The sequence below is a fragment of the Apodemus sylvaticus genome, chromosome 3 (genome assembly GCF_947179515.1).
Source record: "Apodemus sylvaticus chromosome 3, mApoSyl1.1, whole genome shotgun sequence".
In the NCBI taxonomy this organism is placed as follows: domain Eukaryota; kingdom Metazoa; phylum Chordata; class Mammalia; order Rodentia; family Muridae; genus Apodemus; species Apodemus sylvaticus.
The window spans coordinates 110,754,158-110,891,787 of NC_067474.1; the positions used below are offsets into that span (position 1 = coordinate 110,754,158).

General features: G+C 38.3%; 1 protein-coding gene across 2 annotated transcripts; it reads right to left on the reverse strand.

Annotated features, from left to right (window-relative positions):
- Nucleotides 1-13,012: 13,012 nt before the first annotated feature.
- Nucleotides 13,013-71,686, reverse strand: LOC127680965 (cytochrome P450 2J4-like). 2 transcript variants are annotated; one of them, XM_052176796.1, is made up of 10 exons: nt 71,471-71,686; nt 54,077-54,239; nt 50,118-50,267; nt 48,730-48,880; nt 42,236-42,245; nt 28,730-28,906; nt 26,903-27,044; nt 20,336-20,523; nt 15,682-15,820; nt 13,013-13,191 (listed from the first exon to the last, which is right to left on the reverse strand). In XM_052176796.1, the coding sequence occupies exons 1-10, from the start codon at nt 71,684-71,686 to the stop codon at nt 13,013-13,015; spliced, it is 1,515 nt and encodes a 504-aa protein (XP_052032756.1). The 2 variants fall into 2 exon arrangements, with proteins under 2 accessions (XP_052032756.1, XP_052032755.1); XM_052176795.1 differs by lacking the exon at nt 42,236-42,245 and having other exon boundaries at nt 48,720-48,880.
- Between the last annotated feature and the right edge of the window lie 65,944 nt (nt 71,687-137,630).

The following is a 137,630-nucleotide window of genomic DNA, read 5'->3' on the forward strand; positions in this document are numbered from 1 at the left end:
TTCTTGCCTGTCATTATACCAATACAATGCAACTTTTATCACCATTGCTCTGTAGTACAGATTGAGGTCATGGATGATGTTCTGAACCAGAAGTTCTTTTATTTTTGACAATAGGTTTGGCAAGTCTGGGTTTTTGTTATTCCAGATGAATTTGCAAATTCCACTTTCTAGATATATGATGAATTGAGTTGGAATTTGGTTGGAGATTACATTAAATCTGTAGATTGCCTTCGGCAATATGTCCATTTTTACTATACTAATCCTACCAATCCATGAGCTGGGAGATTTTTCCATCTTCTGACATCTTTTTTGATTTCTTTCTTGAAAGGCTTGTAGTTCTTGTCATGCAGATCATTCATGACTTTTGTCATGGAAGAGATAGTCTCAGGTACCGAAGATACCATAGAAAACAATGATACAACAGTCAAAGAAAATGCAAAGTGCAAAAATCTTCTGACGCAAAATATCCAGGAAATCCAGGACACAATAAGAATATTGAACCTAAGTATGATAGATATAGAAGAAAGCAAAGACTCTTAACTTAAAGGGCTAGTAAATATCTTCAACAAAATTATACAAAAATACTTCCACAACCTAAAGAAAGAGATACCCATGCACATACAAGAAGCTTAAAGAACTCCAAATAGATTGGACCAGATAACAAATTCTTCCCATCACATAATAATCAAAACACCAAATGCACAAAACTAAGAAATATACTAAAAGCAGTAAGGGAAAAAGGTCAAGTAACATATAAAATATACCTATCAGAATTACACCAGACTTCTCACCAGAGACTATAAAAGCCCTAAGTTCCTGGGCAAATATCATACACTAAGAGAACACAAATCTCAGCACAGACTATTATATCCAGCAAAATTCTCAATTACCATAGATGGAAAAACCAATATATTCCATGACAAAAAATTTTACACAATATCTTTCCACACATCCAGTCCTTCAAAGGATAATAAACGGAAAAATCCAACAAAAGGTGGGAAACTGCATCTTAGAAAAAGCAAGAAAATAATCTTCTATTAAAAAAACCAAAAACAAGATACCCATCTTGCATCTGTGACTTCTGATCACTTTCCTAGGTTTTCTATTTCCAGTGTTTACTCCCTTTGTGATTGCTTTATTGCTTAGACTTCCATTTTTAGATCTTGTATGGTTTTGTTCAATTTCCTCGAATGGTTGGTTATGTTTTATTGTAATTCTTTAAGGTATTTTGTGTTTCCTCTTTAAGGGCTTCTACCTGTTTCCTGTTTTCTCCTGTATTTCTTTAAGGGAATGACTTATGTCCCCTTTAAAGTCCTCTATCAGCATCATGAGATGAGATTTTGAATCCAAATCTTGCTTTTCTGCTGTGTTGGGGTATCCAGGATTTGCTGTGGTGGCAAACTGGGTTCTGATGATGCCAAGTAGCCTTGTTTTCTGTTGGTATTTTTCTTGTGCTTTCATTTTGTCATCTGGTTATTTCTTGTGTTAGTTGGTCTTGCTGTCTCTGGCTGGGCCTTGTCCCTCCTATGGGCCTGTAAGCCTGTGTCAGCACTCCTGGGAGCCTAGCTGTCTCCTGGTGGGACCTATGCACAGAATGCTGTGGAGCACCCCCAGCTCGAGGGTGCAGATGACAACCCTAAAAAAGGAATGGGAGAGATACTTTTCAAACTATTCCACCAAATAGAAACAGAACGAACACTATTCAACTCCTTCTATGAATCCACAGTTACGCTGATACCAAAACCATACAAAGATCCATCAAAGAAAGAGAATTTCAGGGCAATATTCCTTATGAGTATCGATGCAAAGATATTCAATAAAATTCTTGCCAACCGAATCCAAGAACACATCAAAACGATCATCCACCATGATCAAGTAGGCTTCATCCCAGGGATGCAGGGATGGTTCAATATACGGAAATCCATCAATGCTATCCACTACATAAACAAACTCAAAGGAAAAAAAAAAACACATGATCTTTTCATTAGATGCTGAAAAGCATTTGACAAAATTCAGTATCCTTTTATGTTAAAAGTCTTGGAAAGAACAGAAATTCAAGGCCCATATCTAAACATAGTAAAAGCAATGTACAACAAACTGGTAGCCAACATCAAACTAAATGGGGAGAAATTTGAAGCAATCCCACTAAAATCAGGGACTAGACAAGGCTGCCCCTCTCTCCATATCTTTTCAATATAGTTCTTGAAGTCCTAGCTAGAGCAATCAGGCAACATAAGGAGGTCAAAGGGATACAAACTGGAAAGGAAGAAGTCAAACTATCACTATTTGTAGATGATATGATAGTATACTTAAGTGACCCCCAAAACTCTTCCAGAGAACTCCTACAGCTCATAAACAACTTCAGCAAAGCGGCTGGATACAAAATCAACTCGAGCAAATGAGTAGCCTTTCTATACTCAAAGGATAAGCAGACTGAGAAAGAAATTAGGGAAATGACATGCTTCACAATAGCCACAAACAGTATAAAGTATCTTGGGGTGACTCTAATCAAACAAGTGAAAGACCTATACGGCAAGAACTTCAGATCTCTGAAGAAGGAAATCGAAGAAGACCTCAGAAAATGGAAAAATCTTCCATGCTCGTGGATTGGCAGGATTAATATAGTTAAAATGCCATCTTGCCAAAAGCAATCTACAGATTCAACGCAATCCCCATAAAAATCCCAACTCAGTTCTTCATAGAGTTAGAAAGAGCAATTCTCAAATTCATCTGGAATAACAAAAAAACCAGGATAGCTAAAACTATTCTCAACAGTAAAAGAACTTCTTGGGGAATCAGTATCCCAGACCTTTTTGTAATTTTAAATAGCTAATTACACTTGTGTTTTTAATTTTATGGGTATATGTTATATAATGATGAACATTTTTATCCATTATTTTAATTGCTCATCACTTATGCCTTCTACTGTGCTTCTCATATCAGATAACATATGATATACAATTAATGGTTGATTTTCTCAAGGAGTGATTAGTAAAGGTTTAAAACTGTTGCTTTAGTAAATTAGTGCACTTAATGTTCTACTTTAGAATTTAGAACATGTGACTTGATTTAATGATAATACTGAGTACTTATACTGTTTTAATCCAGCACTCTGTGGAAGGGGAGAGGAGCCTGTGTGGCATGGCTTTAATAATGGAATGTCAAAAGCCTTAAATAAGATGAACAGCAGCAGGAAGAAGGTAAGTTACACTCCTATTCACAAGCCATAGTTTTGGCATAGAAAAGGGGAAGGAAGAGAGCAGTGTGTTTCTCTGTGGCCGGATGATGTAGTGACTTATTTTTTTTTAATATTTTTATTTTCCATATTCTTTGTTTACATTCCAAATGATTTCCCCTTTCCTGGATCCCCCCTCCCCATATATCCCATAAACCTTCTTCTCTCCATCTCCAATCACCTCCCTCCTTTTTCTCTGTCTTTATAGTCCCTATCAATGCTAGATCAGTACTTTCCAGGATCAGGACCCTCTCCATACTTCTTCATGGGCGTCATTTGTTATGCAGTTTGTGCCTTAGGTATTCAGAGCTTCTGGGCTAGTTAATATCCACTTATCAGAGATTGCATTCCATGTGCATTCGTTTGTGATTGGGTTATCTCACTTAGGATGATATTTTCCAGATCAAACCATTTGCCTAAAAATTTTGTGAATTCATTGTTTCTAATTGCTGAGTAGTATTCCATTGTGTAAATATACCACATTTTCTGTATCCATTCCTCCTTTGAGGGGCATCTGGGTTCTTTCCAGCTTCTGGCTATTATAAATAAGGCTGCTATGAACATAATGGAGCATGTGTCTTTATTGCATGCCGGGAAATCCTTTGGGTATATTCCCAGGAGAGGTATAGCAGGGTCCTCCAGAAGTCTCATGTCCAGTTTTCTGAGGAACCTCCAGATTGATTTCCAAAGTGGTTGTACCATCTTACAGCCCCACCAGCAGTGGAGGAGTGTTCCTCTTTCTCCACATCCTTGCCAACACCTGCTGTCTCCTGAGTTTTTGACCTTAGCCATTCTGACTGGTGTAAGGTGAAATGTCAGGGTTGTTTTGATCTGCATTTCCCTAATGACTAATGATGTTGAGCACTTCTTAAGGTGCCTCTTGGCCATCTGAATTTCTTCAGGTGAAAATTCTTTGTTTAGATCTGCACACCATTTTTTAATAGGGTTATTTGGTTCCCTGGGGTCTAACTTCTTGAGTTCTTTGTATATATTGGATATTAGCCCTCTATCAGATGTGGGGTTGGTGAATATCCTTTCCCAATTGGATGGTTGCCGTTTTGTCCTTTTAACAGTGTCCTTTGCCTTACAGAAACTTTGTAATTTTATGAGGTCCCATTTGTCAATTCTTGATCTTAGAGTATAAGCTATTGGTGATCTGTTCAGGAACTTTTCCCCTGTGTCCATGTCCTCAAGAATCTTCCCCAGTTTCTTTTCTATTAGTTTCAGTGTGTCTGGTTTTACATGGAGGTCCTTGATCCACTTGGAGTGAAGTTTAGTACATGGAGATAAGAATGGACCAATTCGCATTCTTCTGCATGCTGACCTCCAATTGATCCAGCACCATTTGTTGAAAAGGCTATCTTTTTTCCACTTGATGTTTTTGGCTCCTTTGTCGAAGATCAAGTGACCATAGGTGTGTGGATTCATTTCTGGATCTTCAATTCTATTCCATTGGTCCACTTGTCTATCACTGTGCCAATACCATGCAGTTTTTAACACTATTGCTCTGTAGTATCGCGTGACATCAGGGATATTGATTCCCCCAGAATTTCTTTTGTTGTTGAGAATAGTTTTAGCTATCCTGGGTTTTTTGTTATTCCAGATGAATTTGAAAATTGCTTTTTCTAACTCTGTGAAGAACTGAGTTGGGATTTTGATGGGGATTGCATTGAATCTGTAGATCACTTTTGGCAAGATGGCCATTTTAACTATATTAATCCTGCCAATCCATGAGCATGGCAGATTTTTCCATTTTCTGAGGTCTTCTTCAATTTCCTTCTTCAGAGACCTGAAGTTCTTGTCATATAGATCTTTCACTTGTTTGGTTAGAGTCACACCAAAATACTTTATATTATTTGTGGCTATTTTGAAGGGTGTCATTTCCCTAACTTCTTTCTCAGCCTGCTTATCCTTTGAGTATAGGAAGGCAACTGATTTGCTTGAGTTGATTTTATAACCAGCCACTTTGCTGAAGTTGTTTATCAGCTGTAGGAGTTCTCTGGTGGAGGTTTTCGGGTCACTTAAGTAGACTATCATGTCATCTGCAAATAGTGATAATTTGACTTCTTCCTTTCCAATCTGTATCCCCTTGACCTCCTTATGTTGTCTAATTGCTCTAGCTAGAACTTCAAGTACTATATTGAAAAGATATGGAGAGAGAGGACAGACTTGTCTAGTCCCTGATTTTAGTGGGATTGGTTCAAGTTTCTCTCCATTTAGTTTGATGTTGGCTACTGGTTTTCTGTATATTGCTTTAATGACGTTTAGGTATGAGCCTTGAATTCCTGTTCTTTCCAATACTTTTAGCATGAAAGGATGCTGGATTTTGTCAAATGCTTTTACTGCATCTAATGAGATGATCATATCGTTTTTTTCTTTGAGTTTGTTTATGTAGTGGATAGCATTGATGGATAACCAACACATTTAGATTTAGTCTTGCAAAACATGTTGTTTCTTTCAATGCCTATTTCGGATGACATTGTTAAGTATTCTGAAGTCTGCTTTCATTCCAGACATGTGACTTCCTGCTTCCTGTCAAAATGGCAATTCGTGATGAGGTTGGTTTATGGGAATGATGGGAAGCTAGGTAGAGAGAGCTTTATTATATAGTAAGCATTATAATACACACTCCATATTGCTCAACAAACATATGAATTTGTTCTTTTTTTCTATAATTAACTTCTTGCATAAAAGTGACTGGGTTGTTGAAAATGTTTTGTTCTCTGTGAATACAAGGTTCTTTGGTTAATGGCAGTTCAGTTATAACACCTGAAGTTAAGTCACCAAGATTTGAGCTAACATATTCCCATGTCTCTCCAAAAAGTGAAAAGTATATCAATAGAAATATTTAAGTGTGCTTGTGTCTGTGTGCCTTAGTTAGGGTTTTACTGATGTGAACAGATAGCATAACTAAGGAAGCACTTATAAGGATATCATTTAATTTGGACTGGCTTACAAGTACACAGGTTCAGTCCTTTATCATCAATAGCAGCATGCAAGCAGGAATGGTGCCAGAGGAGCTGAAGCATTGTTAAGTCTTCTCAAGGTTGCTAGCTGAATACTGACTTCCAGGCAGCTAGCAAGAGGGTCTTAAAGCCCATACACAAAGAGACACACCTACTCTAACAAGGCCACACCTACTCCAACAGGGCTACATCTTCTAGTAGTACCACTCCATGGTTCAAGCATATACAAACCATGACACTGTGCATCCAGGTTTTGGGAGACATGCATATATAATAACTAATAGATTCAGTTGAGAGGTTTCCCTGATTAGGGTGATTGAGTGGGTGTACATTGGTCTGTGGAAATGTTTTGAAGATGTTTTCTCCTCCTTTGCTGTAAACTCAAATTCAAACGAGAAATAGAATTTATTGTATATAAATTAATTCATATATTTGTATGAATTGACTGTGAATCCACTATGTTCCTTAGAAGAAAGCATAAGGATATAAGTGTCTACTAGAAGCAAAATTTCTGATCTCAAGCATCCTGAAATTTAATGACAGGAGAGGATATGACACATTTCACCTGACAAAGACTGATGAAAGTCTCAATCAGCTTGATGTTGGTGCAGATTGTATGGACTTCCTAACGTATCAAACTGCCTCTTTAATTAGAGACCAATTCCTCCTAGTAATCAACATGTATAGACAAGATATGCACATGCATGATTAATGGAAAGTACATGTATGTGTTCGGGGACTAACACTAAGTGAAGTTTGTGCATTTGGATAAGTAGGAGGTGCCTTGGTTGAATGGCTCTACATTTGTCTACAGAAACCTGCTTAAAGGGGTGGGCTAATACCTAGTGATTGTTATATATATTTAATAATAAGAGGAACAACATATTAATATTAGGACTCTTTCCTCAAATGTAATTTCTTCAGCCTTGCCTAGAAGAACAAATTCATCATGGCTTTATAGTCAATGGTGAAGCCATCTCAGGAAGATCACTTGCTAGTTTTTAGCTTTTCCTAGATGGTTCATAGCACTTTAGATTTAGGGAGGTCCTTTCCAGCTCACCACTTCCTCTGTTAGACCCCAGGCTATCACTTGGGACACTGTGTGATAGGCTTTGGTGTCTCCAGCAAGGCTGGGAGATGGGCAATGTGAAGTCTAAACTTATCCTTAATCACCCCAGGGTGCATACTACAAAATTTATTAAAACTGCATTGTCTCAGACTTTTAGCCCAAAATACCTTTGTTTTATGGCCTGACTTTAGTAAATGGTCACCAGAGAACATTCTTGATGTTAATATCATCCACATTCTTAAATTTTCTGCTGATATATGGGTAAAATGTCTGAACTCCCTTCTGTCCTGGATTGTTTGCAAAATACTCTTGTCCTTTTCTCTGTAACCAATATTCTCTGGCTCAGGTCCTACTAGGAAGGATGGTCACAACAGCAGATGCCTTGCCTCCATGGACTCAGATCTCAAAGTTGAGTACCCTCCCTTGACAGATGCTTGCGTACTGACCCAACATGATTCACTGAAACACACTCACCTTTTCCAAATATAATAGTTGCTCCAAACCAGGCTGTTAATCTCACTCCCCTAAGGTATGTATGGGCCATTTGTCTGTGAATTTGATTCTAAATTCCAGAGTTCAATTATTCAGGTCACTGTGTCTTCCACATGGTCTTGGCTCTTGCAATAAATACCCTTTCCTTCCTTTCATTTTCCCTAAGTTCAGATAAAGCTACAGCTGCTCCCACCCCTGGTAACCATCTACTCTCTCCTCCCTTGTCACACAAGGCCATAATCACTCTCATGTCAACCTCTTCCATTCTACACAGTCCATCCTGGCCTGGTAGGGAGGTCTTAATGCTCATGTATTGAATACATCAGCTTCTCCAACACTCCTTAGGAACTTGTGACTATTGTTAAATCCAAGAACTACAGCTTCCTTAAGCCTATGCCTAGGCCACAGTTACTGGTTTTTTTTTCCCCTGTAGGGCTGTGTTAGGCCATTGGTACAATCCACCCTCAAGGTTCCTTCACCAAGACCACACCTCTAGGTTGCCATGTGTCATGGGTCCCAATATTGTTCCAGCTCCACCACTCTAACAGTCACACCTCCTCCTCACTTACCTGTTGCAAAAATGCCTCCTACGTTCAGTCTACTTTGTTATTCCCCCTTCATTCATAAAACTGAATTCTACACTGTTGACAATGAAATAAACAACAATTGATGACTTTGTAATAACAGCTCCTTCAGACAAATCCCTGCTGTTTTCCAAATTATTAACCTTTTCTTTTCCCAACATTGCCTTCATCTTAAACATATTCTTCAAACACTTAAAAACTGTTTATAACTCAAATAAGTTAATTATCAATTATCTCATAAGTAATCATATTCTTTAATATGTTCATAACTATATTTATAGCCATGATTAATTATCATAAGAAGCTTTATTTACCCTACCAGATATATTTTCAAAGTTAATCAAAACTAAATAGCCCAAACCCAATATTCGTCTATTTTCATACACTTTAGATAAGCAGGTGGTATTTGAACACTTCAAAGCTCTGCAGAATATGGCATTTGAAATGTTGAATAAAAATGCTTCTCAAAATAGAGACACATTGGCTCCTGACAGTACTACTGTTCTCCTCTAAAAAAGATGGGCACAGAAGAACCTCCTCCTGAAATTGCTTTAAATGTGGCAAAGATAGACACTGGGCTATACACTGCCATTTGCCTCAACTGATGACAGCACACTTTCCAAACTATGGACTGGCAAGACACTTGGAGGATGGCTGACTCATTTTGCCTAGACAAAGTAGGTCAGTCCTTCTTCACAGTTCTGCTTCATAAAAAATTCTGTCATATTTTCTGTGCTTGATGGCCATAAAGAAACTTTGGATGAATGACTATTCAGAGAGCCAATAAATCTATTTCATTTTTAATAGATTTGAAAGTTGTTTGTTCTATACTTCCTGCTTATTCATATAAAATATAACCTTTTTGTGTAACTGATGTGTTTGAGGATCAGTTTAACAGCAGAAACCAAGACTTCAGCTGCCTTCTCAGTCCTCTTCATGTATAAAATATCAGGCTTCAAGCCTCACTCTCTTAGAGCTGTCACTAGTAGTTCTAGATATAATTTACCTCATTAGTAGTCATAAAAGATCATTTTTATTTTGGAATTCCTATTCCCCCAATAGTAAATTAGCTATGTCTCATGGTTAATAGCAGCATACAAGAAGGAATAAATTTTGTATGGGGTTGGAGGATGTCAGAGGCTAAATTTTATGCACGTAAAAAGTTTGTTTTATAATAAGAAAAGATTTTTGAGTTTGATAAATACAAGTTGTGAAGGTTAAAATGTATAAAAGCTTAAATAATTAAAAATAGTTTAAGATGTATTTAAAAAAATACTTCAGATTGTTCCCCTTGCTGTTACCATTGTATTAAGATGTCCACATACGGAGCGTTAAAGTTGTTTCCCAAGGCTCTATAACACAAAGTTATAAAAACTATTGCTTTTTCTACATTACGGGTTTCAATACAGATTACAAACCATGATAATACTAATGTATCTAATACTTTTCTCTTTTTTTAAAGTGAAGAAAATATTGTTATAAGCTACAATGGCCCTTTAAAATTAAGGGCATTTTTCTCCATCATGATACCTGCATGTTCTTTCATGGGGGAAAGGCTACTATTTCTATTATATCTTGACTGTTGGAGATCAAGATCAATACACTCCACAAATTGTCTGAAAACTCTGCCAATACAACCAGGAAGTAGCTCCAATCCATCGTTTCTGAGAGTCTTCATTCTTCACATTCATAGGGCTGCTGAGACTAACATGTCTAATTTTTTAGTCCTAGCACCTTGTTTTTTCCTCTCCCTCCAGAAACAGTTTCATAAGTTTCCTAAATAATGGTCAATCAAATTCTCCTACACCCATACCTCCTGATGAGCACGAACTCACTTACTCTAGATTCTTTTATCCCATGTGTCTCATTTCATTGGGAAGTAACCAGATCTGAATCAAAGTCTCTAAAAACAAACAAGTCACGATGCTAGGCTGGGAAACCTGCTTGCCTCCTGATCAGGCTAGACAACCCAGACTGCCCTCTTTCCCCAAAAACCCTGCCCACACAGAGAAAACTCCCCATTTGCTTAAAGTAAACTCCAGGCTACCACATTATCACTCCTTGTCTCTAAGTTTCCTGCAACCCACCCAAGAGTATGGAGTAGGGGTTCAGTTTTGTACAATGTATGAACACTATCCCAGCTCCTAGTTGGCAAGTCATCACTCCTCACCTAAGCTCTATAAAACTCCCTTGCTTTAGCCTAGATGTGTGACTTCACAGGCCTCCACCTGTGAGATCAGCTAACCCACCTGTGACCTGCCTCCTAATAAACCTTCCTTCATGTACTTTTTTTTTATTTGATATAATTTTTTATTTACATTTCAAATGATTTCCCCTTTTCTAGCCCCCCACTCCCCAAAAGTCCCATAAGCCCCTTTCTCTTCCCCTGTCCTCCCACCCACCCCTTCCAACTTCCCCGTTCTGGTTTTGCCAAATATTGCTTCACTGAGTCTTTCCAGAACAAGGGGCCATGTACTTTTAATCTGCTCAGATTTGGTCTATATCTGAGTCACTAAGGGAGAGAAAATGCCTTTCAAGAAGCCTTGTGTCTTTTTCAGCTAACTCTGTTAGGATGAGTTGGTTTGTAGTGATTGGGCATGTTAGTTAGGGTAGACAAGAGGAGGCTTTTGAAGGCTAGACTTCAATAGTTAAACATTACTTGTCAGCCTCAAGGTGAAAAGAGGCCAAATAAGGGAATAGACCTTGGTGGATAGTGTAAAGAATGTAAATTTAACATTTTTAACAAGGCAGAGGGAATGGGGAAAGGACAAGGCCTGCCGTTTTTCCATGCTCTGGCCTACCAGGGCTCTTGAATTATATTTTGTCTTCTAAACCTGCTTCCAGGCTTTGCTTATCTGTGACCACATATGACCTAGTCCTAGGGTCAAGGTCAAACTACAACAAGAAAAAGGAAACTATTTTTGATACCTGTGGCCTGAGGGCTAGCTGGCTCTGGGGTCTTGAGAGCAGGAGAGCTGTCCCTGACCTTCAACTTCTGCAACATCAAGAGTGCTGGCCTTGTGCTATGCCTGGCTACAGCTGAGCCTGGTCTTAACATGGGGGTTTGCAAGTAATTGCCTCAGCTAGGCCTGAGTGTTTGAGCTCTGGATGACTAGCCTGGCTCTTGTCAGCTGTGTAGTGTAGAGGATGAGGGAGAGAGGCCCTTATCCTGTCTTTTGCCTCTTGACATCCAGGGTAGATTGGGAAAGCTGGATCCTCAGTCATGAGAGTGTGAGAACAGGCCTTGTCCCTCACCTGCTGCAAAACCTGGGAGAGTGGTGCCCTCTTGTAGGCAATGGGGTAGAACTAGGCCTGGTTGTGGTTGCTGGTGAGCCTGTTCAGAGGGCCAATGGAGCAGGAGAGTCAGTTCAACCTCTTCTCCACTGAAGCAGTTGGAAGCATGGCCCTGTACCTCCTCAGAGAAGCACAGCAGAGCTGGCCTTGATAGTGTGGACAAAGATGAAGGACCACAAAGGGCATGAGAGCAGGAGAGCTTTATGACCCTCATTGGCTGTGACATTGGATATATCGGGCTGGGCAGGTTGGAGATCACATCCCAGTGGTGTGGGTATAAGAGAACAGGTGGGCTGACCAGCTCAGACACCTCTCAGGCTTATGTCCAGGGCTTTGAACTGGCCAGCTCCAACATCTCTACCCCATCAATGAACTGCTATAGTACATGAAGAAGCAGGTGCTACAAGTACAAAGCAACAGGATCTGAATGACACAGGGCAACAACAGGATATTTGACAGGAGACCCAGTGAGGCTCTAATATTGATAGTGTAGCAGAAGGCAGAGGCCTCTTACTAGACATAATGACTCGTTGCAATAAACATTTGCAAGCAAAGATATATGGACAAAGGTATATACTGAGGGACACATTGTGATACACTATGGCTTTCTCAAGGAGAATTTTTACTCTGTTATTGGGGAGGATGCAAGGGTGAGGGTGGGTACAAGGTAAGATGGAGATGAGTGGGATAGGGGTACATGATAAGAAATTCATGAAGAAACAATAAAATTAAAATAAAAAAGGAAACTTTTTTGCCACTTACCTTGCCTACCTATGAATAGCAAAACATCCAAGCTCTGTTGGTTTCCTGGACTACTTGAAAACAGAACTATGTAAGTTAATGAAAGATCTGTCATATGGGAGAGGTTTCATGATCTATTTCTGTGGATGCAATCAGAATCTCAGTTCTTATTCTTATATTCCCTCTTTGCACCACTTTAGGTTGTCTCTGGACTAGAAGCAAATACAATTGTATCAAAGTAAGAATTAGGCACAGTGACAGCACACTACCTGAGAGGTGACTCATGATGAGTTAGCATGTTTAAATTACATAAATAATTACAATTTAGTTTTAAATTTTAATTTCTTATTAATTCAATTTAATGCATTTACTTTATAAGGGAAAAGTACTGTCCTTGAAACTTTTAGATGAAAAGGAATGCCACTGAGCTCATAAATGATTTGCCCACTGCCAAATTCAGGGTCTAAGAATCCAAAAATTTGATTCAACTTCTTAGGCCAATTTCTTCAATATTTCTTGAGTCACCTTCATTCTGTGACATCTTTCTCCTCCCATATGAGCAAAGGTCAGAAACTTCATAGCATATGCCAGGATTTCCTGTTGTTTTTTTTTTCTTTTTTCTTTTCCAGCATCACTGTCTAGGAACAGCACAGATACGATAGCTGACCGGGGAAAGGGCAACACCCATTCTGAACTTCAGGCTCAGCTTCTCATTGATTGGGGGCTTGAAGGCAAATTTTTGCATAAGAGCAGTGAAGAAAATGAACAGTTCGGATCTTGCCATTTGTTCTCCAGGGCAATTTCTCTTTCCTGAGGAACAAACAAACAAAAAAGATGAGTCACTTTCTCAGCTGACTTTGGTGTGTCTTGGGACTAGATTCCCTATATTCCTACTGCAAATCCTGACCTGAGCTCTTGGCTTTGTGTCCAGGTGATATGTCTATAATCTTGATTTAGCTATTAGGATCTGAGTCTCATTGACATTTCCTGACCTTTGGAACTAAAATACGTTTCAAATTTGTGTTTTCTTTTGCCAACACAGAAAACTGTCATTTCCCCATGTATCCTGGTCCTTTCCATTGAATAATGATCTGTAGAAGGTTAAATCTGGAAATGAAGCATTCTCAAAATTCTGGGAGCCATTGCTCTAGGTCACATCATACCATACACACATTCACATTGTATAAACATCAAAGTTTGTATAAATGTTTGTGTTGGTATATATATATATATATATATATATATATATATATATATATATATATATATATATATATATATATACCTGTCTTCTCATCAGTCTCTCTGTTTAATATCTGGGTTCATGTAGTGAGAGACTTATGATCTAGCACTCCACTGTCCTCTTCCTCAAGTGACATCATTATCAACTATCCCATCAGCACTGTAACACTCCATTCAATCTTGGTCCCATATTTAAAACCCTGTTTGTATTGTGTTTGTGCATATGTGTGCTCATCACGGATATACATGTGTGCACATGAATGTGGATTCCCCAGGACAAACAAAGGTGTTGATATTCAAATGCCATACCTTCTCCCGTGTTACAGTAGAGTCCTAACTGTTTGGAACCTTCCAAATTAGCCTAGCCACTGATACCCAATAGATATGTCTTTCAAGTTCTAGGAAAATAAACATATGCTACTATGATCCATTTTTTCAAAGTGAGCTGTAGAGGTCATATTAAGTTCTATGCTTTCAATGCAAGTCCTTTAACAAGTGAGATATCAACTTTGCCTTCAAGTGCTTTCTTCCTTCTAAACTAATACATTTTTGACTGAAAAAAGTGGAAAATTAATAAAGGAAACATATAAAGACTATAATAAACATATTTAGACTGGTATTAAGATAATACTCTTACATCTTTTCCATTGTCCTCATGGGGTTCCCAACAAGGACATGGTAGCAGGAAAGAAAGCATGTGTCCTCTGTAGGTTAATGCATAAGTACCTGCATTGGTTTCAATGGCATTAAACATTCTAAAATTTTCTGACAGATGAATGCTTTGTTATCTGCCTAATAGAGATTCTTGAGAAATAACATGAAAGCAAACCAGTAGAGATGAATTGTAAATGTAAATGTATGTCTATGATGTCAGTATCTTATATTACATCTGTATTTTTAATATTGGGTTTTGTTTGTGTTCTGTTCCTGTTTCTCCCGTTAACAGTCATGAATAACATGAAATTCCCAAGATTCTCCAGAAAGAATGCATATATCATGATATGCAAAGTTATGACCCAGGATTTGTGACATGACCTGAGGGCCAACACTTGTCACTGTGTGCCAACCTCTCCTTGTCATGAAACTAAATCTTCCTCATTTGGCAACAATGTGAAGTTTTCTCCTAGTTTCTGAGCATGGCTGGGCATGTGATTTAAAAACCTGTCCTTTGTAATGTGTAATCTTGATTTTACCAAGGAGGTTTGAGTGAGAATGGCCTTCATATTTGAATGACTAGTAAACAGGGAATGAAATTGTCCTGAGAAGAATTAGAAGGTATGGCAAGGTTGGATATGTGTCACTGAAAGTGGGCTTTGAGGTTTCAAAGGCCAGACCAGATCCCAGCCTCTCTCGTCCTCCCTCACATCTCACATTCCTTCTACTTCTCCCTTTCTCTCACTCTTTCCCTAATTCTCTCTCTCTCTCTCTCTCTCTCTCTCTCTCTCTCTCTCTCTCTCTCTCTCTCTGTGTGTGTGTGTGTGTGTGTGTGTGTGTGTATCTGCCTATGGATCCAGATGTAAAATGCTGAGCTAATACTCCAATACTCCAGGTCCATGCCTGTCTGCTTTTTTCCATAAGGATAATGGACTAATCCTATGGATCTGGAAGCAAGCCTCCAATTAAATACTTTCTTTTTTAAGAGTTGTGTTGGTCATGGCATCTTCTCACATCAATAAAGTAGTAGCCAATTCAGGCACCATCTTGACTGTGACATTATTGGGAAGTGGTAGAAAATTAAGTGGCTGTATACCTAAAGTAGGTCATTTGAGTCATGTCCCTAAAGGAATAGATACAATCTAGGAGCATCATTTTCTTGATTTCTGGCAACCATGAGGTGACCACGTTCTTCAGTAAATACTTCTAAAAATTATTCATTGTCAGGCAAAGGATTAGTGGCTGGCTGACCACAGACAGAGGGCCCTGAAACAATGGACCACACAAGACCTTGGTTGTACTGGGTAGAAATATATGGAGATTGTCAAATCAGAGCAGAGATCTCAAGGGAAAGGAGAATGGATAGATGAGGTAGAATCAGGCCTATTTCTTATTACTACTCACCCACTGAGAATGGCAGAAAGGATTCTCTCTTCTTAAACTGACCATTCTCCAAAAAGTGCTCTGGATTAAAGACATCTGGAGTGGCCCACTCTTTGGGGTCCCTATGCAGAGCAGTCAAATTGATCAGGACCATGGTGCCCTAAAGGAGAAAGCAAAACGTCAAGGCTTGAAATGTGGAATAGATATATATAAGGGATGGAGGTTCTAAATATCCATTCCTGTTCAAACCCTAAGCTTTGCACCAAATCACACTCTTAGTTAAGATCAAGATGGACTATGTGTCCTTAGAATATTCCAGGACAATAGGCTTCTTTTCATTATACAATTATGGTCTATGGGAATATGTCACTATGTGATATAAAAAAAAACTTTTAAGTATGAAGGCATAAAATAAAGGGATAAGAGGTGAAAAAACCATCACCATAGCTACTTCCTACAGTGAAGACTACGGACGGCCTCCAAAGGAAATGGTCTGTATTTCATCTCTGCTTCTTACTTCTTAACCTTCAGTATGGAGTCTCTGAAGTCTTTCCCTCAGCTGTGTTAAGAACACATCAGGTAGACACAGTAAGGAAGCCCAACTAACCAGTCTCCCTAAAATGATACCTGGATTGTCCAGAGTGCACCTTTACCTCACACCAACTCTTCCAATAAATTCTATACCTGAAAAAATCTTTCCATCTCTCTTAAAATTTTTAAGTCAATTACTATTTCTCACTGCCACCTTCGAGCAGGCATCGAGTAAGTGCCCCTCTCTTGCACTTACATATATCTGCACCACTGTTGACAATGAATATGCCGTGAATATAACTTAACCACTCCACACTCCTATCATTTTCTGAACACATTCTGTAGAAAGTTTCCATCATTCTTAGTATGAAGAGACATTATTTAATTCTCAAGGGCCAGTTGCACTCAGTGCCTGTGATACCATAGGCTGTTTTGTAATTTTCTTTTATTTATTTATTTTTTGAGACAGGGTTTCTCTGGGTAGCCGTGGCTGTCTTGGAACTCACTTCTGTAGACTAGGCTGGCCTTTAACTCAGAAATCCTCTTGCCTCTGCCTCCCAAGTGCTGGGATAAAAGGCATGCACCATCACCACCCATTTTCCATTCATTTCAGTCTACTTTACACATTGTTTCCTTTGTTAGGAACTCTCTTCCTCCTCTGTGTTGCTTGACTAAGTATAATACTCCTTTGATTCTCAGAATGATTGTTTTCCTTTAGAACCTGTTTTACTTTCTCCCAGTCTGTGCTCCTCACTCCAGCATATCTAGACCTAGAAAGAGCCAGGGTGCTTTATTCAGGGCATTCTCATAATTTATAATCTGGCAGTTACGTGCTCATCTTGTTCAGGATGACTTACGTACAGAAAATCTTCATGTGCATAAGCAATAAAAATACAACTGCTATACAAAGTGGGAAGCTCTGCATGTAGGACACCTATTCATGTGATTACTACACACTATTCTGTGTGATGCATTTCACTGCATTGTAGAGATGTAGGAATACATGCTGTGAGAGATTAAAAATTTTATTAGAGTCCTACAGTGGGTAGAGATACAGACACTTCTAGAACTAAGTCCAAGCAAGGTCAACACCATGTCTCTTTGCTTAACTTACATATAATATTGTAAGACTGTCAGTGTTTAGAGCTTATGTTATTGTTGAAATTGAAGATCCATGGTAAAAAGGCACAAGTTGGTGCTGTCTGTTTCTCTGTGGTTAAAGGCAATGCTGTATCTGTGTTTACATGATAAACTCTTCTTATGTCAACTCTGAAGACTTTCCTCAGAATAACTAATTCTGAGGATCTAAGACAAAGCATTACAGATTTGCCGAGGCTCTGTCTGGTAGTAAATCTTGATTGTGGATTTTGTTAAATGATAATTTTCTGGGCGATTACAAGACACCAATGAGAGTATCTGTGTGGCCATTTTCAGAGCTCAATATCTAATGACAGTAGACTTTCTCTGATATGTGGCACCATCCCTCATGCTGAAGAACTGGGTGGAATAAGTAGGGTTGGGAGATACAATCCTACAGGCTTTCCTTCGGCTTCCTGGTTTAGGGGTTCTGGGGCTCTTCAAATAATTTCTCTAGTCCTTATTTAACTTTGGTACCTGGTATCTGTCTAGAAAATTGTCCATTTCATCCAGATTTTCAAGTTTTGCTGAGTAAAGGCTCTTATAGTAAGATCTGATGATTTTTTTGGATTTCTTCAGTTTCTGTTGTTACGTCCCCCCCTTTTCATTTCTGATTTTGTTAAATTGGATATTGTCTCTGTGACCTGTGGTTAGCCTGCCTAAGGATTTATACTGTTGATTTTCTTAAAGAACCAGCTCCTAGTTTGGTTGATTCTTTATAGTTCTTTTTGTTTCTACTTGGTTTATTTCAGACATGAGTTTGATTATTTCAATTTTGTGTCCTGTTTACAAATTCATTTTCTTAGTCTATGTCTTTTTATTGGAGATTGAATCCATTGATATTAATAGATATTAAGGAACAATGATTTTGCTTTCTGTTATTTTTGTTGTTGAAGGTAGAATTATGTTTATGTGTCTATCTTCTTTTTGGTTTGTTAATAGATTATTTTCTTGCTTTTTTTGAGGGTATAGTTTCCCTCCTTGTGTTGGAGGTTTCTATTTATTATCCTTTGGAAGGCTAGATTTGCTTAAAGTTATAGTGTACATTTTTTTTTTGTCATGGAATATCTTTTGCTGGGTTTTCTAGTCTAGGCTGGCATTTATGTCTTATTAGTGTCTGTATGACATCTGGCCAGGATCTTCTGGATTTTAGAGTCTCTGTCGAGAAGTCTGGTGTAATTATGAAAAGTCTGCCTTTATGTTACATGACCTTTATTCCTTAATACTTTTAATATTCTCTCTTTGTTTTGTTCATTTGGTATTTTGATTATTGTGTGATGGGAGGAATATCTTTTCTGGTCCAATTTATTTGGAGTTCTGTAGGCTTTCTGTATATCCATGGGTATCTCTTTAGGCTAGGGAAGTTTTCATCTATAATTTTATTGAATATATTTACTGGCCTTTAAGTTGGAAATCTTTGTTCTCTTCTATCCCTATTATCCTTAGGTTTTATCCTCATTCTTTCCTGGATTTCCTGGATGTTTTGGATTAGGATCTTTTTGTGTTTTGCATTTTATTTGACTGTTGTGTTAATGTTTTCTATGGTATCTTCTGCACCTGAGATTCTCTCTACTATCTCTAGTATTCTGTTAGTGATGCTTGCCTCTATGACTTTTGATTTCCTTCCTAGCTTTTCTATCTCCAGATTTGTCTCCCTTTGTGATTTTTTATTATTTTTTTAACTTACCTTTTTAGATGCTGGGTTGTTTTGTTCAATTCCTTCAACTGTTTGATTGTGTTTTCCTGTAATTCTTTAAGGGATTTTTGTGTTTCCTATTTGAGTGCTTCTACCAGTTTACCTTCTGTCCTCTGTATTTCTTTAGGGGAGATATCTATGTCCTTCTTAAAGTTCTCTATCAGCATCATGAGATGAAATTTTAAATCCAATTCTTGCTTTTCAGGTGTGTTGTGTATGTAGGACTTGCTGTGGTGAGAGAACTGGCTTCTGATGATGCCAAGTAACCTTTGTTTCTGTTGTTAAGTTTCTTGTGCTTGCTTTTTACTATCTGGTTATCTCTGGCGTCAGTTGGTTTTGCTGTCTCCGCCTTTAGCTTATACCTCCTGTGCACCTGTAAGCCTGTGTTAGCACTCCTGGGAGACTTGTAGAAATCCGCCAACTCCCAGGTGCAGATGTTGACTAAAATGATACTATCCCAGCTTTTCCTCTGTTCCTGAGCCCTGTGCACTTATGGCAGGTCCTTCTTTGGAAGTAATTGGAAAGAATGTAGATATCTCACCTCTAAGTGTGTGAGTGAGAACAGTCTTGAGATACCAGCTCTCTCCTAGTAGGACCTGTGCATAGACGGTTGTGAAACAGCTCCAGCTCCCATGTGCAAATTCTTGAGACCATTTTAATTGTCTATACTTGATATCCCTATCCCGAAGTTCACACTGGCTAATTAATGCTGCAGTTATTGGATGTGAGGGTACATGTTTCTCCTCATACTATTACAAGTTCATGGCCAAATCTCACAATACAATATTTATACAAAGGATCATACAGGCTTTTAAGGCCTTGGTGGTTATGTTATCTTGTTCCATTTCCATGGCTCTTAGGAAGTCAAGTGGAAAGTATTTCATCATCCTCCAGAGCCTCATGACTTCCTCCATTCCTCATCCCTGAGAACTACATCTGTTTCATTTTTATGCAATAATTAGCCCTGAGTAATGTGGGAGAATATGCTTCTTAAAGCGTGATGGAACATAGAATAGAAGAGACAGGATATCAGATTCAGTGCAACAACATCTATTGGCACATGTGGTAATCAGTGGCCTGCTAATGCTCTACGGGCAAGATCTGTGGCACACTGCCACTTGGAAAATCATGCTATACCTGGCAAATATCTTTTAGACACATTGGAAGAATACTTATATTTTGTTTTAAATAATATCACTCTACTACTTCAAATTATTTTTTGGGGTAGAAATAGATGTTATATTTATATGTGAATTGCTCAAATAATTCCAAGGATATACTGGAGGTTGGAAGCTAAGAATGCAAGGTTACCTTAGGCAGGTGGAATCCAGCCAGTGTGCTATCAGCTGCTACTTCCCTTGGAACACTAAAGGGGATGATGTTGCCCATCCTCAGCACCTCGTGGATGACAGCATTGGTGTAGGGCATGGAGTCTCGGTCATCGGTGCTTGGCTGTCTCCCATGGCTAATCACTCTGTCAATTTCAGAGTGTACTTTTTCTGCAAGAAAACATTGGGCTTTGTTAGCTTCTAGGTTTAGAGCTTTCTTCTGAAGACAGAAAAGTTGCCTCCAATATATTAGCTTTTTTACATTTCACACAGTGTTCTGGTTACAAAGAACTCATCTTCTCAAATAATTCCTTTGTAAAACACTGAACTCTGTAATTTTCCTTATGCTTACACCATAACCACTATTAATTTTCTGTCTCTAGATGGTCAAGCTTTTCTGTGTCCTAACATCTAAAGAAGAAGGAAATTTCATTGTTCCTGTTTTTGAAAAGGAATTATTTAAAATATATTTTTGTATTTGTGTGAATGTGCATATGTTCCAATGTGAAAAAGAAAGTGCATTGGACATCTCATATAAATCAGTTCTGTTTTTGTATCATCTGGTTTCCAGGATATAAGTCAGGAGAACAGTCTTGCAGATAGCACCATTAGCAGATAAAAATTCTCACTGGCCTCTCTGATATTACTTTCAAAGCCATCAATGCAGGTCACAAGGCTAATCTTTTCACTGGTTACTGAAATTTAGGACATGAGTTCATAGAGAAGACACAACTTTCAAACTATTAATATTGGTTAGACTGTGATTTCTTATGGAGGTATTTCAGAGTATATTACAAACTCTTCCTGAACACTTTTGCTGCTGGATTTACTTACATTCTCCTAGCCTCAGTTTCTTCATCTGACTACTAAGAATAAATAGTACCTTTTTAAGAATGTTTTCATAAGTACATGAACTGATACAAACATAAAAGTATAGAAATTTATCTATGTTTCCCCCTATAGTTTACCCTCTTCCTATCATAATGGTGATTCCACTAACGTCCATCTTAAAACTTACAAGATTCCTTTTGGAGTCAATTTGAATATGTGCCTTTATTCTGCCAACTAACATGCAAATAGACATGATGTTTTATGAGGTGACAAGATCAAATAGATAGTTCCCTGCTTCCTTTCCCTGTTCCTTTCCTATTGAATAAAAGGCAATTCTTATGGGATTCACCATAGAGAGTGTTGTGTCTCAGTGTCAAGTCTACTCTGAAAAAAATTGCAATTGGTAATTATATGCCTGTTAGATACATTACTTTAGCCTTTTCTTCTCTGATAGCAGTGGATGATCTCAGTGCATCATAGTCTAAAGATAATTAAGTGGGAATGTGCATATAACAAAATTTATTATAATAACTATGCTTTTCTTTAGAAATAGGGTCTTTCTTTGTAGTCAAATAGCCTCAAACATGTACCACACTTGTTTCAGAATATAAAGAATTATGATTAAGTCTGTCTGTCACCAATTGCAAGAGATTGTAGCAATTTTAAGTTCATAATAAATAATTATTAAGTATGTTCATATTATTGTGGATTTAATTATCAAGGAATGTCAATTGAAGCTAAAACTTAATATCTGTGAAATACACTTATGTCCCTGTATCTATTCAATTTTTTTATGCCTAGGGGATTTCATAATGTAGGTACTGTATATTATCGGGAGAGAATAATTTGCAATTTTGCAAATAGATTATTTAATTTAACAACAATTTAAGGTTAACCCTGACTAGCTTACAAATAAATAAGACTCAGTCTGTGGTTATTTTACCTGGCTTCGACAATTGCTGGGCAGAGGGTAACCACTGATCTACTCTTTTAACTGCTGATATCTATCTCCATAATGGTGTACCCCAGATACTTGCTATTTCTCCTAGCCATGCATTTATGGTCTGTCTCCACTCATGGACTTTTTCTTCTTCTTCTTATCTCTTCCCCTCCAAGTACATCACTCCAAATCCACCATCCTCTGATCCCTCTAGTAAATTGGCTGTAGCCAATTTTATTTAACTAACTAGTAGTATTAAATCAAAGAACAAGGTTTTCAGAAGAGCTTGTAAGCATGAGAAGTCATTCATAGTTCTAGACTTCTAGGCATTGAATTTAGCATTAAAATATACAGCAATAGACCAAACCTCAACAATGAATTCACTTTCTAACTCATTTATATATGACTTCTTCTATCATGGTACATCATGGTCCTATCTCTTGATGACAATACATGCTGTACAATGAAAATGGATCCAATAAGTAAATGTGATGCTTTGGAGCTTCTATTATAGAAGTCAACTCTTTTTTTTTATTTGATATATTCTTTATTTACATTTCAAGTGATTTTCCCTTTCCTGGTGCCCCTCTCCCCAAAAGTCCCATAAACCCTCTTTCCTCCCCCTGTTCCCCATTCCATCCCTTCCCACTTCCCTGTCCTGATATTCCCCAACACTGCTGCACTGAGCTTTTTCAGGACCAGGGGTCACTCCTTCCTTCTTCTTGGGCACCATTTGATATGTGCATTGTGTCTTGGGTATTCCAACTTTCTAGGCTAATATCCATTTATCAGTGAGTGCATACCATGAATGTTCTTTTGAGACTGGGTTACCTCACTTAGGATGATATTCTCCAGTTCCATCCATTTGTTTAAGAATTTCATGAATTCGTTGTTTCTAATGGCTGAATAGTACTCCATTGTGTATATATACCACATTTTCTGTATCCATTCCTCTGTTGAGGGACATCTGGGTTCTTTCCAGCTTCTGGCTATTATAAATAGGGCTGCTATGAACATAGTGGTGCATGTATCCTTATTACATGCTCAGGAATCCTTTGGGTATATGCCCAGGAATGGTATAGTGGGGTCCTCTGGAAGTATCATTCCCAGTTTTCTGAAGAACTGCTAGACTGACTTCCAGAGTATAGTACCAGCTTGCAACCCCACCAGCAGTGGAGGAGTATTCCTCTTTCTCCACATCCTTGGCAGCACTTGTTTTCTCCTGACTTTTTGATCTTAGCCATTCTGACTGGTGTGAGGTGAAATCTCAGGGTTGTTTTGATTTGCATTTCCCTGATGACTAAGGATGTTGAACATTTCTTTAAGTGCTTCTCAGCCATTCGATATTCCTCAGGTGAAAATTCTTTGTTTAGCTCTGTACCCCATTTTTAAGGGAGATATTTGGCTCTCTGGAGTCTACCTTCTTGAGTTCTTTTTATATCTTGGAAATAAGATTTCCAAGTATAAGATATACTCTGTCAGATATAGTATTGATAAAGATCTTTCCCCAATTTGTTCATTGCTATTTTGTCCTTTTGACAATGTCCTTTGCCTTACAGAAACTTTGTAGTTTTATGAGGTTCCATTTGTCAATTCTTTTTTTTTCCATTTGTCAATTCTTGATCTTAGAGCATAAGCTATTGGTGTTATGTTGAGGAAATTTTCCCTTGTGTCCATGTCCTCAAGGGTCTTGCCCAGTTTCTTTTCTATTAGTTTCAGTGTGTCTGGTCTTATGTGAAGGTTCTTGATCCACTTGTACTTGAGCTTAGTACAAGGAGATAAGAATGGATCAATTAGCATTCTTCTGCATGCTGACCTCCAGTTGAACCAGCAACATTTGTTGAAGAGGCTATCCTTTTTCCACTGGATGGTTATAGCTCCTTTATCAAAGATCAAGTAACCGTAATTCTGTGGGTTCATTTCCAGATCTTCAATTCTATTCCATTGGTCTACTTGCTTGTCACTGGACCAATACCATGTAATTTTTAACACAATTGCTCTGTAGTACTTCTTGAGGTCGGGGATATTGATTTCCCCCAGAAGTTCTTTTACTGTTGAGAATAGTTTTAGCTCTCCTGGGTTTTTTGTTATTTCAGATAAATTTGAGAATTGCTCTTTGTAAGTCTATGAAGAACTGAGTTGGGATTTGATGAGGATTGCATTGAATCTGTAGATTGCTTTTGGCAAGATGGCCATTTTTACTATATTAATCCTGCCAATCCAAGAGCAAGGAAAATCTTTCCATCTTCTGAGATCTTCAGTTTCAAGGTTTTTAAAATGTAAATATTCAGGCAAACATGTATTTTAAATTGAAACCCAAGATGCATATTGTACAACTTGGAATAAATATGTTTCCCATAGGCTCAGGTATTTGAACTCTTGATCTATGTCCATCCGTTGTTTGTAGGTGATAGAAACTTTAGATAGTGTAGCCTTGTTGGAAGAAGTGTTTCAGTGTTGTCACACTTGAATGTTAAAAGTCTTGCACTGTTTCCAGTTTGGTCTCTTGTTTTATGTGTGTAGTTTGAATGTGATTCATTAGTTATTTGCTCTGGCTATCGACTAACATATCAACCCAATTTTATAGACTCTTGGAACTGTAGCCTAAGTCTTCTACTTCTGGAAAATAAAATATTCTGCAAATATGGTCTAAAGGGCCAAGGACCATCACTATGTGGCAGCTAAACTTGCCATTCCCATGTTTTGGAGTATGGGAGAGGCAAGAGTGACAGTGTTGGTGTTTCTTCATTTGGAGATTAAGATGGCTACTGCTGTAAGGTGACATCTATCAGGAGATTCCTCATGAGAATCCTATGAAAGATCAGTGAAAGGTGTTGGAGGTGCCAGTCCCACAAGATACCTCAAAAAAAGCTGTACATCAGAGGGACAGTAACTAGCCCCTGATAAAGTTTATTTTGCAACCAGCAAGACTAAATTGGTGGATCCATTTAAGTCCTTATACTAGATTTCCAGTCATCATTCATGGAGTGACAAGATTTATGTTTGGCCTCTTGTGTTTCATTTCTGCTTTGCTTCAGTATTTCCTTACTATACCTCCATTCTTTCCTTTTGGAATTGGACTGTATATTCATTTCCAATATGTGCTGGAATTACATAAATTTGCATTTTGTCTTTGCTGTGGGGTACAGTGAAGAGTTTGCCTGCCTTGAGTGTTTGAAGGGAATTTGTACATTTGAACTATAGAGATTGTTAAAGAATATGGGGACTTTTAAAGTTAGACTAAATGCATTCTGCACAATAATATACCATGAGTCTATAGAGAACAATGGCAAAAATGAAGAGGATTAACTGATAAACTTGAAGTATAGGTTCTAGTATTTAGACACTTAGCCCTAACAAGTGATGCTCCTTCAGGATGTAGGGCCTTGCTGGAGAAAATATGTCAGTGGGGCTAGGCTTTAAGGGTTTCTATCCTTGTCTTACTTCCTGTTTACTCTGTGCCTTTTGTTTTCAATTGAGATGTGAGTGATGCCTCAGCTTCAAGTTCTAATTTTCACTGCTTGCTGCACAGTTCTAGATTCTGTCATTCAAAATAAACTCTATACGTTAGTTATGGTTATAGCATTATGTCACAGAAACAGAAATGTAGGTAACAAATATACAAATCACTATTGTATAGATAGATAGGAAAATAGATAGATATAATATATACCTTTAGGATAATAAAGAAAAAGGTTGTACATAAGGAAGCTTAGTAAATAAAGTGATAGATATGTAAACTAGGGGATCTGTGGTTTACCCAAAGAATTCATTTAAAAAATTGTAGGTATGGTGGCATGGACTTCTAATCCCAGAGTGTCAGAGTGCTGTGCTTCACTCACCAGACAGTCCTGTCTACTTGGTAAGTTCCATGCCATTAAAAACACCTGTCTCAAACAGTAGATGGAGCTCAAGAAATAACAATTTAACATTTACTAATCTTATAAATCAGTGCATTGTAATCACTATACTTTCATCTTATGGCAGAATAGGTGACTTGAATGTGCCACAGTGACTTTGTGCTTCACACATAATCTTTTAGGACACCAGAATTTTTTTGATAATCCATAGAAATAAAAAAGATGGGATGGTGCTTTATTGCTGATGGTGTAAAAGGCCCTTTGGAGATATAAATAGAAAACACAGCCCTATAATGGGGCACATTGTTGTGTCTTATAATGGGTAGAATATTAGCATTATATGAGGCAGACATATTAGGAAGTAGTATCTGAGAAGATTCTTCTGAATGCTAGAAGTAGAAATAGTACTTTTTGATAGATGGAATGACCAGACCCTTCTTAGAAGTAATTTTAGGAACAGTGCCAATGGAGAAAATGTAGTTTTGACAGGCACCATGAAGAATTTGTGTGCTTGAGTCTGGACAGCAGAAGTTACATAATAGGATGTTAGGTGTCAGACTGAAGCATCTTAGTAGTAGTATCCAGGGCAAGATAGTGTGGTAGTGATAAAAGTGAAGGAAAGACTAAGTAGATTTTCATGGGACACTGCCTCTATTGGCTAGAAACTACCACAAGGACATGTGATTCTCTAGTTAACCTTAGAATTGAAGCTCCTTTAATTCATAGACTATAAAATCTGTACTCATTACTCATCACAATCCTGATGGGGTATGTGAAGGACATTCCTGTTCTCCAAAACAGCTTGTCTCACAGCAGTTCCATGTCTTCTACTCCACTATTCTATCTTCTGACCCCATCTAAGTAACGACTTGTAGACATACTATTCTGCCATCTCTAGGCCCATGCAGCATATGCTCACCTTGCACTTCTGGGTAAGCAGTTATGTAGAGCAGAGCCCAGCGCAGTGCTGTGGATGTTGTCTCTGTTCCAGCAAAGAAGAGGTCCAGAGTGCTGCAGATGAGGTTTTCTTCATTAAAGCTTGTAGTAGTCTTGTCTGGGTACTGTAAAGACATTGTAGATTTTTTCTAGGATTTCCTCATTAATTACTTGATTGATTACTTAATTTATTCTTTTCTAATACTTTATATTTTGACTGAAGTGTCCCCTCCTTCCTATCTTCCCAGTCACCACCCTCATTTCTCTCTCCCTCAGATCCATTTCTAAATTTCCCTTCAGAAAAGAGCTAGACTCCTTGGACTATCAGCTGAATTTGGCAAAGGAAGTTAGAGCAAGGCTCATCCAGCCTCATGGACTAAATAACTACTGAATTCTTTGGACGTTCTATTGGTAGATAGCCATTGTTGGAATAGGTGAACTATAGACAGTATTCGACATGCATACAAACACAGACACTAGATGGCATGTAGTGTGCCTCCTCCTCTAAGGATAAACTATTGCTTCTAACTAATTATACCAGGATGATGCAAGTACTGATAGGATGCACAGGCATTTCACTGTACACTTGATCAGAGGAGGGACCTGGTATTCAGTGAGTCAATGATTCAATGACAGATACAGTAATTTGGATTAGCCAGAAATCTACCGAGATTTTAGCAGCACAATAAGTTATGATCTGAAAATGGAACATTCTCTGTAGGATCATGTTTGGAAAACCTGAATCCTACCTTTTGGGTCTAATTTGGGAGTTCAGGAGAATTAGGAAGTAGGACCCATTTAGGGTTATCACCGTGGGAGGTACTGAAATTATAACGAGGCACTGGACTCTGCCTTTGTTTCTCATTCCTGGTGCATAAAGATGTGCATGCTCCATCACACCCCTCACCTACAATGAGTTAAACTGCTCTATGATTCCTTTTCTGTAAGAGTCAAACAAGCCCCAAACTCCCCTGAAAAGTATAAACTAATGTTTCAAGTTGTTTTGGCTTAGTGGTGTCACAATGAGGCATAGATAATACATACATGCAAATGACTGCTTTCTAACCTTCATGTGGTTGTAGAGTTATGATATAGGGACAGAGGAAGGTAGAGGCCTCACCCAGACTTTGGAGATAAACACTAACATTCAGTTAAAATTACTGTGGACTGAGATGGGGTGGGTAAATTATCTTAGACTAACTCATCAAAAACTAGAATTGTGAAGTATAATTGCTACTTTTACTTTGTATATAATTACTTCACCTAAGGGCAAAGTGCAAGGAGGGTCATAAGGCTCCTTTATTTACCATCTATAGAACAGTAATGCATGCTTTCCTTCTAATGATATTGCTGGCATACTGCTTTATGCATTTCTAAAATACTATTTCTTATTTATATTTCCATAGTGTGCTTACCAGCACTCTAAAAAGAATCCCTGATCTTTGTTTTCTATCCTGAGCCGGTGACTAATAAGCTAAAATTGACTCTGTAATTGTGATTAACTTGAGAGATTAAATATTAGCCTGGGTTATCCTGTTTACAGTGGGGTTTGAAGATAAAAACATAGGAGATGTGATTTAAAGATGGAAGCAGTTGACGAGAAAGAAATAAGAAAACTTGGTGATAAAGATGAAGGAAGGAGCCAAAGAAAAGGACATTAGAGTCCTCCCAGAGCTTGGAGTATCTTGAAGGTGGATTCTCCATCAACTCAAAAGGTGCTTAAATAAATGTCTCCATGATAGAGGGTCAATAGGAAACTTCTAAACCACAGTAGATTTTTCTACAGAAATCCAGGCAGCATCTTCCTCACCTTTGACATTTCTATAAGGAAAGCATCAATGAAGTCTCTTGGCTTATCAGGATTCAAATCCTTCCAGTGACTGTCCATCATACGCGAAAAAAACAATTTCAGTTTTTCCCAGTTGCTGAAAACTTTTTGATGTGGTCCAGGAAGATATTTAAATATGGATGGAAAGACATTGTAGAACTTATGAAGAAAAATAAGAAAACATAGGAGATACCATGGAGTAACTTTTCCACATTTTTATACAATCTTTTTCTTTCCTCTCTTTCCTTTGGGATAACATTGTTACCATCTTGGTTTCTGGTTTCCCTCTCATCTCTGCCTATTCAGGTGCTCCAACTGTGCCATATAAAATATGCAAAATAACAGGCCACTTTCAATGAGCAGAGAGCTCTTTGATCCTGATGTACTCTAACACCTCTCTTAAGTGAATGCTGGCATGCAATTCAACTTTATTTTGATTCAAACTTTAATGATTTCTCAGATTATTTTGCAAATAGTTTTTTCCCTTTTTCTTTTTTTTTCTCTTTTTTAGTTTTTTGAGTTTCTCTGTGTAGCCCTGGCAGTCCTGGAACTCACTCTGTAGACCAGGCTGTCCTCAAACTCAGAAATCTCCCTGCCTCTGCCTCCCAAGTGCTAGGATTAAAGACATGTGCCACCACTGCTGGGTGCAAATAGTTTTCATAGAGCGTTGACCTAAAATTCTCCAAAGCCATTTTCTAAACTCAAAAATCAGACAGAGCTTTAAACCTATAAACCCTATAGAGATGGAACTCTCCAAATTTTCATCATTATCCATGTTCTTCTACACAGTCCAACCATCATGGCTTTTGTGATCACATTGAGGGCATTTTTCTTTTACTTATAGACTTTTGGTATTCATTGTGAATAGATAATATGCCTGAATCGAGTCTGGTCCCTGTCATTCACTTGATGAAAGTAATGCTCAAAAGTTAAATGCTTGGAGCTTTGAGATTTGATTATTTTCAAAAAGATAGGCACCTTCTTACCCCCTTTTTAATGTTTCCTCTGGATTTATTTATCCTCAGGAAAATTACCACTAGTATTTATTGTTTATGTAGCTCTGTAGGGTGGTACCGCAACATGATTTAGTTTCTGTATGGCAAAATGCAATCTTTATTTAAGTAAAGTAAATGGTGAATAAAGATTCAAAATTAGTATGTAATATACAGATGGGATGGCACAGTATATAATCAACAATGCTTAAAATATGTCAGATGTGTGTTGTTACTAGCTAACTTGTTATACAAGTTACTGCTAATTTGGGATTTGATAACATTTACAACAAATATAATATTTTAATATTATTAATAATGTTAAGTGGGTCAATTAATTTTAATATTATTAATACTGTTAAAGTTGTTGATATTTGACATTAATAATACAAATACATAATGCTTAATATTATTTATAATATTAAGTAATGTTAATAGTAGACTCTTTACTCTGGATTCTCACTCTGCCCACTGAATTGTTCTAAAGACACAAAACATTCCACAGATGTCTGGTGGAATACTGTCTATATTGCTTGCAAAGTCTTGTGTAAATACATTAATATTTGCTAATTGTTTTCTTCCAAGCCCCAATTTTTGTTTCATGTCTCCTCCACATTACCGCTCAGCCACTTTATTGATTTTCTCATTCATTTTGCTGCCGCACACAGGACACTAGGATCCTTCTAAAGCCAAGCTTTTATTGAAGCTTTTCGTGAAGGAAGACCCCGAGCCCAAAATGGGCGCAGCGTGTACACAGTTAATTGGCTGTTCACTCATCACCTCATTAGAATGCCCCGGGATGGGCAGAGATTTGGCGCGAAAATACTCTTGCACATGCGCAGATAGCTTGTTTACTAAGAACACTGAGCTGGCACAGCTGAAGCCAGCGCCATCTTGTAATGGCAAATACTGTCACAGCTTTCCACATCTCTCCCTTATTGTCTTATTAAAACAATGCAAGCCACTCTGTAATGGATGAAGATAGAGGTCGAATCCCTAGTAAGATAAGTAAGAGCGCCATGTACAGAACAAGATCCTTAGGTTCCCTTTCCCAGGATCATCCTGACCTGCACTCGTGCCGTTTTTCCTAGGGGAGGGACACTTGGACACGCAACCCTCATGCAATTCGACTTGTTACCTGTAAAAATTTTACCTGTAAAAACCTTGTAATTATATGAGGTTTCAGACTTCATGTTGCATCATTTTATATGTAGAGGGTCATTGAGAAAACTCATGCACATGTACTTTGGCAGTGTGTATCAAAGCGCCTAAAAGTAATTGGTCAGGCCAAAAAATGCTATCACGCTCTTCCACTGCCTTTTTCTCCTCTTAGCAAACATCTCCTAATACATACACCTTGAAGTTTGTCCGGCACTAACTGAACTCTGGACTCTGCTTACTATGAAGAAAGAAATGGAACTCCTGTACTTAGAAATACTATGAGTAAGAATTATACATCACAAGAAACACAACTTAATGTAAGCAATCAGAAAAACCAATCTCATACTTTATACTTTCATGAATGTAGCCAGTTGTCATAACTGTATAACCATACATATAACCAAACTGCTCACAAATTCCTTAGTTTTTAATGAGAGCATCCCTTAGTTTGAGGAGAAAGTATTTCTTAGGATAGGATAATTGATAATAAACCCACTTTGGGTGTATTATAGAGAAGTTGATGCACAGAACAGAAGGATTATTATTATTATTATTATTATTATTATTATTATTATTATTACAATTATTATTATTCTTTAATCATTTTTTACAGTTCTGTCATTATCCCCTCTCCTACAGTTCCTCATCACATTCCTCTATCCCTGTATCTAAGTGAATGTCCCCTCCCCACACACCCCACCAGTTATCCCTACTCCATGTGGCTTGAAATCTCTCAGGGTTAGGTATATATTCCCTCACTGATGCCAGACTAGGCAGTCCTCTGCTGTATATGTACTGGAGTCCTCATATCAGCTAGTGTATGCTGCCCCATTGATGGCTCATGTCTTAGAGATCTCAGGGGTCCAGGTTAGTTGAAACTGCTAGTTTTCCTGTGGGGTCGCCCTCCTCTTCAGCTTCTTCCAGCCTTTCTCTAATTCATCCACAGGGATCCATAACTTCAGTCCATTTGTTGGATATAACAATCTGCATCTGACAGTTTAAGCAGCTCCTTGGAGCCTTCTCTTGAGTTGGACCCCAATTTCGCCAGTCATTGGATCTCCTTTCCCTCAATCTCTTCTCCATTTTATGTCCCTGTATTTCTTTTAGGCAGGAACAATTCTGGGTCAATGTTTTTGACTGTGGGTGTGTATCCCCATCCCTTCAATTGATACCCTGTATTTCTACTGGAGGTGAACCCTACACAATCCCCATCTTATTTGCTGGTCATTTCTTCTAAGGTCCCTTCATGTGAGCTCTGAGCATCTCTCACCTCCCAGGTCTATGTCACATTCAAGAGGATCCCACTACTCCTACATCCTAAGGTTGTCTGTTTCCATTTCTTTCTGCTAGCCCTCAGAGCCTTACTCCTGTTCTCTGACCCTACAATACCTAATCATGCTCTCCCTTTTAACCCTCTCTGGCCCCACTCTACCCAAGTCTCCCCTCCTGCCCTCCCAAGATTGCTTTCATCTCCCTCCCAAGTGGGATTGAAACATCCTCACATGAGCCCTTCATTTTGTTATCTTTCTTGAGTTCTGTGGATTGAATCCTGTGTATTCTGTATTTTATTTGACTAATATCCACTTATCAGTGAATACATACCATGTATGCCCTTTTGGGTCTGAGTTACATCACTCAGACTGATATTTTCTAGTTCCATCCATTTGCCTGCAAAACTCACAATGTCCCTTTTCTTAATAGCTGAATAGTATTCTATTGTGTAAATGAACCTCATTTTCTGTATCCATTCTTTCCTTGTGGGTCATCTGGGATGTTTCTAGCCGTTAGGTATCACAAATAAGGCCTGTATTAATATAGTGGAACTAGTGCAAATGTGGCATTATAGGGCACCTTTTGCATATATGCTTAAGAGTGGTGTGGCTGGGTCTTCAGGCACATTTATTTCCAATTTTCTGAAGAACCTCCAGATTGATTTCCAGATTAGTTGCAACATTTAGCAATCCTACCAGCAACTGAGCAATATTACTCTTTTTCCACATTCTTGCCAATATGTGCGGTCACCTGAGTTTTTTTTATCTTAGTCCTTCTGATTGGTGTAAGACGGTATCTCAGGGTCACTTTGATTTGCATTTCTCTTATGACTAAGACTTTGAACATTTCTTTAAGTGGTTCTTGGTCATTGTAGATTCTTATTTTGTGAATACTCTGTTTGGTTCAATATCCCATTTTTGATTGGGTTGTTTGGTTTTTGGGTGGTTCGGTTCTTGAGTTCTTTATATATCTTGAGTTCTTGAGTTCTCTATCAGATGTGGGGGCTAAGATTTTTTCCTCAATCTGTAGGTTGCTGATTTTTCCTGTTGACTATGTCCTTTGCCTTACAGAAGCTTCTCAGGTTCATGAGGACCCAAGGTTTATGAATTCTTGATCTTACAGCCTGAGCCACTAGAGTTCTGCTTAGGAAATTTCCCCTGTGCTAATGAATTTGAGACTCTCTCCTACTTTCTCTTTTGTTAAGTTCAGTGTATAAATGGTCTGAGGCTGAAATTAGGGAAACAATATCCTTCACAATACTCAAGAATAGCATAAAGTATCTTAGGGTAACTCTAACCAAACAAGTAAAAAATATGTATGACAAGAACTTCAAGTCTCTCAGGAAAGATATTGAAGAAAACTTCAGAAAATGGAAAGGTCTCCCATGCTCATGTATTGGTAGGATTGACATAGTAAAAATGGCCATTCTACCAAAAGAAATCTACAGGGGGATCGATGCAATTCTCATTATAATTCCAACATAATTATTCAAAAACATGTCAAGAACCATTCTCAATTTCACACGGAAAAATGAAAAACCCAGGATAGTGAAAACAATGCTTAACAATAAAAGAACATCTAGGGGAATCACCATCTCTAACCTCAAGCTGTATTACAGAGCAATACCTATTAAAAACTGCATGATATTGTTACGTAGACAGGCAGATTGATCAATGGGGTAGTTTGAAGGCTCAGAAATAAAACCACATACTTATGGACACTTGAATTTTGACAAAGAAACCATAAATATACAATGGAAAAAAGAAAGTATCTTCAATAGATGGTGCTAGTCTAAGCGGCAGTCAGTGTATAGAAAAATGAAAATAGATCTATAATTACCAACATGCAGAAAACTCAAGTCCAAGTCTGTTGAGGACCTCAACATGAAACAGTAGGTTTTAAAGAAAAATACGAACAAAGTATATGTACTTTCCTATAAAAAGGAAAGTACAAGTTGATGTCACTAAAAACTATTAAGTCCTGAAAATATAATCCCAAATATACTAAAATAAGTTAAGTGGTACTAGAAGAATTCAAAAGTTTGCTTAGAGAAATGATTAGTGGACTGAAAGGGCATTCAACTAAGGAGATCAGAGGACTGTCTGCTTTATCAGTTTGAATGCCAGAACTAAAACACTAATTCAAGCAGCCAGAATCACAACTGCCAAAATTATAAAAGTTCCTGGAGACTTTGAAATATTAATCTTAAATGTCAATGACTCAAACACAACAAAAAGACAGATTGAAGAAATCTGGACTAACATTGTATTATTTCTAAGAAACACATCTTTCAGGCAAGAATAGTAGTAATTAAAAACATGCAAGTCTAATGATTCTGGTATTTGAAAATATAAGTTTGAAATGTGATCTGAGACAAATCAATTCAGGACTACAAATTTTGCAGAATCAAGAATAATGAACATAAAATTCCAGAGAAGTCCTGATGTAATTAATAACATTTATTTCAGATAGCTTCTCGTTATAGCTCTTCCACTGTAAAAATCAAAAGAAAAGAGTTCTATCACACTTTATATCAGTGGTATTAAGAGATGGCTTGATGGTATTTCTTCCAATGAAAGCACAGTAATAGAACTTTCTCTAAAACAGAATGCATTTTGTATGTCAAATTATGTCTCAGAAAATAAAAATGAATCAAAGCTTTCTTTGAATTAAACAAGGGCAATAGCAATAGACAGTTTGTAGAAATCTCAACCTTCTATAAGGCACTACAGACAACTCAAGATGGTGATTCCCCTAGAAGTTCTTTTATTGTAAAGGATTGTTCGGATGTCCTGTTTTTTTGTTGTTGTTTTATTTTATTTGTTTGTTTGTTTTGTTTTCACATGTGAAATTGAGAATTGTTTTTTCCATGTCTTTGAAGGATTGTGTTGGAATTTTGATGGGGATTGCACTGAATATGTAGATTGCTTTTGGTAGAATGTCCATTTTTACTATATTAATTCTACCAACCTTGAGGATGGGAGTTCTCCCCATTTTCTGAGGTTTTGTTTAATTCTTTCTTGAGAGACTTGAAGTTCTTGTCATATCGATTTTTATTTTTTTTGGTTACAGCTATGCCAAGATTTTCTACATATTATTTGGGACTACTGTGAAGGGTGTTGTTTCAATATTTTATTTTTCAGTCCATTTATGATTTGTTTAAAGTAAAGCTACTGATTTGTTTGAGCTAATTTTATATGCAGATACCTTGATAAAGTTGTTTGTCAACTGTAGAATTTTTCTGGTAAAATTTTTGGATTTGAATATGTATAATGTCATATCAACTGCAAATAGTGATACCTTGACTTCTTTTTGTTCCCCATGATCTCCTTTTGTTGTCTTACTGCTCTAGCTAGAACTTCAAGTTCTCGAATGGCTCAGGCTCTAAATTTAAGAATTCAGAATTGGGACCTCATAAAACTGAGAAGCTTCTGTAAGGCAAAGGACATAGTCAATAGAACAAATTGGCAACCTGCAGATTGGGAAATAATCTTCACTAACCCCACATCTGATAGAGGGCTAATATCTAAAATATATAAAGAACTCAGAAAGTTAACATCCAAAAAACCAAAATAACTGAATTAAAAAATGCGGTATAGAGCTAAACAGAGAATACACACACACACACAAAAAGGAATCTCAAGTGTCCAAGAAGCACTTAAAAAGAAATGTTCAACATCCTTAGTTATCCAGGAAATGCAAATGAAAATAACCCTGAGATTCCATTTTACACCAAACAAAAGGGCTAAATTAAAAAACTCAGCGGACAGCACATGTTGGCAAGAATGTTGAGAAAGTGGAACACTCCTATATTGCTGGTGGTAGGATTGCAAACTGGTGCAATCTGGAAATCAATCTGGAGGTTCCTCAGAAAATTGAAAATCCATGTACCTGAAGACACAGTTCTACCACACTTGGGCATATACCTAAACGATAAACTACCATACCACAGGAGCATATGTTCCACTATGTTCACAGAAGCCTCATTTGTGATATCTAGAAGCTGAATAAATCCCAGATAACCCACAATGGAAGAATGGATACAGGGAATGTGGTTCATTTATACAATGGAATTCTCTTCAGCTATTAATACTGAGGATATGATGAGTTTTGCAGACAAATGAATGGAACTAGAAAATATCATCCTGAGTGAGGTAACTCAGGCCCAAATGGACATGATTGGTATGTTCTCACTGATAATTTGATATTAGCCAAAAATTACAGAATACCTAGGATACAAGCCACAGGACTCAAGAAGGAGAAGAAGCCAAAGGGCCAAAGGACAGATGCTTCAATCCCACTTGGGAGAGAGAAGTCAATAATAGGAGGAGGAGGAAGGGAGCATCCTGGGAAGAAGAGGGGAGGGACAGAGGAAAAGGAGAACATGATTAGGTATTGGAGGCAAGGAAGTCCTGAGGGACAACAAAATAAATAACATATGCAACCTCAGGGGATGGGAGGTAGGTGGACCCTCTAGAATGTACCTGAGACCTAGGCAATGAGAGACTCTTAGGACTCAAAGGGAGGGACCTTAGATGAAATCAGTGGGGAGAGTAAACTTGTAAAGTCCACATGCAGTAGAACGCAGTGTATCAAGTGGAGGGATAGGTTTGCCATTCCACAGTAAAAATTTTTTTACCCAGAATTGTTCCTGTCTAAAAGAACTGTAGGGACAAAAATAGAGCAGTGATTGAGGGAAAGGTGCTTCAGTGACCAGACCAACTTGGGTCTCAAGGTGAGGCTCCAAGGACTGATACTATTACTGATACTATCATGTTCTTACAGACAGGAGCCAAGCATGTCCTCTGAGAGGTCCGACAAGAAGCTTACTGAGACAGTGCCAGATACTTAAACCCAACCAATGGGATGAAGTCAGGGAATGTCTGTGACCGAATTAGGTAAAGGCTAGAAGAAGTGGGGAAGGAGGCCAAACATCAGAAAATCAGCAGTCTCAACTAAGCTGGACCCCTGAGATCTCTCAGACACTGAGCCACCAACCAGTATACACTAGCTGGTCCAATTTTCCTGACACATATATAGCAGAGGACTGCATGGTCTGGCCTCAGTGAGAGAAGACATGCCTAACCCTTGAGAGTCTTGAGGTCCAGGGAGTAGGAAGGCTTGGTGCATGTTGAGGGTGGGTGAATGGGGATATTCACATGGAGACAGCAGGGAAGAAGAATGGGATGAGAAGCTGTGGGAGGTCAGACCAGGACAGGGGTAAGGATTGGACTGTGAAAAATAAATATAATAAAATAATTGAGGCTGTGGATTTGAAAGAGAGCAGGAGTGTATCTGAAGGAAGGAAAGAAATGGGGGGAGGAGGTGACTGAATAGGCAGGTACATCCAGGAGGCAGGTAACAGGAGCAGCAGAACAGCTGGGTTCATCTGGGCTCTGTCTGGACCCATGGGCTGGGAAACTCCATGTTCCTTTGTGCACTGATCCTGCCAGGGGAGTACAGCTCTGCAGGGAGTGAGTTGACTACTGGATTTGGAGGTCAGGCCATGTTCTCTAGTGGGCAGGATCAGCCAGGAGCACAGGAGTAGTAGAGCATCTGGGACAGAGTCATTCTGGGCTCCACCTACACCCAGGAGTTGGGTAGCACCACAGCACTTTTGGCCAGGGGAAAGCCAGTTGCCTAGGGGTGCTGAGACAGGCTTGCAGGCCCACAGGAGGGACAAGCACCCACCAGAGACAGCAGGACCAACTAATGCCAAAGATAACCAGATGGCAAAAGGCAAAATTATGGATGCTAACAACAGAAATCAAGGCTATATGGCATGAACTGAACCCAATTCTCCTACAACAGGAAGTACTGGATACCCCAACACACTGGACAAGAAAGCTTTGGATTTAAAATTACAGCTCATGATGCTGATTGATAGCTTCAAGAAGGACCTAAATAACTCCCTTAAAGAAATACAGGAGAACACAAGCAAACAGGGAGAAGCCCTTAAAGAACTAAAAGAAAGCACAGCAAAACAGGTGAAGGAATTGAACAAAACCATCCAGGATCTAAAAATGGAGGTAGAAACAATAGAGAAATCACAAAGGGAAACAACTCTGGACATAGAAACCTTGGAAAAAGTCAGAAGTCATGGATACAAGTATCAGCAAGTGAATTCAAGATATAGAAGAAAGAATCACAGATGTAGAAAGTACCATAGAAAGCAGTTGAAACAAGAGTCAAAGAAAATGAAAAAAAAATGTACCTAACTTAGAACATGCAGAAAAGCCAGAACAAAATGAAAAGACCAAGCCTAAGGATTATAGGTATAGAAGAGAGAGAAGATTTTGAACTTAAAGGGCCAGTAAATATCTTCAATAAAATTGTAGAAGAAAACTTCCCTAACCTAAAGAAAGAGATGCTCATGAACATATAGGAAGTCTGCAGAACTCCAAATAATTTGGACCAGAATAGAAATTCCTCCCATCACATAATAATTAAAACACTAAATGTACTAAACAAGGAAAGAATATTAAAAGCAGTAAGGGGAAAAGGTCAAGTAACATATAAAGGCAGACCTATCTGAATTACATCAGGCTTCTTTCCAGAGACTGTGAAATCCAGAAGATCATGGGCAGATGCCATATAGACATGAATGCCATCCTAGGCTACTATACACAGCAAAACTCTCAATTACCATAGAAGGGGAAACCAAGGTATTCCACGCCAAAAACAAATTTACACAATATCTTTCCACAAATCCAGCCCTCCAAAGTATAATGAATAGAAAACACATACAAAAGGAGGGATGTTATACACTAGAAAAAGAAAGAAATTAATCATCTTTAAACAAAACAAAACAAAAAAGAGACACACAAATATATCTCTACCTCTAAAAAGAAAAGTAACAGGAAGCACCAGTCACTTTTCATTAATATCGCTTAATATCAATGGACTCAGTTCTCTCATAAAATGACATAGACCAACAGACTGGATACATAATCAGGACCCAATATTTTGCTGCACTCAGAAAACTCACTTCAGACACAAAGACAGATACTCAGAGTAAAAGGCTAGAAAACAAATTTCCAAGAAATGGTCCCAAAAAACAACCTGGTGTAGCCATTCTAATATCAAATAAAATTGATTTTCAACCTAAAGTAATCAAAAAAGATAAGGAAGGACCCTTCGTACTCATCAAAGAAAAAATCTACAAAGATAAACTCTCAATTCTGAATATATATGCTCCAAATACAAGGGCATCCACATTCATAAAAGAAATTTTACTAAAGCTCAAAGCATACATTGCACTCCAAATAATAATAGTGGGAGATTTCAACAACCCACTCTCATCAATGGACAGAACAGGGAAACACAAACTAAACGGAGAAACAGTGAAACTAACAGAAGATCTGAAACAAATGGATTTGACAGATATCTATAGGACATTTTATCTTAAAACAAAAGAATATGCCTTCTTCTTAGAACCTCACAGTACCTTCTCCAAAACTGACCATATACTTGGTCACAAAACAAACCTCAGCAGATATAAAAAGATTGAAATAATTCCATGCACCCTATCAGATTATCACAGACTAAGGACTAAGGCTGGTCTTCAATAACCAAAAAAAAAAAAAAAAAAAAAAAAAAAAACAAAAACAAACAAACAAACAAAAAAACAAAAAACAAAAAAAAAACAAAAAAACAAAAAACAAACAAAAAACAAAACAAAAACAAAAAACAAAAACAAACAACAACAAACCAAAACTAAAAAAGCAGCAGAAAGCTCATATACACATGGAAACTGAACAACATTCTATTCAATGATAACATTGTCAAGGAAGAAATAAAAAAAGAAATTAAAGATTTTTTTAGAATTTAATGAAAATGAAGGCACAGCATAGCTAAACTTAAGGGACACAATGAAAGCAGTGCTAAGAGGAAAACTCATAGCTCTGAGTGCCTCCAAAAAGAAATTGGAAATAGTATACACTAACAGATTAGCAGCACAGCTGAAGGCTCTAGAACAAAAAGAAGCAAATAAACTCAAGAGGAGTAGACTGCAGGAAATAATCAAAATCAGGACTGAAATTAACCAAGTAGAAACAAAAAGGACTATACAAAGAATCAACCAAACCAGAAACTGGTTCTTTGAAAAAAAAAACAAAACAAGAAGATAGAAAAACGCTTAGCCAAACTAACCAGAGGGCACAGAGACAGTACCCAAATCAGCAAAATCAGAAATGAAAAGGGAGACATAACAACAGATACTGAGGAAATCCAAAAAATCATCAGATGTTACTACAAAAGCCTATGCTCAACAAAAGTTGAAAATCAAGAAGAAATGGACCATTTTCTAGATAGATACCAGGTAACAAAGTTAAATCAGGATCAGATAAATGATCTAAAGAATCCATAACTCCTAAAGAAATAGAAGCAGTCATTAATAATTTCCTAACCAAATAAAGCCCAGGACCAGATGGCTTCAATGCAGAGTTCTATCAGCCCTTCAAAGAAAACCTAATACCAATACTCTTCAAATTTTCCACAAAATAGAAACAGATGGAACACTGCCCAACATTAGCCACAATTATTCTAATACCTAAACCATACAGGGACCCAACAAAGAAAGAGAACTTAGGCTAATTTCCCTTATTAATACCAATGAAAATACTCATTAAAATTCTTGTCATCTGAATCCAAGAACACATTAAAACACTCATCCACCATGATCAAGTAGGCTTCATTCTGGGATGCAGGGATGGTTAAAAATAAGGAAATCCATCAATGCAATCCACTATATAAACAAACTCAAAGCAAAAAAAAATGATCATTTCATTAGATACTGAGAAAGCATTTGACAAAATTCAACATCTCTTCATGATAAAAGTCTTGGAAAGATGAGGAATTCAAAGCCCATATCTAAACACAGTAAAAACAATATACAGCAAACCAGTAGCCAACATCAAACTAAATGGAGAGAAACTTAAAGCAATCCCACTGAAATCACGGACTTTTCACTCTCTCCCTACCTGTTTAATACAGTACTCAAAGTCCTAGCCAGAGCAATTAGACAACAAAAAGTGGTCAAAGGAATTCAAATTGGAAAGGAAGAAGTCAAAGTATTACTATTTGCAGATGATATGAGAGTACACTTAAGTGATGCCCAAATTTGACCACAGAAATTCTAAACCTGATAAACAACTTCAGCAAAGTGGCTGGATATAAAATTAACTCAAACAAATCAGTAGCCTTCCTATACTTAAAGGATAAAGAGGCTGAGAAAGAAATTAGGGAAATGACAACCTTCACAATAGTCACAAATAATATAAAATACCTTAGTGTGACTAACTAAGCAAGTAAAAGATCTGTATGACAAGAACGTTCAGTCTCTGAAGAAAGAAACCAAAGAAGATCTCAGAAGATGGAAAGATCTCCCATGTTCATGGATTGGCAGGGCTAATATAGTAAAAAAAAAAAAAAGCCATCTTGCTGAAAGTAATATACAGATTCAATGCAATCTTCACCTATATTCCAACTCAATTCTTCATAAAGTTAGAAACAGCAGTTTCCAAATTTATCTGGAATAACAAAATCCCAGGATAGTGAAAACTATTCTCAACAATAAAAAAAAAAAAAAAAAAAAAAAAAAAAAAAAAAAAAACTTCTAGCAGAATCACCCCTGACCTCAAGCTATACTACAGAGCAATAGTGATAAAAATGCATGGTATTGGTTCAGGGACAGGCAGGTAGATAAATGGAGTAGAATTGAAGATGCGGAAATGAACCCTTATCACTACTGTCACTTGATCTTTGACAAAGGAGCTAAAAACATCAAGTGGAAAAAGGCCTGCATTTTCAAAAAATGGTGCTGGGTCAACTGGCAGTCAACATGTAGAAGGATGGAAGTTGACCCATTCTTATCTCCCTGTACAAAGCTCACGTCCAAGTGGATCAAGGATCTCCACATAAAACCAGATACACTGAATCTAACAGAAGAGAAATTGGGGAAGAACCTGGAGCACATGGGCACAGGGGAAATTTTCCTGACAGAACACCAGTAGCTTATGCTCTAAGATCAAGAATTGTGTACAGGCTAGTTTTGTGTGTCAACTTGACACAGTCTGGAGTTATCACAGAGAAAGGAGCTTTAGTTGGGGAAGTGCCTCCATGAGATCCAGCTGTGGGGCATTTTCTCAATTAGTGATCAAGTGGGGAGGGCCCCTTGTGGATGGAGCCATTCCTGGGTTGGTGCTCTTGGGTTCTATAAGAGAGCAAGCTGAGCAAGCTAGGGGAAGCAAGCCAGTAAGAAACATCCCTCCATGGCCTCTGCATCAGCTCCTGCTTCCTGACCTGCTTGAGTTCCAGTCCTGACTTCCTTTAGTGATGAACTGCAACGTGGAAGTGTAAGCTCAATAAGCCCTTTCCTTCCCAACTTGCTTCTTGGTCATGATGTTTGTGCAGGAATAGAAACCCTGACTAAGACAAATGGACAAATGGGACAAATAAAATTGCGAAGCTTCTGTAAGGCAAAGGACACTGTCAACAGGAAAAAATGGCAACCAACAGATTGGGAAAAGATCTTTACCAATCCTACAGCCAATAGAGGGCTAATATTCAATATATAAAAAAGAAATCAAGAAGTTAGGCTCCAGAAAACCAAATAACCCTATTAAAAATGGGGTACAGAGCTAAACAAAGAATTCTCAACTGAGGAATCCTGAGGAATCCTGGCTGGCTGAGAAACCCCTAAAGAATTTTTCGACATCCTTAATGATCAGGGAAATGCAAATCGAAACAACCCTGAGATTCCATCTCATACCAGTCAGAATGGCCAAGATCAAAATCTCAGGGGATAGAAAATTCTGGAGAGGATATGGAGAAAGAGGAAGACTCCTCCATTGCTGTTGGGATTGAAAGCTAGTAAAACCACTCTGGAAATCATTTTAGCAGTTCCTCAGAAAACTGGACATAGCACTACCTTAGGACACAGCTATACAAGTCCTGGGCATATACCTGAAGATGCTCCAACATGTAATAAGTACCCATGCTCCACTATGTTTATAGCAACCTTATTTATAATAGCCAGAAGCTAGAAAGAACCCAGATGTCCCTCTACAGAGGAATGGATACAGAAAATATGGTATATTTACACAATGTACCATAATGAATTCATAAAATTCTATTCAAAAATAATGAATTCATAAAATTCTTAGGCAAATGGATGGAGCTAGAAACTATCATTCCAAGCTACTGGGCTAATCAGTGATTGCATACTGTGTATGTTCTTTTGTGATTGGGTTGTCACACTCAGAATGATAGTTTCAAGATAAAACTCACAGAGCACAAGATGCTCAAGATGAAGGAAGACCAAAGTGTGGATATGTTGATCCTTATTGGAAAGTGGATCAAAACACCCCTGGCTCACAACGAACCAATAGAATGATAATAGGGTACCCAATGGAGCAGCTAGAGAGGGAATCCAAGTCGCTGAAGGGGTGTGCAGCTCCGCAGGAAAAACAATAATATGTACCAACCAGTACCCCCAGAACTCCCAGGGACTAAAACACCAGCCAAAAGTACACATGGAGGGTCCCACGGCTCCAGCTACATATGTATCAGAAAACGCCCAATTTAGACATCAATGAGAGTAAAGGCCATTGGTCTTGAGAAGGCACGATTCCCCTCAATAGGGGAATGCAAGTCAGAAAATTGGGGGGTGGGGAGGGATATTGGGTTTTCAATGGGGTAATGTGGAAAGGGGGTTACATTTGAAATGTAAATAAAGCAAATATATAGTAAAAAACTAACTTCCTAAATACATTTAGAACATGACATCTATTATGCAAAACATTCTTGTTTTCCTCTAACCAATGCACTTTTAATGCTTAATGTGTTTAAACTAACAGTACATGTGAAGTTTAATAGAAACACTCTTCTGCTTATTAGCACAGAAAGAAACAGGCACATATTCACAGTATAGTGTGTTTTGTTTAGCATCTATGTTGAAGAACTTTTGTTCCAGTTATAACACATGAAGAGTTTTATCTGTGAAATGCTAGTGAAAACACAATAGTGTAATGACATAAAGAGTTGCAGAATAAAGAAAATCACATTAAAAAAAAAGAAAAGGGGGAAATGATATAATTATACTAGCATCTTAAAAACACAATAATTTATTTAAAAAACATCACCCTAAAAACAACCCCAAAATGAATGGAGGCATTCACTTCAATATTGACAGCAGGACATTTTTAGATTCTTAAAACTCTAAACCTAGGATATTTCAAATATATAACCACAAAGAAAGTGACATCACAGTCAGACACTGCATTGTTTATAAAGAGGATTCGTAAAACAAGTTGAGCTAGAAAATACACTCAGAATACAACTCTAAGAATGGAAGAGAGGGGCATCAAAGGAGCCAATCCTAGTTAGTGGTAGGGTTATTATTGTTGTTGTTGTTGCTGCTGCTGCTGCTGTTATAATGTTTTTTTAACTTTTATCATTTTTTTGTGAATTTTCCATTATACAACACAATCCAACTCATCTTGCCATCCCTTTTATCCACTCTCTGCCATCTCTAACCCCCACAAAACAAAATACAATAATATAGAATAAAAAATCTACTTGTAGAAGTTGTAGCGTGTTACAATTTGTCACAATTATACCCTTCGACCCTTTCAGTCAACATTTCTTCACCTGAATGTTCATTGCTTAGTACAAGGAGATAAGAATGGATCAATTTGCATTCTTCTGCATGCTGACCTCAAGTTGAGACAGCACCATTTGTTGAAAAGGCTATCTTTTTTTCCACTGGATGGTTTCATCTCCTTTGTCAAAGATCAAGTGACCATAGGTGTGTGGGTTCATTTCTGGGTCTTTAATCCTATTCCATTGATCTACCTACCTGTCATTGTACCAATACTATGCAGTTTTTAACACTATTGCTCTGTAGTACTGCTTGAGGTCAGGGATGTTGATTCCCCTGGAAGTTCTTTTACTGTTGAGAATAGTTGTAGCTATCCTGAGTTTTTTGTAATTCCGGATGAATTTGAGAATTGCTCTTTCTAACTCTATGAAGAACTGAGTTGGGATTTTGATGGTGATTGCACTGAATCTGTAGATTGCTTTTGGCAAGATGGTCATTTTTACTATATTAATCCTGCCAAACCACGAGCATGGAAGATTTTTCCATTTTCTGAGGTCTTCTTCGATTTCCTTCTTCAGAGATCTGAAGTTCTTCTCATACAGATCTTTCAATTGTTTGGTTAGAGTCACCCCAAGATACTTTATATTGTTTGTAGATATTGTGACAGGTGTCATTTTCCTAATTTCTTTCTCAGCCTGATTATCTCTTGGGTATAAGAAGGCTACTGATTTGCTTGAGTTGATTTTATAACTAGCCATTTTGCTGAAGTTGTTTATCAGCTGTAGGAGTTCTCTGGTGGAGTTTTTTTGGGCCTCCACATAAAAATAGACACACTGAAACTAATAGAGAAGAAACTGGGAAAGACCCTTGAGGATATGGCCACAGGGGAAAAGTTCCTGAACAGAACACCAGTAGCTTATGCTCTAAGATCAAGAATTGACAAATGGGACCTCATAAAATTACAAACTTTCTGTAAGGCAAAGGACACTGTCAAGCGGACAAAACAGCAACCAACAAATTGGGAAAGGGTCTTCACCAATCCTACATCAGACAGAGAGCTAATCTCCAATATATACAAAGAACTCAAGAAGTTAGACTCCAGAGAGCCAAATATCCCTATTAAAAAATGGGGTACAGAGCTAATCAAAGAATTTTCACCTGAAGAACTTCAGATGGTTGAGAAGCACCTTAAAAAATGTTCAGCATCACTAGTCATTAGGGAAATGCAAATCAAAAAAACCCTGAGATTTCACCTTATACCAGTCAGAATGGCTAAGATTAAAAACTCAGGAGACCGCAGGTGTTGGCAACGATGTGGGGAAAGAGGAACACTCCTCCACTGCTGGTGGGAATGCAAGCTGGTACAACCACTCTGGAAATCAATCTGGCAACTCCTCAGAAAACTGGGCATAACACTTCGGGGAGGACCCTGCAATACCACTCCTAGGCATATACCCAGAGGATTCCCCAGCATGCAGTAAGGACACATGCACCGCTATGTTCATAGCAGTCCTATTTATAATAGCCAGAAGCTGGAAAGAAACCAGATGTCCCTCAATGGAGGGATGGATACAGAAAATGTGGTATATTTACAACATGGAATACTATTCAGCTATTAAAAACAATGAATTAATGAAATTTTTAGGCAAATGGTTGGATCTGGAAAATATCATCCTAGGGGAGGTAACCCAATTACAAAAGAACACACATGAAATGCAGTCACTGATAAGTGGATATTATTAGCTCAGACGCTCTGAGTACCCAAGACTCAATTCACATATCAAATGACTCCCAAGAAGAAGGAAGGAGAGTTCCCTGGTCCTGCAAAGGCTTGATCCAGCATTGGAGGTGAGTACCAGGACAGAGAAGTAGGAAGGCGTAGATCAGAGAACAGGCAGAGGGAAGAGGGTTTATGGGACTTTTGGAGAAAGTGGAACCGGGAAAGGGAAAATCATTTGGAATGTAAACAAAGAATATAGAAAATAAAAATAAAAAAATAAATGTTCATTGTAATGGTTTATTGGTCTGTTTGGATACATATGGCTTGTGTTACATCATCTATACTAGAGCCTCATGGGAGCTCCTCTTGGGTATTCTATTATTGCCCTATTTCATGGGGATCCTGCCTCTTTGGATCTACAGTGATGGTCCTTTTGTGTGATCCAGCAGATGATAGATTGGGTAGATGTTGGTGTGAAGCACCTCAAAGCCCTATCCTAGAATGGAAGGTAGGTGACTTGATCATTCAACCAGAACTCTTGTGCCCACATCACAAGGGCAGGCTCTCCAGAACTTTGCCAGGTGGCTTATCTAATGCTGCGGCCAACCAGGAGAAGAACCATGTTGAATGATCTCATGTCCTGGGGCTAGATCACCACACCTCCTCCACTAGGGTCATCTCTATTGTGCTGTCCAGGTGAAATACAGGGCCCACTCTCTCATTTGTGATTATATATATATATATATATATATATATATATATATATATATATATATATATATATATATATAAATGGAACATCATTCAGAGTGAGGTAACCCAGACCCAGAAAGACACATGATTTTACTCTTTTAAAAGAGGATATTAGTAATAAAATAGAGGATAGCCATGCTAAATCCAGAGACCAAAGGAAGCTAAGAAGCAAGGAAGGCCCAAGGGAGGATGCTTCAATCTCACTCATAAAAGAAAATAAAATCTTCATCAGAGATGAATAGAGGGAGGACACTGAGTAGGAGACCAGGTGAAGAGGGGAACAGGGATGGGAATCATGTAAGGGGAGTGGGGTCTAGGAAAGAGTTCTAGGAGAAAGAATAGAAATCAGTGGAGGGGGTCATGTCTAGAATGAGCTGGAGACCTGGGGTAGGAAGAAGCCCCTGGGTATCTATGGTGTTTTCCCAGTTGAGACTCTTAGCAGCTAGGAATATAAAGGCTGATGGGGCTACATTCTCTAGCAAGTAGGACTTCCATTGGAAGAAGGGGACAAAAACCTACCCACAAAACTTTTGATTCAAAATTTGTACTGCCTATAAATATGCAATGATAAAAGCAGCAGAGATTTAGGGAAAGGTTAACCAATGACTGGTCCAACTTGAGATTAATTCCTTAGGAGTGAGTTAACTGATGACACTATTAATGATACTATTATTTAATATATGAGCCTAGCATAACTGTTCTCTGAGAAGCTTAATCTAGCAACTGATGGAAATCGATGCAAAGACCCATAGCCAAACATGAGGCAGAACTAAGGGATTCTAGTCAAAGAGTCGGGGATAGGTTTGAGGGACCTGTAAAGGTCAAGAACACAAGAAGACCTACAGAGTCAAATAACCTGGGTCCATGAAGGCTCAAAGAGAGTGAATCACCAACTAAAGAACATGCAGGGCTGAACCTATGCCCTCTACACATTTTCAATAGCCCACATCCATTAGAAAGCTTGGTGTTCCTGTGGATTACCTAACAATCAAAAGATGGGCTGTCTCTGATTCTATTGCCTGTCTTTAGATCCCATTCTCCTGACTAGACTGTCTTGTTGGGTTTCAGTGGGAGAAGATAGACTTAGCTCTGCTACAACTTCATGTCCTAAGGCAGATTAGTACACATGTAGGATTTCTCCATCTCTTAAGAGCAGGGAAAAAGATAGTTGGGGAGAGGCTTGTGATGTTGGGACTACAATCAGTATGGAAACTAACAAGCTAAATTAATTTATAAAATAGAGGGAAAGCCCCCCCATAAATATCAATGTAAATACTGAAATAGTTCATATAAATTATAGAAATTTTTATATATGCTAAATTCATATATTATAAATAGGTTTGAAACAAATTCAAATTTTATGACATTATGTCTTAGCTTTAAAAATCCCCACAGCAAAAGAAAAACATACCTGCTTTTGAGTCAGTTGTAGTCTAAAATTCTTTCCAAAATAGGCAAAGGGAGAGAGCTTACCATTATTGACTTTGATGCCTCCAAACAAGTTGTCTCATCAACTAACTTCAGTAGCTCCTGAAACTGATTGTTCTCATATTCAAAGCGTTCCCCAATTGTGATGGAACAAATGATATTGGAAACTGCACTGTTGATCCTGAAGTGAGGGTCAAAAGGCTGTCCTGGAGGTGCAGAGAGGGGAAGGTTGGGTTTTATAAAGGTTGAGCCTTTAGAGACCAGCGAGGTGGGAGACACTCAGGAGTCAAAATGAAGGACCTTAGATGAAATGCCCTACAGGGGGGAGAGGAAACTTGTAGAGCCCACCTCCATTAGAAAGACAGGGCACTAAGTAAAGGATGTGGTTGCCATTCCATAGTCAAAAACTCTGACCCATAATTATTGCTGTCTGAAAGAACTGCAGGGACAAACATGGAGAAGAGCATGAGGAGATGGAGGTCCAGAGACGGGCCCAAGTTGAGATCCAGCTCAGTGGGAGGTCCCAAGGCCTGACACTATTACTGAGACTAAAGTGTGCTCACAAAAAGGGACCTATCATGACTGTCACCCAAAAGTCCCAACAAGTAGATGAAAGAGTCAGATGCAGATATTTATACCCAACTAATGGACAGAAGCTGCTGACCTCTGTAGTTGAATTAGGAAAACACTGGAAGAAGCTGAGGAGAGTGACCCTGCAGGAGAGCCATCAGTCTCAACTAACCTGGATCCCAGACATCTCTCAGATACAGGGATACCAACCAGGTAGCATACACTAGCTGATATGAGGCCCCTAACCCATATACAGCAGAGGACTGTGGGGTTTTGACTTAGCAAGAGAAGATGCACATAACCCTCAAAAGATTGGAGGCTCTAGGGAGTCTGGAGGTCTGAAGGGGTGAAGGTGGGAGAGTGGGGACATCCTTGTGGAGATGGGATGGGATGTGGAAAAGCCAGAGAGTGTACATGGGAGGTGGATAAAATGTGCACTGTAAAAATGATTAAATAAAATTTTTAAAAAATATATTGATGTCCTTTTTCTCTCTCTTTCTCTCTCTCTCTTTCTTTTTCCTTCCTTTCCTTCTTTTTTCTTTCTTTCTATGTTTTATGAAGATTCTACTCTGTGTGACATGGAATTTGCACAGTAAAGGATAATGTGGAAATAATCTTGCCACTGCCCCCATGTAGATCCTGGCATGATTCAAGGACATTGGCAATATGTAAGATGTGACATAGATAATCAGGTGTTAAGTTCAGCAATTTCTTTAATGATCCATTTGTGTGCTTAGCATGGTTACATGTTCATTGTTCCAACCACAGTTCTCATCACCCTGTAGGCCAAAGACACAATTTAGACAATTAATAAATATTTGTTCAACGAATGAAATGGCCAGAGACCTTTGTCCCACCCTGTGAAATGCCTACCTTTCTCTTTTCCTATGGCCTCCACAAGATGGTGAGCCTCCTCCTGGATGCGCAGTTCTAAGCTCTTCTTCCCTAATCCAAAATTCTTGAGTATCATTAGTGTGAACCTTCTTTGTTCCTTCCATGTTTGGCCACTGGAGGAAAGGATTCCTTCAAAAAAGAGGTGCAGCATTATGGCATTGTGATTCTGGCTGAGAAATAGCCAAAAAACTTCAAGAGACATGGTCATAGAAGAAATAAAGGATAAATAGGAAAATTCAAAACTGTATAAAGAAAATTCCAATGCAAGTAGTAAATATGTTCTGCTGACTTGTGAAAGCACATAATTTACTAAGTACTATATTGTATAATTTTTGTACTGATAGGACAGTATAGGTTCATTTTTTTTAATTTATTGATATATTTTTATTTACATTTCAAATGATTTACCCTTTTCTGGACCCCAACTCCCCGAAAGTCCCATCAGCCCCCTTACCTCCCCCTATTTTCCCACCCAACCCTTCCCACTTCCCTGTTCTGGTTTTACCCTATACTGCTTCACTGAGTCTTTCCAGAACAAGGGGCCACTCCTCCTTTCTTCTTGTACTTCATTTGATGTGTGGATTATGATTTGGGTATTCCAGTTTTCTAGGTTAACACCCACTTATTAGTGAGTGCATACCATGATTCATCTTTTGAGTCTGGGTTACCTAGCTTAGTATGATGTTCTCCATCTCCATCCATTTGCCCAAGAATTTCATGAATTCATTGTTTCTAATGGCTGAATAGTACTCCATTGTGTAGATATACCACATTTTTTGCATCCACTCTTCTGTTGAGGGATATCTGAGTTCTTTCCAGCTTCTGGCAATTATAAATAGGGCTGCTATGAACATAGTGGAACATGTATCCTTATTAAGTGCTGGGGAATCTTCTGGGTATATGCCCAGGAGTGGTATAGCAGGATCTTCTGGAAGTGAGGTGCCCAGTTTTCGGAGGAACTGCCAGACTGATTTCCAGAGTGGTTGTACCAATTTGCAATCCCACCAGCAGTGGAGGAGTGTTCCTCTTTCTCCACATCCTCGCCAACATCTGCTGTCTCCTGTATTTTTAATCTTAGCCATTCTGACTGGTGTAAGGAGAAATCTTAGGGTTGTTTTGATTTGCATTTCCCTAATGACTAATGAAGTTGAGCATTTTTTAAGATGCTTCTCCGCCACCTGAAGTTCTTCAAGTGAAAATTCTTTGTTTAACTCTGTACTCCATTTTTTCATAGGGTTATTTGGTTTTCTGGAGTCTAACTTTTTGAGTTCTTTATATATATTGGATATTAGCCCTCTATCTGATGTAGGGTTGGTGAAGATCTTTTCCCAATTTGTTGGTTGCCGATTTGCCCTTTTGATGGTGTCCTTTGCCTTACAGAAACTGTAATTTTATGAGGTCCCATTTGTTAATTCTTGATTTTAGAGTATAAGCTATAGGTGTTCTGTTCAGGAACTTTCCCCCTGTACCAATGTCCTCAAGGGTCTTCCCCAGTTTCTTTTCTATTAGCTTCAGAGTGTCTGGCTTTATGTGGAGGTCCTTGATCCATTTGGAATTGAGCTTAGTACAAGGAGACAAGGATGGATCAATTCGCATTCTACAGCATGCTGACCTCCAGTTGAACCAGCACCATTTGTTGAAAAGGCTATCTGTTTTCCATTGGATGTTTTCTGCCCCTTTGTCATAATCAATTATAGAAAATGTCCATTTCACTTGGTAAAACACTGAGGTATAATATATTTCGAAGTATACTTTGAAAGACAACAAGTAGGTAGGCATTCACTGTTCAAATTCAAGCTTCCATGGCTCTAAAAATCCCACTTTTATAATTAGGCATATAAGTATATTTATCATAATGAATATCCAGAATGTACTCTTGAATAAGACAGGGAACACTTCTGAGGAAAGAAAGGAATTAATGGGGAGTTTCTATAAAAATATACATTGATAAAAGAGAAAATGTATCAAGGAATTACCAAGGATGAGTTAGTACTCTCTGTGTCTCTTTTACACACACACACACACACACACACACACACACACACACACACACAATGTGTGAAAAGGAATATGCTGTTGTACTCAACATCGTGTATACACAATGCCATGGTCTGTCTATATCTTTCCTATCAGAAGAATTTTCAACTTTCTAAACACAGGTCATGACTTTCATCTTGTGTTTTCTTTCAATTCAGTCATTTATATACTAAAATCCTTCTTTTTCATTCTTAATCCATTAGTTTCATACTTTCTTTCTAGTTATTTGACAGATATTTCCTCTAAGCTTTGCTGTTTTATTTTTCTCTATCAACTCATCAAACATTGGAGTTCTTTAAGACTAAGTATAAAACCTCCCGTTTATACTATATTTTGTTTCTGGAAATCTAATGAAGTCAAAAATTTTAAATAACCTCTTTTGATAGTAATTGAAATTTTGTCCCAGAACCTACATACTCCTGAGGCATGTACATCACATAACCTTTGCCAGGTACAGGAATTTAGATTCAGCACATAGATGAGAGATGTCATTATTATATTCTTCTAACTTCAAAATAGAAGACAACACCACCAATCACCTTGTTTCCTGCCATTGTTTCTTTTTCATTACCTACTCCTCTGACAGTCCTCTAAGAATCCCCTTTTCCTGGTGTCTGAGACATACATCATGATGACTTCTCTCTTAAATCAGTTCAGTCTATAGCATTTTTTACGTCAGTATCCTAGGCTAACTTACTATCATTTTTTGTCACCATCAGTGTTCAACCTCCTTTCTTCATAACTTACAATGATAATATTTTTGCTACCATAGCTGTGTTTTCTACCTGGTTTCCTAATTGAACCTCCAAATGTGTGGTGTTTGATCTTCTCCTCTATCCATATCCACTCAAGAACTTCCCTTACCTTTATAATAAAAATTAAGAGCTGGGCTCATTTTGCCAATGTCAGGAGTTTTATACCCACTTAAATGTGGTCTTCAGATACTATGTGTCCCACAATGAGATTGATTTTTACCTATTCTTGTCACTATTAATCACTTATGCTGATGACAGTTCTACTCATAGCAGATAATGTAGTCAGTCATGTACAGTTAATGGTTGATTGTTTAAGGGGTAATTAGGAAATTGCTGAAAGTGAAGCTTTTATAGGTCAATAAAGATGACATCTGTTTCAAATTTCAAGCATATACCTTGATTTAGTGATCTCTTTGTGCACTCATGCTAGTCTATTCTAACTTTATCTGGAAGGCTAGAAGTCCTTTTGGGGTGTGGCCTGAATGAGGACGTTTATTAAGGAGCCATAAACAAGAAGAGCATCAGGAGGAGAAAGGTGCTTCACCTCTGTTTTGCTGAGGCAGATTGTTGGAGTGGGAAAAGGGAAATGAGAACATATGTATCTGGCTGTGGAAGGGGCTACCGTTAATTCCTATCCATGCCTGATTTTATTCTGCAGGACATGTCGTTTCTGCAAGACTCTTAAAGGCAGATTCTGTCAGTCCAAAGATGGTTCCTTTCATCTGGGAAATTCAATTTCCAGCTGACTTTAAAGATAATATTGCCTGTTTTTGTATCCCTTTACCATAACTGGGCTGCTTTGTTTAGCCTCAACAAAAGAAGATGTGCCTAGTCTTACTACAATTTGATAAAACATGGCTGATTGATATCCATGGAAGGCCTCTGCTTTTCTGAGGAGACAGAAAAGAGGGGTAAATGGGAAGGAGAGAGGAAAATAAAAAATATAGCATTTCATGAAGGATTTGATTCATAGGGATATTGTAAAATTGCAGACATAGAAGTATGTTTAGCATATGATGCACAAAACTTCCCTTATACCAAAAAGCTATTATTACCAGCACCCCTTTCTCTTTTGAAAATTTCATAAATTTGCAATGCAACATGTTAATATCCATTGAATTCAATATTGCTGCCAATTAAACTTACCATTGTTTTTAAAGACATGCTGCCTTGCAGCTAAAATGGGGCGTTTCAAAAAGTTTTGTTCCATGCCAGTCAATGCTTCCTTTATTAAGGGTAGTCCAGTTATGACCACTGAAGAGATGGCACCAAAATCCAGGCTAATTAGGTTTCCATACTTCTTCACAAACTGAAAAACATTTCAATTGTCACAGTTGAGTGTTCTTGTGTTACTGCGTCAAGAAGTGGTAGACAGGTGTGTCTTCAATGGATTTATATTGAGGATATCTCTGTGTTAATATGAATGTAGGGATGCACCTTTGTCTGTGGAAATGTTTCTGAAAATGTTTTCCTCTTCTCAACTAAATTTAATTTCAATTAAATTAGAATGTACTTTATAAAAATAAATAATATAGGTCAGTGTAAATTTATAAGTATACTATCATATACTCCTAAAAAAAGTATGAGGATATTCAATATAGTCAACAAATTATTGGAGTCTCTACCTGAAGAATTCTAAAGTCTAGCAAAGGTAGAGACTCAGGCACCCATTACCTGACAAAGGCTGAGGAAACTATGTACAGGTTTTGTACAGCTTTTATTGACTTCTTACCAAATTGAAGGTCTGTTTGTCTAGAGAATAATGCCATCTATACAACATCTGATGTATGAGATGTACATGTGTAAATGATGAGACAAATATGGAGGGGTATCTGCATATCTGTGTGAGTAAAATTTACCTTAGTATCCTAGTAAGTTTCCCCTTATGTCCACTCTTTCAAATTGTAATTCAGTTAAAATTGAAGTTTCTTCTTATACCTATATTCATGCATTCACCATTAAGAACTGAGTGAGCACCAATGTTTCCCTAGACTAAATCATGAGGGCATATATGTTTTTAAAAAGGCAATGTCTCAAACCTGGTATATAACGAAATCAGAGAAATAGGAGTATCAGTACTCAGAGAATTCAAGCTGTTTCTGCACACATTTGCTGTAGTAAGCACAGGAATTGTGGGTAAAATGTACAAGATCAGTGTAGGAAAGAGAATGTTCCCTGTTTAAGATTTTGCAAAGTGGTTTTCAACATTCCTTATGTGTCCTTGTAATACAGTTCCTCATGTTGTGGGGATTCCCAACTATAATATTGTTTTGTTGCTGCATTATACCTATAATTTTCCTACTGTTATCAATTTCAACATAAATATCTGTTATGAAAGATATTTGATATGTGACTGCAAAGTGGTCAGGACTGAGAATCCTGTATTAGAAGATATTGAAAATCAATAAAGTGTGTAGGCTGAGAGTGGAGATATTTCTGAAGATTTTGAGTGATGAAAACATATAGACTCTAATATTCAATAAGTGTGGCCACTTGAGGCAGTTGTGATCATTCAAGTCTCAGACTTTCAACCATGAAAATGTTAAAAATCACCCCTTCTTCACAGAATTCTGTGGATAAGAATAAGATCTGCAATAGGAGAAGGACATTGTTTGGTCACAGCCACCCAATGAATCTCTGAAAAAAGAATAGGCTCTGTGTTTCAAGGGTCAGGGACACAAGTGCACAGAGAAAGTAAAAAAAACCCAGTGATTCAACACAACACACCCACAGAGATTTAGAGCTGTGCCTCATGATCCAGATGTCAGCTAAACCAGAAAAGAGACAGTGTAGATGAGAATATATTTGAATGGTAGAAATTTCCTGAGGGGCAAAATACAACCATCCCAAGATGAGCTCAACAGCAGATTTTTTTTAAAGCAAAATCATCACAATCAATACAGAATCTAAAAACAGAAATTGTTTTGAGAGGAAAAAATAACTAATATACCACTTATTTTGGGGAAACTACAAAGGCCAAAAAGCAAATCAGGTTACTATGTAATAGCTTTATGAAACCCATGTCATTAACCTAGTGTATGCTAATGAATAATAATGGCAAAGACAGTATGGGCATGGAGGGGAAAATCATCCTGAGGAAGGCAAAGCTAAGATGTTTCCTTCTGCTGTATCTCTTCTAAAGGAATGGAGAAAGGAAGTACTTGAGGTCAGAATGAAAACTGTAAACTTGAAGGGACAAAAAAAAACAGATCTATGGGAGATGGAGTAAGGGTCAAAGAGATACATTTCTGCCTTTAAATTCAAGCTGCAGAGGACACTTAAGAGCAAGTTTGTGTCTGATGTTGTTCTCAGTGTGTGTGTGTGTAGACTACACCTGAGACAGTTGTACCACAGAGTGGAGAAAGGGATCCTCTATGCCTGTAGTCACTTTAGTTCCTGTAGATAATGGTGTTAGTAAGTCTCATCAGATTAATGTGCCTATTGCATAAAACAAAGCAGCTGCAGAAAGAGTGAAGATGACTATTTAAATATGCTCAAGATTGAAAAAAATCACAGGGTAATGGGAGAGGAAAGAAATTGAAATACAAAAATACAATACTAAATTTAAGAATCTTCCACTAGGTCCTTTCTACTGGAACAAAGTCTTGGATGGTCTGCTTCAGTGAAGATACCATCTCCTGATCCTCCTAAAGAACCTGCTGCACTCAGAGCAGTTGAAGACACACTAACTTCAGTGCAGTAGAGGACCTGCTGCACTCAGAGCAGTTGAAGACACACTAACTTCAGTGCAGTAGAGGACCTGCTGCACTCAGAGCAATTGAGGATGCACAGCATTCAGAGTAGTTGAGAATCAGCTGCACTCAGAACAGTTGGACAACATCTGGACAGCTTTACTGAAGACACAACGGTCTGAAGACCTCCCAGGAGATCTACTTCAGCCAGGACAACAGATCAGCAGCTTCTCTGCACTTGTGAAGAGACCCTAGTTGCAAGACCCCACAGGTGATCTGCTATATCCAGAACTGCAGACCTACCAGGAGACCTGAAGCAACCCATTGACAAAAGAGGCAGACTCCAGACAAACAAACACTGGGGATATCCAGATGGTGAAAGGCAAGTGCAAGACCATAAGCATCAGAAGTCAGTATATGTGGAAATCATAAGAACCCAATTCTCCCACCACAGCAAATCCTGAAAACAATACACCTGAAAATCAGGAAACTATTCTAAAATCCTATCTCATGAAAATAATAGAATTATTTAAGTAGGATATCAGTAACTCACTAAAAGAAATATAGGTAAACACAGGCAAACAGGTGAAGGCATTGAATAAAGTGATCCAAGACCTAAAAGTGGAGGTAGAATAATTAAAGAAAACACAAATGGAGGCAAACATGGAAATATAAAACCTAGAAAAGATGTCAGGAATTACAGATGTAAGTATCACCACAGATATCTACAAGAAATAAAAGAGAGAATCTCAGGTATAGAAGATACTGTAGAAGTGATTGGCACAACTGTCAAAATTCAAAACCATAAAAATCCTAACCCAAAGCATCCAATAAATTCAAGGCACAATGAAAAGACCAAATCTAAGAATAATTGGAATAGAGGAGAACAAAGATTCCCAGCTCAAAGGACCTGAAAATGTCTTCAACAAATTTATAGAAGAAAACTTTCCCAACCTAAAGAAAGAGATGACCATAAAGGTACAAGAATCCTATAGAACATCAAATAAATGGGATGAGAAGAGAAAATCCTCTAGTCACATAATAATCAAAATACTAGAAGCACTGAACACAGAAAAAATATTAAAAACTTCAAGGGAAGCTTACACCAGACTTCTCAACAGAGACTATGAAAGCTAGAAAAGCCTGGTCAGAGGTCATGCAGACTCAAAGAGAACACAAATGCCAGCCAAGGCTACTATAACCAGCAATGCTCTCAATCAACATAGATGGAGAAACCAAAATATTCAGGACAAAACCAAATTCAAACAGTATCTCTCTACCAACCCACCCCTACAGAGGAACCTAGAAGGAAAACTCTAACACAATGAAGGTAACTGTGCCAAAGAAAGGACAAGATATTAAGCATCTCACAACAAAGCTAAAAGGAGAGAACCACAATTACATAAAGCCACCTACATAAACAAATATATCAGGAACGAACAGTCATCTCTCTTTTATATCTCTGAATTAATGGGCTCAACTCACCTATAAAAAGACATAAGCTAACATACTGGATACACAAATAAGATCTAGCACTTTGCTGCATACAAAAGACACACCTCAATAACAAAGACAAACACTATCTCAGAGTATAAGGATGTAAAAAGGTGTTCCAAACAAATGTTCCCAGGAAACAAGCAGGAGTTGCCAACATAATATCAATAAAATAGACGTCCAACCAAAAGATATAAAACATGATGAAGGACACTTCATATTCATCAAGAATAAAATCCACCAAGAGAAAGTCTCAATTCTGAACATCTGTGCAGCAAATGCAAGAGCACCCACATTCATAAAAGAAACTTTACTAAAACTCAAAACACACATTGAAACCCCAAAAATAATAGTGGGAGTCTTCAACATCTGACTCTCACCAATGGACAGATTATTGAAACAGAAACTAAATTGACACACAGTGAAACTAAGAGAGATCATTAAATAACCCTCAACTGATATAAGAAGATTAAAATAATACCATGCATCATATCTGATCACCATGGCCTAAGGCTGGTCTTCAATAGCAGCAAAAACTACAGAAATTTTAGATACATGTGGAAACTGAACAACTGTTTATTCAATGATAACTTGGTTAGGGAAGAAATAAAGAAAAAATTAAAGACTACCTGGAATGTAATAAAAATATTGACACATCATACCCAGATTTATGAGACACAATGAAAGCAGTCCTAAGAAGAAAGTTCATAGCACTTAGTGCCCAAGTAAAGAAATTGGAGAGATTTTACACTAACAAAATGACAGCAGTCTGGAGAGCTATGCAACAAAAAGAAGCAAACTCACCCAAGAGGAGTAGAAGGCAGGAAATAGTCAAACTCAGGGCTGAAATCAACCAAATAAAAACAAAGAAAACAACAAAAAGAATAAGAAAAAAACCAGAAGCTTGTTCTTTGAGAGAACAATGCCTTACCAAACTAACTAAAGGGAGAAGAAGCAGTATCCAAATTAACAAAATCCGAAATGGAGGAAATTCAAAACATCATCAGATCCTATTATAAAAACCTGTACTCAACAAAATTGGAAAATCTAGATGAAATGGATGGTATATAGACAGATAGCACATATCAAAGTTAAATAAAGAGCAGGTAAAGCTATCTAAATAGATGTATATTGCCCAAGGAAAGAGAAGAATTTATTAAAAACTTCCCAACCAAAAAAAAAAAAAAAAAAAAAAAAAAAAAAAAAAAAAAAAAAGCCCAGGGCCAGATGAATTTAGTGCATAATTCAACCAGACCTTTGAAGAAGACTTGATATCTAATTTTTCTCAACATATTCCATAAAATAAAAAGAGGAAGAACACTGCCTAACTTGTTCTTGTTCTATAAAGTCACAAGCCACAATTACTCTGATACCTAAACCACACATGGACTCAACCAAAGAAGAGAACTTCAGACCAACATCCCATAAGAATATGTCCCTTCTCCCCACAGCATTTAGCTGTGACCTTCCTGGCTGGCAACCTTCACCCTTGCGCTGGCGTTATCTCAGGCCTATTCAAGATAACAATACAGCCGATTTCACCTCAGCACAGCTCCACCAGGAGACCAACAGAAAACTGCGTGACTAAAGCCGAAAATCCGCTGATAAGAAGATCTATGAACTCTCGGCCATTTGGGGGGCAGGGTGGTTTTTCCTAAGATTATACATATTGGCTTAATGATAGTAAAGTCAGTCTCTATGGGCAACTGTTCTCTTGACTCATTTCTCTTTCGCCCCCTTCCCGTTAACCTCAGAATTCTCTTCCAGGTAACCCGGTTCGTATGTGGCCGCTGGTGGCCTACATATTGGCACCTGAACGTGGGACAGACCTGATACGGGAGAATTTCCTGGGGTGACCCTATCTGGCGAAGCTTCGCAGAAAAAGTGGAAAGAAGATGGTATCCGCACGGTAAGCAACATAGAAGTCAAATGCTAGCAGTAGTGTAAAATTTTATTCTATTGTTGTGAGTGCAGAGGGATACGGTTTAGCAAGCAAATTGTGCTGACCTGGCACAGTGGCTGCTTGGGTAGAGTGATAGGGAAAAACGGGATAGGAAGTTCGCGCGGAAACGTGCGCCCCGCAGCATTCTAGGGCTGCTTCTGGCGAAAGGGAAAGGGTTTTGACTTCCCACCCTAAGTTACAAAAACGCAGAGACAGATTAAATGAGCTAATTGTAAAAAAGACAGCTCATTCCAAAAAAGAGAACAGCTGAATCTCATGGGGAAGACAGACTTAGCTGGTTATATTCGTCTCTGTTCTGAAATTGGCCCCTCGTATAATCAGGGTCTAGCAATGGCTGCAGCGTTGCAGGGAACCACGTTCCAGGGAATACTTTCGCAGAGACGAGGAAATAAAAGGTGTTTTAAATGTGGCAGTCTGGGTCATTTTAAAAGTGATTGCCCTGATAACAGGGGTACTATAAACGGGCAATCAGGTTGTTCACCAGGAACATGTCCTAAGTGTAGAAAAGGAAATCATTGGGTTAAGGGATGCAAGTCCAAAACTAATATTCAAGGCAGACCCGTGTCGGGAAACGGGAGGAGGGGCCAGCCCCAGGCCCCGATTCATCCAGGACAGACAGTCTATGGGGCAACACAGCTGCTGCCGAGCCAAGAAAATCTATCTTCGAGCTCGCCAGAGCAACACCAGGGAGCGCTGGATTGGACCTCTGCAGTATATTCCATGCTGTATTAACCCCAGAAATGGGTGTCCAAATCCTGCCTACAGGAGTTTTTGGACCATTACCTGAAGGAACTTGGGGATTACTGCTAGGATGAAGCAGTTCTACTGTGAAGGGACTGCAGATTTATCCAGGTGTCATAGACAGTGACTATGAGGGAGAAATAAAAATTATGGCTGCTTCCCCTCATGGTGTCATAACTATACCTGCTAACCAAAGAATTGCTCAGCTTGTCTTGGTTCCTTTACATCCACTGCCTTCCAAATTCATCAAAGATAAAAGAGGAAAAGAGGGCTTTGGCTCCTCCGGAGTGTATTGGGTTCAATCTATCACCAATAAAAGACCTAACCTTATATTGACTATTGAAGGAAAGAGTTTTGAAGGATTAATAAATACGGGAGCCGATGTAACAATTATTAAAGGACAAGATTGGCCGTGTAGCTGGCCATTGACGGAGACACTTACGCATCTCCAAGGCATCAGATATGCTAATAATCCAAAACAGAGCACGAGACTTCTAACTTGGAAAGATAAAGAGGGAAATTCAGGGCAAATCCGGCCTTATGTTATGCAAAATTTGCCTACTACCCTTTGGGGTAGACACCTTCTGTCTCAAATGAATCTGATTATGTGTAGCCCTAATGAAATCGCCTCTAAGCAAAAGACAGAGCAAGAATCCTTGCCTGCTCAGGGGCTTGGGAAAGAAGGGCAAGGCACTAGAAAGTTTAAAAGCCCCCAGCCAAACCCTAACTCTAGAAGTCTGGGGCATTTTCAGTAATGGCCACTATCTTGCCTGCATCCCACACCGATAAAATTCAATGGCTTAGTGATAATCCTGTGTGGGTTGATCAGTGGTCTTTATCTAAAGAAAAAATGGAAGCCGCCTCGTTGCTAGGGCAGGAACAATTGAAGGCGGGACATTTAAAAGAGTCTCTATCTCCATGGAACACGCCAATATTTGTTATTAAAAAAAATCTGGCAAATGGAGATTGTTACAGGATTTAAGAAAGTTTAATGAAACTATGTTGCCCATGGGAACTTTACAAGCTGGTCTTCCATCCCCCGTGGCTATTCCTAAAGGATTTCATAAAATAGTCATAGATTTAAAAGATTGTTTCTTTACTATTCCATTGCATCCTGAGGATTGCAAAAGATTCGCGTTCAGCGTTCCTTCTATTAACTTCATAGAACCTATGAAAAGATACCAATGGACAGTTCTTCCTCAGGGCATGGCTAACAGCCCGGCTTTATGCCAGAATTTTGTAGCACAGGCCATTCAGCCTGTAAGACAAAAATGGCCAGATATTTACTTTATCCATTTCACAGATGATTTTCTAATTGCAGGAAAAAATCCTCAGACCTTGCTTTTATGTTTTAAAGATTTACAGCAATCTTTGGCTCTTACACCTATAGAATTGGCAAGACGTGATCATCATAAATTTCATCTTTCTAGCCATACATTGAGACTCCGTCATAAGATCACAAAGGAGCAAGCAAGAATGATTGTAAAAACAATGCCCTAATTGTCTCACTTTAGCACCAGTGCCCCACTTAGGGGTTAATCCACGTGGCCTTATGCCCAATCAAATTGGGCAAATGGATGTAACTCACTATGCAGAATTTGGGAAATTAAAATTTATACATGTTCCTGGCCTACAAGAATATAGATGCAAAAGTACTGAATAAAATTTTTGAAAACTGAATCTAAGAACAGATTAAAATCATTATTGACCAGATAAAGTAGGCTTCATTACATGAATCCAAGGGTGGTTTAATATACAAAAATACATTAACATAATCCATTATATTAAAAAACTCAAAGAAAAGAATCACATGAACATGAACATCTCCTTGGATGCAGAAAAAGCATTTGACAAAATCCAAAACGCCTTCATGTTAAAAGTATTGGGGAGATCAGGAATTCAAGGCCCATACCTAAACATAAGAAAAGCAATATACAGCAATCAATATCAAATTAAATGGAGACATACTTGAAGAAATCCCATTGAAATCTCAGACAAGACAATGATGTCCACTCCCCATATCAATTCAATATAGTACTCAAAGTCCTATCTAGAATGATAAGACAACAAAAAGAGATCAAGGGGCTACAAATTGGCAAAGAAGAAATAAAGGTATCACTATTTTCAGATGATAGTGTATATAAGTGACCCCAAAAATTTTCCAGAGAACTTCTTCAGCTGAAAATCAACTTTAGCAAAGTAGCCAGATATAAAATTAACTCAAAAAAAAAAAAATCAGTAGCCTTCCTTTGTACAAATGATAAACAGGCTTTGAAAGAAATTAGGAAACATATTGTGTAAATTTGGTTTTGTCATGGAATATCTTGGTTTCTATATCTATGGTGATTGAGAGTTTTGCTGGGTATAGTAGTCTTGGCTGGCATTTGTGTTCTTTTAGAGTCTGCATGAGATCCGCCCAGGATCTTCTAGCTTTCATGGTCTCTGGTGAAAAGTATGGTGCAATTCTGATAAGTCTTCCTTTATATGTTACTTGGCCTTTTTCTCTTACTGCCTTCAATATTCTTTCTTTGTTTAGTACATTTTAAGTTTTGATTATTATGTGACAGGAAGTATTTCTGCTCTGGTCCAGTCTGTTTGGAGTTCTGTAGGCTTCTTGTATATTCTTGGGCATCTCTCTCTTTAGGTTAGGGAAGTTTTCTTCAATAATTTTGTTGAAGATATTTGCTAGCCCTTTCAGTTGTAAATCTTGACTCTCATCTATATCTATAATTCTTAGGTTTGATCTTCTCATTGTGTCCTGGATTTCCTGGATGTTCTGGGTTACAAACTTTTTGCATTTTGCATTTTCTTTGACTATTGAGTCAATGGTTTCTATGGTATCTTCTGCATCTGAGATTCTTTCTTTTATCTCTTGTATTCTACAAACCCAGCCCTACAAAGAATAACAGGAGAAAAACTCCAATACAAGGAGGGAAAATATACCCTGGAAAAAGCAAGATAGTAACCTTCTTTCATCAAACCCAAAAGAAGATAACCACTCAAATATAAAAATAACATCAAAAATGATAGGAAGTAATAATCACTATTCCTTAATATCTCTAACATCAATGGACTCAATTCTCAAATAAAAAGACATAAAAACAGACTGGATAAGCAAAAAATGACCCTACATTTTGCTGCATACAGGAAACACACCTCAGTGTTAATGACAAAAACTACCTTAGAGTAAAAGGCTGGAAGATAATTTTACAAGCCAATGGTCTCAGGAAACCAGAGTAGCCATTCTAATGTCAGATAAAATTGACTTTCAACCTAAAGTCATCAAAAGAGACACGGAAGGACACTTCTTGCTGGTCAAAGGAAAATTCCACCAAGAAGAACTCTCAATTCTGAACATCTATACACGAAATGCAAGGGCAACCTCATTCATAAAAGAAACTTTACTAAAGCTCAAAGCACACATTGCACCTAACACAATAATTGTGGGTGACTTCAACACTCCACTCTCCTTAATGGACCGATCAGGAAAAGAGAAACGAAAAAGGGACAAAGTAAAACTAATTGAAGCTTTGGAGCAATTGGATTTAATTGATATTTATTGAACATTTCACCCTAAAGCAAAAGAATATACCTTTTTCTCAGCACCTCATAGTACCTTCTCCAAAATCGACCATATAATTCGTCACAAAACAGACCTCAACAAATATAAGAAGATGGAACTAATCCCATGCCTCCTATCAGATCACTATGGAATAAGAGTGGTCTTCAATAGGAACAAAAACAACAGAAAACCCACATACACATGGAAACTGAACAATATTCTACTCAATGATACCTTGGTCAAGGAAGAAATAAAGAAAGAAATTAAAGACTTTTTAGAACATAATGAAAATGAAGACACAACATACCCAAATCTATGGGACACAATGAAAGCAATGCTAAGAGGAAAACTCATAGCCCTGAGTGCCTCCAAAAAGAAACAGGAGAGAGCATACACTAACAGCTTAATGGCACACATGAAAGCTCTGGAACAAAAAGAAACTAATTCAGCCAAGAGGAGAGAAGACAGGAAATAATCAAACTCAGGGCTGATATCAATCAAGTGGAAACAAAGAGAACCATACAAAGAATCAATGAATCCAGGAGTTGGTTCTTTGAGAAAATCAACAAGATAGATAAACCCTTATTCTGATTGACCAAAGGGCACAGAGAAAGTATCCCAATTAACAAAATTAGAAATGAACATGTTTGGATATAACAACAGAAACAAAGGAAATTCAAAAAATCATCAGACCTTGCTACAAAAGTCTATACTCAACACAGTTGGAGAATCTGGAGGAAATGGACAATTTCCTAGACAGATAACCAAATACCAAAATTAAATCAGGACCAAGTAGATCATCTAAACAGTCCCATAACCCCTAAAGAAATAGAAGGGGTCATAGAAAGTCTTCCAACCAAAAAAATAAGCACAGGACCAGATGGTTTCAGTGCAGAATTCTATCAGACCTTCAAAGAAGAACTAACATCAATACTCTTTAAACTATTCCACTAAATAGAAATGGAAGGAGCACTACCCAACTCCTTCTACGAAGCCACAATTACGCTGATACCAAAAGCACACAAAGATCCAAAAAAGAAAGAGAACTTCAGACCAATTTCCCTTATGAACATCAATGCAAAAATACTCAATAAAATTCTTGCCAACCAAATCCAAGAACACATAAAAAAATCATCCACCATGATCAAGTAGGCTTTATCCCAGGGATGCAGGGATGGTTCAATATACGGAAATCCATCAATGCAATCCACTACATAAACAAACTCAAAGAAAAAAACCACATGGTTGTTTCATTGGATGCTGAAAAAGCATTTGATAAAATTCAGCATCCTTTCATATTTAAAGTCTTGGAAAGAACAGGAATTCAAGGCCCATACCTAAACATAGTAAAAGCAATATACAGCAAACCGGTAGCCAACATCAAACTAAATGGAAAGAAACTTGAAGCAATCCAAATCAGGGACTAGACAAGGCTGCCACCCTCTCCTTATCTTTTCAATATTGTACTTGAGGCACTAGCTCAGGCAATTAGACAACATAAGGAGGTCAAAGGGATATAAACTGGAAAGGAAGAAATCAAACTATCATTATTTGCAGATGATATGATAGTCTACCTATGTGACCAAAATAAAACTCCACTGGAGAACTCCTACAGCTGATAAACAACTTCAGCAAAGTTGCAGGTTATAAAATCAACTCAAGCCATCCAGTAGCCTTCCTATAGTCAAAGGATAAGCAGGCTGAGAAAGAAGTTAAGGAAATGACCCCCTTCACAATAGCCACCAACAGTATAAAGTACCTTGGTGTGACTCTGACCAAACAAGTGAAAGATCTGTATGACAAGAACTTCAAGACTCTGAAGAAGGAAATTGAAGAAGACCTCAGAAAATGGAAAAATCTCCCATGCTCATGGATTGTCAGGATTAATATAGTTAAAATTGCCATTTTGCCAAAAGCAATATACAGATTCAATGCAATACCCATTGAAATCTCAACTCAGTTCTTCATAGAGTTAGAAAGAGCAATTCTCAAATTCATCTGGAATAACAAAAAACCCAGAATAGCTAAAACTCTGCTCAACAACAAACGAAATTCTGGGGGAGTCAGTATTCCTGACCTTAAGCAATACTACAGAGCAATAGTGTTAAAAAAAAACCCTGCATGGTATTTGTACAGTGACAGGCAGTCAGATCAGTGGAATAGGATTTAAAGTCCAGACACGAACCTACACAGCTATGGCCACTTGATCTTCGACAAAGGGGCTGAAAACATCCAATGGAAAAAAAGATAGTCTTTTCAACAAATGGTGCTGGTTCAACTGGAGGTCAGCATGCAGAAGAATATGAATTGATACATCCTTATCTCCTTGTACTAAGTTCAACTCCAAATGGATCAAGGGCGTCCACATAAAGCCAGACACTCTGAAGCTAATAGAAAAGAAACTGGGGAAGACCCTTGAGGACATCGGTACAGGGGGAATGTTCCTGAACAGAACACCAATAACTTATGCTCTAAGATCAAGAATTGAGAAATGGGAGCTCAGAAAATTACAAAGTTTATGTAAGGCAAAGGACACCCACCACCAAAAGGACAAATCGGCAACCAACTAATTGTGAAAAGCTCTTCACCAACCCTACATCCGACAGAGGGCTAATATCCAATATATACAAAAGACTCAAGAAGTTAGACCCCAGAAAACCAAATAACCCTATTAAAAATGGGGTACAGCGCTAAACAAAGAATTTTCATCCGAAGAACTTTGGATGGGTGAGAAGCATCTTAAAAAAATGCTCAACATCATTAGTCATTAGGGAAATGCAAATCAAAACCACCCTTAGATTTCACCTTACACCAGTCAGAATGGCTAAGATTAAAAACTCAGGAGACAGGAGGTGTTGGCGAGGATATGGAGAAAGAGGAACACTCCTCCACTGTTGGTGGGGTTGCAAATTGGTACAACCACTCTGGAAATCAGTCTGGCGGTTCCTCAGAAAACTCCGCACATCACTTCCGGAGGATACTGCTATACCACTCCTGGGCATATACCCAGAGGATTCACCAGCATGTAATAAGTATACGTGCTCCACTATGTTCATAGCAGCCCTATTTATAATAGGCAGAAGCTGGAAAGAACCCAGGTATCCCTCAGTGGAGGAATGGATACAAAAAATGTGGTATATATACACAATGGAGTACTATTCAGCCATTAGCAACAATGAATTCATGAAATTCTTTGACAAATGGATAGAGTTGGAGAACATCATATTAAGTGAGGTAACCCAGTCTCAAGAGATCAATCAAGGTATGCACTCACTAACAAGTGGATATTAGCCTAGAAAATTGGAATACCCAAAACCTAATCCACACATCAAATGATGTCCAAGAAGAACGGAGGAGTGGCCCCTGGTTCTGGAAAGACTCAGTGTAGCAGTATAGGGCAAAACCAGAATAGGGAAGTGGAAAGGGGTGGATGGGGGAACATGGGGAGGGAAGAGGGCTTATGGAACTTTCGGGGAATCGGAAGCCAGAAAAGGGGAAATCATTTGAAATGTAAATAAAAAACATATCAAATAAAAAAAAGAAATTAGGGAAAGAACTCCCTTCACAATGACCTCAAATAATATAAAGTATTTATCCAAAACAATTGAAAGTCCTGTATGACAATAATTTCAAATCTCCCAAGAAAGGAATTGAGGAAGATCTCAGAAAATAGAGAGATATCCCATACTCATGGATTGGCACAATTAAGATTTTAAAAATTGCCATCCTCCATCAAAATCCCAACACAATTCTTCAAAGATGTGAAAGAGCAATTCTCAAATTCATCTGGAAAGGCAAAAACCCAGAATAGTGAAATCAATCCTTAACAATAAAAGAACTTCAGGGGGAATCACCATTCCTGACTTCAAGCTTTACTACATAGCAATATTGATAAACAACTGCAAAGTTTTGGTACAAAGACAGACATGTTTAGCAATGGAATAGTATTGAAGACCCAGAAATAAAACCACACACTTATGGACACTTGATTTTTGACAAAAAAGCCAGAAGTAAACAATGGAATAAAGAAAGCATCTTCAATAAATGGAGCTAGAGTAACTGGCTGTTTGCAAGTAGAGAAATGAAAACAGTCCCATATTTGTCACCTTGCACAAAGCACAAGTACATGTGTATCAAGGACCTCAACATAAAATGAGATACACTGAATCTATTAGAAGAGAAAATGGAAAAGAGCCTTGAACTTAGCACAGGAGCAAATTGCCTAAACTGAACACCAATGGCTCATGCTCTAAGTTCAAGAATTGATAAATAGGACCTCATGAAACTGAAAAGCTTCTGCAAGGCAAAGGGCATAGTCATTAAGACAAATCAGCAACCTACAGATTGGGAAAAAAATCTTCACTAACCCCATGTCTGATGGAAGTCTAATATCCAAAATAAATAAATAACTCAAGAAACTAATCACCAAAATACCAAAAAAACACAATCAAAAAATGGGGTAGAGAACTAAACTAAGATTTCACAACTGAGGAATCTCAAATGGCTGAGAAGTACCTAAAGAAAAATTCAGTCATTAGTGATCAGAGAAATGCACATCAAAACGATCCTGAGATTTCACCTTACACCAATCAGAATTGATAAGATCAAAACCTCAGGTGACAGCACGTGTTGGAGAGGATATGGATAAAGAGGAACACTCCTCGTTTGCTGGTGGGATTGAAAACTAGTACAACCACTACGGAAATCAGTCTGGAGGTTCTTCAGAAAATTGGAAATAGATCTACCTGAAGCCCCAGCTATACCACACTTGGGAATATACCCACAAGACACACCGCCATGCCACAGGGGAACATGATCTACTATGTTTATATCCACATTATTTGTGATAGTCAGAAGCAGGAAAATGCCCAGATGTCCCATGACAGAATAATAGATACGGAAAATGTGATTCATTTATGTAATGGAATACTGCACAGCTATTAGGAATGAGGGCATTCTGAGTTTTTCAGGCAAATGGATGGAATTAGATAGTATCATCCTGAGTAAGGCCACTCAGACCCAAAAGGACATGCATGGTATGAACTCACTAATAAGTGGATGTTAGCCAAGAAATACAGTCTACAGAATTCAAAAAGGTCAACAAGCTGAAGTGCCCAAGTGAGGACACCTCAGTCCCACCTGGGAGGGAGAACTAAGCAATCACATGTGGGGAAGGAGGGAGGGAGCTGGGAGTAAAAGTGAAGGGTGGGGTCAGAGGGGAAGGAAGGAGTGGAATGGAGAGGGGGAATCTGATCTGGTATTGGGTGAGAGAAAATGACTGAAGCCCTGAAGGGCAACAGAAAGAATGGAAACAAACAGCTTCAGGACATAAGAGATTGTGGGGCACCCTCCAGAATGCACCATAGACCTGGCATGTGAGAGACTCTCAGGACTCCAAGGGAGGGGCCATAGGTGAAATGCCTGACAGTAAGGAGAGGGACCTTGTAGAGCCCAACTCCAGCATGAAGACAGGGCATCAAATGAGGTACTGGCCATCCCACAGTCACGACTCTGACCCATAATTGTTCCTGTCTGAAAGAATTACAGGGATCAAAATGGAGAAGAGCCTGAGGAAAAAAAAAGTTCTAGCAACAGGCCCAACGTGGGATCCAGCTCAAGGGGAAGTCCCAAGTCCTGACACTATTACTTAGGATATGGAGTGCTCACCAAAAGGGACCTAGCATGACTAGACCCCAGAAGACTCATAAATCAGTTGAAAGAGTCAGATGCTGATATTTGTACCCAACCAATTGACAGAACCAGCTGATACCTGTTGTTGAATTAGGGAAGGCTGAAAAAAGCTGAGAAGAAGGGCAATCCTGTAGGAATGCTAGCAGTCTCAACTAAACTGGTGAGGTCTCAAACACTGCACTACCAGCTGAGATGAGGCCCCTAACATGCATACAGCAGAGGTCTCCTGGGCCTGTGTTCATTCAGAGATGATGCATATAACCCTCAACAGAGTGGAAGCCCCAGGGTGTTTAGAGGTCAGGTGGGGTGAGGACTGGGGACATCCATGTGGAGATGGGAAATGTGGAGGAGGTATAGGATGTGGGACAGATGCAGGGTGGATGAGAATGGGAAAGAATAAAATACAGAGTGTAAAAAATTAATTAATTAATTAAGAAATAAAATACAATTAAGGAGTAAAATTTCTTATGTATCAATAAATGATGTATTCTTCCCAGCTAATTGTAAGAGATAGGAATAATAAATAATGGACAAGCAAGTAGGAATGATAATTATAAATGTGGCCAAAGCATACTCTGTTGAGGCACAGGGAACAGGAAATTCCTATAGTTAAAAAACTATATAATAAAGAAAGTTGGTTATTGCACAAAAATACCTATCGATCTTACACACACACACACACACACACACATGCACACACACAAACACACAGACACACACACACAGACTCACACACACACAAACTCACACACACACAGACACACACACACAAACTCACACACACACACACACACACACACACACACACACACACACACAAGGAGGGTAGGAGAGAAAGCTGAGACAAACAGCTAAACTCCCAGTGGAGCTGGAGACTTCCATGTAACTTACTCTGTAGTCAATAAATTAGTAGAGAAGCAGCCATTGAGGCTGTATTATAAACAAGTATCAATGAGAGAATATCATATTATAGAAAAGTCTGATAAAGAGAAGAGTTTTTGTGTGTGTGTGTGTGTGTGTGTTTCTTGCTAGAGTGTTTAACATACTAAGCAGATGACCGCTTGCTTAAACTTAAGTTAGAGCAAAAGAACTTATTTATCATGATGAACTATCAGCTCAGGTATCAAGTTTAAAATACTTAAAACAATTGAGATCATGCATAGAGTGTTGTTAGACCATAATGGAGTAACACTATAAATTGTTTATGGAAAGATAATAAAATCAACATTTTAGCATTTGATATTATGTCCATCTTTCTTGTGACCCAGATTAGGAAGTAGCTCTACCGGAGAGTTGAGCAGGTAGGCAGTATCAGCCTCCAGCCGTATCCTCCTGCCCCTGTTTCAACAGCTCTGGATCAGGTAATGACACAACCAGACTCTGTCTCCATTTCTTACCGGCTGGATCCCCAAATGCAGATGTGACAAGTCTAAATCAAACTGAAACAAGTTGCCCACAAAAGGCAGACGCCTTGGTCCAGGAGGGTAGTTTTTGGGGTGCCTGTTTTTGAGGTAGTCATTCAGGAGCAGCAAGGTGAGAGCAGCCAGCAGTAGAGTCCAGAGATGGATTGCTGAGAAGATGTTAGCCACCAGGCAACCTGCAATAGCAAGCATGGTGAGAGACTGAGCTGGGCCAATCCCCTGGCAGTACTTATAGCTGGCTGGCAAGTTCCACCTTGTTCCTTGTTGGACAAGCCTGTCTATGTTTCTGGAAGGGTTTGTTTTCTTTTGGTACATTCACCCTATCTCTATTGGCCCTGCCCACTCTATGCTCCCTGCCAGTCTTCCACAATGAATAATATGGCAAACAGTGTGTCCTCTGCTCCTTGTCACCTTTACCCAAACTACTCTGTACCATGAACTCCTAAGTTTTGTTCTGGTGTGCTCTGCTCTGCCTCTTCCCCAAAGTCATGCCCATCTCTAGGCACTGTGTCCTCCACCCCTACATTCTAGACACTATATTCCTAGAAAGTCACACCCAATGTAGCTTAAAAGGGCTGACTAAATGTTTGAAATTATGGTCTTACTGCAGGCAGGGACCAGTCATGTTGATGTCTGTGAGCTGTGCTGCTGCCAAAGGCCACATTGGTGTCTGTGATCATGCTCCATCCTAGGATCATATTGTTGTCCATGCCCCTGGTTACAACTGAACACCATGTGGATTAGATGTCCCTTTCTATGTGAATCCTGAAGTCATGTTAAGGACCATAGGCTGGTTTGCTACCAGGGACCATATTGGTATCCCTGGCCCCTATTCCCTGAAGGTCATAGTAACATCCATGGCCTGTGGTGCTGCCATCCATGGCATATGGTGTCTGTGGCCTTGCTGTGGCACAGAGCCCTGTTGATATCTATTTCAGTACTAGTATCATAGACCATGCTTGTGACCCTGGCACATGCTGACATCAGTGGCCATGAGGACGTCTGTGGTTCATGTTATCACCTGATATCATGTGGAAGTTTATGATCCATGCTATTACTGGCTATGAAGAGAAGGAAGTTACTTCTGCAGAGGAATGGATGACTACAGACTTCTAAGAAACATAGAAGGCTGTTGAGATAACCCCTATACCTATTCCCTCTCAAAGAAAAGGAACAGAATAGTTAGGAATCTATTAAAAGAACTCTTGAAAGTCGGATAAAGATTCTGAACCTCTAAACAATAGTTGGATTCTGGTTGGGGTGATGATAGGTGTGGGGAGGGGTCAACTTTTCATTAAGGGGCTTTCCCCTAGGGGCTATACTATATTACAGTGAATATATGGGAAAGAGAAAATGGACTTTTTTTTTCCTTTTATGATCCCCACCCCAGGAAGGTCAAAATCATGAAGGGCAAACCTGAGAAGCCTGTCAAGTAACGCTAATCTGAGTGCATTATGTGAAATTCCAAATATCCTATAAAAATATTATTTTGGGGGATTAGAATGCCTGCTAATAGTGGTTGATTTTCAGAAATTATTATCTTTTAAGAGTTTGTGTGGCTCTGGGAATTGTGATTTGCATACCACCAGGCTTCTGGATTGTAAACCACTTTTTCCCAGTGCTGGCATCCTTCCTGAGAAGTAAGATTTCTATGGACAGTGACACCTTCTAATTCTGGGTTCTGACATTGTGCCAGAGGCTCTATAACTGACTTTCCTCCCTCTCTGTTTTCTTCTTTTTCCCCTTTCTTAATAAATCATTTCAAACATTCAAAATATTTTGCTTATTCTTTGACAATTACAGACAATATATATGTATATATGTATATATTTGTATGTGTGTATATGTATATATGTGTATGTGATTATATGTGCATATGTATATATGTATATGTGTATATGTGTATGTGTACATGTGTATATGTGTATATGTGTATATGTATATATGTGTATATGTATATGTGTGTATATGTATGTATGTATATCTGTATATACATGCATATATGTACATATGTATATGTGTGCATATGTATGTACATATGTGTACATATATGTGCATGTGTGTACACCTGTGTACATGTCTATATATGCATATGTGTATATATTTATACATGTATGTATATATATATTTATATATATATATATGAAACAACAATTGTCATAAAAGTGTGTGTGTGTTTGTAACTTTATGCTAGTTTGTTAGATTTTAGGGACTGAGAGAAAAGATTGTAGGTATTTGGGAGCATCATAAGACTGATCTTCAGGAGAGAGTTTCTCCAGGAGAATTATCAGTGGCACTAACAGCATAACAATGTTCTGAAGAGAGAGCTGTAGGCAACCCCTGACAAAGAGTTTACTATTACAGGTTTCTGAGGTAGTTGGAGGTCTCACAACAGGAGGCAAAGAAATTATAAAGTGAATAATATTTCATGTCTATGTTCACTGGCAAAAGAAAAGGAGGAACAATTAGGCCATTTGTGAAATCTGTGATGAAAAATGCTGCCAGGGCTCAGCAAGTGGTCTCTCTGAGTGATTGGCTGATTTGTTTGTTTGTTGTGAGATAGGGTTCTCACTAAGTAGCTCTGGTTGCCCCTCAACTTCTATGTTGACAAGGCTGGCCTCAAGCTCACAGAGATCCACTTGCATCTCCCTTTTTGTGCTAGAATTGGCAGTGTGTAGCACACCACAGGCAGTTGATCTCCCCTTCTTAAAGTGCCTTCTCAGAGGAGAGAGATTGAGTTGCAGTGTGGAGGGGTGGTGGTGGTCAGATTTGTGAGTCTGGATTTGTGAGACCTGTTTTTAGCATGGTATAGAGAAAGCACTATTGAGAACTTTCTGAAATAATTCCCTCCCCATGAAGTTTGATGGGTTGTTATGAAGGTGAGGGAATAGATTTAGAACTGTACATATTTTTTAAAATCTGGTATTTTTTATATCCATTCTCATGTTGGGAATGTTTGTGTTTATACTCCTCTTTCTCAAAATCCCTCCAGACTAGAATATGATCTCTGAAGTGGGAAAGCCATGCAAGTTCTCCTTGCTCATCACTGATATCTGATGTATATTATGTATTATTCATAAATAATAGTACAAATGAATGTATTATTATGAAGCTTGATTTCTAAGTCCAATTGCATCCACTCTTAACAAGATAGGAATCATGTAGCTTCCATGTTTAGAAGAACACCTTGAGAACACATGTACATACACATACATACATACATACACACATACACACACACACACACACACACACACACACACACACACACACATATATATATATATATATATATATGCAGATACTGGGAAAGCAATGCAATTTTATCAAAATTTAGCCTATAGAATGAGAATTTTTTAACCAATGACAAAAAAATAGATAGCTTATATTAAATATTTAGATATATCTGTCGCTCTCCTCATTCCCTAGCTTTTCCTACCAGATGCTCCTCTTGTCCTTTTCTGCTATAATCTACTCATGGAATATATTCTATTTTCATCTTCCAAGTGAGAATAATCTGTACCCCTATATATATAAACTTGATGTCAAAAAACAAATAATCCAATTTAAAACCTAGTGATTCTCAAAAGAGAACCTCAAAAATGGATACTCACATGAGTGATAAACACATAAAGAAATATTCACCATTCTGTCCAATGTAGGAAATGTAAATCAAAACTATTTGAGTTTCCATCTTATGCCTGCCAAAATTGTTATGATCAATAGTACAATACACAGTTCATGTTGATGAAGATACAATGCAAAAGAAACACTTTTTCATTGTGGTGTAAATACAAACTTGTGCAGCCTCTATGGAAATTAATATTTGTACTTCCTTAGAAACACTTCAATTGATCTACCTCAAGACCTTGCAAAGACACTCTTGACAATTATTTTTTTTACCGATTTAGTATTCTTTTTTTTTCTTTATTTACATTTCAAATGGTTTCCCCTTTCCTGGTTCCCCACTCTGAATGTCCCATAAGCCATCTTTTCTCCCCTCATTTCTCAACCAGCCCCCTCCTGATTCCCTGTACTGGTATTCCTCTATACAACCTTTCCAGGACTAGGGGCCTTTCCTCCCTTTGACATCCAACAAGGCCATCCTCTGTTGCCTATGCATCTGGAGTCATGGGTAACACTATGTGGTTGATGTTTTTGTCCCCAGGAGCTCTCTGGGAGTACTGGGTGGCTCATATCATTGTTCCTCCTATGGCACTTGCAATCCCCTTCAGCTTCTTGGGTTCTTTCTCTAGCTCCCCCATTGGGGAGCCTGTGCTCAATTCAAAGGCTGGCTAAGAGTGTCCCCCTCTGTATTTGTCATGCACAAGCAGAGCCTCCCAGGTGACATTATATCCAGCTCCAATCAGCAAGTACTTGTGGGCATCGATAATACTGTCTGGGGTTTTTAACTGTATATGGGATGGATCACTAGGTGAGGCAGTCTCTGGATAGTCTTTCCCTCAAACTCTGCTCCACACTTAGTTTCTGTATCTCCTTCTGTGGTTATTTTGTTCCCTCTTCTAAGAAAGACCAGAGTATCCATACTTTGTTCTTCCTTCTTCTTGGGCATCACTTGATATGTGAATTGTCTTGGGTATTTCAAGATTTTGGGGTAATATTCATTTATCAGTGAGTACATACCATGTGTCTTCTTTTGTGATTGGGTTACCTCACTTAGGATGATGAAACATGGCCAAGGAATTTCTTATAAAAGGCAGAATTCAATTGGAATGGCCTTACATTTTAGAGGTTTAGGCTTTTGTCAGAAATGTCTGAAACATGGGAGAATCCAGGCTGATATGATGCTGGGGTTTGGGGGAAGCTAAGAGTTGTACATCTTGAAGTGAAGGCGAGACTTGAATCCATATTATAGGAGGCCTTAAATCCTGTCCCTGATGCATTCCTCCAACAAGGAGGGGGCCATGCCTATTCACAAGCCACAGGCATGTACTCAAAGGACACTTAATCTTTCCACAGGAACACTTGATCAAACATGTTATTTTTGCTCTATTCGCAATATCCAGAAATTGGAAACAACTTACATGCCCCCAGCAGAAGACTGAATATAGAAACTGTGGTCCATTTATACCCTGGAGAATTACTAATGTCTTTTAAAATTTTTACATAAACTCTACACACAAATAAATGGAAATAGAAAAAGTCATCTGGAATGAGGTAATGCAAACTAAGGAAGATAAATTGACATGTATTCACTTTTATATGGATATTAGCCTTTAGATAACTGAAAATCAAGCTACAATACAGACACTGAGACTATTGGTATATAAGAAAGGACTAGGGGACACCCAGTATGGATTCCAATATAAATCTCCCTTGGAGGGGGAAAATAGATAGATTCTATGGGTGGCTTATACTAGAGGTTGATGAAAGGACAAAAATGGGAGCATCAGGTAAGAAAAGATTTAGAACAATGAAGTGGAAACTTCTTATAATATATGAAGGTAATCCTAATGGACTCTCCAAATACTGAGAGAGACAAAACCCCTACTTTCCCCCTCTTATCACCTAATGAAACTGACAATGCTGGGACTTGGTTATATTCAACTGAGTTGTTGACTGAAAAGGTCCCTTAGAAATCATTTAAACACTGGACCACCAATCAGGCAGCATACACCAGCTTATATGAAGCACCTAGCACACATACAATAGTGGACCTAGGGTTCTATGTTTATTCAGAGATGCTGCACCTAACCTTCAATAGTCTGGAGGCCCCAGGGAGTTTAGCAGTCAGTTGGGGTGGAGGGGCAGAGAAGATCATGCGGAAAGAGGTGGAGAGGAGGTGGTATCGGATGTGGAACAGTCAGAGGGTGGACAGGGATTGACTGTGTGGGAAATAAAATATAGAGCATATAAAAATAATTAATAAAAATTAAAAAAAAGAAATCTCCAAACAAAAAGTCAGGCCATTTATAAAAGAATCAGTTGTCCTCCACAAAATGACATCATGGCCAAATTATTGAAGACAATACCCATACAACTCATTGAACATGGAAAGGTGAAACTAGTGCTTACAGAGAGCCTTCACCCCCATGTTATTGTATCAATGACACGGACAGGTACTGTTCTGAGTACCAAAAGAGGAAAGAATACCACCCAAAACACAAGACCTTTGCTCTACAAGCTCTATTGCTCTCAAATTATGTTAGGGCTATGGTGACACAAACTTTTTATGAGTAGCCAATAAATGATTGATTTGAATGATTTGAATTAACACTCAACCAATCAGATGGAACCTATATCTCATACTGTTGCCTGGGTACTAAAAACCAGGATTTGATTAGCACAGAGGCCTAAGTTAAAGTCAAGTGCTACTGGTTTAAAAAAATAAAATGATAAAGTAATTTTAAAGGATATTCTACTATACTCATAGATCTGTGCCAAACTCAGCAATCCATTTCGTCTGCAGCAGACGGGAACAAATAAATGCAAAGACCCAGAGCAGACAAGGCACACATGGAGAAATACAAGTCCACAGAGCTCTAAACAAGATATCTCCATCAAATCCCCTCCCCTCAGAGCTCAAGGAGCCTCATGAAAGTGGAGGTACAAGGAGTGGTAGAGACAAAGATGTTGGAGGAGACCAGGAGAACAAGACCTTCTAAATCAACAGAGCAAAGCTTTTATGACTCAGAGCCTAAAGCAGGAAGCATGGAGCCTAGATGGGCCTTCAGTATGTCCTCTGTCTTTGTATTATAGCTTCTGGTTTAGTATTTTTACTGGAATTCTGAGTGTGTGAAGGAGTGGGTCACTGATGCTTGTACCTGCTCTTGGGCTCCTTTCCTTTTATTGGTTTGCTTTGCCTAGCCTCGATCTGAAAATTTTAGTTTCATTTTAGTTTATTTTGTTATGTTTGATTATTATCACTTAGAAGCCTGTTCTTTTATAATGAGAGACAGAACAGGGATGGATCCAGATAGGAGAGGAAGTTAGAGAAACTGAAGGAGTACAGTTACAGGGAAAACTATAATGAGGATATATTGTATGAGAAAAGAAACTATTTCCAATAAAAGAAAATGACACCGCCAGTTGAGTTGTCATATTGTAGGTTATCACCACATATGAAAATTCAGTGACAAGAAAGAAAAGAGCCACTTCTACCTCTATCTAGAAGCATACTGAGACTGAAAGATTCTCTTTGATACAAGATCTTATTCCTTATCTCAACATTTTTTTTGTCTGATCACTTTGCTTTCAACAACACTCTCACAAGGTGGCTTAGTCAGGGCTTTGGGTGATTCCCTAACCAATTCTCCTTTACCCAATGGCTTCTACAATCTTGTTGGATGAAGTAGTAGTATAAGATGCACTAGAAATTCAGCTCAGTTCAATATGAAGATGACTTTCCTAATTGCTTCTGAATAAGACTTACTTACATTTTGGCAACTGTACTCTGGGAACCTTCTCACTTCCCTCCCAGCCCCTTCTCTAAATAGTTTCATTTATATTTATTTTATGTATCTGTATATTTTGCTTACATGTATGTCTGCATATCATGTGTGTCCAGGGTGCTTTCAGAGATCAGAAGAATGTGATGGAATTCCTGGAACAAAAGTTATGAACAGTTGTGAGCTGTCATAGGGGTGCTGGAAATCGAATCCAGAATGTCACCAAGAATCAGTGTTCTTAACTGCGGAACCATCACTCCAGGTTGAGCCATTTCTCCACACCTCCTTCCTATGTTATTTGAATGACAGACCAAGAAACTCATTTGACAGGTTTGATGATGCCTTGTATGCTATAGACTGTTGAATGGCAAATGTCATTGGAAAACAGATTTAAAACTGCAAGTATAGAAGTAGTCATTGAGAGGCCTCTCACCAGAGGGCACAGTACTGCTCTGAATTCTGTGATAAGTATGTGAGCTCAGGCAGCAAGATTAATAAAGTTGGAAGAGGACAGAACTGCAGAAGTCCAGAAGAAGAAATAGAGCTGATAGCAAAACAGAAGCACTGCATGGATCAAGAGCAATGCTGATGAGCCAGCCGATGGGGAAGACTGCTGGTGAAAGATGTTATGAAGGAGAATGAGTAAGAAATTGTGTTTTAAGAAACCATGCCAAGACCATCTGAAAAGCAGCCATTTTGACAACTAGACTGTGCAGAAGTCTTTATTTTATAGAGACATGCAATTGTATATCTATTAAACTGTAAGTTACCATGATCAGTTGAATACTAAAAAGAAACATGAAGAACATCTCTGTTAAGTGGTTAAAAATTGTATAAAATTCATATTTTGAAATGATTGTAAATCTGCTGATTATAGAATCACAGAAAAGGAGTGACTTCAGATATTTGAAGTCCGAGATTATGTGCATAGTAGTTTATTCCAGGATGACAAGATTATTCTTGTGACAAAACAGAGAAGCTATCTATGATCATCTGCTTGGCATGTTGGATGCATCGAACCTATTGATATTGGCTCATGGAGAAAGAGGAAAGGTTTATGAAGTTATGTAAGGCTCCTCACTGAGGTTACATAGTTGGTAAACAATTGTTAAGTACTGCAACTAGATGAAGGCTGTTCATTTATTCAGCTGCTAGGAATCAAGCAGGAAACATTTTGGTTAAAATCTGTCCTTGATTTATACTACATTTTGGTTTTATATTTTTATTTATTTTTTTAAATTTTATTTAATCGTTTTTTTTTTACAGTCCAGATTTTATTCCCCTCCCAGTCTACCTGTTCCACATCCCATACCTTCTCTCCCTTGTCTCCCTTGTCTCCATGAGGATATCCCCACCCTACCAACCCCTATTCCACTAAAGGTCCCCACACCCTGGGGCCTCCAGTCTCTTGAGGGTTAGATATATCTTCTCTAACTTAGTCCAGACCAGGCAGTTCTCTGCTGTATATGTGTTGAGCGTCCTCATATCAACTGCTGTATGCTTCCTGGTTGGTGGCCCAGTGTCTGAGAGATCTTCAGGGGTCCTGATTAGTTGAGATTTCTGGTCCTCCTCAGTGTACCCCTCCTGATCAGCTTCTTCTAGCTTTTCCCTCATCCAACCACAGGCATTATGATTCCACAAAAATGTATCAGTACATTAACTTGAATACATTTTTGTAGCCTCTTGGTACCTTCGGAATCTAAGCTTAATAGATACAGATGTTTCTTATGGCTCACTATAATCTTCATGTGGCAGGCTCAATAAGAATAAATTGATCTTCATTTTCTTCCTTACTGAGTCCTATTTATCAAATTTATTATAGGGGAGAGAGTTCACATTTCTTAATCTTATCTGCTATATCACATGGTAAGATGTATGCTCTAACATCTTTCAAGGAATAAAACAGAAATGTAGAGATAAAAGTTCTTGAGGAACTTACATGTCTCATGTGAATGCCTCTGGATGCTTCATCTTAAATCTTTCATGATCAGCTATGGATTTCAGCACAAATGTTGGATCACTGGACCTAAATGAGCTTAAAAGAAAGAAGACTAGAGTCTGAGGTAGAGCTCTAGAGTTTCCTGATGTCACTGAGCTGACTCCTATCAGAAGAAGCTATCTGTGATACTAATTTACCAGGCTAGACCTTGGCTCAGGTTTGTCATATCCTGGACCTCTCCATGGTTCAGGTAATCTATGTATACAACCAGACACAGGTGTTTTTTTTTTTTTAATTATTTTAGAACTTAGGGTATTGCATATGCTCTTCCAGTCTTTGTTCTGAGATCACACAATACCTTACCCATTTTTAACCATTAGCTGCAGCACGCCAGTTTCTGTTTCTTTGACAGAGAAAGGATAAACATCCATTTCCAGAGATTCCATTTGTAAAGCATGCTCTTTTCTTATCATACGCCTTGCAGAGCAGGTGCCAGAAGAAACAAGGAGAAGAGTAATGAGGCTTCAAAAGTCATTATAAAATACATTAACATCAGTACCACATAATTCTTGAATGTAACAGAGCCTTATCTGTTATTACATTTGCAGCAAACTTTAAAGAAAACAAAGATGTTTAATGGATTCAAATTTCCATTAGGAGTTATAGTGACTCCCAAAGATTCTAGTTCATTGTGGCCCCATAATTTTTGGACCCGAGTCTTCTTGCCTTCAGGGTTCAGAGTGAGGTTCAAATATTTGTGGTTTTTCTTTTAATACATTTACTGTATCACAATCCGTTTTGCTTAGGAGACTTTGTTTCATAAGCCAATTTTTACTTCATTTTGAGAATGATTGTGTACCTAAATGAATATATGAATGGCACCATTTCTTCTGTACAATGGAGAAAGTGCAGACGTTCCAGTGTTTAAAATTTAAAACAGTGATTTGGAACTGTAAGGGAATAGAATCCCAAAACTAATTAGAAAAATTTGTCAAAAAAGTAGAAACTGTATGAGATGGACACCATAATAGCTGACCACTAATTTGGTGGCTATCTTTAGGAATGTTATTTAACAGTTTGACACAGTTGAGAGAATGGCAAAAGGACAAGGTCTACGAGAGACAAGTTTGCCATGCTCAGGCCAATGAGAGTCCTTCAATTACAAGTTGCCTTCCAAAGCTGCTTCCAGATTTTGTTTATATGTGACCACATATTAGCTAGCCCTAAGCTAAAAGTCAAGCTCCAACATGAAAAAGAAAATAGACATTGGCACCTATAGGAGATGGGCAAGATGGCTCTGGGGTAATGAAGGTATGGGAACTGTCCCTTCTCTCGCATGCTACAAAACTCAGAAGAGCACCCCTGTGTCTCCCCTGGGAGGCACAGTGTTGTTGGAGCTGCTGGTACACTTATTGGTGACACAGTCCCAAGAACATGAGAGCAAGGGTTGGCTCTGCTCTTTGGTGACTGTGTCACTGGATTGGTCAACCTGGCCAGGCTAGATGAGCCCTATCCCAGATGATATGAGTACTGAAGAGCTAGTGACTGACCAGCTCAGATAACTGACAGGCCCAGATCCAGTGCTTTAAATTGGTCTACTTCAATATCTATACCATCAATGTACTGTTGTAGTGCCTAAAGTGTCAGACCTACAGATCAAAACTTCAGAATCTCTATGACACAGGATAACAACAGCATATTCAAGAGAAGTCTCAGTGAGGTTTCAATATTCATAATATAGCAGTTCCAAATGGGAATACTGTTAGACACACTGTGACACACTACAGCTTCCACAGTTATATTTTTTATTCTCTGTTTTGGGAAGAATGCAAGTGTGGAAGTTGTAAGGTGAGGAGAGAGATAAGTGAGATTGGGGTATACGGTATGAAACTAACAAAAAAAAAACAATAAAAAAGGAAACTTATTTTATACCACTTCTTTGCCTGCCTGTGAGTAGGGAAACATCCCTTCTCTGTTGTTTTCCAAGACTACTTAGAAGTAAATTATATAAGTTAATGACAGATATGTCATAGGGGGGAATCTTCATGACCTGCTTCTGTGGAAGAAATTAGAAACTCAGTTCTGATTCTAATTTTCTCTTTACATCACTTTAGGCTAACATTTCAATGGACCAGTACCAGAAGCCATTCTCACATAGATATCAAAATTTCCTTTCATCTTACGTGATCAAGCTTGCTTTTAGAAGGAAAAATACTAGATTTCAAGTTAGCCAGGAAGCCAGGTGGTCAGTACATTCACAGAAGAAATCAGGGCATTACAATCACAGAGCTCACATGAGTGGGCTAGAACAAACAGAGCTCACCTGTGGTTAGGTTACCATAGCAACTCCTTTCCACTTTACCTCCTTGTGATCATTTTCCTGAGCCAATTTCCTGCGGCAATGGCCAGCTTTTTCATGAGATTCTGAGAGACAATTCTGAGAAACTGTTCCCAAGAAACAATGCTTGCCCCCTGAGATTGTTCCTCCAAAACAATGTCTTGCCCTCTTTAGCTCTTCCTATACCTTGCTTACTTCCCTTTATGTTGCTGTGTGTAAAAAAATAAGATTTGACAGCTTGATCATAATACAGGCTTGCTGTCTGTCTCTTGCATCTCTTGTCCCCACATTTTCTCCTAGGTGGTCCAGGGACCCCGTTGACTGTCCTGAAGGTTGGGACAGACCAGAAACAAATATACATGCATGAAAGGATGAAGGAGGTCCACTGACAACAGATCACTTAAGATGTGAATCAGGGTGAACTTAGTAAGTTTAATTTTAATTAATAATTAAAATTTTTGTTTTTAATTTAAATTCATTTTAATTCAAATTAATGTATTCTCTTTATAGGAAGAGCAATCATTCTCTCTGAATGTTTTATATAAAAAGGTATGTCATTGAACTCATAAGTGATTTGCCCACCACCAAATTAAGGGTCCAGCATTCTAGAAGTTTGAATTTTCATAGTTCAATTTCTTCAATTTTTCTTGAATCATCTTCATTTTGTGAAGTCTTTCTCTTCTCACTTGCAAAAGACCCATAAGTGACAGGGCATACTATCTTCCTGTTTTCTTTTAGTTTTCCTTCTCCAGTATCACTACCTAGGGACAGAACAGATGTGGTAGCTGACTGGAGAAAGCATGGGGCTATTTCTGAACTTCAGGCTCTGCTTCTCATTGATGGGGAGCTTGAAGCTAATTTTCTGTCTAAAAGCAGTGAAGAAAATGAACAGTTCAGACATGGCCATTTGTTCTCCAGGATAAGCTCTCTGACTGATAGGACAAAACAAATGTGCCACTTTCTCAGCTGAGTGGAACATCAAGGACCTGGAATCTCAATCTTCCTATCTCAAATTCTGAACTGATTCTTGACTATGTTTCCCATTGCTTATGTTTAATACCTTCCTGACTTGGCCATTAGAGACTGATTTAAACTTGTATTTCCTATCTTTGGCATAAAAATGCATCCTAGACTTGTATTCCAACTTTGTTAGCCCAGGAAATTATCATATTTACAGATTTCCTCTTCCTTGCATTGAATAACTATATGCAGTAGGTAACCGCTAGGCAGGAGGCATTCTTATAACTCTGGGATCTCTTGATCTAGGTCACCTCATTTGATACACATGTCACGGTATAGTTAAGCGTATGTATACACACAAGTGTTTGTGTCCATGTCCTTTTTTTGTACCTATCTACTTGCCAGTCTCCCTGTTAAATATCTGGGTTTAGATGTGTGATCTCTGGTGATCAGGGACAACCTTAGCTTTCCAGTATTCTCTTCTTCACTGAACATCCTCAGTATGCATCTCAGCATCACTGTAGCATTTCTCACATCTCTAACTCATTTTTTAGCCTCTGTTTGAGTGGATTTGTTTGTACACATGCGGTTAGAAATTAGAGGCCAGCTATGGGTCTGATCCTCAAATGCCATTCACATTGTTTATATATGTATTTATTTACTTTTCAGATGAGGTTTGTCCACTGTTGGCTGGCCACTGGGGTGCAGGTTGTCCTCTTTGTGGCCAAGCAACAGGATCATACGACAGACAATAGCATGTTGAACTCTTAGTCTGGATTGTAGGAAGAAATCAGGGCATTATAATCACAAGACAAATAATTTATCAGTTGAGTTACCATGTCAGTTACCTTAAGTGGCTTGTTTCTAACTTCTTTTCTTCCTACATAATACATTTTGAATGATAAATGTAAGAGTATAAAACCTATCCAATTACCAAACTTCTATGCTATTTCTAGCCATAGTTTTGAATTATTACTTACTTTGTTTCATTTGGGCCACATTTAAATCCACTTGCCCAGTTCTTAGAGATATGTTTTCTTTACTCCTAACTCATGACAGCTTGAGCTCATCTCCCTCCTCTTGTAATTTCTTATCCTCATTTTTCTCTTCTGATCATCAGTCCAAGAAACCTAATCTACATCTTTGTTTCTTCTGCCCATGTATTGGCATCTTAATTTGCCAATCAGAAATGGTGGGGGACAGGGTCACAGGTCTATTGGTGAACTCTTTTGTCTCTGGGAAAACCAGTCTTCTGATCCCAGTATTAGTATTAGAATACTAACAGCACCAGGATAATACACTACAGTGATATTATGAATGGCCATTGAATTCTGGTCATTTCTTCTCTTGAGTGACAGTGTAAACTATACTACTACTAATAACACATACAGTGTATCATGTCTGTCCCTTGCTAATACCAATCAATATGGATACTTATGTCAGAGTTCACACTAGAGAATAATAGTATACTTTATTTCCTCTTTTCTTTTACTTTCATATTCTTTTCTCTTGTCTCTCCAACACAAGTTGCTCACTCACTCTGTATCTCTCTCACATTTGTCTCTTCCTAGTAAATGCTGGATCTAGAGTTCTGCATATTATAGAAAATATACCTTAATGTGGTTGCCCCTATCTCTCTCTGAACCTTTTAATTTGAGACAGGATATCAATTATTTTTCCCAGGATGCATTTAATGACTACAGTTTGCCAGGTTAATAAAGGTGAGTTGACTTATTTGGTAGGACATGTGCCTCAGAAGTAGTACACGTTGATTAAACTTGAGAGGCATGACATCTCTTGCTTTACTGTGGATGAAGGTTTCAAAAACTGAAGAAGATTGGGAAACTGCAATGATTGACAAGGAAAAACCTACCTTATGATGGATAAGTACACAACATCTCAAAGAATCATGAAAGTGTACAGCACGCTGGGTGGTGGTGACACATGCCTTTAATCCCAGCTCTTGGGAGGCGGATTTCTGAGTTTGAGGCCAGCCTGGTCTGCAAAGTGAGTTCCAGGACAGCCAGGGCTACACAGAGAAACCCTGTCTTGAAAAAGAAAGAAAGAAAGAAAGAAAGAAAGAAAGAAAGAAAGAAAGAAAGAAAGAAAGAAAGAAAGAAAGAAAGAAAGAAAGAAAAAAGAAAGGAGGAAGGAAGGAAGGAAGGAAGGAAGGAAGGAAGAAAGGAAGAAAGAAAGAAAGAAAGAAAGGAAGGAAGAAAGAAAGAAAGAAAGAAAGAAAGAAAGAAAGAAAGAAAGAAAGAAAGAAAGAAAGTATATTTCAAGGAAGCACTGTTACTACATTGTGGTGTGTGTGTGTGTGTGTGTGTGTGTGTGTGTGTGTGTGTGTGCTACCGTATGGACTACAGTAACTCAACTGGGACTCTTGAATGATATCACAATGTTCACCCAGGCCATTTAACTTGGTGGATACAGTTTTGTTTTTGTTTGTTCATTTCGCAGAACGTGCTCTGAACTAGAACCTTGTTTGCTAGTTGATCCACCACTAAGAAGTGGTAGAAAATTAAGATCATGTGTCTAAGGTCATCTGAGCCATGCACCATATAGGATTTTAAAAGTTTAGTTGCTTCTTTCCTTGCTTCCTGGTCACTATGAGTTAATCATGTTCATCAACCACACATTTCTAACAAATGCTGTCTCCTATCAAGAACATGTTACATGGCCACTGAGACTTCTGAAACCATAAATTAAACAAAACCTCATCCAAAGAAGCTGTTCAACAAAAATATTGTTTCAGTGGAGGGAAGTTCACAAACACAGCCTGGGCTAATGGCCACTTGACTCTGTCCCTTACAAAACAACAGTATCGACAATAATAACCACCACCACCACTACCACCACCATGATAACAACAACAACAATCAGAAAAATGAGCTGTTGCGTTAAATAGAAGGATTGACCTAAGCTTTGGACCAGTTATCTTCATGAACTCTGTTCTCTATGACACCGTTTGTTAATAGAGAACTGGCAATGCTTCCCTATGATGAAACTATTTGTTGACTCATTCAGAGGAAGGCTCATGAGAACCCTTTCATGTAAATATTGTTCTTCACCTTCACCGATGAGGCACAGGCAATCTCTTTGCTTCTAGTTAACTTTTCCTAGAGAAGAGATTCCTCAATTAGATTCGACTTTCTCCAGGTAACTTCCTTTAAATCTTCTAGAAATGGCAAGAGCAGGCAGGAGGATTGGGGAACATTAAAGAGTGATTTAAAAATTCAGTTTGCTTTGTTAATCAAGCAGGTTTTTCAGGTTTTCCCATCATGCTCAGTTTAACTCAGTTTCCATTGAGCATCCTTAGGCAATTGCATCTTACAATTCTCCAACAGAAATTAAGATGATGACAATAAACAGGCACAATCATTCTCTATCCTTGCTTCCACATTGTCTTTACTGTGATGTCTATGTTATTCCAAACAAAGATTAATGTAATTTCCCTCCCCTGGAATTATGGCTAGCTTTTTGTCTGGCCACCAGAATACTGAGGAAGTATTATTAAGGTTTTGCTCTTCTACTGTCATGCTAGCTGAGAACTCTAACATCCCACTGAGATCATCATACACCAACAGTCAGCCAAAAGGCTAACCAAGAACAGCCAAGGCACTGAACTATCTGGAAATCTCTGAGCAACAATAGGTCCTTCCTAAGTGGTATAGTTTGGAATGCTTGCTGTTCATCAAGATTCTAGCTGGTACATAGGATAAGAGCTCAGTGAATCTTAAACTGGTAGGGTCCATAACTATGGAGATCACTTGTAATTTGCTTGTAATTCATGTACATGGTCAGCAATGGGACTGGAGGAACATCTTTCTGTGGAAGCCATGGATGGGGATCTGCTCACATTCCTCACACCAGTCACACAAAGCATTTATTTGACATGTAAAAGGGGACATAATTATAGACTTATCACATATCATGGACCTAATTCATAAACTAAAACATCTTTTGGTAGAACCAAGCAGGTCAGCTGGAGAGATGGCTCAGGGGTTAAGAGCACTGGCCTCTCTTCCAGAGGTCCCGAGTTCAATTCTCAGCAACCACATGGTGGCTCACAACCATCTGTAATGGGATCCGATGCCCTCTTCTTGTGTGTCTGAAGACAGCTGCAATGTACTCATATAAATGAAATAAATAAATCTTAAAAAAAGAAAGAACCACTGACTTAGGAGATCAGTGGTTTAAATAATAATAATTAGCTGAGTGGTAGTGGTGCATGCCTTTAATCCCAGCACTTGGGAGGCAGAGGCAGAGGCAGGCAGATATCTGAGTTCGAGGCCAGCCTGGTCTACAGAGTGAGTTCCAGGACAGCCAGGGCTATACAGAGAAACCGTGTCTCGAACAAACAAGCAATCCCCCCCCCCCAAAAAAAAAAACCAAAACAAGCAGGTCTTTCTTGCAAACCAAGGACATTAATGAAATGATCTTTAATGATATTCTACTTAACTCATAGATCAGCATCTCATCCAGTTGTCATTAGGGAGGCTTCTTCTGGCCACATATGGGACTGAGTGCAGATACACACAACCAGACATTATCCAGAGAAGGGAGAGAGAGAGAGAGAGAGAGAGAGAGAGACAGAGAGAGAGAGAGAGAGAGAGAGAGAGAGAGAGAGAGAGAGAGAGAGAGAGAGAGAGAGAGAGACTAAAGTAGAGGTCTCAGCCAGATTCCTCCCCTCCTTTACAAATCTCTGCATCCTATGGAAAAGGGGGAGGAAAACATGTAGGATTCAGAGCACATGGAGGACATCAGGAAAACATGGCCTACTGAATCTACTAAGTAGGGCTCACATGAACTTACAGCAGAGACTGGAATAGCAAACACAGGGCATGAGTGGAATCTGAATCAGGTTCTCTGGTTATATGTAATGGATGTTACTCAATTGTTTTTGTGAGCTCCTAGCTGTGTGTGTGGTATTATCTCTGATTCTTTTGTCTGCTCTTGGGACTCTTTTTCTTTTCTAGTTTGGCTGTCTTCCCTTGAAGGTCTACTCATTTCTGAGGAGAAAAAGAATGTGGAGTGTGGGGATGAGAGGGGAATTGGGGAAAACTAGGAAGAGTAAAGGAAGTGGAAACTGTGGTCAGTATATATTATATGAAAGAAGAATCTATTTTCAATAAAAATAAAAGAATTGTTAGAATTAGTGAAATATGTAGCTAATACTTTTTATTACAATTCAAAACTTCTCTCTCTCTTTTTTTTTTTTTTTATGAACAGGAAGACTGGACAGAGTCCCTGTGTCCTATCAGCTTTCCTACTAAAGGGAGTATGAATAGTGAACCAGGGACATACAAGGCCAGGTGAAAAGACAAAGAGGTCAGAATTAATCCTCCCAGGCGTACCCGGGTAGCCCAGCACAGAGAAACACTGGCTCTGGATACAGATTGGCAAGAGGGCAAATTCAGGCTTCTCCTTTCCTGACCCTTAGTGTCATGAGACATGACAGTGACCCAAATAACCAAGCAAATTTGTAGACCAGTGTAGCTTTCCCGTGTGACTTTTGTGCAGCCTTTAGTAATCTTCTGGAGGTATTTTTTTGGAAATACAACATTCAGTATGAGAATATTTGATCAACATTGAGCTCTAGCTGCGGTATATCTGGCTATGTCTCTATCTTCATCTCTGCCAGGCTCACGGATTCCATCCTGAAAGGCAGCAATGGGTCACATGCTCCAAGGGACAGCTCTGCCTCATTGTCTAGTCCACTGCTTTCATGTTCACATGTGTATAACTCACATATAATATATTATCAATATTAATGGTAGTGATAACTCTAAGCTCCACCCCATAGTTACTAAGTTTCCATAGTAATTAAGAAACGAAGTTTCCATAGTTACCTGAAACAGCCAGATATGCTCCTCTCCACAGTTACCTCTCAACAGCCAGGTAGGCCTGGCGCACTATAAAAGGGACTGCTTGCCTCTCTCTCTCTCTCTCTCTCTCTCTCTCTCTCTCTCTCTCTCTCTCTCTCTCCTCCTCCTCCTCCTCCTCCTCCTCCTCCTCCTCCTCCTCCTCCTCCTCCTCCTCCTCCTCCTCTTGCTCTCTTATTCTCTCTTGCCCTCTTGGGCTCTTTCATGTCCCCTTCCCTTTTGCTGCCCCCACATGGTCCTGGCCTGCCTCTATTTCTCTACTCTCTCCTTTTCTCTGCTTTTCTCTGCCTCTACTACCTTCTTAACTCCCCTCCCCATGCCCTAATTAAACTCTATTCTATACTATTCTGTAAAGTGTGGCTGGTCCCTCAGGGGAAACAGATGCCTCAGCGTGGGCCAACTGAAGTGCTCCCTTCCCTCATACCTCACCACACACCCCATAGAACATATTCTTATACTGCTTTATATTTTTATGATCACAATGATCAGTACATATTTATGGAACTAAAGAATTGCAAAATTATTTGAAAATACATGTGCAAAGTGTAAAATTCAATAATTGTGATGCTTTAGGGCATTTTGTTACTAGTTCAACAATTGTATGACTACAAATTTTTGTCCATAACTTGCTGGCTAGAAAACATAAGAGATACATAGATAGATAGATAGATAGATAGATAGATAGATAGATAGATAGAGATATCCCTATATCTCCTTCATTGACAATCCAATTATATATCACAAATATTTCTAAATAGATATTTGAAAGGAAGCTTAAAATTATAAAAGACAAAAGTCTTACCTATTCATTGATGTCTTGGATAGTACAGAAGCCAGATCCAGTTAGGCAAATGCTATTTGCTTTTTATATTTATTGTTTCATGTTTCCATTATGCTGAATAGTAGAAATAAAACATTATACCATTTATTATGGGAAAACCACAAAGGCCAGAAGGAAGTGGCATACTATATAAAAACATTAAACGAAGCATTTCATCAACCTAGTGTCCTATAATAAGGATAAAGATAGTGTGGACATGAAGCAGAAAATCATTCTGTGCTGAGGCAAAGCTAAGATGTTACCTTCTGCTGCGGCCTCCTCTGAAGGAATGGAGAAAGGAAGTCCCTGAGGTCAGAAAGGAAAGTGTGAACTTGAAGGTCAGAAGAAAGACAGAGCCATGGGAGGAGTAGGGAGCAAGGAGATCAGGCTTTCTGCCTTTGTGTTCCATCTGCACAGGATACTGAAGAGCAGCTCAGTGTCTGACGTGGTTCTCAGTGTGTGGTTACAACACCTGAGACAGCTGTATCATAGAGAGGAATCTTCTATGCTTGTAGCTACTTTGTTTCCTGTGGAAAACAAGTCACATAAGCTGACTGTGCCTAATGCACAACACAGAGCAGCACCTGCTGGGAGGACCACTAAAGAGATGTAAGGAAAGAGTGAAGAGGGGTAAAAGATAAAATGATGACTAGTGCGAAAGTGCCAAAGACACACGGGGAGACACGAAACAGGAGAGTAAGAGACAGAAACGCCAATACGAAGTAAAAAAATTAAGGAATAAAATTCCTTATATAACAATAAATATAAAAAGGGTTCAACTCTTCCCAGCTAATGGTAAAAGATTAGAATAATAAATAATGGGCAAAAAAGTAGGAATTATAATTTAAAAATTCAGCCTTTCATACTCTGTTTAGGTAAAAGAGCAGGAAATTACTGCAGATAAAAGTGCACTCTACAAAGGAAGTTGATAGGTGCAAAAAAACACCTATTGATCCAAAATATGTATACACACACACACACACACACAAACACACACACATACACACAAACACACACACACACAAACACACACACATACAAACACATACACACAAATACGCACATATACACACACAAACACACACACATACAGAGAGAGAGAGAGAGACAGAGAGACAGAGAGAAAGGAAGGAAGGAGGACAAAGAAGAGAGAGGGAGGAGGGAAGGAAGGAGAGGGGGAGGGAAGGAGGGAGGGGGAAATCTGGGAATGGACAAACTTACTGGAGCTAAAGACTTCAGTGTACCTTTTTCTATAGTTGATAAAGTCAGTAAATAAGCAGTCAGCAAGAACTTACATTAAACAAATATCAGTAATAGAGAAATGACAATTTATAAAATTCAAATCAAGACAACAGCTTTGTGTGTGTGTTTTTTTAAGAAATCAATTTTTTCTTTTTTTCCACTTTTGTTTTATTAGATATATTTTTTATTTCCATTTCAAATGCCATGCCCTTTCCTGGCTCCCCCACCCCACATTCTCTAACCCATTCCCCCTCCCCCTGCTCACCAATTCACCCACTGCCAGTTTTGCAGGTGTGTGTATTTTCTGCTTGAGTGTTTAACATATAAAGGAGATGGATACTTGCTTATACATTTCTTAAAGCAACAGTGCTTATTTATCAAGATGAACTATCAACTTATCCATGAACTATACAAACTTCGAACAATTCAAATCATAAATAGTGTGTTATCATACCATAATGGAATAAAAATGGAAATCGTTCATGCAAGAGTAACATAATCAACTTTTTGGCATCAAAATATCTTGTCTCTTAAATGAGAGTCCAGATTAGAAATAAGCTCTACTGGCTAGGTTAGCAGGCAGCCAGCACCACCTCCCGCCATATCCCAGTGCCCATGTTTCTATAGTTTAGTATTAGTTTTGACACAACCAGACACTCTCTTCCTTTCTTACCAGCTAGATCCCCAAATGTAGATATGACACATCTAAATCAAATGGGAACAAGTCACCCACAAATGGCTCTACGGCCCTGGAGGGTAATTCTTGGGGTGCCTGTTTTTGAGGTAGGCTACCAGGAGCAGCAAGGTGAGAGCATTCAGCAGCAGAGTCCAGAGATGGGTCCCTGAAAAGATGGTAGCCATTAGGGCCCCATAGTGGCAAGTATGGTGAGAGTCTGAGCTGGGCCAGTCTCCTGACAATACTGACATCCCTCTGGTAAGTTCCAGAGTATTGCTTACTAACCAAATCCCTGTCTGTCTTTCCAGAGTCTCTTTATTCTGCTATGTTTACCTCATCTTGGGCCTTGACCCTATCCTCAAGTTTCTCCCCATTTAGTTTCATGTTGGTTACTTGTTTGCTGTATGCTGCTTTTGCTATGTTTAGGTCCTGACCTCCTGATCTTCCCAAGACATTTACCATGAAGGGATTTTGAATTTTGTAGCATGCTTTCTCAGCATCTAAAGAAATGATCATATGGTTAGGTTTTTGTTTTCTTTTGAGTTTGTTTATGTAGTGGATTATGCTGATGGATTTCCATATATTACACCATCCCTGTACCCCTGGGATAAATACTACTTGATTGTGATGAATGATTGTTTTGATGTGTTCCTGGATTCCGTTTGTGAGAATTTTATTGAGTATTTTAAAATTGATGTTCATAAGGGAAATTAGTCTGAAGTTCTCTTTCTTTGTTTGGTCTTTGTGTGGTTTAACTATAAGTATAATTGTGGCTTCACAGAACAAATTGGGTAGTGTTCCTTCTGTTTGTATTTTGTGGAATAGTTTGAAGAGTATTGGTATTAGGTCTTCTTTGTGAAGATCTGATAGAATTCTGTGCCTGAGAATTATTTGGGACTGTAAGGACATATGATCCCTAAACACATCAGACAAAGAGATGAAGTAACTGCATCACCTGGATAACATAATTGCTGATTCCTTAATTTGGGGACTAGCTTTAGGAATTTAATTTAACAGTTCAATACAGCTGAGGAAATTCGAGAAAGCAAGGCCTATCAGACCCATGTTTATAGTGCTCAGGCCAATGAGGTCCCTTCAATTACCATTTGCCTTTCAAACCTACTTCCAAGTTTTGTTTATCTGTGACCACATAATATTTAACTCTACTTTCAAGGTCAGACTACAACATATAAAAGGAAACCGATTTTACCACTTATTGCAGGTGGAGAGCTGGCCCTGAGGACACAGGAGTGGGAGAACTGGCCCTGCCTCTCTCCTGTTGCAACTTTTAGGAGAACAACCTTACACCTCCCCTGGCAAGCACAGCAGAGCTGGCCCTGATGGTGTGGGCACAGATGAACCAACCCCAAGGGAATGAGACTGGAAAGCTGGCTCTGCTCCTTGATGCCTGTGAAATTGGATAAGCCAGCTTGTGTAGGGCAGAAGAGCTTGCCCTGATGATGTGAGTTCTGGAGAGCTCGTGGGCTGACCAGCTCAGATACCTCTCAGGCCCTGATCTAGTGCTTTGAATTGGCCCGTGTCAAAATCTGTCCCTTTGGGGAACTGCTGGAATGCAGGAAGGTGTTGGTGGTCTTACAGACTGAAAACTACAGAATATCCATGACACAGGATAATAACAGAATATCCAAGAGGAATCCCAATGGGGTTTCTATATTGATAATATAGCAGCTCTAAATCAATGACTCAACACAAAAAATATTTGAAAGCAAAGAAGTGTAGACAACAGTATGTAGTGTGGGATAAATTGTGACACACAACTTCCAAAATGATATTTGTCATTCTCTGCTTGAGAGAAGTTTGCAAGGGTGGAGATAGGAGGTGTGAGAGAGATATGTGGGCTTGGAGTGCATGATATGAAATCTACAAAAAGAAAGAAAGAAAGAAAGAAAGAAAGAAAGAAAGAAAGAAAGAAAGAAAGAAAGAAAGAAAGAAAGAAAGAAAGAAAGAAAGAAGGAAAGAAAGAAAGAAAGAAGGAAAGAAAGAAAGAAAGAAAGAAAGAAAGAAAGAAAATGGTAAAAATTAAAATAAAAAAGAAAAATGGTTTATGCCACTTGCTCTCCCTGCCTTTGAGTAGTAAAACACCCCTGCTCTGCTGCTCTCCAAGAATACTTGAAACTAGAACATAAATTAGGGTCAGGTCTCATATATCAGAGAGTCTTCCTGGCCTCATTCTGTGGATGCAAGCAGAAACTGAATTTTGATTCTTTTTCTCTCTTTGCATCACTTAAGGCTAAGTTTTCTGTGGGACAGAAATAAATACAAGAGTATAAAAGGAAGGAAGCAAACTGACAGTACACCACTGGAGTTGGAATTCATGATTCACTTGAAAAGTTCCGTTTGTAATTAAAATTATAACTTTAAGTCTTTTTAAATTCAATTCAATGCATTTTCTTTATAGGAGGAATAACAATTCTCCTTGAGCTCATAAATTATTTGCTCTCTGGTCAAATTAAGGAACCAGCGATCCAGAAATTTTATTTAATTCTCTTAGCTCAATTTCTTCAACATTTCTTGAATCACCCTCATTCTGTCTCATTTTTCTTCTACCGTGTGAAGAAGGCCCAGAAGCTTCAGGGTATACTTCATATCTTCCTGTTTTCCTTTCTCTTTTCTTCTCCACCATCACTGTCTAGGAACAGCACAGATGTGTTGGCTGACTGGGGAAAGGGTGAGGCCCAATCTAAACTTCAAGCTCAGCTTCCCATTGACTGGAACCTTGAAAGTAAATTTTTGCATAAGAGCAGTGAAGAAAATGAACAACTCAAACATGGCCAGTTGTTCTCCAGGTCAAGCTCTCTTTCCTACAGGACAAAACAGATAAGTCACTTTCTCAGCTGACTTTTGTGCATTAGGGGCCTGGTGTCCCTACCTTCCTACCTTAAAACCTGATCTGATCCTGGTCTTTGTATTCAGCTGATTATTTCTAATATCCTCTTGATTCAGCCATTATTACCTGATTCTAATTGGTATTTCTTGACTTCTGGAATAACAATATGTCTCAGATTTGAGTTTTCACTTTGTCATCCCTGGAAATTATTTTTTCTCAGGTCCTGGTTTCTTGAATTGAATAATAATGATGTTATGTAGAAGTTAAGACCTGGGCAGTAGGCATCCTTACAACTCTAGGAGGTGTTGATCTATGTTACTTCATAACATACTCATATGTACACAATGTATTTATTTAAGTTTGTGTATAAACACAAGGGTTTGTGTTTGTATCCATATGGTGCTGATCTACTTGCCAGTCTCCACATTGAATATGGGTTTGGATGGACGATCTCTGGTGATCAGGAACAACCCTAGCACTCCTTTACTCTCTTTCTCTGTGAACACCCTCAGCATGCATTCCAAGAGTGCTGAAGCATTTCTCACATCTCTAACTCATTTTAAGCCCCTGCTTCTGTGGATTTATTTGTGCACCTGTGAGCTCATTGGGTATACACTAGTAGGTGTATACATACATGAGTAGAAGTAAGAGGTCAGCTATGGGCGTCGATCCCCAAATACAAATCATTCTCTTTACCTATGTATATATTCATTTTGACATGGATACTCTGAAAAGCAGAATAACTACCATCATCAAGTAGTCATGTTCTTGAACCATACACTTCTAACAAATGTTGTCTCACATCAGGCACAGGTCACATGGCCATGGATTAATACCTCTAAAATCACAAGCCAAACAAAACCTCATCCTTTAATGAATTGCTATTAACTTCTTTTTTTTAAAAAAAAATCCATTGTGATTAGAAAAAAAATAATAGTTTAAAACTCAACACAAAGCCTTAGGCTGTCAGATTGGCTGTTCTGGCTATATAGAAGTATACTGAGATATATAGCTGGTTCTGGAGAAGTGCTTTTATGAGTAGCCACTGATTTACAGTTATTTTGTCTCTGGAGTGACTGTGTAAAGCACATTAATAATAGCAACACATACCTTGTACTGAGTTTGTTCCTTTATAGTATCAACCAACGTGAATGCTGCCACCAGAGTTCATACTAGAGAAGCATTTCTTTTTTTTTTTTTTTTTTTTTTATTATTCGATATAATTTATTTACATTTCAAATGATTTCCCCTTTTCTAGCCCCCCCACTCCCCGAAAGTCCCGCAAGCCCCCTTCTCTTCCCCTGTCCTCCCACCCACCCCTTCCCACTTCCCCGTTCTGGTTTTGCTGAATACTGTTTCACTGAGTCTTTCCAGAACCAGGGGCCACTCCTCCTTTCTTCTTGTACCTCATTTGATGTGTGGATTATGTTTTGGGTATTCCAGTTTTCTAGGTTAATATCCACTTATTAGTGAGTGCATACCATGATTCACCTTTTGAGTCTGGGTTACCTCACTTAGTATGATATTCTCTAGCTCCATCCATTTGCCTAAGAATTTCATTAATTCATTGTTTCTAATGGCTGAATAGTACTCCATTGTGTAGATATACCACATTTTTGGCATCCACTCTTCTGTTGAGGGATACCTGGGTTCTTTCCAGCATCTGGCAATTACAAATAGGGCTGCTATGAACATAGTAGAACATGTATCCTTATTACATGGTGGGGAGTCTTCTGGGTATATGCCCAGGAGTGGTATAGCAGGATCTTCTGGAAGTAAGGTGCCCAGTTTTCGGAGGAACCGCCAGACTGATTTCCAGAGTGGTTGTACCAATTTGCAACCCCACCAGCAGTGGAGGAGTGTTCCTCTTTCTCCACACCCTCTCTAACACCTGCTGTCTCCTGAATTTTTAATCTTAGCCATTCTGACTGGTGTAAGATGAAATCTTAGGGTTGTTTTGATTTGCATTTCCCTAATGACTAATGAAGTTGAGCATTTTTTAAGATGCTTCTCCGCCATCCGAAGTTCTTCAGGTGAGAATTATTTGTTTAACTCTGTACCCCATTTTTTAATAGGGTTGTTTGGTTTTCTGGAGTCTAACTTCTTGAGTTCTTTATATATATTGGATATTAGCCCTCTATCTGATGTAGGATTGGTGAAGATCTTTTCCCAATTTGTTGGTTGCCGATTTGTCCTCTTGATGGTGTCCTTTGCCTTACAGAAACTTTGTAATTTTATGAGGTCCCATTTGTCAATTCTAGCTCTTAGAGCATACGCTATTGGTGTTCTGTTCAGAAACTTTCTCCCTGTACCGATGTCCTCAAGGGTCTTCCCCAGTTTTTTTTCTATTAGCTTCAGAGTGTCTGGCTTTATGTGGAGGTCCTTGATCCATTTGGATTTGAGCTTAGTACAAGGAGACAAGGATGGATCAATTCGCATTCTTCTGCATGCTGACCTCCAGTTGAACCAGCACCATTTGTTGAAAAGGCTATCTTTTTTCCATTGGATGTTTTCAGCCTCTTTGTCGAGGATCAAGTGGCCATAGGTGTGTGGGTTCATTTCTGGATCTTCAATCCTGTTCCATTGATCCTCCTGCCTGTCACTGTACCAATACCATGCAGTTTTTAACACTATTGCTCTGTAGTATTGCTTGAGGTCAGGGATACTGATTCCCCCAGATTTCCTTTTGTTGCTGAGAATAGTTTTAGCTATCCTGGGTTTTTTGTTGTTCCAGATGAATTTGATAATTGCTCTTTCTAGCTCTGTGAAGAATTGAGTTGGGATTTTGATGGGTATTGCATTGAATCTGTATAGTGCTTTAGGCAAAATGGCCATTTTAACTATATTGATTCTGCCGATCCATGAGCATGGGAGGTTTTCCCATTTTTTGAGGTCTTCTTCCATTTCCTTCTTCAGAGTCTTGAAGTTCTTGTCATACAGATCTTTCACATGTTTGGTAAGAGTCACCCCCAGATACTTTATACTGTTTGTGGCTATTGTGAAGGGGGTCATTTCCCTAATTTCTTTCTCAGCCTGCTTATCCTTTGAGTATAGGAAGGCCACTGATTTGCTTGAGTTGACTTTATAACCTGCCACTTTGCTGAAGTTGTTTATCAGCTGTAGGAGCTCTCTAGTGGAGTTCTTTGGGTCACTTAGGTAGACGATCATGTCGTCTGCAAATAATGATAGTTTGACTTCTTCCTTTCCAATTTGTATCCCTTTGACCTCCTTATGTTGTCGAATTGCCCGAGCTAGTACCTCAAGTACAATATTGAAAAGATAAGGAGAAAGGGGGCAGCCTTGTCTGGTCCCTGATTTCAGTGGGATTGGAGAAGCATTTCTTTTTCTTTATTTCCTATTTTCTTTTACTTTCATATCATTTTCTCATTTCTTGTCCCCCCATCATCACTTGCTCATTTCTCTCTCTCTCTCTCTCTCTCTCTCTCTCTCTCTCTCTCTCTCTCTCTCTCTCTCTCTCTCTCTCATATTGAATCTGGGGATTTTCATATTCTAGAAAGTATACCTTCATTGAGTTACCCCTATTGCATTTTTACCCTTTTATTTTGAAGTAAGATCTCTCTAATTTTCACAGGATGCATTAATGATTATACTTTGCCAAATTAGCAGAGGTGGAGATGACTTATGTGGTAGGACATATGACATGTGCCTCAGAGGTGGTCTACTTTGAGTGACCTTTAATAGGACTTACAACTCTTGATTTATTGTAGATGGAGGCTTTCAAAGACTGTGGAAGATTGCATAAGTGGAATGAATGACAAGGGAAAACCTATTCCCTTATGACGGGGTAGTGTACAAGATCTCACAGAATCAGTAAAGGGTATATATCACTTTACGGATACAGTGTCAGTTCTGTGTGTTTGTGTGTGTGTGTGTGTGTGGGGGGGTGTTACCCTGGAGACTACTGTTACTCAATTTGGAAACTTAAATTGTCTCAAAATGTTCACTTAGGCCATGTAACTTGAATGGATATAATTTAGGTTTTGTTTGCTCATTTATCACAGGTGCTAGAACTACAGCCTTATTTGCTAATAGATGCATCAATAAGAAATGGCAGAAAATTAAATACATTTGTGAAAAATAGGTCATCTGAGTCATGCACCTGAAGGGGATTTTAAAATTCAGTTTCATTCTTTCCTTGCTTCCTGGCCACCATGAGGTAGTCATGTTATTTAGTCACTCACTTCTAGCAAATGATGTCTTAGATGAGGCCTGGGTCACATGGTCACAGACTTAAGACCTCTGAAACCATGAGCCAAACAAAACCTCATCCTATGAAATTCCTCTTAGATATTGTTTCCATGAGGGATAGCTGACAAAAACAGCCTGAGTTAAAGTTACTTTTAACCTTTCCCTTTCACAAAACAAGAAGGAGAAGAACAGAAATATCAACAACAACAAAAACAAAAAAGGAAATTTAAAGCAACTAGAATAATGAACTTTTGAGTGAAATAAGATTGGCCTCAGCTCTGGCCATTGTCTCCATGAACCCTACTCTTGTGTTCTATGACTCTATTTGTTATAGAGAACTTGTGTCATTTTTATATGATGAAACCATAAGGTTTGTTGACTCACTCAGAGGAAAGCATAAATAAGAACACTTTCATGAAAATAAAGATTTTATCTTCATTGATGCGGTACTAAAATCTTTTTTGATTCTAGATAACTTTTCCTAAGAAGAGAATCTTCAAATTATATGCTATTTTTCCAAGGTGGCTTCCTTTACATCTTCTAGAAATAGCCAGAAAAGGCAGCAGTATGGGAAAATAACAACAGCAGCAGCAGCAACAACAACAACAACAACAACAAATGTACCAACAACTCCTGCACCATGTTCAAGGTTTCAGCCTAAAGCTTCTCCTGTGCTTCCAGAGCCTGAAGGCTGTTTCCACCTACTTGAATATTCATGTGTAGTTGTATTAGCAATAGCATTATCTGTTTTTACAGCTTTCTTCCCCTGGAGATTATAAACTCCTTGAGAAAGGCACTGACTGGTTCTAAGTGTCCCTATAGTTTAAAACCCAAAACCTTAATTATGGTTAAAAAATTCTCTTTGCTTTGTTAACTGAGCAGGTTTTTCAGGTTTGTCCATCATGCTCAGTTTAACTGTTTTTTATTGAACATCCCTAGGCAAATGAATTTTACTTTTCTCCATCAAAAATAGAGATGATGACAATAAAGCAGGGACAATTGTCCTCTATCCTTGCTTCCACATTGTGTGCAGTGTGACTTCTATGCTATTCCAAATGAAGGCTGAACTAATTTTTCTCCCCTTGAATTATGGTTGTCTTTGTGACTTGTCTCTAAGATAGAGTAAGTTTTAAACTTGTTTCTCACCAGGCCTGTGTGCTTCTGACCTTCCTCTCGGGACACTATGTGAATGGAAGGCTGGTTTACTAGAGCATAAGAGTTATGATTAGAACTCTCACATTCCACTGAGATCATCATAGACAAGTAGTCAGCAAGAAGGCTAACCAAAAAAAGCCAAGCCATGGAACTCTGTAGAAACTTGTGAGCAACTGTTATTTACATCATGAAAATAATGCTCAAAAGTCAAGTGCTTGGAACTTTGCTACTTGATTCTTGTCAAGAAGATAGGCATCGTTTCACCTCCATTCTATTTTGGGGGGATCAGGATTTATTCCCCCACACACAAAAATTACCACTAGTATGTGTAGTGCAGGTAGCTGCACATGGTATCTCCAACATAATTTAATATCTGTATGGTAAGATAGTAATGTTCAATTAAGTAAAATTGATCATGAATACAGTTTCAATAATACTATGAACATACAGATAGTATGGCATAGCATAAAATCAACAATACTTCAATGAGTCAGATGTGTGCTGTTTATTATAAGAACTTCAGATTTGACAGCACAGCAATATTAACATTTTAATGTTATTAATAATGTTAAGGTAGGTCAATATTTATTTTTAATATTATTAACATTAAAGTATGCTGGCTTTAAAAAATAAAAAATAAATAAAAAAGTATGCTGATATTTAATATTTTATAACATTAATAATTTTAATAACATCAATAATTTAATATTATTAATTATGAATAACATTACATATAATATCGATGTTTAATGTAATTAATAATATTAAATAATGTTGATATGAGACTCCTTACTAGTGAAGTCTCATTCTTTTTGCCTACTGAGTGTTATTAAAGACACACAGAATTCCACAGAGTTCTGGTGGACTATGGTCTATTTTGCTTGCATAGTCTTATATAAATACTTTTCTATTTGTACTTTGTTTTCTTCTAAACCTCACTTTCTTCACTGCACATGTCTTCCACACTACTGACCTTAAAAAATATGCTATTAATTTCCTCATTGATTTTTCTGACTTTTTACTTATATAAGCCAAGCAATAGTATCAGGTTTCAGATATCATATTATATACTGTTACTTGTAGAGGGTCACTGAGATAATTCATGGACATGTACTTTTGACATGTCTATCACGTCTAATATAGTTGCTTATGCCAAGATTGTTCGCTATCATTCTGTCACAAAAAACCCAAATTTATGGGACAATATGGATGCAGTTCTAAGAGGAAATTTTATTTTTATTTTATTTTATTTTTTTCTGCATGCCTCCATGAAGAAATTATAAAATTCTCACACTAACAAGTTCAAACTATATCTGAAAGGTCTGTAAAGAAAGAATCAAGGGCAACAAAGGATAGTAGAAGGCAGGACATAATCAAAATAGGGCTGAAATCAATAAATTAGACACAAAGAAAACAATACAAAGAATCACGGAAACTAAAAACTAGTTCTTTGAGGAAACCAAGAAAGACAAACCCTTAGCCAAACTTCTGAAAAGACAGAGAGCCAGTATCCAAATAAATAAAAGCAGAAATGAAAAGGGAGACATAACAGTAGACACTGGGTAATTCAAAGAATCATTGTCTTACTTCAAAGAATGTACTTTAAAAAATTGGAAAAGTTTAAAACAATGATTTTCTAGACAGGTACCACCTACCAAATTTAAATCAAGATCAGATAAACTATGGGAATAGTCTGATAATCCCTAAAGTAACAGAAGTAGTCATAAAAGTCTCCCAATAACAACAACAACTAGGCAGGGCAAGATGATTTTAGTGCAGAATTCTACCAGACTTTCAAAGAAGAGATAATAACAATACTCCTCAAACTATTCCACAAAATAGAAACAGAAGTAACACTGTCAAGCTCATTCTTTGAAGCCTGAGCCACGCTGATACTTAAATCACACAAAGACTCAATAAAAGAGAATTTCAGACCACTTTGTCTTATGAACATTGATGCAAAAATACTCAGTGAAATACTTGCAGACTGAATCCAGGAACACATCAAAACATCACCCATAATTAAGTAGACTTCATCCTAGGGATGCAGGGACAGTTCAATATACAAAAATTCCACCAACTTAATCCACCATATAAATAAACTGATTGAAAAAAATTGCATGATCATTTTATTATATGCTGGAAAGCCTTTGACAAAATCTATCCTTGACTACAAGCTGTACTACAAATCAATAGAGATAACAACTACATGATATTATTAATATAGAAACAGACATGTTGACCAAATGGAATCAAATTGAAGATGCAGAAATAAACCCACACACCTATAGAAACTTAATTTTTGATAAATAAGCCAAAGACATACAACAGAAGAAATAAAGCATCTCCAGATAATTGTGCTAGTCTAACTGGATGCCTGCATGTAGAAGAATGCAAATAGATCTGTATTCATCACCCTGACCAAAACTCAACTCCAAGTGGATCAAGGACATGAACATAAAACTAGATACACTAAGTCTCATAGATGAGAAAGTGGGAAATAACCTTGAAAACATTAGTACAGAAGACAGTTTCCTGAAAAAACAAACAAACAAACAAACAAACAAACAAACAAAAAACCCCACCAATTCCTCAGGATCCCAGAACAGCAAATAATAAAGGGGACGTCATGAAACTGCAAACTTTTGTTAATGCAGTATCTAAATTGAGAAAGGATCTTCACCAATCCTATATCTGACAGAGAACTAATATCCAAAGTTTGTAAAGATATCAAGAAGGTAGATACAAACAACTCAAATAACCAAATTAAAAATGGGGTATAGAAATAAATAAGAGAATTCTCGTCAGATGAATCTCAAATGACCAAGAAGCACATACAGAAATGTTAATAGTCCCACTCAAGAAGTACATGCTGACAGGAGGCTTATATTACTGTCTCCTGAGAGGCTTTGCCAGAGCCTGACATATATAGAGGCAGATGCTCATATTAAACATTGGGTCCCCAGTGGAGGAGTTAGCAAAATGACTGAAGGATGTGAAGGGGTTTTCAACCCCATAGGAAGAACAACAATATCAACCAACGAGAGTTCCCAGGGTCTAAACCACCAACAAAGGAATACACATGGAGGGACCCATATGTAGCAGAGGATGGACTTGTTGGGCATCAATGGGAAGAAAGGCCCTTGGTCCTGTGAAGGTTCAATGTCCCAGTTGTAAGGGAATGTGAGGGCAGGGAGGTGGTAGTGGGTGGTGGGGGGATGGGAGCACATCCTCATAGAATCAGAAGGAGGGGGCATAGGATTTCTAGGGGTTGGGATCAGGAAAGAAGATAACCTTTGAAAAGTGAATAAATAAAGCATATGATAAAAATAGTCCTGAGTCATCAATGAAATGAAAATCAAGATACCTCAGAGATTCCATCTTACATTGGTTAGAATGGCTGAGATAAAAATGTCACATAATAGCATATACTTGCGAGGATGTGGAGCAAAGTGAATATTTCTCTATTGGCTGGTAGGAGTGTGAACTTGTATACTGAGGAACAAATAAAATGTAGGCAATCATAAGAATCAATCTCATCCTTTATGTGTCTTTTCATACTTATAAGTCATGCTAACCAGTTCTTTAGTGTTTAGTGAGAGCATCTTTGAATTTAAATACAAAAAGTTTATGTGAATAAGATTAAGTTAGAATAAATCTACTCTTGGATATGTCATCTATAAATCGATGCATAGAATCAGGTCTTAAGAAGAAAAAATAGCACCCTGTAAATGTGGTGTAGCTAATGAAATGTAAAATTCAAGTATCTGAAACTGTTACCACCACACACTTCAGAAGAGATGTCTGAATGAACATAAATCATACTGCAGATACACAATAAATATGAAAATACAATCTGGATAAGTAAATATATATTATTAATTCTGAAGCAAATGAACCCAAACCTGCTAAAAACTAGTTAAGCATTATACAAGGAGTTCGAGTGTTTTCTTATAGAAATAATCATCGGACTGAAAGTGCATTCAAATAGGCAAATGGATTAAATACAAGAGCTGGACAGGAATGTCATTAAGGTAAAGGGGAAAGGCACCACCAACAAAGAGAATATCAGTAACATGGTTGAAAAGTCAGTAACATGGAAGACAGGCAGCAAAGAGCACAAGGTTTGGAATAAAAAATGAAATATTAAGATATATGCAGTTTGCCAAGTCAAAACAAAACACACAATGGAAAATATCACAAATAGATTAAATAACAGTAGCCTATATGGAATAGAAGACACTGTTGAGGAAACTTTGTATTCAAATATCAAAAATAAGAAATAGTGAGCCTAAGAGCTCTTGGATATACTCTAGAAACTCATTCTACATATATAGGAAAATAGAGCCAGAGTAATAATTACTTAACATTGATATTAAGGATCCAAGGAGATAACTCAGCAGTTAAGACTACTGCCTACAGTTCAAAGGACCTGAACTTGATTGCCAACCCCAAAATTGTGACTCAGAATTACCAGTACCTTCAGGGCATCTTTCTGGACTCCTAGGTCCCTACAGACAGAGCAGGTAGAAACATACATATAGGCACACCTCTCATACTCATAAAATATTATGAATAAATCTAAAATTTTTAACTGATGGAAAAATAAGAATATTTCAAGAAAAGCAGAAACTAAGTCAATTCAGCTCCACCAAGTCAGCAAAGAAGAAGTTTTTAAAGCAACATTATGCTCAGCAGAAGAACAAAAGCAAAATCAATCACAAGGATACAGGAAAGACTGCATTACATAATAAATGGCTGAACTAATGAGAGAAATGAAGGAATCCATTGTGATTAACAGACTTATCAAATAAACCTGTGTGAGCTATAGAGAATTAATCAAAGAATATACAATAATTCCATCAACAAGAAAAGCAACTCTAAAAATTATAGCAGTCAGTGGAGACTGTTAAACAATAATCTTAAATGTCAATGACTCAACACACCAAACCAAAATATAAATGGGATGAAGAAACCTAGACTAACATTATATTGTGTCAATGTAACACATCTTACAGGCAAGAACTTCCATAGACTCAGAGATATGAAAGAGAAAATACACAATCCACAAAGAAAGAAATAATTAAAAACTGGTTCTGGTATCTGAGAAAGTAACCTTCAAAACTGAATTATTTTAATTTTTTAAAGACATTGAAAGTTAATAAAGATGATATTCAATAATCAGGATAATGGAACTAAATATGATTCAAATTGAGTTCAGGTCTACCAATTTCGCAGAATGAACAATAATGAAGATAAAATTTTAGAAAAGACCTGAAGTAATAAATAAATAAATAAATAAATAACAGTTATTTCAGTTAGCTGCTCTCATCTCTTGATAGTTCTTCTACAGGAAAAATCAAACGTAAAGAAAACGTGATATTACATTATACATCTTAAGAGATACCTAGATGATATTACTTCCAAAAGAAACACAGAGATAGAAGCTCCTTTAAAACAGAATGTATTTTACACCACAAATTAAGTCTCAGCTGATACAAAATAATCACAGTTATTAATAACTGAACAAGATCAATAGCAATAGACACACCACTGCGACCTCAACCCTATACAATGCAATAGAGTCTACTAAGGAATTCAGAGAATTAGGTAAATAGTCTTCTCCAGGAAAGAGCTTAGCAATTGGTTATACAATATCAAGTGATCATCTTTGAAAACATACCTGAAAGCAATATTATAAGACTGAGCAGGTAGTATCATATATTTAGAAACATTTATGTTTGTACATATACACATGAAAATAATAATTAATAAATAACTGAGGCTATAAATTTGATAGAGAATAAGGTGGGTATCTGATAGTATTATTCATAATCCTAAAGTATAATGATTTTTATAAATCACATATAAAAAATCCAAATAATTGGATGTGTTTCCTTGAATACTGGCAGCAGAATATGTATGGATTTTTAAAACTCTAAACCTAGGACACTTCAAATACCTAACTACAGAGAGAGTGACATAACATTTAGCACCTATTCTGCATACAAAGAGGAATCTTAGAGTAAGCTGGTGAGCTAGAAAATACTCTGAGAATGATGCTCTGAGGAAGGAACAGAGAGGTGTAGTAGGAGCCTGGCAAAAGCTGAGTTTGACATTATAAGCTATACGACAGCAGGTAGTGAAGAGGAGTATTGTGTTGGCCATTGGGTGTGCTGCAATTAGCAGCTTATGTTGACCTCTGTTGTCAGTGGCAAGTGATTTACAAGGGCAGCCCTACTGACAAAACAAAACCTATTTGGGGCTGTCAAAAATGTCAAGAGAGAAACTCTGAACTCTTTTAACTCTTAAATGTAAATACATATAGACAGACAGATATACATCTGGGGCATGGGACAGAGCCCCAGTTTAAGGCCAGCCTGGTCTACAGAGTAAGTTTCAGGACCGTCAGGGTTATACAGAGAAACCAAGTCTCAAAAACTAAAAAACAAACAAACAAACAAACAAACAACAACAACAACAAAAACCAAAATAAAAAAAGATAGTATTTCCTGCCTTTGGATTTCTTTCCCCTAACTGGGCGGCTCTGTCTAGCTTCAATAAATGATGTCATGTCCAGTCTTACTATAATTTGATATGCCAAGGCTGATTGATATCCATGGGAGGCCCACCCTTTTCTGAGGAGGTGAGGAAGGGTAAATGGGGTTGTAAGAAAACAATAAAATACAACATTTCATTAAGGATATGATATATAGGAATGTAATATTACAGACATAGAGGTATCTTTAACAAATGAAAAGTCTTTCAAAGGCAGAGACATGTAACATGAAAAGGACTGAGGTTGTACCATCTTACAATCCCACCAGCAGTGAAGAAAAAAAAAAGTAAAGGACTGAGGAAGGCCTGTGCATATTTTGTAAAGCTTTCATGGACTTCTTACAAAATCAAATGCCTGTTTATCTAAAGAATAGTGCTGTCTATTCAGCATCTTTCACCCATGAGATATATGTATATAAATAATGAGAGTAACACTGAGGTGATTTTGCACACCTTTGTGAGCCTGATATAGCTGTCTCCTGAGAGACTTTTTCCAGAGTGACAAATACAGAGGCAGATGCTTACAGACACCATTGGATTGAGCACAGGGTCCCTAATTCGGATCCCAAGGGAGGAGTTAGAGAAAGGACTGAAGGAACTGAAGGGGTTTGCAAACTCATAAGAAGAGCAATAGTATCAACCAACCAGACCCCTCCCACAGAATTCCCAGGGAATAAACCACCAACCAAGGAGTATACATGGAGGGACCCATGGCTCTAGTCACATATGTAGCAGAGGATGATCTTGTAAGGCATCAATAGGAAGAGAGGTCCTTGGTTTTATAAAGGCTCAATGCCATATTGTAGGGAATGCCAGGGCAGGGAGGTGGGAGTTGGTTGGTGTGTGGGTAGAGTAGCACCCTCATAGGAGGACAGAGGATGGGATAGGGAGTTTCGGGGGGGGGCTGGAAAAGGTGATAACATTTGAAATGTAAATGAAGAAAATGTTCAATAAAAAAAGAAAGCCAGGTCTCTAACCTGGTATCTAGTGAAAGCAGAGAATTAGGGGCATTAGTCCTCAGAGATTTCAAAATGCCTCTATATAAGTCTGATATAGCAAGCATGGAAAAATTTAGTAAAATATACCATTATCAGCATAGGAAAGGGAATATTCTCTGTTTAACCTATAGTTCAGCAGTTCTCAACCTTCCTAATGAAGTGCATTTTGATGTACTTAATCATATTGTGGATACCATTAAGCACAATATTATTTTGTTGTTATACTATCAGTATAAATTTTCTACTGCTATAAATTATAATGTAAATATCCAGTATGAAAGGTATTTGATATCTGATACCAAAGAGATCATGACCCACAGGTTGAGAGCCATTATATTGGCAGATATGAAAACTGCAATAAAGTGTCTAAGTGGGAAATAGAGATATCCCTGGAGATCTGGAATGATGCAAGTATATAGACTCTAATGTTTAATAACTGGGGCCACTTGGGGCAGTTGCTGTTTTTCAAGTCTCAGGCCCCGAGCTATAAATTTTTTTTTAAACACCCACCCAGAATTCTGTGTGAAAGAATGAGAGCATCTGTAGGTGGAGCACTTTGGTCCCAGGTACCCACTGCATTTCTGAAAAATAAATGAGCTCTGTGTTCAATGGCTCAGGTATTCAAATATATGTTGAGTCAGGACAAAAATCTACTGATGCATGAGAGAGTTATACTTCCAGAGTAGATCTCAATATGCTTTGCAATTTACTTACTTTTTAACAAATGTTTTACCATAGTTAAGATAATCCTCATCATTAAAAGAAGGCATATAAGTTGTAGGTGAAGTAATTTAGCCAATCCCAGTTTTTTCCTGCAAGAGAGAAGGTCCAGGCATTATGTTAGATTTGCAGACAAATGCATGAATGTTGAATTGTCCATAGGGACTTGGAATTTACTGAAAGATAGAGTGTGGGAAACAGTCATGAAGATGAGGTATTTGAGAGAGATTAAAGTGTTCATGAAATTCACAATGTACAAAACATGGTTTGGTGTGCATGAAAGTAGGTGAGCAATAGCAAAGGATTTTTACCTGTTCACTAAAGAGTCAGAACTGTTCAGACCCTCCCTCTACCTTTTATCTGCCTGCAGCAATGGTGTCTTGCTTAAATCCAACAGTGGTATCAAACAGAACAGTTCAATTCATTTAGATGTCTTTGGGTCTCTATGCCACAGCCAAAATTCACAAACTGATACTCTGATACTGGGAGACCTGAACTCATGTAAACAGTGTCAAACCATATATAATGATGTTGTATCATCTTAGAATCTTGCACTCATATTAAAATCAAAGCAGAGATTTTTCTTCCTTTTGGTTCTTTAAAGTTACACTTTAGTAACTTCAGCCAGTATGCCCTATCTTAGTCATAATGGCATAGACAATAAGTAGATTTCTTTTATATTAAGATATATCAGTAGTGGGTACATAAAAACCTAGTAATGTTCTAGTATTATTTTGTGAATGCCCAATGAAGAAGGTCAGGAAACAACTGACATTTGGTTTAAGCTCACGGACCCTCACTGGCAATTTGTAGCATCCAAATTTTGTGTTTGAACTTGAGAAGGATTGAGAGGCAAAGTCCTGAGGTGAATGACTTTTTTTACTTTTATTAGCTCTTAACATATGTGTGTGTGTACTTAATTAAGGAGAATTATAGCAGTAAGTTTTATATTGTAATCAACCAAGTAGTGATTCTCAAATGTGCCAATTCTGTTTGCAATAGTTTCATGTAGAACAAATGGCCCAGTTGATGTCTCAAAGTATGGCTTAAGGCAGGGCTTGCTTTTTACTATGTACCATTAAGTCAAATAAAAATCATTTCAAAAGAGGATTAAAAGAACATAGACCAGGTTAGCAGAGATTGCTGAATGGTAAGGCAACTCTTCCATAGGATGTGGTTTCTATTTCTAGCACTCACATGGCTGCTCAAACTGTTGGTAACTCCCATTCCAGGCGATCCAACATCTTCATCCAGACTCTGCACAAGGCACACATGTAATATACAGACAGGCATTAAGGCAAAATATTCATATCCATACTATTACTTTTATTTAAAAGCAAGTCCAGACAACTAAAACAGGTGTGAAGTGGAGCTAGTCATAAAAATTAAGAATAATGAATTAAAAGAAGAGATAAAATGTTTATCAAGAAAATACAGACAGAAAAGTAATAACGAATGAAATCTTCACATGTACTATAAAGAAGGGAGGTTTAGTAGAAGGATTGTTTGGAAGAAAGAGAATCATGTACCAAGAATTAATGAGGTAAAACACTGAGCAATGAAGACTAACAATGCAATTTGAGAAGTATTTCACCATGTCAAAGTTCTTAAACTATAGAAGCAACAAAACAATGTCACCCAGAGAGAAAACAAAAGATTTATCAGTTATCCCATAAGGAGTTGCTATGAAAATGTTTTAGTCTGAATTTTTCAAGAATATGGCAGTGAGTTCTCTCTCTCTCTCTCTCTCTCTCTCTCTCTCTCTCTCTCTCTCTCTCTCTCTCTCTCTCTCTCTCTCTCTCTTTCTCTTTCTCTCTCTCTCTCTTGCTCTCTCTCTGTGTGTCTGTCTCTGTGTGTCTGTCTGTCTCTCTCTCTCTCTTTCTCTCTCTCTCGGTGTGTGTGTGTGTGTGTGTGTGTGTGTGTTCATGAAAGAACTGCCATAGTCTCTGAGGATAGGATTGAAATTTTTGTAATTTTAAGCATCATTATTTGTGTGCATGTGTATGTGAATTAGTATAAAGGCCAGATTTCATTCCCAAGAATCTTTCTGAGGGGCCCATACACCTTTTATTTGAGTCAGGTTTTTTACTGACCCAAGAATGCTACAGTGTCTTTACTCCGGGACTAATCCTTGGAGATTTACTTGTCTTTTCCTCCCTGGCCAGAGATTACAAAGGCAGGGTATTATACTAGGCTTTTTGAAATTAGGTTCTGGGGTCAATTATATATACTATCATATCATCTGTAATTATTGATTCTTGACTTTTTCCTTTCTAATTTGTATTCCCTTGATCTCTTTTTGTTGTCTAATGCTCTGGCTAGAACTTCAAGTACTATATTCAAGAACATTATTCAAGTACTGTATGCACAGACTTCAAGCACTAATAGATAGAGAGAGAGTGGGCAGCCTTGTTTGTGATTTTAGTGGGATTTTGTCAAGTTTCTCTACATTGAATGTGGCTACAGGTTTGGTGTCTATTGCTTTTGTTGTGTTTTGGTATGTGACTTGAATTCTCGATCTCTCAAGAGTCTTAAAACATGAAGAGGTGTTTGGGTTTTTGACAAAGGCTTTCTCAGAATCTAATTATGGATGAATAAAGTATTTTCCTGAGTGAGGTAACCCAGACCCAAAAAGACACATATGGCATGTATTCACTGATAAGTGGATATTAGCCAAAATGGGAAAAATATTGAAGATTCATTCCCACAGAAACTATGAAGTCAAATAGTAGGAAGAACCAAGTGAGGATGCTTAAATCACACTAAAAGGGGGAAGAAAGGATTCATGAAAGGAAGAAGGAGGGAAGAACTGGGTGAGAGAAGAGAGAAGAGAGAAGGGAAAAAGAGAGGCAGGATTAGGTGAGTGTTGGGAATGGGGAGACAAGAGAGAGGCCCAGATGGTCAGGAGAACGAATGGATATATGCATCTTCTGTGGGAGGCAGTAGGAGGAACCTCTAGAATGTTCCAGAGACCTGGGATGAGAGAGGCTCCCAGGATTTAATGTGGGTGTCCTTTGCAGAAATGCCCAACAATGGGAATATGGAACTTAAAGAAACCACTTTCAATAGTCAGAAATGAGGCCCAGTGGAGGGATGGGAACATCAACCCACCCATGAAACTTTTGGCCCAGAATTACTCCTGTCTAAAAGAAATGCAGGGACAAAATTGGAGCAGAGATTGAAGCAATGTCTGACCAGTGACTGGTCGAACTTGGAATCCATCACATGGGCGGGCACTAATCCCTGAAACTATTACTGATGCTACGTTGTTGTACTTGCACATTGGAGCCTAGCATGGCTATTTTCTGAGAGTTTTACCCAGCAGCTGACTAAGATCAAATATTCAGAGACAAGCATTGGATGGCAGTAATAGAACCCTTGTGGAAGAGTAAGGTGAAGGATCATAGGAAATAAAAAGGGATGGCAATCCCATAGGAAGACCAACAGTATCAAGTAACCTGGACCCTTAGAAGCTCAGACACTGAGCTACCAATCAAAGAGTACACAATGGCTGGTCCCAAGCCCTGGTATATATGTAGCAGAGTGCTATCTTTTCTTGTCTCAGTCTTAGAGGCTGGGCCTTATCCTATAGAGAGTTGATGTCCCAGAGTAAGAATACCTGAGTGGATGCCACACTCTCAGAAGTAAAGGGGAAGGAAGAGCTCTGCAAGGCAGCACTGGAAAGGGGGCAACATTTAGGATGTAAATTTAAGAAATAAATCATTGATAAAAATTAATAAGTAAAATAAAAACATAAAATTTGATTCTGGAAACTAAATTCAGATCTTCCTGTCTATATGGTGAGCATTGTTCATCCAAAAGTCAGTGCCACATTCTAGGGAGTGTGGTAAAATTTAGTTCAAGAACTTCACAATCCAATGCATGTCAAAATCTAGATCTTCTTGTGACAATATGTATCCATCTTTTGAGGAAGGAAAGTAAGTAATCTCATGAAAGAAGTAGGAGCACATCGGGCTCCTGAATGAAGTATCTTCTCATGAAAAGTGAGGGAGAAGGAAGACTGCTGAGCATCCTTACAACGAGGCATTTCACTGCTGTCATTTACTACAGAAGAGAGCAATTAGACAGCATAAGGAGGTCAAAGGGATACGCATCGGAAAGGAAGAAATCCAATTATCACTATTTGCAGATGATATGATAGTATACTTAAGTGACCAAAAAACTCCACCAGAGAACTTCTACAGCTGATAAACAACTTCATCAAAGTGGCTGGTTATAAAATCAATTCAAGCAAATTAGTAGCCTTCCTATACTCAAAGGATAAGCAGGCTGAGAAAGAAATTAGGGAAATGACACCCTTCACAACAGCCACAAACAATAGAGCCTTGGTGTGACTCTAACCAAACATATAAAAGATCTGTATGAGAAGAACTTTAGGTCTCTGAAGAAGGAAATCAAAGAAGACCTCAGAAAGTGGAAAAATCTGCCATGCTCTTGGATTGGCAGGATTAACATAGTTAAAATGGCCATTTTGCCAAAAGCAATATACAGATTCAACGCAATCCACATCAAAATCCCAACTCAGTTCTTCCTGGAGTTAGAAAAAGCAATTCTCAAATTCATCTGGAATAACAAAAAACCCAGGATAGCTAAAACTATTCTCAACAGTAAAACAGCTTCTGGGGGAATCAATATCCCAGACCTCAAGCAATACTACAGAGCAATAGTGTTAAAAACTGCATGGTGTTGGCACAGCAACAGACAAGTGGACCAATGGAATAGAATTGAAGACCCAGAAATGAATCCACACACCTATGGTCACTTGATCTTTGACAAAGGAGCTGAAAACATCCAGTGGAAAAAAGATAGCCTCTTCAACAAATGGTGCTGGTTCAACTGGAGGTCAGCATGCAGAAGATTGCGAATTGATCCATTCTTATCTCCTTGTACTAAGTTCAACTCAAAGTGGATCAAGGACTTCCACGTAAAACCAGACACACTGAAACTAATAGAAAAGAAACTGGGGAAAACCCTTGAGGACATGGGCACAGGGGAAAAGTTCCTGAATAGAACACCAACAGCTTATGCTCTAAGATCAAGAATTGACAAATGGAACCTCATAAAATTACAAAGTTTCTGTAAGGCAAAGGACATTGCCAAAGGGACAAAACAGCAACCAACGAACTGGGAAAAGATCTTCACCAACCCCACATCCATCCGATAGAGGACTATTATCCAATATATACAAGGAACTCAAGAAGTTAGACCCCAGGGAACCAAATAACCCTATTAAAAATGGGGTGCAGGTCTAAACAAAGAATTTTCACCTGAAGAAATTAGGATGGCTGAGAAGCACCTTAAGAAATGCTCATCATCATTAGTCATTAGGGAAATGCAAATCAAAACAACCCTAAGATTTCACCTCACACCAGTCAGAATGGCTAAGGTTAAAAGCTCAGGAGACAACAGGTGTTGGCAAGGATGAGGAGAAAGAGGAACACTCCTCCACTGCTGGTGGGATTGCAAGAAGGTACAACCACTCTGGAAATCAGTCTGGAGGTTCCTCAGAAAACTGAACATGACACTACCGGAGGATCCTGCTATACCATTCTTGGGCATATACCCAGAGAATTCCCCAGTATGCAATAAGGACACATGCTCCATTGTGTTCATAGCAGCCTTATTCATAATAGCCAGAAGCTGGAAAGAACCCAGTTGTCCCTCAGTGGAGGAATGGATACAGAAAATGTGGTATATTTACACAATGGAATACTACTCAGCAATTAAAAACAATAAATTCATGAAATTTGTAGGCAAATGGTTGGAAGTGGAAAATATCATCCTAAGGGAGGTAACCCAATCACAAAAGAATATACATGGAATGCAATCACTGATAAGTGGATATTAACTAGCCCAGAAGCTCTGAATACCCAAGACACAAGTAGCATAACAAATGACTTCTATGAAGAAGTAAGGAGAGGGTCTGATACTGGAAAGGCCTGATCCAGCATTGTAGGGGAATACCAGACCAGAGGAAAAAGGAGGGAGGTGATTGGAGTATGGGTGCAGAGAAGACTTATGGGACATATGGAGAGGAGAAAATTGGGAAAGGGGAAAGTGTTTTGGAATGTAAACAAAGAATTTAGAAAAGGAAAAAAAAAGAAAAAATTTATTTTGTGAAAAAAAAAGAAAAGAACAATAAACGAGTATAAAATGTGTGCTAGGCATCTTGGTGTTGCCTTGAAATCAGGCAGAGAAAGGGGAAGGGGAAAGACAGGAGAATGGATGGAGAGAAAAGGACTTACGGAACATGTAGGGGTGACTGGGAAAGGGGAAGGCTTTTAGAATGTGAACAAAGAATATAGAAAATTGACTCCCTTTAATTGGGGTTAGAAGTTTCTGGGAGGCACCCGGAGGCAGACTGGGAGCACACAGCTTGCTCCAGCAGCACAGAGCTTAGGTTCCAGTACTGAGGCCTCTGGCGGGAGCCTTCAGATCTCTGCTTCAGGATCCAGAACAGCCTGGGCTGCAATTCCACACCTCCAGGTCCTGCAAGAGGCCAGAGGGGCACCCCGGAGGCCTTCTGGGAGAAGTCAGTGTGCTCTGGTGAGTCCAGCAGGCCCCAGCAGGAGTCTTCAGGTGTCTGCTTCAGGATTTGAGCAGCCTGGCCCACAGTACCCTGTCTCCAGGCAATGCAGGAGGACAGTTGTGCACCAGAGGCCACCTGGGAAGAGGTAGCTTGCACTGCTGAGTCCAGCACTGACAAGACCAACTAACACCAGTGAGATCTAGATGGCAAAAGGCAAACGCGGGAACGTCACTAACAAAAATCAAGGCAATATAGCAGCATCTGAACCCAATTCTCCTTTAATAGCATGTCCTGGATACCCCATCACACCAGAAAAACAAGATTTGGATTTAAAATCACTGGTCATGATGCTGGTAGAGGAACACATGAAGGACATACTTAAAGAAATTCAGGAGAAAATGGATCAAAAGTTAGAAGCCCTTACAAGGAAATCACAAAAAACATTGAAAGAAATTCAGGAGAATACAAAAGCCAATAAGGAGGAAACGCAAAAATCACTTAAAGACATACAGGAGAACTTTGGTCAACAGGCTGAGGTCATGAAAGAGGAAACACAAAACTCTCTTAAAGAATTACAGGAGAGCACAAACAAGCAAGTGAAGGAGCTAAGCAAAACCATCCAGGATCTAAAATCAGAAGTAGAAACAACTAAGAAAACTCAAAGGGTTACCACTTTGGAGATAGAAAACCTTGGGAAGAAATCAGGGGACATAGATGCAAATATCAACAACAGAATACAAGAGATAGAAGAAAGAATCTCAGATGCTGAAGATACCATAGAAACCATGGACTCAACAGTTAAAGAAAATGCAAAATGCAAAAAGCTTATAACCCAAAATATCCAGGAAATCCAGGACACAATGAGAAGACCAGACCTAAGGATTATAGGCATAGATGAGAGTGAAGATTTACAACTTAAAGGGCCAGCAAATATCTTCAATAAAATTATGGAAGAAAATTCCCTAACCTAAAGAGAGAGGTGCCCATTAATATACAAGAAGCCTACAGAACTCTAAACAGACTGGACCAGAACAGAAATACCTCCCGTCACATAATAATCAAAACACCAAATGTACTAAGCAAAGAAAGAATATTAAAGGCAGTAAAGGGGAAAAGGCTAAGTAACATATAAAGGAAGACCTATCAGAATCACACCAGACTTCTCACCTGAGACCATGAAAGCTAGAAGATCCTGGGCAGATCTCATGGAAACTCTAAGAGAACACAAATGCCAGGCAAAACTACTATACCCAGCAAAATTCTCAATCACCATAGATGGAGAAACTAAGATATTCCATGGCAAAACCAAGTTTACCCAATATCTATCCACAAACCCAGACCTACAAAGGATGATAGGAGGAAACCACCAATACAAGGAGGGAAACTTCACCCTGGAAAAAGCAAGATAGTAACCTTCTTTCATCAAACCCAAAAGAAGTTAACCAATCAAATTTAAAAAATAACATCAAAAAATGACAGGAAGTAATAATCACTATTCCTTAATATCCCTTAACATCAATGGACTCAATGCCCCAATAAAGAGACATAGACTAACCGACTGGATACGTAAACAGGACCCTACATTTTGCTGCTTACAGGAAACACACCTCAGGGTCAAAGACAAACACTACCTTAGAGTAAATACCTGGAAAACAATTTTACAAGCAAATGGTCCCAGGAAACAAGCTGGAGTAGCCATTCTAATATCAGATAAAATTGAGTTTCAACCCAAAGTCATCAAAAGAGACTCTGAGGGACACTTCTTGCTGGTCAAAGGAAAAATACAACAAGAAAAACTCTATATCCTGAACATCTATGCTTCAAATGCAAGGGCACCCTCTTTCGTAAAAGAAACTTTACTAAAGCTCAAAGCACACATTGCACCTAACACAATAATTATGGGTGATTTCAACACTCCACTTTCCTCAATGGAATGATCAGAAAAACAGAAAATGAACCGGGACACAGTGAAACTAATTGAAGCTTTGAACCAATTAGATTTAACAGATATATAGAGAACATTCTATCCTAAAGCAAAAGAATATACCTTTTTCTCAGCACCTCATGGTACCTTCACCAAAATCGACCATATAATTGGTCACAAGACAGACCTCAACAAATATAAGAAGATAGAACTAATCACATGCATCCTATTAGATCACTATGGAGTAAAAGTTGTCTTCAATAGCAACAAAAACAACAGAAAACCCACATACATGTGGAAACTGAACAATATTCTACTCAATGATACCTTGGTCAAGGAAGAAATAAAGAAAGAAATTAAAGACTTTTTAGAACACAATGAAAATGAAGACACAACATACCCAAATCTATGGGACACGATGAAAGTAGTGCTAAGAGGAAAACTCATAGCCCTGAGTGCCTCCAAAAGGAAAATGGAGAGAGCATACACTACCAGCTTAATGACACACCTGAAAGCCCTGGAACAAAAAGAAGCTATTTCACCCAGGAGGTGTAGAAGGCAGGAAATCATCAAACTCAGGGCTGAAATCAATCAAGTAGAAACAAGGAGAACCATACAAAGAATCAACAAAACCAGGAGCTGGTTCTTTGAGAAAATCAACAAGATAGATAAACCCTTAGCCAGACTGACCAAAGGGCACAGAGAAAGTATCCAGATTAACAAACGTAGAAATGAAAAGGGAGAAATAACAACAGAAACTGAGGAAATTCAAAAAATCATTAGATCCTACTACAAAAGCCTATATTCAACACAACTGGAGAATCTGGAGGAAATAGACAGTTTCCTAGACAGATATCCAACACCAAAACTAAATCAGGATCAAATAGATCATCTAAACAGTCCAATAACACCTAAAGAAATAAAAAGGGTCATAGAAAGTCTCCCAACCAAAAAAAGCAAGGGAGCAGATGGCTTCAGTGCAGAATTCTATCAGACCTTCATAGAAGATATAACACCAAAACTCTTCAAACTATTCCACAAAATAGAAACAGAAGGAACTCTACCCAACTTGTTCTATGAAGCCACAATTAGGCTGATACCAAAACCACACAAAGATCCAACAAAGAAAGAGAACTTCAGGCCAATTTCCCTTATGAATATTGATGCAAAAATACTTAATAAAATTCTTGCCAATGAAATCCAAGAACACATCAAAATGATCATCCACCATGATCAAGTAGGCTTCATCCCAGGGATGCAGGGATGGTCCAATATAAGGAAATCTATCAATGCAATCCACTACATAAACAAACTCAAAGAAAAAAAACATATGATCATCTCATTAGATGCAGAAAAAGCATTTGACAAAATTCAGCATCCTTTCATGCTAAAAGTCTTGGAAAGAACAGGAATTCAAGGCCCATACCTAAACATCCTTAAAGCAATATACAGCAAACTGGTAGCCAACATCAAACTAAACAGAGAGAAACTTGAAGCAATCCCACTAAAATCAAGGACTAAACAAGGCTGCCCTCTCTCTTCTTATCTTTTCAATATAGTACTTGAAGTTCTAGCTAGAGCAATTAGACAACATAAGGAGGTCAAGGGGATACAAATTGGAAAGGAAGAAGCAAATTATCACTATTTTCAGATGACATGATAGTCTACCTAAGTGGCCTGAAATCCTCCCCCAGAGAACTCCTACAGATGATAAACGACTTCAGCAAATTGGCTGATTATAAAATCAACTCAAGCAAATCAGTTGCCTTCCTATACTCAAAGGATAAGCAGGATGATAAAAAAGTTATGGAAATGAAACCCTTCACAATAGCCACAAACAATATAAAGTATCTTGGTGTGACTCTAACCAACAAGTGAAAGATCTATATGACAAGAACTTCAGGTCTCTGAAGAAGGAAATCGAAGAAGATCTCAGAAAATGGAAAAATCTGCCATGCTCATGTATTGGCAGGATTAATATAGTTAAAATTGCCATCTTGCCAAAAGCAATCTACAGATTCAATGCAATCCCCATCAAAATCCCAACTCAGTTCTTCACAGTGTTAGAAAAAGCAATTCTCAAATTCATCTGGAATAACAAAAATCCCAGGATAGCTAAAACTATTCTCAACAACAAAAGAAATTCTGGGCGAATCAATATCCCTGACTTCAAGCAATACTACAGAGCAATAGTGTTAAAAACTGCATGGTATTGGCACAGTGACACACAACTGGACCAATGGAATAGAATTGAAGATCCAGAAATGAATCCATACACCTATGGTTACTTGATCTTCAACAAAGGAGTCGAAAACATCCAGTGGAAAAAAGATAGCCTTTTCAACAAATGGTGCTGGTTCAATTGGAGGTCAGCATGCAGAAGAATGCGAATTGATCCATTCTTATCTCAAAAAGTTAGACCTCAGGGAACCAAATTTTTTTCTTGATGTAACATCAGTTCTTGTGAATCTGCTTCTTGTCAAGAATACATATTATATATTGAAAATTCTGCTATCAACTAATAAAAACAATATTAAATTTCTTATGTAACATTAACCCATAGTAGAGAATTTTAAAAATTAAAGTCACGAAATGTTAAATTTGTTTTGCATCTAAAATATTTTTGTAACCCTCTGGTTGAACCAAAACATCTATTGTCAAAAGTTGGGTGGGTAGAGAGGTGGGACGCATGGATAGGAAGTGGAGAGGGGAAGACACTGTCAAAATATATTGATTAAAAATTCTGAAGTAAAAAAAATTGAAAATAAAAAAAAAATGGGATATAGAGCTAAACAAAGAATTTTCACCTGAAGAAATTCAGATGGCACAGAGGCACCTTAAAAGTGCTCAACATCATTAGTCATTAGGGAAATGCAAATCAAAAACACCCTGAGATTTCACCTTACACCAGTCAGAGTGGCTAAGGTCAAAAACTCAGGAGAGAACAGGTGTTGGCAAGGATGTGGAGAAAGAGGAACACTCCTCCACTGCTGGTAGGGCTGTAAGATGGTACAACCACTTTGGAAATCAGTCTGGTGGTTCCTCAGAAAACTCGACATGACACTTTCGGAGGACCCTGCTGTACCTCTCCTGGGCATATAACCAATGGATTCCCCGGCATGCAATAAAGACACATGCTCCATTATGTTCATAGCAGCCTTATTTATAATAGCCACAAGCTGGAAAGAACCCAGATGTCCCTCAAAGGAGGAATGGATACAGAAAATGTGGTATATTTACACAATGCAATACTATTCAGCAATTAGAAACAATGAATTCACAAAATTTTTAGGCAAATGGTATGATCTGGAAAATATCATCCTAAGTGAGGTAACCCAATCACAAAAGAATATACATGGAATGCAATCTCTGATTAGTGGATATTAATTAGCCCAGAAGCTCTGAATACCGAAGGCACAAATCTCATAACAAATGACTCCCATGAAGAAGTATGGAGAGGCTCCTGATCCTGGAAAGGATTGATCTAGCATTGGAGGGGAATATAAGGACAGAGAAAAAGGAGGGAGGTGATTGGAGAATGGGTGGAGAGAAGAAGGTTTATGGGACATATGGGGAGGGGGAATCTGGGAAAGGGGTAATCATTTGGAATGTAAACAAAGAATATAGAAAATAAAAATATTAAAAAAAGAACTAACTATTTATCTACACATATATTTTCTTCCAGTAGCTCCACAGGTTCATTGAAAGTTAAAAAGCATAATTCTTCTGAAAAAGTTAGCACTGAAGTTTTGTAAGCATAAACCTAGTCAGTATTTTATATCCTGTTCTTGTGCCAGCAATAAATCATTAGTTCCCTTTGATGACCTTTGCTTAATTGTTGTACAGCCCCTATGAATGTGTCCTAAGTTATAAATGCCTGCTTTCTACCTTAGAAGTAATTACCTCACAGCACTTGAAGACTTTTAGAGTTCTACTCGTAGTTTTCATATCAGAGAAGGCTTTAATAATAGTTCTATTATAAAGGTCCTAATAATTATTAGTATAATTTTAGGAATTCTTATAGAATCATCATTAAAAATGAAGAAATCTTCTATTTGTCTAAATAGCATCACTACATGATAGTACATCTTTGTTGACCTACAGATATCTGCTCCCAAAAGGAGGAGCTAATACCTAGTGATATATACATAATTTAATATTAACAGGAAAGGCATATTAATAGCAGGAATCTTTCCTAAAATGTTGACACTTTCCGATAACTGAAAAGAGCTCATTCATTGTGATTTACAGTCCAGGATGAAACCATTTCAGCAGGATCATCTACTAGCTTTAATCCTGCCTTAGATGGCTCCTGGCACTTTTCAAGAGACCACAGTTGTTTGCAAACAACGTGTTCAAGTTCATATTGCTGGATTCCAATTTTAACATAACAGTTTGCTAAGTTCTGTTAAACTGAATAACAGGAATGAACTAAAGCATAAGACAGGACACATGAATAAAAGTGATAAGAATTCTGTAAGAGGGATACAGGTAAATACAAGCTTAAAATGATGAAAACTATGTCTCAATAGGTCAGATGCATATGTACTCTACCAAGAAAGAAGAGGAGATGAACATTCTAGTGTGCTCAGTATCTTCAGCTATAAGTCTTTTTTTTAATTTATTGATATATTTATTTACATTTCAAATGATTTCCCCTTTTCTGGACCCCCACTCCCCGAAAGTCCCATCAGTTCCCTTCCCTCCGCCTGTTTTCCCACCCAACCCTTCCCACTTCCCTGTTCTGATTTTGTTCTATACTGCTTCACAGTGTCTTTCCAGAACAAGGGGCCACTCCTACGTTCTTCTTGTACCTCATTTGATGTGTGGATTATGTTTTGGGTATTCCAATTTTCTAGGTTAATATCCACTTCTTAGTGAGTGCATACCATGATTCATTTTTTGAGTCTGGGTTACCTCACTTAGTATGATGTTCTCCATCTCCATCCATTTGCCTAAGAATTTCATGAATTCATTGTTTCTAATGGCTGAATAGTACTCCATTGTGTATATATACCACATTTTTTGCATCCACTTTTCTGTTGATGGATACCTGGGTTGTTTCCAACTTCTGGCAATTATAAATAGGGCTCCTATGAACATAGTAGAACATGTATCCTTATTACATGCTGGGGAATCTTTTGGGTATATGCCCAGGAGTGGTATAGCAGCATCTTCTGGAAGTGAGGTGACCAGTTTTCGAAGGAACCGCCAGAATGATTTCCAGAGTGGTTGTACTAATTTGCAACCCCACCAGCAGTGGAGGAGTGTTCCTCTTTCTCCACATCCTCGCCAACACCTACTGTCTCCTGAATTTTTAATCTTAGTCATTCTGACTGGTGTAAGGTGAAATCTCAGGGTTGTTTTGATTTGCATTTCCCTAATGACTAATGAAGTTGAGCATTTTTTAAGATGTTTCTCCGCCATCTGAAATTCTTCAGGTGAGAATTCTTTGTTTAACTCTGTACCCCATTTTTTAATAGGGTTGTTTGGTTTGCTGGAGTCTAACTTCTTGAGTTCTTTATATATATTGGATATTAGCCCTCTATCTGATTGTTAACTTTCAGAGAAATCCTGAACTTTTTTTTTTTGTTTGTTTGTTTTTGTTTAAAATTTTTTTTTATTCAATATATTTTTTATTTACATTTCAAATGATTTCCCCTTTTCTAGACCCCCACTTCCCAAAAGTCCCATAAGCCCCCTTCTCTCCCCCTGTCCTCCCACCCACCCCTTCCCACTTCCCCGTTCTGGTTTTGCTGAATACTGCTTCACTGAATCTTTCCAGAAGAAGGGGCCACTCTTCCTTTCTTCTTGTACCTCATTTGATGTGTGGATTATGTTTTGGGTATTCCAGTTTTCTAGGTTAATATCCACTTATTAGTGAGTGCATACCATGATTCACCTTTTGAGTCTGGGTTACATCACTTAGTATGATGTTCTCTAGCTCCATCCATTTGCCTAAGAATTTCATGAATTCATTGTTTCTAATGGCTGAATAGTACTCCATTGTGTAGATATACCACATTTTTTGCATCCACTCTTCTGTTGAGGGATACCTGGGTTCTTTCCAACTTCTGGCTATTATAATTAGGACTGCTATGAACATAGTGGAGCACATATCCTTATTACATGGTGGGGAATCCTCTGGGTATATGCCCAGGAGTGGTATAGCAGGATCTTCTGGAAGTGAGGTGCCCAGTTTTCTGAGGAACCGCCACACTGATTTCCAGAGTAGTTGTACCAATTTGCAACCCCACCAGCAGTGGAGGAGTGTTCCTCTTTCTCCACATCCTCGCCAACACCTGTTGTCTCCTGAATTTTTAATCTTAGCCATTCTGACTGGTGTAAGGTGAAATCTCAAGGTTGTTTTGATTTGCATTTCCCTGATGGCTAATGAAGTTGAGTATTTTTTAAGATGTTTCTCCACCATCTGAAGTTGTTCAGGTGAGAATTCTTTGTTTAACTCTGTACCCCATTTTTAATAGGGTTATATGGTTTTCTGGGGTCTAACTTCTTGAGTTCTATATATATATTGGATATTAGCCCTCTATCTGATATAGGGTTGGTGAAGATCTTTTCCCAATTTGTTGGTTGCTGATTTATCCTTTTGATGGTGTCCTTTGCCTTACAGAAACTTTGTAATTTTATGAGGTCCCATTTTTCAATTCTTGATCTTAGAGCATAAGCTATTGGTGTTCTGTTCAGGAACTTTCCCCCTGTACCGATGTCCTCAAGGGTCTTCCCCAATTTCTTTTCTATTAGCTTCAGAGTTTCTGGCTTTATGTGGAGGTCCTTGATCCATTTGGAGTTGAGCTAAGTACAAGGAGACAAGGATGGATCAATTTGCATTCTTCTGCATGCTGACCTCAAGTTGAACCAGCACCATTCTTTGAAAAGGCTATCTTTTTTCCATTGGATGTTTTCAGCCTCTTTGTTGAGGATCAAGTGGCCATATGTGTGTGGCTTCATTTCTGGATCTTCAATCCTGTTCCATTGATCTGCCTGCCTGTCACTGTACCAATACCATGCAGTTTTTTTTTTAATTTTTTAATTCGATATAATTTATTTACATTTCAAATGATTTCCCATTTTCTAGCCCCCACTCCCTGAAAGTCCCGTAAGCCCCCTTCTCTTCCCCTGTCCTCCCACCCACCCCTTCCTACTTCCCCGTTCTGGTTTTGCCAAATACTGTTTCACTGAGTCTTTCCAGAACCAGGGGCCAGTCCTCCTTTCTTCTTGTACCTCATTTGATGTGTGGATTATGTTTTGGGTATTCCAGTTTTCTAGGTTAATATCCACTTATTAGTGAGTGCATACCATGATTCACCTTTTGAGTCTGGGTTACCTTACTTAGTATGATGTCCTCTAGCTCCATCCATTTGCCTAAGAATTTCATGAATTCATTGTTTCTAATGGCTGAATAGTACTCCATTGTGTATATATACAACATTTTTTGCATCCACTCTTCTGTTGAGGGATATCTGGGTACTTTCCAGCATCTGGCAATTATAAATAGGGCTGCTATGAACATAGTAGAGCATGTATCCTTATTACATGGTGGGGAGTCCTCTGGCTATATTCCCAGGAGTGGTATAGCAGGATCTTCTGAAAGTGAGGTGCCCAGTTTTTGGAGGAACCGCCAGACTGATTTCCAGAGTGGATGTACCAATTTGCAACCCCACCAGCAGTGGAGGAGTGTTCCTCATTCTCCACACCCTCTCCAACACCTGCTGTCTCCTGCATTTTTAATCTTAGCCATTCTGACTGGTGTAAGATGAAATCTCAGGGTTGTTTTCATTTTCATTTCCCTAATGACTAATGAAATTGAGCATTTTTTAAGATGCTTGTCCGCCATCCGTAGTTCTTCAGGTGAGAATTCTTTGTTTAACTCTGTACCCCATTTTAATAGGGTTGTTCGGTTTTCTGGAGTCTAACTTCTTGAGTTCTTTATATTATTGGATATTAGCCCTCTATCTGATGTAGGATTGGTGAAGATCTTTTCCCAATTTGTTGGTTGCCTATTTGTCCTCTTGATGGTGTCCTTTGCCTTACAGAAACTTTGTAATTTTATGAGGTCCCATTTGTCAATTCTTGCTCTTAGAGCATACGCTATTGGTGTTCTGTTCAGAAACTTTCTCCCTGTACCTATGTCCTCAAGGGTCTTCCCCAGTTTCTTTTCTATTAGCTTCAGAGTATCTGGCTTTATGTGGAGGTCCTTGATCCATTTGGATTTGAGCTTAGTACAAGGAGACAAGGATGGATCAATTCGCATTCTTCTGCATGCTGACCTCCAGTTGAACCAGCACCATTTGTTGAAAAGGCTATCTTTTTTCCATTGGATGTTTTCAGCCTCTTTGTCGAGGATCAAGTGGCCATAGGTGTGTGGGTTCATTTCTGGATCTTCTATCCTGTTCCATTGATCCTCCTGCCTGTCACTGTACCAATACCATGCAGTTTTTAACACGATTGCTCTGTAGTATTGCTTGAGTCAGGGATACTGATTCCCCCATACTTTCTTTTGTTGCTGAGAATAGTTTTAGCTATCCTGGGTTTTTTGTTATTCCAGATGAATTTGATAATTGCTCTGTCTAACTCTGTGAAGAATTGAGTTGGGATTTTGATGGGTATTGCATTGAATCTGTATATTGCTTTTGGCAAAATGGCCATTTTAACTATATTGATTCTACCGATCCATGAGCATGGGAGGTTTTCCCATTTTTTGAGGTCTTCTTCCAGTTCCTTCTTCAGAGTCTTGAAGTTCTTGTCATACATATCTTTCACATGTTTGGTAAGAGTCACCCCAAGATACTTTATACTGTTGGTATTGTGAAGGTGGTCATTCCCCTAATTTCTTTCTCAGCCTGCTTATCCTTTGAGTATAGGAAGGCCACTGATTTTCTTGAGCTGATTTTATAACCTGCCACTTTGCTGAAGTTTTTTATCAGCTGTAGGAGCTCTCTAGTGGAGTTTTTTGGGTCACTTAGGTAGACTATCATGTCATCTGCAAATAATGATAGTTTGACTTCTTCCTTTCCAATTTGTATCCCTGTGACCTCCTTATGTTGCCGAATTGCCTGAGCTAGTACCTCAAGTACAATATTGAAAAGATAAAGAGAAAGGGGGCAGCCCTGTCTAGTCCCTGATTTTAGTGGGATTGCTTCAAGTTTCTCTCCATTTAGTTTGATGCTGGCTTCTGGTTTGCTGTATATTGCTTTTACTATGTTTAGGTATGGGCCTTGAATTCCTGTTCTTTCCAAGACTTTAAGCATGAAAGGATGCTGAATTTTGTCAAATGCTTTTTCAGCATCCAATGAAATGACCATGTGTTTTTTTCTTTGAGTTTGTTTATGTAGTGCATTGCATTGATGGATTTCTGTATATTGAACCAACCCTGCATTCCCGGGATAAAGCCTACTTGATCATGGTGGATGATCGTTTTGATGTGTTCTTGCATTTGGTTGGCAAGAATTTTATTGAGTATTTTTGCATCAATGTTCATAAGGGAAATTGGTCTGAAGTTCTCTTTCTTTGTTGGATCTTTGTGTGGTTTTGGTATCAGCATATTTGTGGCTTCATAGAAGGAATTGGGTAATGTTCCTTTTGTTTCTATTTTGTGGAATAGTTTGAAGAGTATTGGTGTTAACTTTTCTTTCAAGGTCTGATAGAATTCTGCACTGAAACCATCTGGTCCTGCACTTTTTTTGGTTGGAAGACTTTCTATGACTCCTTCTATTTCTTTAGGCATTATGGGACAGTTTAGATGATCTATTTGGTCCTGATTTAATTTTGGTATTTGGTATCTGTCAAGGAAATTGTCCGTTTCGTACAGATTCTCCAGTTGTGTTGAGTACTGGCTCTTGTAGTAGGATCTGACAATTTTTTGGATTTCCTCAGTTTCCATTGTTATATCTCCCTTTTCATTTCTAAGTTTGTTAATTTGTATACTTTCTTTGTGCCCTTTGGTCAGTCTGGCTAAGGGTTAATCTATCTTGTTGATTTTCTCAAAGAACCAGCTCCTGGTTTTGTTGATTTTTGTATGGTTCTCTTTGTTTCTACTTGATTGATTTCAGCCCTGAGTTTGATGATTTCCTGCCTTCTACTCCTCCTGGGCGAAATAGCTTCTTAAGCTGGTAATGCATGCTCTCTCCATTTTCTTTTTGGAGGCACTCAGGGCTATGAGTTTTCCTCTTAGCACTGCTTTCATTGTGTCCCATAGATTTGGGTATGTTGTGTCTTCATTTTCATTGTGTTCTAAAAAGTCTTTAATTTCTTTCTTTATTTCTTCCTTGACCAAGATATCATTGAGTAGAATATTGTTCAATTTCCACGTGTATGTGGGTTTTCTGCTGTTTTTGTTGCTATTGAAGACCACTTTTACTCCATAGTGATCTGATAGGAGGCATGGGATTAGTTCGATCTTCTTATATTTGTTGAGGTCTGTCTTGTGACCAATTATATGGTCGATTTTGGAGAAGGTACCATGAGGTGCTGAGAAAAAGGTATATTCTTTTGCTTTAGGATAGAATGTTCTATTTATATCTGTTTAATCTAATTGGTCCAAAGCTTCAATTAGTTTCATTATGTCCCTGTTTTGTTTCTGTTTTCCTGATCGGTCCACTGAGGAAAGTGCAGTGTTGAAGTCACCCACAATTATTGTGTTAGGTGCAATGTGTTCTTTGAGCTTTAATAAAGTTTCTTTTACGAGAGAGGGTGCTCTTGCATTTGGAGCATAGATGTTCAGGATTGAGAGTTCTTCTTGTTGTATTTTTCCTTTGACCAGCAAGAAGTGTCCCTCAGAGTCTCTTTTGATGACTTTGGGTTGAAAGTCAATTTTATCTGATATTAAAATGGCTACTCCAGCTTGTTTCCTGAGACCAGTTGTTGTAAAATTGTCTTCCAGCCTTTTACTCTAAGGTAGTGTTTGTCTTTGTCCCTTAGGTGTGTTTCCTGTAAGCAGCAAAATGTAGGGTCCTGTTTACGTATCCAGTCTGTTAGTCTATGTCTTTTTATTGGGGCATTGAGTCCATTGATGTTAAGAGATATTAAGGAATAGTGATTGTTACTTCCTGTCATTTTTGACGTTATTTTTTAAATTTGATTGCTTAACTTCTTTTGGGTTTGATGAAAGATTACTATCTTGCTTTTTCCAGGGTGAAGTTTCCCTCCTTGTATTGGTGTTTTCCTCCTATTATCCTTTGTAGGGCTGGGTTTGTGGATAGATATTGGGTAAACTTGGTTTTGTTATGGAATATCTTAGTTTCTCCATCTATGGTGATTGAGAGTTTTGCTGGATATAGTAGTTTTGGCTGACATTTGTGTTCTCTTAGAGTCTGCATGAGATCAGCCCAGGATCTTCTAGCCTTCATAGTCTCAGGTGAGAAGTCTGCTGTGATTCTGATAGGTCTTCCTTTATATGTTACTTGGCCTTTTTCTCTTACTGCCTTTAATATTCTTTCTTGTTTAGTACATTTTGTGTTTTGATTATTATGTGACGGGAAGTATTTCTGTTCTGATCCAGTGTGTTTGGAGTTCTGTAGGCTTCTTTTATATTCATGGGCATCTCTCTCTTTAGGTTAGGGAAGTTTTCTTCCATAATTTTATTGAAGATATTTGCTGGCCCTTTAAGTTGTAAATCTTCACTCTCATCTATGCCTATAATCCTTAGGTCTGGTCTTCTCATTGTGTCCTGGATTTCCTGGATATTTTGGGTTACAAGCTTTTTGCATTTTGCATTTTCTTTAACTGTTGAGTCCATGGTTTCTATGGTATCTTCAGCATCTGAGATTCTTCTATCTCTTGTATTCTGTTGTTGATATTTGCATCTCTGTCCCCTGATTTCTTCCCAAGGCTTTCTATCTCCAAAGTTGTCTCCCTTTGAGTTTTCTTAGTTGTTTCTACTTCTGATTTTAGATCCTGGATGGTTTTGCTTAGCTCCTTCACTTGCTTGTTTGTGCTTTCCTGTAATTTTTTTAAGAGATTTTTTGTGTTTCCTCTTTCATGACCTCAGCCTGTTGACCAAAGTTCTCCTGTATTTCTTTAAGTGTTTTTTTGTGTTTCCTCATTATTGGCTTTTGTATTCTCCTGGATTTCTTTCAATTATTTTTGTGTTTCCCTTGCAACGGCTTCTAACTTTTGATCCATTTTCTCTTGAATTTCTTTAAGTATGTCCTTCATGTGTTCCTGTACCAGCATCATGACCAGTGATTTTAAATCCAAATCTTGTTTTACTGGTGTGATGGGGTATCCAGGACATGCTGGTAAAGGAGAATTGGGTTTAGATGTTGCCATATTGCCTTGATTTCTGTTAGTGATGTTTCTGAGTTAGCATTTTGCCATCTAGTTCTCACTGGTGTTAGTTGGTCTTGTCAATGCTAGACTAACCAGTGCAAGCTGCCCCTTCCCAGGTGGCCTCTGGAGCACAGCTTACCTCCTGCACTGCCTGGAGGCAGGGTGCTGTTGCCCAGGCTGTTCAGACCCCGAAGCTGAAGGCTCCTGCTGGGGCCCGTTGGATTCACTGGAGCACACTGACTTCTCCCCGCTGGCCACCCCGAAGCCCCTCTTGCCTCTTTCAGGACCTGGAGAAGTGGTGTTGCCCCCCCAGGCTGATCTGGAGCCGGAAGCAGAGAGGTCTGAGGGCTACCGCCCAGAGGCCTCAGGACTGAAGCCTAAGCTCTGTGCCACAGGAAAGAGCTGTGCTGTGAGCTCCCAGACTGCCTCTGGGTGCACACCAGATCTCCTGCACTTCCTGGAGACCGAGTGCTGTGGCCCAGGCTGTTCAGATCCCAAAGCAGGTGCCTGAAGGCTCCTGCTGGGGCCCACTGGATTCACTGGAGCACACCGACTTCTCCCTGCTGGCTGCCCGGAAGCCCCTCTTGCCTCTTTCAGGACCTGGAGATGTGGAGTTGCTGCCAATCCTGAACTTTTTAAACAGAAGCTTTAGTCTCTCTCACCACCAGGTGTCAAGCAAGAGCCCTTACAGTAAGGAGGACTGCTCCTTCAGCAACTCAGAGACCTCCTTCCTGAAACTCTTTCTCAGTGGCATCTGGGTTCCTGCCCTTTGAAACTTTCTTTCTAATTCTTTGCTGTAATTTCCCCACAACTTTTGGTGACTTGTTTATTTCTATCAACTCTTGAAATTTTGGAGTTTTTCAAGACTAGTCTATTTCTCTTTTCACCCGAACGCTATATTAAGAACTCTTGAAATTCCTATCATTCAAATATTGTCCACTGACAGTCACCTATGGTGTAGACTCCAGAGCCTTGCACAGGACTACTTTACTTTGCCAGTTATGGGCATTTGGACTCCGCATGTCTTTGACAGAAATTTTTTTTTCCTAAAACTACTAACACAACCTAGAACTACTGAATTCTTTATGGCATAGCATTGTTCATTTTTGCATCATCCTTTGGCAGAAGACACTTTTCTCTCAGTTCCACTGAGACCATCAATCTCCGGCCATCTATCTACATCATCAAGGCATATGATTTTTCTCTCAAATGATTTTGATCCATGTTTCTGCAATGCTGTCATCCTGATCAAATCAACTGTAATTTCTTGGCAGAATTTTCAAAATCCTAACTTTATATCCTTCTATGATAATATGCTGTCTTTCTTCTATTTCATAAACGAAAGCACAAAACATCCTCAGAATATCTAGTGTGTGATCTTTTATGTTCAACTCCACTCATGTTTTTCACATGAAAACCAATATTTAGGTTTTTTTCTAGACAAATTCATGAGATTTTGTTCACTTAATTATGTCCTGAAGATAGAATGTTTGCCACACTGGGCATTTTCCAGTTTCTTAAGGTCCCAGTCTTTCTTGTTATTTCAGGGATAGTTTGCCCCTTTTGACTATTTTCCCCTGTTAATAACCAATGTCCTTACTTGCAGGTGTTTCCACTGTATCCCAGGAGAACCTGGAAAATACTGATAAATGACTTATCCAATGCCATTGTAACCCTGCATAATTTTAATTAGTTAATTGCACTTGGGTTTTTAATTCTATGAGTACATGTTATATCAAGATGAACATTTTTATCTATTATTTTCATTGCTCATAACTTAATTCCTAGTACTGTGATTCTCATATCAGATAACATAATCAATGATCTACAATAATGGCTGATTTTCTTAAGGGGTGATTAGTAAATGTTTAAAACTGTTGCTATGGTAAGTTAGTATGTTTAAAGTTCTACTTTCAATTTTCAAACATATAATGAGATTTAATGATAATACTGAGTACTTATACTATTATAATCTCACTCACTGTGGAAGGTTAGAAGTCCCTGTGTGGCATGTCTTAAATAATGGAGTATGAGAAGCCTTAGACAAGATGAATAGCAGCAAGGAGAAGGTGACTTACACCCATATTCATAGGTCAAAGTTTTTGCATAGAAAAGGGGAAGGAAGAGAGCAGTGTGTCTCTCTGTGGCAGGATGATGTGGTAAGTTTTAACCAACATATTTAGAGTTAGTTTTCCAAAACACATTTCTTTCAATGTCTATGAGGGATGACACTGATAAGTCTTCTGGAGTTTGTTTTCATTCAAGACATGTGACGTCATGTTTCCTGCCACAATGGAAATTCATGATGAGGTAGGTTTATGGGAATGATGGAAAGTAAGAGAGTTTTAATATATTGTAAGTATTATAACACACACTCCATATTGCTCAACAAATATATGAACTTATTTTTAATAGAATTAGGTTCTTGCTTAAAAGTGACATTGCTTGAAAACATTTTGTTCTATGTGAATATAAGTTTCTTTAGTTAATGGCAGTTCAGTTATACAACTGAAGTCACCAAAATTTGGGCTAAAATTATTCCCATGTCTATCCACAAACTCAAAACTCTATCAATAGATATAGTTAAGTACACTTGCGTATATATGTCTTAGGGTTTTACTGCTATGGACAGACAGGATAACCAAGGAAACTCTTATAAGGAAACATTTAATTGGAGCTGGCTTACAGGTACATAGGTTCAGTCCATTATTATCAAGGCAGGAATATAGAAGCATCCAGGCAGGCACAGTGCTGGAAGAGCTGAAGGTTCTAGATCTTCATTGGAAGGCTGCTAGCAGAATACTGACTTCCAGGCAGCTAGTACAAGGGTCTTAAAGCCCATACCCACAGAGACACACCTACTCCAACAAGGCCACATCTACTCCAAATGGGCCACACCCTCCAGTAGTACCACTCCCTGGACCAAGAATATACAAACCATGACACTGCATCCAGGTTTCAGGAGACATGTGTATAACTAATAGGATTCATGTTGAGAGGTTTCACTGATTAGGGTGATTGAGTGGGTGCACTTATGGTCTGTGGAAATGGTTTGAAGATGTTTTCTCCTCCTTTGCTATAAACTCAAGTTCACGTGAGAAATAGAATTTATTGTATATAAATCAATTAATATATCTGTATAAATTGACTGTGAATCCACTTGTTCCTTAGAAGAAAGCATAAGGATATAAGTGTCCACTAGAAGCAAAATCTCTGATCTCAAGCATCCTGAAATTTAATGACAGGAGAGGATGTGACACATTTCACCTGACAAAGACTGATGAAAGTCTCAATCAGCTTGATGTTGGTGCAGATTGTATGGACTTCCTAACATATCAAACTGTCTCTTTAATTAGAGACTAATTCCTCCTAGTAATCAACATGTAATAGACAAGGTATGCACATGCAAGACTAATGGAATGGACATGTATGTGTTCGGAGACTAACACTAAGTGAAGTCTGTGCATTTGGATAAGAAGGAGGTGCCTTGGTTGAAGGGTTCTACATTTATCTATAGAAACCTGCTTAAAGGGGTGGGCTAATACCTAGTGATTGTTATATATATTTAATTATAAGGAGAACAACATAATAATGTCAGGAATCTTTCCTCAAATGTAATTTCTTCAGCCTTGCATAGAAGAAATCCCTCATGGCTTTACAGTCCATTGTGAAGTAATCTAAGAAAGAGCACCTGCTAGTTTTTAGCTTCTCCTAGATAGTTCCTGACACTTTGGATTTTGGGAGGTCCTTTCCAGCTCACCACTCCATCTGTTAGACCCCTGTCTATCCCTTGGGACACTGTGTGATAGGTCTAGGGATCTCTAGCAAAGGTGGGAGATGGGCAATTTGAAATCTAAACTTATCCTTAATCACCCCTGGGTGCTTACTACAAACTGGCATTGTCTCAAGACTTTTAGCCCAAAATGCCTCTGTTCTATAGCCTGATTTTAGTAAATGGCCACCAGAGAGCATTTTTGATGTTAATATCCTCCATGTTCTTAAAATTTCTGCTGATATGTGGGCAAAATATCTCAACTCCCTTCTGTCCTGGATTGTTTGCACAGCATTCTTGTTCCTCTTTCTGTAGCCAATATTCTCTGGATCAGGTCCTACTAGGAAGTACGCTCACAACAGCAGATACCTTGCCTCCATGGACTCAGTTCCCAAAGATGAGTACCCTCCCTTGATGGAGCCCAGCCTACTGACCCAACATTCTTCACTGCAACATACTCACCTGTTCCAAATATAACAGTTGTTCCAAACCAGGCTGCTAACATCATCCTCCTAAGGTATGTATGGATCATTTGTCTGTGAATTTGATTCAAATTTCCAGAGTTCAATTCTTCAGTTCACTTTGTCTTCCTCATGACCTTGGCTCTTGCAATACCCTACCCTTCCTTTCAGTTTCCTGAAATTCAGATAAAGCTACAGCAGCCCCCACCCCCGATAACCATCCATTCTCTCTTTGCCTGTTACACAAGGCCCTATTCTCTCTCACGTTAAACTCTCCCACTCTACACAGTACATCCTGGCCTAGTAGGGAGGCCTTAATGCTCCTGTAGTGAACATATCAGCCTCTCTAACACTCCTTAGCAACTTGTGACTCTTATAACTTGAAGAGCTACAGCTTCCGTAATCCTATGCCTGGGCCATTGTTACTGTTTTTTTCTTTAGGCCTGTGTAAGGCCATTGCAACCAACATTCCACCCCCAAGTCACCCTTCCCAAGACCACACCCCTCTGCTGCCATGGGCCATGGGTCTCATTATTGTTCCAGTTTCACCACTCCTACATTCCCACCTCCTCATCACTGACCTGCTGCAAAAGGCCTCCCACTTTCAGCCTAATTTGCTATTCCCCATTCATTTATGAACCTAAATTCTACACTGCTGATATCCAAATAAACTACAATACAATTGATGACCTTATGATAACAGCTCCCTTTGCCAAGTCCCTTCAATTTTCCAAAATTGTTAACCTTTTACATTCCTAACATTGCCTTCACCTTAAACATATTCTACAAACACTTGAAAGCTGTTAAATACAATTCAAATAAGTTAATTATCAATTATCTCATAAATAATCATATTCATTAATATGTTTATAACTATACTTATAGTCATGGTTAATTACCAAAATAAGCTTTATTTACCCTACTATATATATTTTCCAAGTTAAACAAAAACTAAATAGCCAAAGCCCAATGTTTGTATATTTCCATACACTTTAGATAAGCAGGTAGTCCTTAAACACTTCAAAACTCTGCAGAATATGGAATTTGAAATGTTGAATAAAAATGCTTTTCATAATAGAGACACACTGACTCCTGACAGTACCACTGATCTCCCCTAAAGAAGATGAGCACAGAAGAACCTCCACCTGAAATTACATTAAGTATGGCAAAGTTAGACACTGGGCTATAAACTACCATTTGCCTCAACAGATAACAGCACACTCTCCAATCTAGGGACTGGCAAGACACTAGGAGGGTTACTGACTCATTTTGCCTAGACAAGGTAGGACAGTCCTTCTTCACAGTCCTGCTTCATGGAAAATTATGTCAGATTTTCTGGGCTTGATGGCCAAAATGGATACCCCACTGGCCGTAAAGAACCTTGGATGACTGACTATTCAGATAGCCAATAAATGTATTTCATTTTTAATAGATTTTAAAGTTGTTTGTTCTATACTTCCTGCTTATTCATATAAAATATATCCTTCTTGTGTCTCTGATAGGCTTGAGGATCAATTTGACAGCAGAAACCAGAACTTCAACTGCTTTCTCAGTCCTCCTCATGTGTAAAAATCAGCCTCACTCTCTTAGAGATGTCACTAGTAGTTTGAGACACAATTTACCTCATTACTAGACATAAAAGATCAATCTCATTTTGCAATGCCTACTCCCCCAATAGTCAGTTACCTATGTTTCATGGTGAATAGCTGCATAAAAGAAGAAATAAAATTTGTATGGGGGTCTGAGGATATGAGATTTTAAGTTCTATGCACCTAAAAATGTTTTAGAATTGGAAAAGATTTTTGAGGTTGAAAAATGCAAATCATGAAGGTTAAAAGATATAAAAGCTTAAATAATTAAAAATAGTTTAAGATATAAATTTTAAAATGTTTTAGATTGTTCCCCTTGCCACTGCCATTGTATTAAGATTTCCACATTCAGAGCTTTGAAGTGAATCAGATTTAAATTGTTTCCCAAGGTTCTACTATAACACAAAGGTATAAAGTGTATTGCTTTCCCTACATTATGGGTTTCAATACAGATTACGAACAATGATAATACTAACACGTCCAGTCTTATCTCTTTTTGTAAAGAGAAAACATTTTTATAAGCTTCAATGGCCCTTTAAAATTAAGGGAATGTAACTCCCTCATGACTGATAAAGGTGACATCTGCATGTTCCTGCGGGGGAGTTGGGGGGGCATAAATGCTACTACTACAGTATTAGTACTAATTTATTAAGGGGTAAATTGCTACTACATCTGGCCTGGTGAGACCCACATCAAGTCACTCTACAAATTATCTGAAAAACTCTGCCAATACAACCAGGAAACAGCTCCAATCCATCATTTGTGACAGTCTTTATTCTACACATGACTAGCTCCATTCATAGAGCTGATGATTCTAATATGTCTATTTTTCTCTTAGCACCTTATCTTTTCCTCTTTCTCCAGAAATAGTTTCATAAGTGTACTAAATAATGTTCAATCAAATTATCCTACACCCATACCTCTTGATGAACCTGACCCCACCTACTCTAGATTCTTCCATCCCATGTGTCTCATTTCATCAGGAAGTAGCCAGATCTGAATCAAAGTCTCTATAAACAAAGAAGTCATGATGTTAGCCTGGAAAACATGCTCATACCCTGAGCAAGCTAGAAAACCTTGTCTGCTGTCTTTTCCCCACAACCCTGACCACACAGAGAAAACTCCCACTTTGTTTAAAGTAAACTCTAGGCTACCACATCATCACTCCTTGTCTCCAAGTTTCCTGAAATGCACCCAAGAGTACCACCTAGGGGTTCAGTTTTGTACAATGTATGAACACCATCCCAGCTTCTAGTTGGCAAGTCATCACTCCTCACCTAAGCTCTATAAAACCTTTAGCCTAGATGTGTGACTTCACAGGCCTCCACCTGTGAGATCAGCTAACCCACCTGTGGGTTATTAGTGACCTGTGTCCTAATAAACCTTCCTTTATATACTTTTAATTTGGTCAGATCTGGTCTATATCTGTGTCATTGAGGGAGAGAAAATGCCTATCAGGAAGTCCTGTGTCTTTTTCAGCTAACTCTGTGTTAGGATGAGTTGGTTTGTAGTTATTGGGCATGTTAATTAGAGGGAAGACAAGAGGAGGCTTTTAAAGGCTGGACTTGAATAGTTAGACTTTTCTTGTGAGCCTCATGGTGAAAAGAGACCAAATAAGGGAATAGACTCTGGTAGATAGTGTTAAGAATGCAAATTTAATATTTTAGTAAGGCAGATGGAATAGGGGAGGACAAGGCCTGCCATTTTTTCCCATGCTCTGGCCTACGAGGGCTCTTGAATTACAATTTGTCTTCTAAACCTGATTCAAGTTTTTGCTCATCTGTGACCACATATG

Coding starts and splice junctions, on each gene's coding strand:
- LOC127680965 (XM_052176796.1), bottom strand. CDS start 71,686: ATGCTTGCTATTGCAGGTTGCCTGGTGGCTAACATCTTCTCAGCAATC. Junction 48,881..50,117: donor GGCCATAGGAAAAGAGAAAG/GTAGGCATTTCA, acceptor CTGCACCTCCAG/GACAGCCTTTTGACCCTCAC. Junction 20,524..26,902: donor TGCTTACCCAGAAGTGCAAG/GTGAGCATATGC, acceptor GTTTTCTTGCAG/AAAAAGTACACTCTGAAATT.